The 131487-nt window shown below is 39.5% G+C and overlaps 5 protein-coding genes, 1 long non-coding RNA gene and 1 other non-coding gene across 10 annotated transcripts; 6 read left to right on the top strand and 1 right to left on the bottom strand.

Moving 5' to 3' along the window:
• Positions 1–36038: 36038 nt before the first annotated feature.
• LOC111570608 (prostaglandin E2 receptor EP1 subtype-like) lies at positions 36039–45622 on the top strand. Its single transcript, XM_023273463.3, has 3 exons — positions 36039–37078; positions 39967–40892; positions 44620–45622. Exons 2-3 carry the CDS (start codon positions 40014–40016, stop codon positions 44893–44895), a joined length of 1155 nt encoding a protein of 384 aa, XP_023129231.2. The 5' UTR covers positions 36039–37078; positions 39967–40013; the 3' UTR covers positions 44896–45622.
• Positions 45623–50757: 5135 nt separating this feature from the next.
• ilf3b (interleukin enhancer binding factor 3b) lies at positions 50758–67319 on the top strand. 2 transcript variants are annotated; one of them, XM_023273456.3, is made up of 18 exons: positions 50758–50860; positions 52905–53002; positions 54143–54363; positions 54463–54637; positions 56695–56842; positions 58219–58310; positions 59510–59605; positions 59907–60018; positions 60149–60246; positions 60327–60438; positions 60554–60667; positions 61416–61621; positions 61770–61943; positions 62029–62310; positions 63981–64113; positions 64238–64285; positions 65859–66275; positions 66462–67319. In XM_023273456.3, exons 2-18 carry the CDS (start codon positions 53000–53002, stop codon positions 66599–66601), a joined length of 2571 nt encoding a protein of 856 aa, XP_023129224.1. In that variant the 5' UTR covers positions 50758–50860; positions 52905–52999; the 3' UTR covers positions 66602–67319. The 2 variants fall into 2 exon arrangements, with proteins under 2 accessions (XP_023129224.1, XP_023129225.1); XM_023273457.3 differs by lacking the exons at positions 65859–66275; positions 66462–67319 and adding an exon at positions 64834–65725.
• Positions 67320–69468: 2149 nt separating this feature from the next.
• On the top strand, positions 69469–78611 carry farsa (phenylalanyl-tRNA synthetase subunit alpha). Its single transcript, XM_023273460.3, has 13 exons — positions 69469–69645; positions 70537–70674; positions 70931–71029; positions 71121–71239; positions 73331–73423; positions 74849–74977; positions 75060–75175; positions 75508–75592; positions 75666–75765; positions 76231–76399; positions 76663–76740; positions 77321–77435; positions 78184–78611. The coding sequence occupies exons 1-13, from the start codon at positions 69499–69501 to the stop codon at positions 78287–78289; spliced, it is 1494 nt and encodes a 497-aa protein (XP_023129228.1). The 5' UTR covers positions 69469–69498; the 3' UTR covers positions 78290–78611.
• Positions 73439–73584, top strand: LOC111570612 (small Cajal body-specific RNA 11). The gene has a single exon (XR_002746286.1). It is a non-coding gene; the product is annotated as a small Cajal body-specific RNA 11 (non-coding RNA).
• A 4337-nt stretch (positions 78612–82948) lies between the features above and the next one.
• LOC129347676 (uncharacterized) lies at positions 82949–89282 on the top strand. The gene is made up of 3 exons (XR_008599870.1): positions 82949–85346; positions 85758–88531; positions 88626–89282. It is a non-coding gene; the product is annotated as an uncharacterized LOC129347676 (long non-coding RNA).
• Positions 86102–93914, bottom strand: gcdhb (glutaryl-CoA dehydrogenase b). The gene is made up of 12 exons (XM_023273461.3): positions 93764–93914; positions 93068–93183; positions 92207–92239; positions 91966–92106; positions 91335–91397; positions 90914–91084; positions 90620–90749; positions 89277–89493; positions 88410–88513; positions 88136–88261; positions 87573–87733; positions 86102–86789 (listed from the first exon to the last, which is right to left on the bottom strand). The coding sequence occupies exons 1-12, from the start codon at positions 93847–93849 to the stop codon at positions 86716–86718; spliced, it is 1422 nt and encodes a 473-aa protein (XP_023129229.2). The 5' UTR covers positions 93850–93914; the 3' UTR covers positions 86102–86715.
• Positions 93915–97581: 3667 nt separating this feature from the next.
• Positions 97582–125044, top strand: LOC111570603 (choline transporter-like protein 2). 3 transcript variants are annotated; one of them, XM_035949617.2, is made up of 22 exons: positions 97582–97760; positions 108119–108167; positions 108255–108328; positions 108429–108513; positions 110369–110453; positions 110564–110677; positions 110783–110843; positions 112344–112467; positions 112631–112714; positions 112801–112913; positions 113838–113969; positions 114073–114172; positions 114414–114506; positions 116781–116865; positions 117978–118240; positions 118328–118422; positions 118668–118771; positions 119406–119479; positions 119578–119648; positions 120604–120692; positions 120827–120911; positions 121411–124095. In XM_035949617.2, the coding sequence occupies exons 1-22, from the start codon at positions 97733–97735 to the stop codon at positions 121566–121568; spliced, it is 2166 nt and encodes a 721-aa protein (XP_035805510.1). In that variant the 5' UTR covers positions 97582–97732; the 3' UTR covers positions 121569–124095. The 3 variants fall into 3 exon arrangements, with proteins under 3 accessions (XP_035805510.1, XP_035805509.1, XP_023129226.1); XM_035949616.2 differs by lacking the exon at positions 97582–97760 and adding an exon at positions 104765–105152; XM_023273458.3 differs by lacking the exons at positions 97582–97760; positions 121411–124095 and adding exons at positions 104769–105152; positions 124315–125044.
• Positions 125045–131487: the final 6443 nt, after the last annotated feature.

Genomic DNA, 131487 nt, shown 5'->3' with positions numbered 1-131487 from the left:
TGTTTTCTTTTCTGTCTGTTTCAGTCCCATGATCCACACAGGAGTTAGTACTGATTCATAACCATTGTTTCTGATGGCTGCATCCATGTGTCTTGGCTGTTCTCCACCAGCTTCTGACATTGTTCTGCTGTCACAGCAGTCCACTCCTGTTGCACTAATTCTAACTAATCTGCTTTGTGTTTGAGCTTGTGGTTCTCCATTTTGCATTTGATGATTTTCCACAGGTTTTCAGTTGGATTTAGATCTGGTAATTGAGCAGCCAAGGCATGGTTCCAATGTTCTGGTTCTCCAAGGGGAATTGTCTTGTTGGAAAATCCAGTCATTGGAGGCAGGAAAGAGTTTTCCAGCTGATGGAAGAAGACTGTTTTCAAGAGTAACCATGTACATGAACTGCTTCATTTGTCCTGTTCCATCTAGACTGAAACAACCCCAGATGGTCACTGATCCACCCCCATGTTTTACTGTAGGGGCACACAGTCTGGTTTGTAGCTTCTCCAGGCTTCCTCCTAACCAGTAAGTTGGCTGGAGTGGACATCAAGTGAAAACTGGATTCATCACTGAAGAGAACCTTAGCCCAATCATCAACAGTCCAATCCTTGTGATCCCAGCAAACAGTAACCAGCTTTCCTCTGCTTTCCTTGATGAAGGGCTTCTTCCTGCCCTGTGTGACTTCAGACCAGCTTCAAGAAGTCGGTTTTCAACTGTCTTTGCTGAACAAATCACATTTCTCCACAGTGTTCACTCATTTTTAAGGTCCCTGGAGGTCTGAGGACGATTCCTGACAGGAACGGATGAGTGACGGTCATCTGGTGGGTAGAAAGATGTTTCCTGCTGTGACCAGCTAGCAGTTTGGTAGCACCATGTTAGGTTTGTTTTTCTTGGTGTAATGAACGGCTGTCTTGGAGATCTTCAGTTTTTTTCACTACCTGTCTCTCACTCATGCCAATTTCCAGCAGTGCCAAGATGGCTGCCTTTGTAGCTTCACATAATTCTTTAGTTTTAGGCATTATGTGAGAGCTGACAACTTGTGAGTTGTGCTACGGCTTGAATGTCAGCAGGAAACCACTCTAGGCCTTTGCATGTGCTGCTTATGATGTGAAATGGCTTCTTACATACCCTGGAATACAATGAAGCTTAAGCATGTCAAATAGGACATGAAGTATGATGGAATCAGCTGCATTTTTTGTCATGTTCACTGTATTCTTCAGGTAATATACCTTTAGTGGTACCAGGCATTAAAATGAACAAGAAATTGAAGAAAACAATGGTGGTCTAATCATTTTTTCCATGACTGTAGAAAGTGCAATTAACAGAAAGTGTCTGTTGTTCAGCGATGTCCATAAAAAGAGCTACTGTCAGGGACCACACCAGTGTAACTAGGATGAGTTCCAACCTCATCTCCTAAAAATAGAGAAGTTCTCCAGAAGACTCTCCATCAACTCATCATTTATTCTCCCAACTGCTAGATTATTATCTGCAAAAGAGTTAGCAGATCAAAAGTTCCACAAGACGTTACAAGGCCTGAGGCTGAAGGTCACTTTGGAGTCCATCTAGTTCCAGCAGTGTGGGCGAAATGAGTGGGAGCTATTTCCGTGTTATTTACAGACCTGCACCTAAAACCATGCTTTTAGCCCAGCGAGCTAATATTGATCTGTTTGGATGCTGGGGATGCATTAAGAACGAGGAGCGTTCCCACAGCCACTTCTCGGATGAAAAGCAAATGCAGTGAAATGTTAATTAGCCACCAGAAGGCTGTAAGGAAGGAAAAAGATAATGGCCTCATCGATTTCTGATGAATAGAGTGCATACTGAAATAAATGATACTCTCTGCTGAAACAATTGGATTTTGCGGTACAAATGTTCCTGTTAGCGCTGGCTGGATGGGCCTCTAATTACAGACAAATGCGTGATTATTTCATCATTCGTATTTAAACGTAGCGATTGAAACGCATTAAAGTATAAATTGAACCTTTTGTCATGTCAGTCTGAGTGTGCAGACGAGAGCAGCTAAATGGGGTTATATAAGAATGAAAGAACAGTTTGATGTGAACATTTGTCCGGATAGTTTTAACACTAGGATTAAGTAGCTCTGCACAGCAATAAAACAACAACAAATGCATTTTTATTGTCAACTCTATTGTATGGCAGTAGCTTGATTAGATAGATCTGTATTTCAAGTCAATTTACAGTTATTTTACACAACTGATGAAAAAAAATCTGTCATCATAAAATCTTTTCTTTTTTTTACTGTATTTAAAGAAAGTATATACTTTATTACATACATTTTTTATCAGAAAATGGCAAATATTTTTAAAATTATCTTTATATTTTATAAATATTTTATAAATGTTTTCCTGTTTTGTTCAGCTACATGTAATTTCTAATAAAATCACTGAAGAAAAAGTAATAATTTGTATGTTGAAAGGCCAAAACTGTACAAAAAAGTTTGTTCTTTTACAATGTGTGACCATAAATTTCAGCATTTTTAAAATATTTGCTAAAAAATTAATTTATATTACTGATATACTGTATTTCACTGACTTTTTAAAAAAAAAAAAAATTTTCTCTGGCACCTTTGCGACCAGATTTTCTTTCTTTTTTTTCTTTCTTTTTTTTTTTTTTACAGCGTGACATCAAACACCTATTAGATCATTTTAGATGTTAAATCTATTTAAAACTGTACATGTGCCACATGGGACAGTTTAGGACTCTGGGAGGTGGGATGCCTCTGAAGTTCTGCCTCCACTGATGATCAGTTTCTTCTTAACTCTGAGACTTTCATGTATTTCATGTAAAACACTGATGGAAGGTAAACGGAAGTTATAGATTAGCATCCCTGCATTTGTATGTCAACAAAACAAAAATGGAGCAAGAGATAAGGGATATAATTGCATACACAAATATGTACACAGAGACCAAATATGGTCTTATTAATCCATCTGAAAAACTCTTTGTAAACTTCTTATTCTGGTGAAACTGTTATGTGACTGACGGAGTCTGATTATTGGCCTAGATATCTATCCTCCACTGTTTTCCTCTTTATTCCACTTTAGCCCATCAGAACCCTTTTCCTGTCACCTTGTAGAATTGGCATTCAGTTTAAAATGAAGGCTTTTTTGCAGTATTGCAGAGACCTCATTCTTTCTCTTGCAATCTCGAGCGTACAGTATTTCCATGAACAGGGCACAAATGTATTCCCCTGGTGCAGCAAATGGGACTGAAGCAACAATAAGGTTCATAAGTTGGTTTCTTCACTAACACAAGTATTTGTTTCCACTCAGTGTTCTCATATTTACACGGTGAAAAAAAGTTATTTCAAGGATTGTCAATGCTGACAGGTTTGGTTTGATCCATTTTTTAGACTCTTTAGAAAAGTCTATAAAATCAGGTATTGTCTTTAGTTCAGTGGGGAGCTTATTCCATTCCGTTATTGCTTTGTAGAAAAAAGCCAAAGGCCGTTTTACATAGAGGGATACCACACTGCCACCTAGAAGAAGAACTTGTTGTCCTGGTAGTATTTCCAGAAGTACAATGAATAAAAAAGTTGAGATGAGGGTGCATAACCATGAACAACCTTGAAGACCTAACGTACGTTTGCATCCACGATCATGTTTTCAAAATTTAACATCCCATGCCTATCCAATATACGACAGTGGTGATACTGTTGAGTCTTCTTCTCCAGGATTTTAATGACTTGTTTATAGAAGGACTGGAGAGGTTTCAGAGTTTTTCTGTTGGCTTGTGACCAACACTCAGTAAACGAACTTAGAAGAAATCCAACTCTATTAAATTCACTACTAGAAACAGACAGATGGCAAATTAAAAGAAAAGCGTCTCTCCAAGTCTCTGAACTCTACTAGAGCGATAAACACCATTCTTCCAAAAGATGTTCCCTTGCTTAGTGTTTTGTTGATGATGGTGGAGAGTGCTGTCGGACATGTTAGTTAAGAATCTTCTATAGGTGTTTTAGTTGGGTTTAGATCTTGTAACGGTGAAGCCCATAGCATAGAATCTACAACATTTTCATCAAATCATCCTGTCAGGCATTCACAGTTATACGTTCTCCTGATGTAAAACCAAAGATAGCACATAAATGATCAATGTCTGAATGATGAAGTGCCTTAAACCTGCATCCTTTCTAGCAGCCAGCAGGGGACATCTGATTGTATAGAAGTCTATGAGAAAATGATCCTACTTCTCACGTGATTTGTTACCTCAGTAAACATTTCACTCATGAGTTTATGTTCTCAGTCATTAGTTTCATGTCTTCTTCAATACACCGAGGTCTTCATTTTGTAAATTATGGTCCCAGTTAAAGTAAAATGGACAATAAAGCAGGCTTTTAGGCCGGGGCTACTGTGCTAATGACTAATTACTACCATATAACCGTGCAGAGCGTCCTTGAGTTCTCCAACTGGTGCCGCAGTTTACTCCAAGTTTCAAAAGACCAACATGACAGCGGCCAAATGCCAAACTCAAGGCTTTTCAACGGTAGTCCACAAATGAAGGAGTGGCATCATGGTGGCCACAACCATCTTTTTTTATGCAGTTTGTGTGTTTGCCACACATGCATTCGCCCACTTGCTGAGAATATGATGAAGAATGACTCATCTGATCACATCACTTGCTTCCACACTTTTGTAGACAGTGTCTTTGGTGGTTTTTGTCACCACTGAACTCTAATGAGGGTTTGTACACTGCTGCCCTACTATAATACTCCCCTGTGTGTAATTATCAACAGACTGTTCTTGCTGACAGTCTGATCTCATCATGCACTGACATTCTTAGTCACCCAAAGATGAGTTGCTCCAATGTTTCAGTCAGTAAATGTGCACTGAACACAATTTCTGACCCTGTTTACTGATTTCTTTCCCACCGATCTAGGTATCGACACATCCGTCTTTTTGACTGAAGTTCCTGCCATCCGTTCCTTAACAATGAACTTTCATTTAAAGCCACTTTTTACTTTTCTTCTTGCCATTTTGCTATGAAATCAAAATCAACAAGACCTCCTCAGGATGCTATACAAGCACAACTGACTGTTAATTGTTTAAAAATACCATCTCTCCAATCATTTTTTCATGTTTTTTTTTAACTTTTGTACCTCTCTTCTCACTCACAGGCTCCATTTCTTTAACTGCAAGTTCATTTTTACCTATAAACTCTTTTATTTGGCTTTTGAAGTCATTAAATGGCCAATTACACGAAAAGTAGGTTTGTTTTAGTGATGGAAAACATGTGGTGTGTATATATGGGTACAAAAATCAATATTTTCTGCTTCACGTGAAAACGCAGGTGTTGGAGCACAGCAGTTAATATGGAGGCCGGTATGAGATCCAGCTCAGTTAAACGTTGTTCAAACAGTTTTGTACAGACAGTACTGTTGGATACTACCTTTCCATTATCGTCAGAGGTTTCTGGTATGTGTTTATTGTCTTATGGCGTAATCCCCGCAAACTTTTCGCCCACGTCGGTCCGTATTTGTGACCTTTTATTCTTTGATCAACACACAGTCTCACCACAGCAAATCACCCAGCAACACATGTTTTTCACTCCTCGGCTCACATGAATCTGATCAATAAAAGTGTTGATGCACGTAAATCCAGACTGCGGCGGAGTGTTTAGTCAGTATGTTGGAATCACTTTTGATTGTGTGTATAATTGTTTTCTCTTGGAGCCACATTCCACCGAGAAAACTGTGAAAATACCATCTTTCATCATCATCACGGAGACTTTTATCAGGGAATTGACATCATGTCTGTCTGATTTAGTGTTGTTTGATCTAACTTTATTTAGATAGAATTCTAGCTTCCAGATGTTTGTGTGTTTTGTCAGTGAGAGTGGTGAGTCACGCTCCTCAAGGTTTCTGAGCTCCTCTTCCCGACTCCTTGCAAAGCCTGGCGAGCATTTCGGCCTCTTTAGGAAATAATTTTTTAACTAACCTTTAGATAGGAAAGGGAGGATGTAATCAGAGCTTCCTTTAGCAAAAGGATGTTTAATTTTAATCAGAAGTGGAATTTTGGCTGACAAGATGTCCTGAGATGGGAAGAAAATTAAACATCCTTTGTCTGTTTTCAAAAAGTCAGACGCTCGAAACAAAATTAAAATGGCTTATTTTAAATTAGCTCTTTGGTTAGAGTCAGTATTTTCAGCGTAGCTTGCCTCTGTCCTCAATTGACCTGCAACGGAAGGGCTAAACAGAGGCAAGATTGTGAGGATTGCTGGGAATAACAAATTACGTAAACTAATGGCTCCGTAATGGATCCTTTCTACATTGCAGTGAGAGACGAATGCCATAGATGTGACTTTGAGCAGCGCTGTTCAATTTTAAACACGGAGAGAGGGAAGGAATAAAAATAACACCAGTACTAGTAGTGACGCTGCAAATGTCCCAGTATATTTTGGAGTTGTTTAGATCTTTTGCAGCTGTAGAATACCAAATACGTCTCTCACACCCATTCCCCAATATTCGAACTGTTACATAACATCAAGCAATTTTGCTGAAAAGCAAATCAAATGGAAAATTAAACCATTATGACCAACACTGTTGTAATTTGAGCCTTAATACTGAAGAAATAAAAGCTCTACTGGAGAGACTATTGGGCAGTTAACTGTAGCAAAGCTGACAGATAAGCATGAGAATTCTCCAGGCCGTTTATTCATACTGATAAGATCTGAAAGCAATTATTCACTTGTTGACAATATAGCTGAACTTGAATTAGGGCCAGATCTGACAGGAAGGCAGTCAGTTAAATCAAGAAGATGTAGTGTTTGTTTAGCTTATCAATAGGAAAACACACTTTGAAATTAAAATAAAAGTCAGTTGAAAACCCTGTATGTCTGAGAATGTAGTCCATAATTAATAGGTAGTTGCATCTACATTTGGCAGCCATGATGCACAATGGGCCAGTTCTTCTAACTAATGTGGGATAATACATATTTTAAGATCTGACTGTTAGATGTAGGTCAACCGGAGCCCCAGTTCCTGGCTGTTATTACATTCCAGTTCTATCTGGTTGAAAATGACTGCTTAGGTTTCTAAATGGCTGTTTGTTGGTGCACATCAAAAAATAAGTGACTTCGGTGTTTGGAACCACCCAATACAGTTTCACACCGAAATCTGTAGCAACTATGTTGGTCCACAGCTACTAGTTTTACAGTAAAGGCTGTAAAACTTAGAGTCCATGCTTTTTTAGCCTTCTATTTTATTACATCAATGTTTTGTGATTTGCAAGTTTCATTTGCACCTAAAAAGAGCAACAAAGTCAACATTAGGAGGCTGGAACCTTGTAATGTAAATGGCAAATGGTCAATATTCACGTTGTGCCTGTCTACCTTATTGATACTCAAAGCACAATGTTTCATACTAACCTGCCACAGCTGCCCAATAATGTCACAAAAGGAGTAGTTAAAACGGTGAGTGAAGGTTAAAGTCAAAACAAGACTAAAGAAATAAATAATACTACAATATATGTTTTAGTTAGGACTCAGATTCAAGTCTCCTGACTTATACCACCAATGACCTGTCCAACATTTAAAAGCAGACTGTTGCTCATCTTTCTAAGTCCAAAATGGCTCCACTGCCATTAAAGGTGATAAGAGCCTGTTGAGCCTTTTAGAAGGTGGAGAAGGTCCCTCGTTATGGCAATGATCATGACCATTTAATGGACTGATGACATCTGAATCACACGGTCAACATTTTACAGCATTTTTTGTGAAAATAATACATTTTTCATTGTGAACCAACGTAGCTGACACATACTTTGGGTTGAGACTGTGATGAAGTCTGGTAGATTTTACACACCTTCCCACAAATACATTTTGGGATGGTGTCACATGAGCTATGGGTAAAAGCTACAACTAGCACAACCTGCATTAATTGACAGATATCAGTACAGGATACAATCAGAGTACCACTGGAAGTCTGCAGCATAGAGTGCATATTAGGATGGATGAACCCTCGCTCTGGATGTCATCAGACTCCCCCTAACTCGTAATCCCACAGAGAGCAAAGAGATGGAGAGTGAATGGAGCTTAGATGAGCCATGCAAACAGCTCTGAGCCACGTACCACTGCAATATGATGGCACGCAACTGTCGCTCAAAGTGTACACGCTTAATTATGCATTTCTTTCAACTTTATTGCAATTGATTACAATTTAATGACAAAATGTTCTGTTGGGACCGAAAGCTTTCATTTATACCAGGCTGTATACATGTTTATTTCTACTTTAAAGCTGGGCACTTTAACATAGGGATTTATAGGGATTGACTCTTTTTTTGGAGCCGGTGGTCATTCAAGGAACTGCAGTTTTCAGGACTTTGATGATGCAGCTTGGTCCACAGTCATGTTTGCGGTACTGCAACGTGGTGTTTTGAGCTGTTGTAACATCAGCATGCTCACAGCGGCAATGCTAACATTCTGGCTTTTAACTGGTGTGACTTTGGCCTTGTTTAGGATCTTGGTTTGGGATGTTCATAAATGTCAAAGGATTCATCCTCTGGATGCTGAACATGTAAATATTTCTACAAAGTTTGGATATTTAACTGCATTAGAGACATCTTTGTCATTCCAGTGACAATAGAAGAAAGTTTAGAGGAGGTTCAAAGTATTTAGAAGTCATCGTATGAGCATCATGAATATTTGTACATGTCAGTCAAAGCCTAAACAGTGAATCACGCAAGCTAAACAGTCAGATTGACCTGCATAACTGAGATTCATCCAATGGGATAGATACATGAATAGATACTTTATTCAACCCATGGGTAAATTCAACATATATCTAGAACAAATTTAATGGTATTCCATCCAGCAATTGTTGAGATATTGCAGTCTGGAATGGACTCACGCACAACTTTGTTGTGCTCAGCTCAACTCAGTTGTTAACTTGTTCACCAGCTCTACATCAGTACTTCAAGTGATTCCAACACTCCCTTTAAATGTTGCACTGATATTCCTTCAGCTATAAACATACAATATGTTACACAAAGTGAAGGTCAGGGGTCATTTAGCCTTGAAGTGACTCAACTGGGGTGTGGAGCAGAAGTTTGTTGTGTTCTATAGTTATAACAAGCTGTCACCAGAAGACGCTACTGAGCATAATAAGGTGATGTACAGGTGGTTTCAGTAACTGAGGAAGAAGAAGAAATAGTTATGAAGTGAAGCACAGATGATGTTTCTTTGGCTGGTTATTTTATTTTCTTAACCTGGAAATACCACAAAGTTATATTTGGATGGTTTGTGGCCCGTCTTTACTGGTTATTATGTATTTTGATTCAGATCTTGCCCACATTAATACAGCAGAACAGGAAGTATGTGATGCTAAGGTCTGGCTCCGTGGGATGCAGCCCTTTGTCCTTTACTTCATGACAGTTTTAATGTTCTGGAGAAGCTGAGGAGGAGGCAGCTTTCACTGAGGCTCCACAGCTGTGCAGATTAACGGGGGGCTGCAGACTGACCACAAAAGGAAAAACAGAGCAGGGACACGGTCACACAGTGAAAGCAAGAGAGTGAAGAACAAAGTCGGATTTCTGTGATAAACACAGCTGCTGCATCTGTACATGTGTAGCATGTTTGGACTTCAGTAATAAAGTCTGAAGTCAAGTGCACCATTTCTGAAGATGTTACCATGTCTACAGATTTGCAGAACAGAAAAGCTTTGATTTTAATAGGAGTTAAATTTAAAAAATCTTTCTATTGATATCTAAAAGTCTTTTGGATCGACGTGTTACGACCAATTCATGCACTGATGTTTGCGATGTCTGCAAGTACTGACTGTGCATACGTCAGGTTAAACAGATGCTTGCTATGAGACACTGTGCAAGGAGATTCTCCATCATCCTCACCTTCATACTTCATCGTTTAATGAGTTATAAATACAATAGTCAATGCTGGACTTTGGAGGTGCTTTGATTTGTAAATGTTTTCTAATAATAGTGCCCAAACCCTTAAAATCTTAATTTTCCGTTTTTCCACATTTGTCTGCATACATCAGTGATCATCAACTGGCGGCCCGCGGGCCGAATCCGGCCCGCCGAACCGTCCACTACTGCCCGGGGCTGGATTTCCTCATGCCCTGTCTTAACATTTGGTTTTTATTTCAAAGTCTCAACAACAAGCTTCAAACTAGTAGACTTCTCAGGACAAAAAAAGAGGAAAAACCAACTGGCATAACTTAAAATAGCATGGTAAATAAATACTAACCTGGTACCAGAACAAAACAGGTCACAAATAACGTTCGCACATCAAATAAAACGTTAAGTGGGCTATAGCGATTTCACATCACAAGGCTGAAATGGGCTCCTCACACTGCTTAATGGCTGAAGTTACATTTCCCCTCTGACACCAACTTTTTCACATCAGGCTTGGCCGCTGTCAGACTTATGCACAAACAGTCCTCCAAAGACTGGTTTGACAGTCGGTTCCTCTCGTGTGTTTTTATCGAGTTGATCTTGGAGAACGCAGCCTTGCAGGTGTAGGTTGAACCCAACATGGTGAGCACATACATAGCCAGCATCTTCAATGTGCCATAGTCCTCGGGACAAGACATCCAGAATGCGCTCAGGCTTTCAGCACCATGGAGAGCAGCCTGGATTTCAGCCAGTTCGCTCTGAATGGACGCCTCGTCCAACGGCATCATTTTCACCGCGTTTGTGGAGAATTCTCCGCTTGGGCTGATGGTGAATGGGTCACGCACAAATCCAATGACATCCCTGGAAATGAAAAAGTCATCGAATCTAGCAGAGAAGTTGTCTTTTAATTGTGTGATGAATGTCTTCATCTTGTTACGTTGCTTTCTCCCACTGTCTTCAGTGTGTTGAAGTGCAGCAGCCTCTCTGACAACAAATCTGCATGGAACAGATCAAGTTTGTTCCCAAAGGCATCAAGTTTTTCCACCAAATCCACCACAGATTTTTCTTTTCCTTGCAGCTGGAGATTAAGTGTATTAAAATGGGAGAAAATGTCTGTTAAAAATGCAACGTTGCACATGTATTCTCTGCCTTGCATGATGCGGAGATGGTCAGCTACCGCTTTTGATTTACTTTGTTTCAAAAAATCCAGTACTTGGGCACGGAGTTCAACGAAGCGCTCCAGTGCTTTGGCCTTACTGAGCCAGCGCACGTCATTGTGGAGTAACAGGTCATCATGAGAAGCCTGGGATTCCAGCACAAATTTACAGAATAGGTGGTGCTGCGTGCTTGAATTTCCTCTGATGTGGTTAATAACTTTCATTGTTTTCACCTCTTTGAGCTCCCGCTTAGCTTTGCACACAGCACGCTTTGATGGATAATACAGTGAAGTGCGTTAGTTTTAGGAGCAACAGTCTTTATTCTGCTCACCAGACCCTTGTTTTTGCCAATCATGGCAGGTGCACCATCTGTCACTGTCAGGTTGATTTTATCCAGGGACAATCCATGGCTTTTAAAAAAATCCTCCAGTTTTCCAAAGATGATGTCAGCAGTGTTGTCGTCCTCCAGCGGAAGCATTGCCAGCAGCTCCTCTCGGAAATCTTTGCCATCAAAGTATCTGACAAAAACGCACAACTGTGAAATATCCGTGTTGTCAGTGGACTCATCAATAGCCAGTGAAATGTACTTGGCTTCCTCGATCCCGTCAATGACAGCTGGCTGGACATGCTCTGCCAAGACGTGGACACGACGTGCAGCAGTTGAAGCAGAGAGAGGCATTTGTTTGACAGGTGCAATAACTCTGTCCATGGATTTGTCAGGGGCAAGTTCCTCCAGAACGGTGACCACGCTCTCCTTTAAAACCTCACTTTCCGTCAAAGGCCGGTTATGTTTGCAAAGCACCCAGGCAGCCTGCAGAGATGCACATGTTACTCTCTCTTGATCAGTTAAAGTTCCAGTAATAATGCCATTTGCACGGGAGTAGGCAGATTTCAATGTGGACCCGCTATGTATTGGAACATGCTAAGTCTATTTCTGGCATATATATTACGGTAATGAGGGTATTGGAACACAGCAGCCAGTGCTATTTCTGACAGTGTTATAGACTCTATTCTTAGACTAACAGTGCATAGTTAAAGAAATATCAAAATCCCTGTAACCAACATAAAAAAATAGTATTTTCTATCCATTATTCTTCCTTGTGAAAGCAATGCCACTCGACCACACAGTTCAATCTGAGTTTCAGGTGTGTTATGAGGAGAAAAAGATTGAGAGGGCTTCAAATCCTGCTTCACTTTCTGCCTTCCACTCACCGCTGAGCCAAATGGGTGTCTTTTGTTAGATTGTCAGTTTCAGAACAAAATGTGCTGGATGGAGACTCCTACAGTTAAAACATCAGAGGTCTGGGGGGAGGTGGTTACAGACGCCATTCAACCATTTCTTTGTAGCTTAATGACTCCTTTGGGGTCTTTCAGCTCATTATTTTGTTTTTGCGGCCTGAAACTTTATTATTTAGCTTAAGTCTTATTACTCCCATCAACCCAGTTTCCAGCTGCACGCAACTATTATCAGTGAAAACCCCACTGTAGGCTCAGCACAACACAGCAGACAGTTAGCAATTAGTCAACATTCTTCTGGTGGCCAGAACTCCAAATAAATGCTAATGTTGCTCCACGGAACACGATGCTCTAATTAGTCTATTGTAAATAGTTTAATTAGTCCCTAAGGTCATGTTATACATGTATATATGTTAATAATGTATTAAAACTGTGTTCCACTGCTGGAAAATCTAGTAAAACTGCTTTAAACGGTTTGTTCCCATTAGACTATTTGACCTTCTTTCCTCTTCTTCCTCATAATTACATATCTAGAACATATTTTTTATACTTTCTCTTGACACAAGTCTAACCTTTCTGTGATCCTTGGCTTGAAACTTTGGAGAATATCTCTATCCAAAGTAAAGAGGTGTTGAGCGACAGTTCAGACCCTCCCTTATTTGTCTCTGCTCATATCCAGAAGTCCTATTATTAATGTTCTGTCATTGTGCTGCAAACAGAAGAAAGAAATGAAGTGAGCTGGGAACACAGGGACAGTTTGGGCTTCGGGTTGTATCTGAAGTGCTTATTGTTCCCACATAATGACTATTGTTGGTGCTCTGCTGTTTGGGGCTGTTATCTGTTTCCCCCGGCTTCATAAAAGGAGGCTATAGCTCTCACGAATATACGTGAATGTTGTAGTTTATGAAACAGAGAAGCTCATTTTGGTGAGTGTCAAGAGTTCCCATACTTTCAATGACTATCAATTATCATTGATGATTTCTGAGAGTTCATGTGCAGTTTCCCCACCTTAAAAAGGATGCTTCGTCTACCCAGGCCTTAGCTGGACTCCACTCATTGATCAGACAGTTGCTGTCTTTTATTTCCTCCTTTTATTTTGTAGTAGTGGTAAAGTAACGGGTTACAAAGATGGCAACTTCACAAGTCTATAAGTTGACGAGTTAAGTTCTTGTAGCCCTTGTAGACGGAAACAGTCCTACACAGTTGGCCGCAGATCTTCGTGTTTTTTTAACAGAAACTCACGGCGACTTTGTTTGAGCGTGGTCCCTCTTTACCGGTCCCTCCTCAATGCTGTGTGTGTCCCTCTATATGCCCCTGGCAGCAAACCTGTGGCCGCAGATTGGTTCCGCCCAGCTGACGGTAGCACCTGTGTGTGAATACTTGCTCCTCTTCTTTCTTTGAGATTTCAGGTTCACCAGTTTGACTTGACAGTGGGTTTCATTTCAAACCAACAACATGTATGTGAGTTCATCAGAATCTGTGTTTTTGTTCTGTTTTTTAAAGACCAGCAGACAGAAACACAAGCCTTTCTGAAAAGAAAATGCAAAGCTGACAGGAAGTAACATTAGGTTTGCTCAGAATCTAAAAATGTAACTGACACATACTGCGTCTCAGCATGTTGAAACCTGAATACCTGGAAGCAACCAGAGCAGCATAACTCAACCTCTGTTCAAAATCATGACGAAACAACAACGTAAAAAAGAAGCAGACTTAAAGCATAACAAATCCATATTTTACTGGACTCAATCCTGCAGGAAATCGCTGCAGTTGGACTTTGTTTAGATTCCACTGTGTAAATACCACAGTAGATGGAAATCTCCCCTCCACAGCCCCTGAGTGTGCAGGATTTCTACAGAAGTGTCTCTTTCAAGTCAAGTCATATTTATACTTCTAGTCGGACTGTGATTTAGCGGTTTGTTTGTGTTATTTGTCTTCCAGGTTACAGTAATTCAGGCTTCACTCTGTCTGCTTTCTAGACAAGAAGAAAAAAAACACGCTGCTGTTAAATTCATGACCTGAAAATATTTTTTTCTCAAATTGTCTGTTAGAGACATTGTCACAGCGGTCCTCTCTGAAAAGAATTTGCTGGATCAATAAATGATGGTGGTGTGGGATGATGTGGCAGATTGAATCAGTAAGTGCTACCTCATCTAAAAGGCATCAGGGAAATGAACTCATTCGCACGCTTATAGCCGCCATTCCAGTTGATACATGAGTGGGTCTGTTTATTGCCAGTAAATATCAAAGCATCTGGAGGCTCCAGCCAATTCCCCTTTGGGACTGGAGGCTGCTAATGCAGTGACATGTGTTTGTCTGATTGAGTTTATTGCTGAAGATGAACCAATTAACACGTGCTTTTACTGGATGAGCCAATTTCACCAACATCTGGGAGGCATAATAAAATCTGATAATCTCGAAAAAGTCCCGTACTTGGTGTAACATTTGATGGCACTGAGTACCATTCAGTGTCCTTTTTCTACACTTAAAGTAGTCCAGTAGACCTTGAGATCTGTTAACATCAGAAATAGACACCAAAATGTTGGGGTGGAAAAAAGGAACATTTTGTTTTCACAGTTTTGCGCCAACCCTGTCACCCATAAATTAATTTCCTGTACAGCTTAACTGCATTCTCAATTTCAAAGAAATGTATTTTCTCCTGGCAAGGTAACGGTATGATTTAGTAGGAAATGTTTACACTTTCAAAGAGCTAAAAACTCCATGTTTAGAAGTTGGAGAGGTGATAGTGGAATAAGTCTGACAAAGGTCTCTCTGCCCGGAGGCTGGAGTTCATGTCCTGTGTGAGATCATTATTCCTCGTCAGTTTCCTTTCCACCCTGGGTTCACTTGAGTTTGTGTTTATTTAGGTTCTGGCACCAAAAGTACTCTATTAGATGTAGGAAAATATCATGGTTTGGGTTCAAATATGATCCTTTAACACCATGTTTGAGGTTTCGTCTCCACTGGGTGGCCATGTCCTGCTCCGTCCAAGGATAGAGATACATAAAGATGTGTTCATTAGAAACAAACATTATACTGGTGAAACATAACAATGTTTCTGTCAAAACATAGTAAAGAATGCAGTTGAGTTGTAAAGAAAGGACATTTTTGGGAGACTGAGCTTGCTGGTTGCTCTACCACTTTGTTAAATATCTATTAACTAACCATTATCCATTGCAATGAAATTTTGTACTGATGTTCATGTTCTCTAGAAGGTGAATTCTAATAGTTCCTGTGATCCTATGACTGCCAGCAGATTAACATCGTTGTCTGGTGAAACTGTTAGATGGGTTTTCATAAAATTTGGCAGTCACTCACTTGTTATTGTCCTCAGAATGACCATAAAAACTTTGATCACTTAACTTTAAAACCGGCACCATCATCAGATCAACATTCTCATTGACCTCAGCTAGCTAGCATTAGTGTTTCTGCATACTAATGACAGTCTTTAGCTTTAGTTGGATCCATATGTATTTGGACGATGTTGCACCTATTGTTGTTTTGCCTCTGGACACCACCACATTGGATTTGAAATGACACAAGATCAAGATATGATTTAAGTGTAGACTTGCAGCTTTAATTCATAGACTTTCACACAATTATTGCATCAATCCTTTAGCATTTACTAACACTTTCCCATGGTCCGTCCACTTTCATAGACCCAGAAGTAAAGGGACAAACTAACGTAATTAATTTTTAATACTTGGCTGCTAAGTATTTGCACTACCTTCAGTTGTTTGTGGGTCTTTTTGCTCTCAGCTTTGTCTTCAGAATGTGAAAAGCAGCTCAGTTGGGTAGAGGTTCGGTCACTGACTCGGCCATTTCGGAGCATTCTGTTTCTTTTCCTGTCACAGTCCTGGCATGCTTTTCCCTCCTTTCTTGTGTTTCTACTGTTTTTCCCTTTGCTTGTGTCTCTTGTTGGTCCCCTGTTCCCTTCTGTCTGTCTGAGTGTATTTGGGTGTGGCGTTGTGTTCTTCTGCTGCCACTTCATCTGTGCACCTGAGATCCATTAATCAATCACGCTTGTGCAGTAGTTAAATCCTGGCTCTGCCCTCCAGTCTTTGGCGAACTGTTCAGTCTGTGAAAGTGATGTTTCAGCCAAACCAGTTTTTGCTCATCATTTGTGCCTCAGGATCGCAGTCACTTAGTGTCAGAGATCAGCAGCTCTGCAGTCACGGTGTCTTCAGTCAGATACTCATCTGGTATGGCTCCTCTTCAGGTGCCACAATCTTCATTGATGCTTCAGTTTCCACTCAGGACATGTCCGTTTTCAGTTGCCAAGAAACTCAACACATTAAGAATCTCTTTTGTTGCCTTAGTCATTATAGAGCTGAACTGTGAACCTCAGTCCTGCTAGTTTTGCAGCATTTAACTGAATTTGAGCAGAAAGTATGACCCAGTTTCATTGGCAGCCACAGATGCTCGTGCCATCACACTGCTTCTAGCATGTTTGACAGATGATGTGATATGCTTTACCACACTACTTCAAGTTCTCTGCCTCACTAAAAAAATGTCACAGAAGAAAGATTGCTCTTGCAATATCTTTCAACATAGTCTCCTTTGACTTCAGTGCACTCGGCCCATCGATGAACAAGCTTTACCATCCCTTTGCAGAGCCTCTAGATACTCTTGAGCAGCATGGATGACTCCTTGATCACCTTGAAAATGGCGACCATGCGGGTAGAATTTCAGATTGGGAAACAGAAATCAGACGATGCCAGGTTGGGTGAGTAAAGAGCAACAGTTGGAAACCACATTTGGCTGCTTCCACCACCTGTGCTGTGCTGACAGGCGCATCGTCCTGGAGCAATAACACCTCATATAAGGCTTCAGAGTTAAGTCTCAAAATGGAAGTTTGGCCTCTTGTTTAGATCATAAGCCCTTTCTTTACTTCTCCGCACTCTTCTCTTCCCTTCTTTGGGTTCGTTGTTGGTTCATTCGTCCACCGTATCTTGTTCCAGAAGCAGGCAGACTTTTCTTTACATATTTTCTAGTAATGTCTAACCTGACCTCTCTGTTCCTGAGTGTTAACACTGTACATTTAGTCTTCTCCATCTATCTGCCTCTTAGCCAGAAATCAATATTTGCACGCCATCTTGAAGGATTCTGTTCCTAAATTGCATCTGAAAGAGAGAGAATCAACGTTGCAGCCATTTTAGATATCTGTGTTGCTGCACCATCTCAGGAGTTGTTCTCATTGTACTTAACTGTTATGTGAGACTTGAGTTCTGTAAAATATTTTGAGCTGATTTCGAGAATTTCAAATGGGGGGTATTAGAGGCCACTTAAAGAAAGCATTTCCCCAGTAATGTGCATAAACTTTCTCCTTACATCCTGCTCCTCTTCATCCTTGTCAGTGGTGAATTTCCGCCACCACTTGTGGTCATACACAAGCATCCCTCAAGATGATATCTGTAGGTGCCGATAGTTCATGTTCTCTCACTTTCTAGCTCCAGCTACAATGAAGAGTGGAAGAAAAAACAAACTGGGGGTTAGGAGATGCTAAAATGGCTTGTGAGAATTTGATTTCTTTAAATAAATTCAATGTTAACGTAGTGGGGGATGTTGATTTTTAATTTTTTTTTTTTTGCATTGCTTTAAGTACTTGTTTGGATCTAGTAGGAACAATCATGTTTCCAGCTCTGAAAATACATAAAATTCTCAAAATCCCACCAAAATATTTGACAGTTTTGGGTGCCAAATAACAAATAAGTAAACTATGAACGAAATCTGCGACAGTGTAGCAACATATTTCTTCAGTTCTGTCTGCATTGACACGGACTGTTATGATGGGCCCTTAGTTTGTCCATTGTGGAAGTCTTTTCTGTACTCATGACGTTTAAAAGAGGCGAGACACACAGCTGGAATATACAAACTTTGGGAGCAGAGAATAAAGATGTCCTCTGACATCTGTACATTCTTGTTACATTATGGTACACTGAGAATAGAACTAAAAGTAAATATATACCATAAGTTGTCATAAACACACTGTTCATCTGAAAGAGGATATAAAATACAGTAGCGTGATGCAACAAATCAAAATGCAGCTGCACCACGTCATATTAAAGTGACATCACTTTAATATGACAACTCTGAGGCAAAGATGTCTCATTTTGGTAAATGTCTGTTGCATCTACTCCTCTCTTTGTGTCTGTTCCTCGCTTCCTCCTCTTTCAGGGACTAAGATGCGAGGAGAGGAGTTGTAGATGCACAAACTGAGAAATGAGCTCCTGTAAATGCTGTGAGGAGATTTTCTTCATCAGAATAGTCCCCTATCATATACTTATCTTTCTGATGTTGCCAAATTGTTGATTTGATTACTTCTAATGTCTCTGCGGTCTTTCTGATAGGTCTGTTTTCTTTGTTCAGCTTCCATTACTTGCATCAATCACCTCTTTGGCATCCATCTTGACAGTTCCAGTGAAGATCTACCAACATTCGCATATCAACTCTTGACTTTTTGTCTCCTTAATTTGTCGTTAAAAAAATAGAAATAAAGAAACGAACTCCACTGAAATAGCTTATCAGCCATGACTCATGACTTTTGAGAAAGTAGAGGGAAAAAACATTCAATGCGGCATTTTCTCCTTCAATTAAAGGAATCAACACTTAAGTCACGTGCAAAATTTATAAAAACTGCATCACTATCCAAATTCTTACAGCTGTGCCGCTTCATTCTGTCAACTCTTAGTCTTGTTAAGACACATTTATTCACAACAACGATACATTTCTACATTTTTATTCATTGTATACAATCCAAGAATACAGCCAATGCTAAATCCAAGTCAAAACTGCCTCAGTGAGACAAAAGTTCATATTTAATAAGAATAATGATACATAATACTTACACAGGGCTTTTCATGATACTCAAAGATGATTTGCAATATAGGTAAGAATGCAAAATGTAAAGAAAATGGAGAAACAAATAGAAAAAGATATTATGAGTTGTGTCTTTATGGTTTTCTTGAATATGGAGATTAATGAAGATTCTCTGATGCTTTTGGAGAGTGAGTTCCAGATGGTGTGATATGCTGAGACATACATATGATAAGTTTTAATGTCAGGCACAGAGAGAACAGAGTCGGAAACTGTAACCCAACCAAAGGCAAAGAAATCTGGGATTTTATCAATGATAATGTAGTCCATCCTCTCTCCAGACTTTGTTTTGTTTTTAGCCTCACGCAGACAGAGCCTTTCTGTTTGTCCTCCACATCTGTGCTGCAAGGTTCAAAGACTTAAAACATCATGAATGACAAAAAAGTCCCTGCAGCTGCCGACAACCTTGTCTGCAGCAGCATCGTAAAATGGAACAAGCTCACAGTCGGTGAGTATTCGAGCTCCGGGCTACTTTATAGATCAGCAGACGCCAACACAGGAGCTGAGCCTGTCTTGTCTTCTGCATCTTTAATAAATGCATCTGAAAAAAAGGTTTTCTGTCTTTATAGAGTGCCAATTAAAAAGTGTTCACTCTCTTGGATGTTTTCCTCTTTTATTGCTTTCCAGCGGTGAATCATGTTAAATTTGATTTGGCTTTTTTGACAAAAATTTGCAAAAAGATTCTTTCATATCAAAGTTAAAAATGATGTGAACACAGTAATGTCAGTTAATGAAATTATTCGCCCCCTTCAAATCAGTAATTAGGAGATGCATCTTTGGTTCCAATCACAGCATTAAGCCTGGGTGGATGGATCTCAATTAGACATCTGGACACCACAATTTTTCTTCTTTGCAAAACTGTTTCTATCTTCAGTGAACAGCTCTTTTCATGTCCAGCCACAAATTCTCAGTAGTATTGAGGTCTGGGCTCTGACTCAGCCACTTCAGAAGATTCATTTTGTTGCCTTTAAACCATTTCTGTGTAGCTTCAGGTCATTGTCTTGCTTAAAAACAAATTGTCTCCAAAGTCATAGTTCTGTTGCAGATTACATCTGCTTTGCCACCAGAATTACTTTGCTGCATTCGTTTTACCTTCTCGTTCTCTGTAGAGAAGCATCCCCACACCATGATGCTGCCACCACCATGCTTCAGGGTGGGGGTGGTGTGTTGGTGTCTTTTCTACATCACTTGAGACACATTTACAGCACACAGATGATCTTCATTTCACTAACTGTGACTTGTAGCACTTCTGGCTGCACCTTTGTTGAATTAGTTGAGTCACTTTAAAGGGGATGAATACTTATGCAATCCCTCAGTTATGTTTTATATTTTACTGACATTACTTTATAAAAATCTATTTTTGTTGACACTGAGAGCGCCTTCTTTTTTAGACAGGCTAAATTAATGTGATCATGATTTAATGATGAAAAGCAACAAGAAGGGAACATTTCCAAGGCATTGAGTGGCTTTTATAGATATTGTAGGTGCATTTCTGCTCCCTCTTTTTTGAGTGTAGATAAATAAGTTTCACTTTTGGCCTTCTGTAAATAAAACCATGCAAACAAGAAGTGTCCCAAATTGTGCATGTGGACCACGGTGCTCATGTAAACAAGCACTAGCCTTGGATGGTGGTGCTCGAGGTCAAGAGGAAATTGCAGCCAGTGGTTGGATGAATGATACAGAAATGAGAGTGATTGCAAATCAAACTGTTTGACATTTCACGGAAGGTAAAGGGAACAAGCAAAGATGGTATCTCTGAGTATTATTGTTTTAGTTTATGGCATCAGGGACTTTGTGGCAGATATGCCAAAGAATGACTTCACATCACAGGGGACTGCAGCTATAGGTGTGTTTCTCTATGATCTGGCCTTCACAGTTCACCCATTGTTTGCCGTTCAATAAATGGGACACTGGGTTGCCCTGTTTTGCATGCATGTGTGTTTCATTTTGTGTCAGTGCTTTGAGAGCTAAGTAAACACCAGAGTCAAACCTCTTCTATGTATTCACAAACTCGGGGGGAAAAGAAGCTGATTCTGGTGACATCAGCACAAATAAGCACTGCAGTCAATACGGGCATTTAATGATTTATGACCACCACATTAACATATTAGTAGTGTAGTGCATTATTTATTGTGGTATCAATTTGAAGTCAACTCATGCATTAGTCTGAAGATTTGTCTCGTATTTAAATCATTTATTAGCTTGCTAATAGGAAATAGTCTTTGAAACATTCCTGTCACAATTTGAGAATATCGGGCAAGAAATACTTCAAAATGTATTTTCAATGACTTCATTTAGATTTGCTGCTTTGAAGGGATTTTGGGATGTTTTGCCAACATGTACAAGCAGTAGCTTTCATTCGTCAGGAGACCACGTAGCACTGAACTATTAACAGCAGGACCAGTGGTACACATATTTTTGTGGCTACAGTGAGGTGCACATTTGCAATTTCTTCGTAGAGCGTAAACTAGAGCAGAGAAGAAAACACCTTCTGTGTCAGTTAGACGATAGGAGTTGGGTCTGCAGCTACCACTGAGGGAAGAAACAACAGTTTTCATCATGGAAAAGTTTCCAAGGAGTTTCCAAAACATCAGGCTCATCGTCTTTGTCAACATTCATGTGGTTGTGCACCGACAATTAGTTTCACAGGGTTGGACTTAAGGCAGAGCTACTGTTCACCACATTTAGCTCCCTGTGACTTCATTCTCTTCCCCAGAAAGAAATTCAAGTTGAACGGTTGTTGTTTGACACAGTTTAGGTACATTCAGGTTATAGATATATTTTCTAATTGGCATATATTTGCCATTTATTCTAATTCTTTGCTGTTTAATAGATAGGACAGGATTCATCGAGGATAAATTTCAAACATGTTGTGAAAGGATTGTATTTTAACTAAAATCATGTCATTTTCTCAAACCGACCCACATCGTTTTGGTGCCTAAACCTAACCAAGCTTTTTAATAACTGCCATTGTCGCATTTTCACCTCAGCATGCAGTATCTAGATCTATTTAATACTTACAACAATGCAACTGTTACTCCTGCTGTTCGACTGCAGCGGGAAGCAGCAGACAGAGGGCTGAGTCGGGCCGATGTGCTGCGGAGGGAAGAATCTACGGCATCTGGTCTCAATCGAGGAGGCCGCAGGCAGGAGAGGCCATTACATTCTGGCTGGCACGTGGTGAATGAGGCCTTTATGAGAGGTTTGGACACAACTCTGTGAACCAAATGTAGCCAGTTCAAACCACATTCTGACATTTAAATTAGTTTTTGGCCATGAACATGTCATATTACCGCACATACACAAACATTATGGTAGGTGAGCGAGTGTGGCTTAAAAACAACATGCCTCTGCATATTTAGTGAAGAGGTTCTTGCCTCCGAGGTCGCATTAGAACATGTAAATTCTGCAGAGGGTGTTATGTTTTGAATTTTAACATAGAAGTACATTTTTGTGTGCAGACAGGCACTGAATCCCTCTTGAATGATGTGTGATTATATTTCAGTGCCAGACTTTGTGTTTCGTTCCACATTCCTTGCTGTCTCAGCAGTAAATGTTTTCAAGAGACCTTTCATGACCTACACAAGTGAAATATCAATATCATCAATGTTATGCATTTATGCTACAAAAAGAAAAAATACAGATGAAAACAAAAAGAGCACAGTACTCCACCAAGGCTGCTCAGTCGTTGTATGATTTCTGCCAGATATGTCCCGATAAGTCCGCAACGGTGGATTTGTAGTAGGATCGCAATCGTCAACAGACAGCTGACGCAGCGTCCACTTGTTGTCATGGTTACAGTGACGCCGTGCCACTATCTCACAATAACACAGAAATCTTTAACAAAATCATTTCCAGACTATAAGCCGCATGATTGCCAAAATCTAATATGGTGGTCTTTGTGTCATTTCTGACCTTCCCTGAAAATTTCATCCAAATCCGTTATTCCGTTTTTGAGTAATGTTGCTAACTGACAGATTAACAGACAGAAGGACAAACGTACGCCGATCATCGCATAACTTTGCCGCATTCCTTGGCGGAGTAATTAGGAATGATTAAACAGGATTGAACTGTGAGAATTCTGACAGTTTGAGGTATAACGTGACTTTCTAATCCTAAACTCATAATTGTCAGAAAACTAAAATTTAACTGGTGTGCCATTTTAACAAAGTCATTCAAAAATATTGACAATTTACATCATTAAGTCCAACTATTAGTAAATTATTAGCTTAGAATTGTTAAAAGTCTCTCTCCAATCATTCATTAAACCCTCAAATCTCATCTTTGTCCATTTAATCATCCATGCCTGCACTAAAAAGGCTTAAATTTAACTCTGCACGTTGCTTTAAACTATCTGAATACATGTTTTTGAAGTTGGTACATTTTAAAATGGTAGGTTGCTGCGTTGGCAGGCAGGAGAGTAGGCTTGAAATCTTGACCTCAGGTTGAAGAAAAAGTTTTCAAGCCAATTTGTTTGGGTAACCTCCACTTGAATTTAGTTTTAAATAATGTAGAAATTTGAGTTTAACTTAGACACAGTATTAAGTTGATGCAATTACCAACATTATTATGTCAGTCCAACCCATCAAAATAGTGTTTGTATAACTTCAATTCAATTTTATTTATATAGTACAGGTCTTTAAAATACAATGGAGTTTTATATGTTAGAAGCAGGATTTTAAACTCTATCCCAGATTTTACAGTGAGCCCACAAAGAGAAGCTAATATGGAAGAAATATGATCTCTCTCATTGGTTCCTGTCAGAACTCTGACTGCAGTATTTTAGTATCAGCTGGTGGTTTTTAAGAGAATCACTGGGATATGCCAATAATGAGGAAATACAGTAGTCTAGACTAGAAGTCATGCATGCAAGGACTAGTTTCTCAGCAGCAATCTGAGACAATATCAGATTTTAGACTGTAGAAAATCCAGCATGTGTTTGGGTGTTCTTCACTAATGTGTATTCATGCAGTTTGGCGGTGCATTAGGTTCTGCAGAGGGAGAAGAAGAGGTGTGGCCGCCGAGTTCCTGTGTGGTGGGAAACGACTCCCCTCTGGGTGATGTGAAAGTGTGAGAAATTACATAATCATAGATCCTTTCAACGAGGACACGAACACCACACGACACACATAGTAATGAATGCATTTTCTGTCCGATGTGTGTGTTGACAGTTAGCAGGATATTTCACAGTAAACACATGAGCTAATGTGGAATTTATAGACTCACTGTAAACTACATAATTACACAGAATTGACTTTATTGCCTTGAGGTACGCTGCAGAGTGGACCGAGACACTTAGTTTGGAGAAATGTGCTCTGACTGTTACTGCAGTGGGACGTTTTGCTGCCAGGGGAGAACTGGTGTCGAACAAGCAACAACTTTAGTGGGAAAACTCATCAAAATCAGCTCATTTGCAGCCTTCCACTTCATCCAGATCAAATATATGAGCTCCAAACACAACAAATAAACTGGAAAAACTTATTTCATCTACGTTTTAGTTTGTTAAAACAGTACAGATTATTGTCTTACAGCTGCATGTTGTCTTAAACATGTTCCACAGTTCTCAATTGTGTCAAAGGCAGCAATTGCGGTTCGACAATGAGCCCTACTAGTTAGCTTTTACAGCTGAACGGAAACCAAAGCAAACCTTAGAGGTAAGGCAGGAAAAGCTTAGAAAATCTAAAACATGGAAATGTTTTGAAAATCACTGGCAGGATTGTTTTGTGTTTCTGGCTTCTAAACATGTAAAAACACTGAAAATATTCAGGAATCCCACTGATTAACAAACTCAGGCCTGAACATGTTCTGTATATTTTTGTGGATTAAACGTCTGATCTCACATAATGGATGACAAAAACAACATTCATGAGTTGCTACTGGAATTAGTCCACATCTCTGCCCATTTAGTGTAATGATACGAGGCAGAGAGGAGGCAGTTCTCGTTTTGCAGTTTCTCAGTAGCCTTGATGTTTATTCAAAACAAACTATTTGAGAGCCGATAAGTGGTTCTGAGCGAAAGCTTTGCCATTTTACCGTAGGTGTGTGAGCTGCAGTGCTCCCAGTAAGTGGGCGAGGTTTAATGCACAGGACAAGCTGAGTGTGTTTCCATCAAATGTGAAAGACCAGACTGATCTCAAGGCCAGATTTCAACAAATAGGCCTTTAGCTTACTGCTTCATGTGGCAGAGCTTTTGGCGCTTTTCCACCAACATCTACTCGGCTCGACTCTATCGGTTTGTGAGGTTTTCCATTAGGACGTAGTACCTGGTACCAGGTACTGTTTTAGTACCTACTCATCCGGGGTTCCAAGCGAGCTGAGTCGAGCCGATAATGTGATGTCTACAGAGTGCAGGCTACTGATTGGACAGGGAGTGACGACACTACACAGCGTACATATTTTAATACTTACAACATAAAAGAAGACCAAAGTGCTTTCCATCAGCATGATAAAACAAAACAATACAATTTGGTTACTATAAGACCATAAAACCAGAGAAACCAGAAAACAAAAATGCAGCACAGATGAGTCGTAACATTTAACCCTCCTGTTGTCCTCATTCACGGGCACCAACAAATCTTGTTTCCTTGTCTGAAAAAAATCCAAAAATTCAGCAAAAAAATTCCCCAAATTTCTGAAAATGTGCAAAATCTTAAGGAAGAAAATTCTAATAATTCCTTAAAAGTTTCCCTTAAAAGTTTTTTTTAAAAAATCCCACAAATCTGGCAAGAAAATTCTTGTAAATATTTTAATAAAATGAGTAAATATTTTCTAAAAAAATTCTAACAATATCTAAAGTGATTACATATATATCAGTAAAACTTCTAATATTTTCTTGAAGAACATTCACATAAAAATCAACCAAAATCCAGCAAAATTCACTGGATTTTGGTTGATTTTTTTTGTGTGAATGTTCTTAAGAAACATTTGTAACATTTCTTTTTTCCACCAAAAAATGTTCAAAGATTTCCCAAAAATATTGAAAATGTGGACATCAGAAGTTTGACTGTGAAAATCTATATTTTTTTTCCACATTTTCAAACTTTAAAACGGGTTAATTTCGACCCACAGGACGACACAAGGGTTAAATGAGGCATTTTGGGACGACATGAAAAAATAAAACAGTCGTAGGAGTCAAAGGCACGTCTGAATAGGTGGGTTTTCAGTCTGGACTTGAAAAGCGACAGGTCGGTGATAACACGAAGGTCCAGTGGAAGTGCGTTCCAAAGTCTCGGAGCAGCAGCAGCAAAAGAACGATCACCCCGCTGCTTGTACCCAGACCTGGGCACGTCCAGCACCAGGGCTCTGCTGGGGCGGTGGATGGTTTAAAGCTTGGATAAATATAATGGAGCAAGGCCACGAAGAGCTCCCTTTTGTGGGAGCATGTGGTCCACTTCAGGGAATATTTGTGAAGAAGTTATGTGCAGTTTTTACAGCTGCATGATTTTGACTCACATTATGAAACACAACTAACTATGAGAGAAAATGCTAGTGGAACCGTGCACTTGATTTAGATGTTATCAGTCCACTAAATGGCCCATTATAATGGCATTCATTCCCGTAGATATGAGCCAGTAGGGACCTCCAACGTCTAATAGGCTCAGTAGGCATTTTATGATCCATTCTGATAAGCAGAAAGGAAGCCTGGTAACGTTGCTGACCTCTTACGTGTTGAGGATGTAAAATCTCCGGTAGAGTTATCGCTCTGAAAATGTGCAAAATTAAGCTTTATAACATTTTGTATATGTAGCATCAGTTTATATTTTAACCTGATGCTTTTCTAAACCTAAACCAAGTAATTTTGGTGCCTAAACTTAACAAACACTAAATAAAAAATAGCGAGTGAGAGCAAATGGGCAAAACAAGTCTCAATCCAAAAATAATACTGCATCAAAGGTCCGAGACAGGACTAGGACTCCAGTCTACTGGCTGAAACCTCCAAATTTGGACTTGTTTCTCTTTTTAGGTGACTCCACTGCAATTAGCAGCCTACTGAGCCCAACAGATGGAAAATGTCCCCACTGGCCCCTATGTACGATAACTGATGACATCCAACGAGGGTGAACTTTGAGCATTCTCATATTGATGCTGCAAAGACACTGAAGTTTAGAAGGTACTGATTTCCATCTAGCATATGGACATGCTAACATTAGTAAAATATCATAAACACAAAATACAGCCGTGACTGATGGGAATTTAGTGCCCAGTCTCCCTCTCAACTCGCCCTGAAAGTCTAAAACAGACGCCATGAAACCGTCATTTGTCCTTTTTAGGTTATGACGTGAACATGTGGTTAATGTGGTGAAGGGATGTATGTCAACCCAAACCAGGATCTTAGTGTTACCTTAAACAAACCCTGCTGGTGCTTGAAATTAACTAAACAGTGGATCAAAATGAAGTATAGGTCACAAAATGAAACATAAATGGAAAAATAATGGTCCAACATGGGACATGAACCTCAGTCTCTTTGATGATAATCCTATGTGTTAGGCTTTACCACCAATCCCACTGGTGCTGCATGTCACACTAACTCCCAGATGACTATTGGTGTCACTTACCAACACAACTGGCAGAGACTCGAGTGCACACCTTCTGTGCATCTTGGATACACCAGCAGTCTTGATAAAACTGCATTTTTTGCCTCCCCACAGATAGGACTTTTGCTTTTTCAGGTAGTTGATGATAAATAGATTTTTGTCCCCCTTGGTGACGGCACTTGATGAAGAAAAGTTATTAAAAGTCATCCTGTGGGGAGCAAGAATGTCTGTGCCAAATTTTATGGCGGTTAATCAAAGAGTTGTTGACTAACTTGACTCAAAACCACCAATGAAAACCTCATAATCAAGCAGGAAGAAGAGTCAGAGGATCATCTCTGGGGACCATGAACACTTAAAACTTCAGGACCATCCAATGAATAGTTGTTACAGTTCAGTCTGAACCAAAGACATAGTTATCTCTAGTACCAGGCTGCTACTATGACTAAAAATGTATGCTTCCTCAAATGTTTTCTTGCAATGTAATCAGTCTTTTCTGGAGTAGTGAAGTTATTAGCAATTGTGGGTCACACTGTTTGCCACAACATTGAGACAAGATAACAAACTACGCATTGAAGTACCATTTGTGTGTTGAAGTCAGAATCCAACAGGTTAATTTTGACTTTTAATAGGATTTATTTTGGATTGTAAATTTACTGTATTACAATCAGATGAGCTCTACACATGTTTGGTTACTGCAGATGACCTTTGCATGTTATATAACACAACACCTGGTCCAATGAGACATGTCTGCAGTTTCCACAGCCTGTGTTTGGCAGCTCTTTATGATTAGCAGTGTTTGCTTTGCTAGCATGCTTTGCTGCTATGTTTGACTTGTGTTGACAAGCTTTAAGGCTCTGCACACCAGCAGTCTTGCAAAGGACTCGACTGCATTGCGGAAAAACTGAGAACGGGAAATAAAAATTGTAATTGCACAGGACAGTTTTGGACTTCACACTTGAATTAAAGTCTTCCCATGATTTCCTAAAGGTCACTTTCATATGAAACCTTATGAGAAATGTCAGCATCATTACAAAAATCTGTGTAAACTATTATACTTGTGTTACTTGTTGTTTTGTCACTAGTTTTCCTTTTTAACGTAACTTGACACTTTTCAGATGTGTAAAACCTTAAGCCAAAGGATTCTGCAAACAGGAAAAAACAGCTTGGTTTTGTAAACAGTTTTAAGGATAAAACTGACATTTGTCCATGAAAATCAAGTGGTTTCTTACAAATAGCCCTTCTGAAGTCATTTCAAGGGGTCACTTGGGAAACTTTAGAATTGCTCTTGTGTAATACTAATGGATCAAATGAGTGAAACATGGCGCTCATAGCGGGTTTATCACCTGATTTTACACTTGGTGTTTAATTTTCTGTGACAGAATTCTTGAAACACGTGTGCCTTGGTCTCAAAGACAATCATGCATTTTGGTTCTGTCATAGATTTATGATGGGTCTTCTAGAAAAATGACAGCATTTGCTGGGTCAAATATATGTATACAGGAAAGTTTAGTTCAGAACAGAGCCGAGCATAATCCAGCCACGTATATCCGTTTTCGTATATTTATTTATCTAGTTATTGCAGCCAATTTTTTGGCATTTTTTCTGATTTTTTGTATCGTTATGTGTTTTCACCAGTTCCCAATTAAAAAATATATTTGTTTTTCTTTTTAAAATGCACTACTTTATCTGATACAGTCACATTTCTGTATCTGCAGTCGCCACTTTGTAGCCTCGAGCAATGTCTGATTGGTCACACACAAAAGTTTAAGTTCTGTGTTGGACTTTGTATGACTGTATATTCTGACACCAATATTTCAATTTTTATTGTGAGTTTACATCAGCCTCTTTGATTACTATGATCAGTATTGGTACTGGTCCAGAAAAAACCCTCTTTAAGGATAGCTTGTAAAGCATCGTGGACCATTGAGTTGCGCAAAGGTGTGTTGGTGGAGACCAAAAACAGAGCTGAAAGAAAAGTGAAAAAAGCCTTATATTTCCCAAGTGGCCAGAAACAATGCATTAACTCAAGTGGTGTGTTTATAGCTTGTTGCTCTGCCCCACAGTGGCTTTCAGACTCAGCTAAAGCAGGTTTAATTAAACACAACTTCCATTCAAGTGAAGCACAATGCAGCTGCACAATGTGAACACAGTTAAAGGCAAGGGCAAGAAGGAACAGGCTTAATGTTATTGCCTGGAGTAGAGACAGAGGTTGAAGTTTAAAATAGCTCAGGCTTCCCACATGTCAGTGTGTCTTGAGGAATGAGAAAACAAGCTGTGAAAAAAACAGCTTTGAAGGAACAACTGGCTGTAAAAGAGTGAAAATACTGAGGAGTTACGACAGCTCCTCGTCAGTAAAGTGGTATTCTGAAAGCATTAGATGATACTAACAATGACTTAAAAAGAAGAATCCACTGAAGGAAATATCTTCTAGAGCACTGACCAGGCACTCAGTCAACTTGAACTTTGAGGGTCTGAGCAGGACATTTAAGAGAGACAGCAGCAAACACATCCACCAGGCTCCGATGATGCACTGCACCCTGCAGGTCCACCATTACATAATCCCGCATTACACATCATGAGTCTCATAAACCAACAACATTTCTTGGCTGCAGACGGGTTGAGCTGAGATGAGACAGACTCGTGTATTAATGGTGTCATGCATCAAGGTCCTCTGCAGGGGTGAATTCTCTCTGTCTGCGGCCGACCTTTCCAGACTGACGCAGTCCCTCTCACACATTTCATAGTCACTAATGGAGTTTTCATTAGATTTTTACAGTAACTAAATGATAAGTGGTGTCTGCTCTTGTGCTACCGTTATTTCACGCTTCGCTGAGTCCAGGAAGCCGTGGTTCATTAAGTGCGCTGGGTGAAATAGAGTAATGATAATGTGAGCAGCGCCGTTCATTCAAGTAGGGGTGATTATATAGGCAGAGGCAGGCTTGCAGTGGACAGGAGGCAGAGCAGAAGTCATGTCAATGTGTTTGGCCTGTCTGAACACGTGCAATGCTTTAACATTAAAGCAATATTTGGATGGAAAGTGCGTCTGTGCTTAACTGCAGAGATCTAATTCTGCAGTGGTCATCATACCCTGAGGATCCTGATGAAAAGGTCATCTGGGGCTTTGCAGATCCTCACCAACTGAAACTAGCTGCGCTCTTTAACCAGTTAGTAACTGAACAGTAATTAATGGCCTGTGGACTACTATTTGTATGCATTTTTTTTTTCAATATTTTTAGGAAGAATGCCTTATTCAAAGTTAATCATGACTCTAAAGTCATCAGTTTCAACACCTTTATTTTCCATCAAACAGTTCTTTTAACTGATAATATGTATATATAGATATATATAGATATATAGATATATGTATATAATCGACATGCCTCCACTGAGGTTTTGTTCCTCTTTGTGATGATCTGCTGCTCTCTGAGGTTGAACACTTCCTTCCATCACTGAGGTCTTCAGTTTCCTTCACAGATTCTTGATAGATTCAGGACTGGATTCTAGATGGGCTGTTCCAACATGTTCACCCTGTTTTCTGTTATCTGGACCACTTTGGATGTATGTTTCAGATCATTGTCTTACTGGAAGGTCCAATGCTACGATTTTTCTGCAGACCGCATGATGTTTGCCCCCAGAATCTCAGCATTGTTTTTTTTTTTCTCATGATGCTGTTTACTTGATTTATCCAAAATGCACAGGAGGTGTGCTTTTTTGTCATTGCCAGTTGTGTCAGTATTTGACACCAATAGTCATCTAGGAGTTTAATTCTGAAATACACCACCAGTGGGATTGGTGGCAAAGCTTAAGACATAAGCTTTCAAAGAGACTGAAGTTCATGTCCCTTGTTGAGCCAGGTCCACCTGGATTTGAGTGATTCTCTCAAGTCATCAAATCAGATCAGACGAACTGCAATCTTCAGCTGTTTCCTTAGATATTTTGTTGAATTTAAGTCTGTCCGAGCTGCTCAAAGACAGTCAGAGACTGGTCCTGAGGTCACCCCAGTGTGGTCTTGACTGTATGCTCAGGTTCCCATGGGACCTACAGTAGCAAGGAAGACGGGATTTCCTGGTCACTCATCATGGTCATCTTGAAATTCCCTTGTGATGGAGTTAATTCCTCAGGTGCCTGAAGGATTAGGGTACCTTTAGGATTCAGAAGAGTTTTCTCTTGCGCCTCAGACAACTGGATGACCTACGTTCTGCAGCTTTGTTGCTTCTTGTCTTTTAACAGGAACTCTGGGATAATTTTCCTGTTTTTCCAGTGTGGTTTTAGTACGTGCAGGGAGACACAATAAGAAAACAAGAAAAAAAACACAGTAAACTGAAAAACACAGGACTAAAAAGCTGCCGTAACAGGCTGCAGCATCACTGGCGCACTGAATCAATGTATCTCTGCACACGGGGAGTATTTTGAAGGAGGTTTTGACTGAATTTAAATCAGATGTGTATTTTGCTTTATATTGACGCATTCTTGATTGCAACTTGTACAATTAATGTCATGCATTAGATGCTTTATGTTTCAACTCAGTCATTTTTAGGCACTTCCATATCAACTGGCAGAGCTTTTTTTATTATCAGTATTTATTTTCAAGCAAATTCATTGCTGCTCGTGTTTACAGAGGTATTTCTCAGTCACTGACTATTCAGCCTAAAAACTTACTTGTTTTTGTAGCAGAGAAATAAAACAGAACTGTCAAAAACGAACTAATAACAGCCAGTTTGTGTGAAGTGTTTTCAGAATCTTTCCAAAAAAGGGCTGCATACATAAACAGTGACTTATAAAAACTAATAGGCACCAGTTCCACAGAACCACAGACAGATCTGTCGGCAGATTTTGATAAAATTTATTCCCTTGTCTAAAAATGTTCCTCAGAAATATGAAACTTCTTTCTATAATCTGTTCCCTCAAAATCCCACAATTGCTCTGCAGGGAAAGATAGATGGATATACTGATGTGCACGTGTTCTGTGGAGTCGTGGTTAGGATGAGCCTCTACAGGACTGTGGGTGGTGGAGTGGGACAGCTGTCAGAATACAGTACTTCATGCAAGTAGTCCTGCTTAAATGAAGTATCCCCATCCCAAACGGATGAGTCTTCTGAGACATACAAGTATTTAGATTGGAGGAAGTATTCAGATCCTTTAAGATGTGCTAATACCATCAAAACAGAATATTACTTGTGAGAAATGAATACTGATCAATAACCATCACAAAAGTGGACTTGTTTTGTTTAACTAAAGTCTCACACATTTCCATGGTTAGCCCATAGTTTTTAAAAATGCATTTTTTTTAAAACAGTGAACAATTGATTGTGTGTAAAAACCAATGAGCGTGACATGCATAATTACTCAAAAATATCCAGACTAAAAACACAGTAATTACGATATTCTCTGTAAATAAATTCAGGACGTTTTTGTGGCTGTGTTTTCCAAACTGTAGCCAGGAATATCTGCATGCTGCCATATTCTTCTTCTGCTGCTGTGGATAATTTGAAACTGAAGAAGGCCAGTCATAAAAAGAGTATTAGCCCAACAGTGTGATGCAATGAAGTGAAAAATGTGTAAGTGAAGGACATGACTTTTGACTGGCTATACAGCAGGTAGAAATTAGTTCCATATTATATTTTTAACTTAAAATACTGCACAGATGATTAATTTGACCATGACTCTATAACCCCTAGTTTTAGCCCTGTTCTGAACAGACTGTTTTGGTGTCTATAGTTTTAAATGCAGCTGTTCCCACCCTCTTCAGGAAGAAAACTCGCTCTGCATGCATGATTGACAGTGTGGAACAGAACAGCTGATGACAGCAGCTGACACTGAGGCTAATAACTAAGACTTTCTATTGCTTCTCACTTTGTGTCAGTGATGGTTTTACATTGAATTTACAGAACAGCTGTTTTTAGCTCGCATGTTTAATCAGTTTGTAAGACAATGTCGTGGTGATGAGGCAAGTATTTTTGTAGTGCAGATTTGCAGCTCTGAGGTGACTGCTGGTAAACATGTAGTCGTAATGAGCTGTGTTTCAGTCACTATTTCATACTTGTTCTGTAGTCTAACAGAAGAAAAAAATACAGTTCAGAACTGCGTTATTTGGGACTCTGCTGTGTAATAGTACAGTATATTTGAGCACAGGGAGCAGGAGAGAAATCACAGCAACACACACCATTGTTTACTGGTTTCAAATTTCAAAGTTTCTACCTTCTCCGAATGTTCCTCAGCTTTACAGTTTCCACAGAGCTCTGACCTACGAGCTTGTGATCAAAGCTGATGTTAACATTAGCCACATTAGCTGCACAGTATGCTACCACGAAGAATTGTCTATTGTTGGGGGGACATTGCCATTTTAAATAAGGAATCCACTGAATCTTCAGTTCCTCATATACTGGGAGTGCATAAGGACTATTGTGTTCACTCTTGCAGCCAACAGCAGAACATTTGGTGTTCTTTGTTTTCTGAATTGCTGACATGGAAGTTTGAGCAAGACAACTATCGGTTTGTGGTGGTATACGGCATACATTCTCATAAACAGCGAGCGTATACTAAAAGTCTTCATATGTTAACTACTCATAGGTTGCACTTCCAAACTTATACTGACCTCAAAATATAATAAAAATGGATTTTCACTGTGGGATTTTTAAGCAAACCTAATGACTCTGCAGGAACATGACTTTTTCTGCAACGGCAAGTGTTTAGTTCCACTGTGGGGGATTTTAATAGGTCCAGGACTGTGCCATTCAGCCAAGAGATTTCTTAACGAGGAACTGAAGTATTCAAGGTCCAAAACATAGCTGCTATCAATAAGTTAGAACATACAAGATGCTGCTCCTTGTGTTTGAGCTAACTCAGTCAGGTAGAGCTGGCTTTCACAAAGGTTCTAATTGTTGCTTAATTGATGTCTGTTGTCCATTTCAGTGTGCAACACAAACCACTCATAAGACAGCCTTTTTTTTCTTGTGGTTTCCTGTCTGCCTGCCTGCGGACAGACAAAGACACACACCCAGAGCAGGAAAAACCCCCTTAAAGCTAAGTGTGTCAGACATGTTATTGTACTTTGATTTGAACTAGTTACTTTTGCAAATTCAAGGAAACTTTCATTTAACAAAATGTATTAAATGATGTTTTTACATCATTTGGAGTGAGCACCATTTTGTGGCTAAATAAAACACATTTTTGTGCGTCGTAACCGTAGTGAGTTATTCAAAAAGCCTTAAAAGGAAAAAATAAACATGTTTTTGACAGAGTGACTGACAGCATGAAGACTGTTTTTGCAGCGCTGTTGTTGGAAACCTTAAATAGCTATTTGTGTTGCTACCAACTGCAATGTTACGCTTTTATGCCTCCTTTGCTGTCACTGTGTTAACATACAACGGCCTTTAATTGGCATCTCTCCATATTTTGTTTTGCAGAGCAGACTGACTGACTGTCTCCGTCTCCTAATGGCCCGTCTCCTCCTCTCTGCACCCGACTCCATTCCATTCACCAACATGGAATTCTTCCATTTCGCCACGTCAGGTTTAGCAGCACAGCAGGCTGACAGACTGCATTAGACCAGGCTAATGGGGCTTCAGCTGCACCTGCCTGGGGAAATGTTTGACAGGCCTTACATTCATACATGCAAAACGCAACTTAGATTTTAATGCGCACCTTTTAAAAGCAGCATTTTTTTCTGGCAGACAGACATACCAGGCCTCGCTTCGCTGCCCTGCCAGTCAGAGAGGACGTTTTTCCACACACAGCTGCAGTGTGTGTGCGAACAAAGAGCCGTATTGTGTACATTAGCATTTTAAAGCAGATCTCTCGTGCTGTTTTGACAGAAGATGGCAGGGAAATAAGATGACCTTTTCTCTGGAGGAGGAATTACAGATGAGTGCTAAGATACGGCTGATTTGTGATGATGAGAATCTGAGCAGCTCCAGTCTTTTGTCATCATTCGGTCCTGTAGTCGTGGCACTTTGTGTATTTAACCCTCCTGTTGTCTTCATTTATGGGCACCAAAAAATAGTTTCCTTTTCTGAAAAAAATCCAAAAGTTCAGCAAAAAAAATTCCCCAAATTTCTGAAAATTTGCAAAACCTTCAGGAAGAAAATTCCAATAATTCTTTAAAAGTTTCCCTTAAGTTTTATTTTTTTTTAAAAAAATCCCCAAATTTGGCAAAAAAAATCTTGTAAATATTTTCAAAAAATGAATAAAAATCTTCCAAAAAATCCTAAAAATATCTAAAGTGATTACATATATATCAGTAAAACTTCTAATATTTTCTTTAAGAACATTCAAATAAAAATCAACCAAAATCCAGCGAAATTCGCTGGATTTTGGTTGATTTTTTTGTGAATGTTCTTAAGAAACATTTTTAACATTTCTTTCTTTCCACCAAAAAATGTTCAGAAATTTCCCAAAAATGTTGAAAATGTGGACATCAGAAGTTTCACTGTGAAAATATTTTTTTCCCCCACATTTTCAAACTTTAAAACGGGTCAATTTGCCCCGCAGGACGACACGAGGGTTAATGCATTTGAAAGGAGTTGTGTGCTGCTGCTTCTTTTTGCTCAGGTCAAGGTTGGAGCATTACATCCTAATGTCTCCATCAGTGGGAGTCTGGCTGCTCTTCTGGAGAACTGGAAAGTCATTGCTCCAGAATGATGCTTGTAGCGGCAGCAGCACAGCTGGTTCGCATCGATGAGAGCTTGAGGCTGTGGAGGCTGTTCAGGGAGTTATTCAGCAGAGCAGGGGAGTGTTCTAATTGCTGAAGAATTAGCAGATAAGGACCAGTCTCTTGAGCAGGAAAAACAAATATAAGATGTAAGCTATTTGGGGAGAAAAAACCTGACATGAATCAGGAAACACTGGCTTATTTTTGTCCAAACTTCTCTTTAATGGGGTCAAGTTTATTCCAGTGAAAACTACAACACTTCCCAAGTGCCTCGTGGAGGGCTGCCCTCAGATTTGAAATGCTATAACATCAACATCAACAGCTCAACATTTAAGCCCTTGATTGTCTGCTGAGGTGGAGTCAGAGGCACCCACGTTTTAAATATTCATCTGTCTTTGGGATTTCTCTGGGTGGCTCTTTCACTCTGAACACACCAGAGTCTCTGCTGGAAGGAAATGACTGGTTTTCAGCGACTGAGACACCCAGAGGGGATGTGAGCACAGTGCAGCTGTGGAGTATAAAAGCAGACAGTCCCACTCAGAGTAACAGAGAACATGCTTGTGCAACGTGACAGGGAGGCTGCTGGTGTTGAGCTGCTACTTAGTCTGAGGTGCAGAATGTGGAAAGACCTCAGGTGAGGGCGTCTTCTAACTCTGGACAAAAACGAGACAGCGTTGAGAACAAGCTGGATTAATTCATTTTTAAAAAGCGTCAGCTATGACTAATTTTCAAAATCCCAGTGTTTCTGTGCATCTCCATGGATTCGTCATTTCAGAGGTGGGTAAAATATCCTTTATTTAATCATAAATTCAAAGGACAAAATGAATGCCCTGAGGCTGTCATTCCAAAGGCTGTTTGTTTTTTCAGTTTTAAGATGGTGAAATGTTAACATCGGTCAACAAAAAGTGTGTACCGTTTGGATTTTGTTAGAAATTATTTGACAATATTCCTACTAGTCAAGAGAGAATGACCACTTTAAAGCACAGAGATATTTAACAGAAAAATAAATGTCATATTAACTATAAAAGTGTAAAAATTGGAGGGGAAATGCTATTTTAAATTGTATAAACGCAGATTATGTGTCGTTATGTGTGTGTCATGGTCCATCAAGCAATTTTGTTTAATTTATTGACATTTTATCGTGTTTACAGTGACATTTTTATGCAGTTTTATGGCAGTCCCTGAACATAACGTGTAACAAGGACACAAAATGTCCCAAAATTGGTGAATAAAACTTAAATGATCATGAAAAAAATTAGCTTAGATGAAGAAAAACAACTAAAATAAATGTGTGCCAACATTATTAAAACAGTTAACACAATTAAATATATAATCACTTTAAAACAAAACTTTATAGTCAGCTATATCTAGATAGCTGATTGTAAAGATCTATAGATAGTAATTTCATTATGTATATGCGTAGATTCTTGTCATATTTACAGTAAATATACTTGAACCTGGTGCATTTTGATTGACTCTTTACAGATGATCAACAAGTCCTAGCCAGTCTTCATAGTAATGGATTTATTGCTCTCCTTTGTGTAAATAAATGCTCAGGTTGACACGTTAACATGTATTATTCGCTCTGATTTGATTCATCACTGTGACAGTTTTGTTGCTGCTACAGGACTCTAACTACATTTTTACAGGAATGTTTGCAGTGTCAACAGAAACTGTCAGAACTTGTTCAGCTCCTCTTTCTGCCTCGTATGAAGAGAAAACAGTCGCTCCTCGCTCTGAACCCTCACAGAGCAGATTAGCAGTTTTATAAACGAGTCATTTTGTCCTGAGAGAGGCTGATGTAGAAATGATTAAGGGTAGGTGGTGGATGAGGAGAGGGGAAGGTGATTTAAAGTTTAATTTTGACCACAGGGAGGGTGGTTTGCCTTTTCTGGGAGAGCAGGTGGGGTGTGGACTGGATGTTTTTTCTCCCCTCCTGAATTTATAAATAACCACATTAGGATGATGTAACTCAGTTGTTTTGTGGGTTATATGATGGAAAATCACACATACAGGACGCTGCACAAATTAGACTAGAATTTATTTGATATTTATGTTTAAATTTCATTAAAATGGGTGTGGTTAAAGTTAACACCTTAAATTCCTAAAAAAAAAAAAGATCCGCTGATTACAAGTTCGACAAAAGTTAAAAACTACCAAGAAAGGATTGTTGCGTTGTGTTTGCCTCTATAACACATGGAAATTTGTGTGCGGATGAAAAAATGATGACATGAATTATTCTTTTTTTGGCCTTTTGTTTACCCTCACTGTAAAAAAATAAAATAAAATAAAATAGCAGCAATTAAGGCAAAAAAAGATTGTTCCAAGTATACCTGAGCACCTAAAACAATAATGACAAAGCTACATACTGTGTCACTGGAGCGAACAGGTCTATTGGGCGTTATATAAAGAAGCTAGATTTCTAGTTTTTATTCCTGAAAGCTATGAGGGAAAAAATGCTGAATTAGATCCATAATTAGCAACAAGAGCAATCAGCATCTTTTTAAAGTTGTATTAAAATGTAAGCAACTAAGACACCCCATTAAAATACTAAAGAAAATGCATTCATTTTTATGATTAATACAATTATAAAAATAGAGAGTCGTGGAACATTTATCATTTTGTCTATCTGATGCAAAAAATAAAATGAAACAGAGTACAATACAATAAACAATAAACAGAAGTTAGTAGTAAAATAGAAATAATACAAAGTCCAAAATACAAGTTTCTAAAAGTGTTTGTGTGAAGTGTCTCAGTGTGTCAAGTGTCTAGAAAAAATAAGAATAAAAATATATTAAAAAGAATAAAATAAGAAAACACAAGTGCAAGAAGTAAACTGTAGACTAATAACAGACTAACAGAAAATTAAATGAAAGTAAGAGTAAACAGATGTATTGCACTAGATAGATAGATAGATAGATAGATAGATAGATAGATAGATAGATAGATAGATAGATAGATAGATAGATAGATAGATAGATAGATAGATAGATAGATAGATAGATAGATAGATAGATAGATAGATAGATAGATAGACTATAGATAGATAGAGAGATATGATATAGCTATGATAGTAAAATCTGTTATAGCAGCTTTAGTGTATGATGAAAGAAAATTGAATAAATGCATGAATATTGTTACTACTATTGGATATGTATTTTTAATTGTGTGTACTTGTCTGTTATTTTTGTTTCAGAGATAGTGATGTTAAATTGAGGAAAGTTGCAGCAGATTTTCTTTTAAGGTTTTGGACCTCTTAAGACCTGGTGTCCACATATGTGTACATCTTTTTTTTTCTAAAAGAGCATATTGTTCATAACAATGATAATAATAAAATATATCAATAATAATTAGAATAATAAAAATAACAACATTAGAAATATAGCATTAATAAAATAGAAATATAATAAAATATAATAAATTTCATAATTAGATGTGAGATATTATCCAGTTATTATATTTTTTGGTTACTCCTTGTCCCAAATAACTAGAAGAAACCTAAAATGCAATCCCAACCAAAGCTCGAGTTTTAGGAGGTTACAGAAAAACTGCTGCAACTTTGCCCTAAAAAATATATTGCACAGGATGTTGTTTTATCAGAAAGTAATTTCAGGTCCAGCCTAATAATTTCCAACCTGCTAATCTGGTCCTTTTTTCCGTCTCAGGTTTCTCTCAGCTAGTGGAACCACATCAGGCCCAGAGCCTGGCGGTGATGCTGGCCATGCAGCACTCCAACTCCTCGGGCATCACTGCCTCCTTCCCCCTCTCTAACTACACCGTCGTGGTGCAGGAGCCTGAGGTGGAGGCCGTAGTGGCTCACAATGCCACCCGTCCACCTGGAAAGCCCACGGCGGCGGGCCTCACCATGACTCTGGGCATCCTGTTCAACGTGGTGGCCCTCATCATCCTCGCCAAGGCTTACAACCGCTTCCGGCGACGGTCGAAGGCCACCTTTCTGCTCTTCGCCAGCTCCCTGGTGGCCACGGATCTGGCTGGACATGTGATTCCCGGGGCGCTGGTCCTGAGCAGATACTCAGCGAGCAGCACGTCCACAGGCGATCCCAGCTCCAGCTTCCGGGGCTACATCGCGGATCCCGACGCCTCTTGTCTGTTTCTGGGAGGCTGCATGGTGTTCTTCGGCCTGTGCCCGCTCTTTCTGGGCTGTGCCATGGCCGCTGAGCGCTGCATGGGCGTCACCAGGCCTCTGCTGCACGCCCGTCTGGTCACCACGGCACGGACCAAGATGGCGCTCACCCTGATCTGGCTCCTGGCGTTATGCGTGGCCGTCCTGCCCTTCTTCAACCTGGGGGCCTACACTTACCAGTACCCGGGGACGTGGTGCTTCATCAGGGTGATGGAGGGCACCAAGGCCACAGACCTGGCCTTCGTCATGCTCTTCTCCGGACTGGCTTTGAGCTCTCTGGGCCTGGCCTTCGTGTGCAACACCATCAGCGGGATCACACTGGTGAGGGCCCGGCTAAAGAAGAGGTCGTGCTCCCAGCGCTGCTCGGCCAGGTCCCACGACACGGAGATGGTGGTCCAGCTGGTCGGCATCATGGTCACCTCCTGCATCTGCTGGAGCCCTCTGCTGGTGAGTGAGGGGGGAGAAAGGAACCACATTTAGAAGAGGAATGCTTTAGAAACTGTTCCAAGACTTGATTCGTGTCTGATTTCTCAAACCACACATCAGGGCTGCATGGGGAATAGGAAATACTTCAAGTTGGGAAATAACTTTGATTACCAGCAGATCCGTGGTGTCAAATGTAGATAAGTAGATATCAGCACACCCTAATTGAAAGGTTTATTTCAGTAGAATACATGATAAAAACAATATGATAGCCTAAACCAGGGGTGTTAAACATGCGGCCCACGGGCCAAAAGCGGCCCTCCAGAGGGTCCAATCCGGCCCTCAAAGTGTAAAAATACCAGAGAAGACATTAACTGCAGATTGTAAATTTGTAAAACTATAAATTTAAAATAATTTCTAGACCATGACAAGTTGTTTTCATCATAAAATAAAATACTAGATTGATCATTGTTCTTTTGTCATTTTGTGTCTCATTTTTGTAATATTTTGTCATGTTTTGTTGTTTTCTTGTTTTTGTCATTTTGTGTTTCCTCTTTGTCTCACTTGTGTTTTTGTCTTATTTTTGTCATTTTGTGTTTTGCTTTATTCCATGTTTTGTTCATTTTTTGTGATTTTGTGGGGTTATTTTGTCTCGCTTTTGTCATTTTTGGTCTTGTTTGTGTCATTTGTGTAATTTCTTTGTCTCATTTTTGTAATATATTGTCTTGTTTTTGTTGGTTTTTTGTCTGACTTTTGTCTTTCCTCGCATGTTTGTCGTTTTGTGTTCTGTTTTGTCTTGCTTGTGTTTTTTGTCTTATTTTTGTCATTTTGTGTTTTGCTTTACTTGTTGTTTTGTGTATCGTTTGTGTTGTTTTGTGTTTTTTTAGTCTCACTTGTGTTGTTTGTCTCCTTTTTTGTCGTTTTGTTTATCGCTTTTGTCATTTCTGGCCTCGCTTGTGTCATTTATGTAGTTTTCTGTCTCATTTTTGTCACTTTGAAACTTTTTTGTCTAATTTTTTGTCTTTTTGTTTTGTTTCATGTTGCTTGTCTTACTTCTTGTCATTTTGTGTCTCATTTTTGTAATATTATGCCTTGTTTTTGCTGTTTTTTGTCTTTTTTTTGTTTGACTTTAAATGTGTACATTTTCAGAATATACTTTTTTACACTAAAGCAAGGGAAAAATGTGGGCCTTGTGGTTATTTATAGGTTATTATGCTGTGATTTTACTGGTCCGGCCCACGAGAGATCAAATTGGGCTGAATGTGGCCCCTGAACTAAAATGAGTTTGACACCCCTCCCCTAAACTCTATAACACCATGTTGGAGGACCTGCACCATATCCGGCAGGTGGTTTTTATGTTGTGGCTATTTGGTGTATTCACTTCAGAAAGATAATTTGATTTGATAATCTGATACCTGCACTATCTCCATTATCTTAAATGTCAAATGCTCGACTTCTTTTTACCATAAAACTGAGCTTTTGTGGATTTTTAGGAATACAGTTTCCTACCAGCAGACTATTAAAACAAGAGGAACCATCAATGATTCATGGCAAGCATCGGTACACAATGCAGCTGGAGGTTAAAAGCTAAAAAGAGACTATAAATTACAGCAAGCTGTTCAGCGCAGCAGGAGACGGGACATTTTTTACTTTCACAATCATACTAACTGACATAAAAAGCTTTTGTAGAAAGAAACTGCCGTCTTTATTACTGCATCAGCACGAGAACAAAGGTAAAAAATCACACACTATCTATTCCTTAAGTTTATCTCACATACTTTTCCCAGAGAAGGAAAAAAAAAGGCAGTCTCTCTTGGTGTTGTCTGCCTGAAACACTGAAACATTCCAAGGTCTCTGCAGAGGTATTTGACCTTCCAGATAAGGCCTCTTGTGCTCACTAAGGAATCAGGGTCAGGCAGTTATGACACAAACATGAGTGGATGAGAGACAAACCTTCATATGAGAGGAAACAGTTAGAAAAAATACCACTTAGACACCATTTAAAGTTCAGTCTCCAAGTGGAAACGTATCTTATTTAAAGTCAGATCACTGAGAGCTGACAGTCTATAACAATATTAACACTCAGGCCAGTTTATTAACTTGATATAATTTAACATTCATCACCAGCAGCTCCCAAAGAAATGTATTTTAACATACAGAGTCCCCTTTTTGATGCCACTGAAGTATCTGCAATGCAACTACATTTACTCAAGTAATGTACTTTAATATAATTGTGAGTAACTTGTTCTTAACTGAAGTATTTCCATTTTCTTTTACTTGACACTTTTACTTCTCTACATTTATTTCGCAACTTTAGTTACTTTGCCGATTGAGTTAAATAATAAAAGCCTGTATAATCAATAAATAAGTAATGATGTAATCTTGTAAAATTAAGATAAGGCTTTACTGTTACCATCCTCAAACTGATAAACACATTAATACGTCAATATTTACAATCCAATTATTCAAAATATCTTGTTCTGCATAATGATTATTTTAACTTTGGGGTCAATATATAATTGAGGGACTTTTGAAGTCCATGGGATATATCTTGCAAGTATTTTTATTAAAAATAAAAAAAACTAATGTTTTTATGTTCGTTATGATCATGTCTTTGCAAAGTTCATAATTATTTATTATGGAAACAATCACTTATTAATAAAAATGATTGGATATCACTAAAATGTCAACTAAATAACGTCCCAATTTATTAACAACCACCTTCTAATGAGCTAAACAATAATAAAATGAGCTTATTCAAAAATTGCTTTGATTGTGTTCTTTTTATTAAGTTGAGATAATAATGACAGATGTTTCTTTTTTGGCAATATATCAAATTTTAGATGGAAAATAACAAATTGTATCTGTGTCCTAGAAATCACTTTCCACTAAGTTCCCCATTACAAAAACACCTCTCAAGGAAATGTGTTAATTCCAGATCACATGACCTGCTCCACATGATGTCATTTCCTCCTGAAGAAAAGTCTGGCAAGACTCCAAGGCTTTCTGACTTATTTAATATAAAGTAGTCAACAGGTTTACTACAATAGCTTTAGAAATAACTTTCAATTTAAATTTTACTCAATTGTATATATAATATTTAGAAGAATCTTTCTGTGAAATGCCATGTGGTGTTTGGTTATAGACGGTCATGTTGATTTTAGGCCTGAAAACTGCAAAAATGTCAACTATGATACAAAAAGTCCTGCAATTATATATTGATGCATCTTTAAATGTTTAGCTAATTAGAAGGTGGTTGTTATTAAATTTGGATGGTTATTTAGTTGACATTTTAGTGATATCCCATCATTTTTTTTATTAATAAGTGATTGTTTCCATAATAAATGATAATGAAATTTGTAAAGACATGATCATAATGAACATAAAAAACATGAGTTTTTTTACTTTTAATAAAAATGCATGCAATATATATCCCATGGACTTCAAAAGTCCCTCAACTATAGATTGATCCAGGTGCTAAACAATAGCTGTTACTGTTTAAATATGTGGAAAAGATTCTTTTTTTTTGCATGCAAATAAAATAAAAGTTTCATGAATCAAATCCAACTGCTGAGCAGACGCTTGGATGTGACACAGTTTGTTTGCATCAGAAATATGAGCTCAGAATCACATCACATTTCCAGGTTCATTGCCAGTTTATTGTATAAACATTCAGTAGCATTTTTTTTTGCATCTATTTGCTTTGGATTCATTCAGGATGAGCCTAAAGCATTTCTTTTTTCTTTTTCAGATCTTTGGACTGACCTCAGCCACACGTTCCTACACCAACTCTCTCCACAGCGACAGAGACACTTACAGAGGCCTCATGGTGACGGGGGTCAGAATGGCAACCTGTAACCAGATCCTGGACCCGTGGGTCTACATCCTGCTACGACGCGCCATCCTCAGAAAAATCTACCGCATCACTAAAAAGCAGGCCAGCTTCAAAGGGAGCACGTTCCGCTCCATCCGCTGGGATGCCAGCCCCTTTCAGAACTCAGAGAAAAACTGTGTTAATAAGATCTGAAGAAGAAGGGAAGAGAGGATGTGTGGAATGGATGATCTTTCACCTGCCAGTGCTGAATGCAGCTTTTAATCATCTGGATATGAATTCAGTATTAAAAAGCCTTTTTTCCTGACTGATGGGAATAAGAGACATCTGGTTTATGTAAATGAAGTATTATGAGAGTGGATCCCGGTGTTCCAGATCTGAAATATCCCTGACAAGCTGAGGATAACCTCTGAGGTGGTTCTAAAGTACGCATGAACCAATGTGACTAGTAAAAGGTGGACTCATTATAAACTGCTATGTGAGAGTGCAATGACAGTCTGTTCTCTGTGAGAGCAGATATAAATAAAACGATTTTGTCAGTCGGACCGTGATGTGATCTTCAGAAAGTGGAGACTTCATCTTGTCTTAAAGCAAACATCTCAGCTCAAAAGCTTCGTCTCCAAATGTTCTGTTCTCTGACACAATGTAAAGTCAGTGACTTGTGTAAATGCTCACAGGAGCACAAAAAGATAAAGGCTGTGCTTTTACCTCAGCGTGAAGATGTGAAAAACCTTGTTTGTGTGTCCAGTGTTAAGACATGAATGTGAGTCCTTATTGTGTGTTTGTGAATGTATCTACGGTGTTTCTGTCCTCCCCGAGTGTCTGGGGGTCGAAGTGAAGCTATGTGTTGCAAAAGCTAACTCAATGTGATGTAGTTGAGAAAAGGGAATGTAGGACGATAGAATAAATGGCTCTCTATAAATGTTTCATGTCATCCTGGGTTGTGACTGAATAAACTACTAGAAAAAGCACATCATAACAAAACATGAACAAATTTCTCATCAGAATGTTGTTAATTTTGATATTAACATCTGAAAAAATGTTATTTTCAGAAAGATACAAGTAAATTTGATATTTGTCTTTAAAACAAATGTCAGCTTTTATCCCAATTACAATCCACAATAGATTCAAGATTTTTATTTGTCATTTGTACACATAAAGTGGAGACAGAAGAATTCTTGTGCGGGGCTTTCTTGGAAATTGAGTTAACCCTCGTGTTATCCTGTGGGTCAAATTGAGCCAGTTTAAAGTTTGAAAAACTGTAAAAAAAAGAAACTCCAGAATGCTCACATGGATGAAGCAGAACACCTTGTCCTGATACAACCCTCTCTCCTCTTTAAAGGTCTGTGTCAACACTCCTGACTACACTGAGGCTGCTTCCACATCGATGCCACACTCTGTCAGGTCGGACTCAAAGAAGATCAGGTTTCCTCTCTGCAGCTGATTAAAAGCCAGTTTTCCCAGAGACTCATTCATCCTCCTGCTGTCTGGACTCCAGGGTGGATGTGTCTCAGCTCCTCCATCATACTTGACCTTCTTGACTTTGGCCAGAACCACCAGGTGGGGAGTCAGTCAGGAGGGATCTGATTGGCTGCTGCAGGTCGTGTGGTTATCCAGAGGCGAGCAGAGGGAAGCAGCTTCCCCTGATCAGGTTTGTCAGCAGCACATCCACTGAGGTGGACTCTGTAACATCAGTCAGGGTCTCATTGTTGTGGAAGTCCAGAGGAAGGCGACACTCATCAAGTGATGAACAAGTTCCACCAAACTCAATTTTCTCTCTTTCAGCACATTCAGCTCTCTGAAAGTCAATGGAAACATGAGCTGGATGTCCTGGTTGCTTTTGTCTTCAGCCCAGTCCAGAGTCAGCTTCTGTGTTAACACTGTTTTCCTGATGCCAGCCACTCCCTGTGTCATCACTGTTCTGATTGGTCCATCTCTTCCAGGTGAGCCTTTAAAGATGTCTTCTGGTCTGATGCTTGCTTCTGCTCTGTCTGCTTTCCTGGATGCTGCTTCAATCTGTCTGACCACATGTTCATCGTTGACCTCTGCAGTCCCTCTCTCTGTGATGTACAGCTCTGTGTAGATCTCATTCAGGAGGCTCGATGCCCTCAAACACTCTCTGGAATTTCTACTTCAAGCCACAGTTTAGTTTACGTCGGCAAACTGCAGCAGAAAGTTCTGAATGAAAACACAACAAATGAGATCAATGAATAAATGACAGTCCACACAGAGACAAACACCAGCTACGACACCATGAACACCCCTGTCCTCACACTGATGCATAGCAGACAAACACAACAACCTGCTGGGAGAGTCACACATTAGTTCTCCTCCTTCCTCTCAGTCACATGACAAACACCCTCAGCTCTGATTGGAGGAAACCTGTCCAGCTTTGGGACAGCTGCTTCACCTCAACACTCCATCTAAAAACTGAAAAGCTCTTCAACATCTGACATGTTTCTCTTTGTCCAGGTCCATTATATCCAGTCAGAGGCTGCAGTGGCAGCTGCTCCAATCATCCAGAGTCAATCACGTTACCTTGATGCTGCTGAATCCACATCAGCTCCAGAGACGTTCTACCTTCATCTGTGGAGGAAACAGCCAGAGCAGAGCTGAAACATGACAACTTCTCCCCACAGGAACAGTAAAGTCTGATCTGACCTTTAATGTTCACACGTTGCTGTGATTCTTCCTCATGTTCACATCAACCACATCTACATCCTTTATAAAAGCTGCTTTCTGTTCACATCAGCCTCTGAAACACAACGACTGTGGAGAGTGAAGAAGAAACGCCAGAAATGAGAAATGAATGTGGCTGGATATAGAAACTTGTCAGTATGAACTTCTGATAGAAATGTTTCATTGACAGGTAGAAACGGTGAGTCAGACAGATCCTTCAGGTTCAGCAGGAGTCAGAGAGACGGTCAGAGTCTGTTGAAGGAAAAACCTGCCGGCGACCAGGTGATGTTCACACAGTCTGTTACCATGGTAATTGGACTTTCCTTCATCTCAGAGCAACAAACTCCAATCCAAGATCAGACATTAGATGAAGTTGCTTTGTCAATTTTTTTTATCTTGAAACCAGAAAAAAAATTGGTTTTAAATTGAAACAAAATAGAAAAGAACAAAGACCACACGCAGTTAAGTTTGTCATCGTGTCACAGAAACGAGGAAACAGGAAATGATGTCTTATTTACTAGTTTCTGCCACTTTGGATTAAATCCACTAACAAACTATCAGACGTCTGATCAGCTGAACTGGTTGGATTTAGTTCAGACACAGATACCACCATTATTCTGGACTGCTGCTGGTTGTCAGGTTTGTTTAATCCTTCAGCTTCATACATGAATAAAGGTACAGACATCTGGAACAAGAGTTCAACATGTAGAGAGGAGTTTAACTGCTTTTATCTCCTGTTCTACTGTAGCTGGCATGAATATCTGTGATGTTGTTCTCTGCAGCCCTGCCTCAGTCCAAAGCTCAGCTCACTGTTTGCTCTGGAATATTTACATCTTTCACAAACTCTCCTCAAAGCTGCTGTTATGGTGACATCTGCTGGACAAACACAACAACTACACTGTGCATAAAGAGAAGCAGTCGGCTTCACAAACAGGATTTTAAATGAGTTACTGAGTCAACCTGCTGCACATTCATTACAAGGACGTGTTTGTTACTGCATTTGTTTTACTGTTGAAACTGGTAGAAAAGCATTTAGGTTCAGATCAAGGCTCCTTAATGAAACTGACTGAAAGGAAACAGAAATTCGCCACTTGGAACAACATTTAGCTAAAAGGCAGCACATATGTGGTGTCATTACACAAGTATTTGATGCAAGTTAACAATAAGATCCGTATTTCTGTGTGCTTTTCTATGATATGAGGTTATTTTATCATCCTTCCTGGATATTCACATCATCAGGTTAAAGTGATCCTTTAAACAGCTGAGCAGGAAAGATGCAGCTGAACACTTGTGCAGGGATTCACCATGAAGCCAACATGAGAAGGAAGAGAATCCAAGCAGTCTTCATCTACTCCTTTAAAGTCTCATGTTTCACACTGGCAGCTGTCTACACACTACATACAGGTGCTGGTCATATAATTAGAATATCATAAAAAAGTTTATTTATTTCAGTAATTCCATTCAAAAAAATGAAACTTGTATATTATAATCATTCATGACACACAGACTGATGTATTTCATATCTTTATTTCTCTTAATTTTGATGATTATACCTGAATACTAATGAAAATCCCAAATTCAGTATCTCAGAAAATTATAATATTCTGGAACGGTTCAATATCGAAGACACTTGGTGCCACTCTCCAGAAAATCTATGGGGTATTGTGAAGAGGAAGGTGCGATACGCTAAACCCAACAATGTAGAAGAGCTGAAGGCCACTATCAGAGCAACCTGGGCTCTCATAACACCTGAGCAGTGCCACAGGCTGATCCACTCCATGCCATGCTGCACTGCTGCAGTAATTCAGGCAAAAGGAGCCCCAACTAAGTACTGAGTGCTGTACATGCTCATACTTTTCATCTTTATACTTTTCAGTTGGCCAACAGTTCTAGAAATCCTTTTTTGTATCAGTCTTAAGTAATATTCTAAACAACCAAAATCCAGCGAAATTTGCTGGATTTTGGTTGATTTTTATGTGAATGTTCTTAAACATTTTTAACATTTCATTTTTTCCACAAATATTTGTTGTTTAGTTGATACTTGACTGTTATATTGAAGAAGATGGTGCAATGAAATCTTCTGCCTAATGGAAAACCAGGTATCGGTCATTTATGTGTAAAGTTTGAGCCTCATCTGGAGAGTTTGTATATTTGCCATTTGGGGAACTGGTAATACTCACTTATATAAAACCAGTTCTAGTTTAAAAGCGTAAATGACTCATGACTTTATGTTTGGGATAATGAATATTGAATTTAACCTGAGAACATGGTTTCCCCCTAAAATGGATCTTTGTTGTATATTACAACTCTTCACTTGTGAAGTTAATTTTGTTCATATTTGCACTCACGTGTGACACACTGTGTATTAAGCATCTGCAGACGGATGCACAGAGTGAAATGAGTCTAAAAAATTAGGAAGAAGTAGCTTTTATACAACAAACAGTAATGAAGGTCAGTGGAGGCGTAACTCACACATTTTCCTTAGCTGATAGCCAAAGCAGCATCTTCAAAGACGATACAACTCTGTCCTTGTAGAGTAGCACAGAAGTGAAGAAACGTAATGGTGTCTAATCCTAACAGATTGAAAAGAAGGGGCTCAAGCAGCCAAATATCGATGTCGGTGTAGCAGCGCTTCCTGACTTGTGAGATTGCAAACAGAGATAATATAGTTCTTGTTTTACAACCAGTGAATGTGAGTGGTGGGTGGATTTCACAGGTCACATCCCTGTTAAATATTGCACCACTTTTGTTAATCATCGAAGACTCATTGGAGGAACTGCGTTGTTTTGTTTCAGAAGTTAAATTACTTGTGTGAAATAATGCTATCACTCAGTCAGAAGTCATAATAAAGGAACAGATAACGTCTTTTACTAGGTAATCTCATCAAATCTCATGTAAGAATGTGTGTTTGTGTCAATCCAATGCACCTCCAATGCCATATTATTAGGTCATATTGTTTCTACCTTTGTTTTCTTGGTCAGAACAAGAATGTGAATCTTTTCTTATTTTGATGACAAAACATTTAAGTCACTTGGCACTGCTATTTTGTTGTAACTTGCTGCAGTATTTCCAGTGCCAGTGCCTCTGTCATTAAAATAAACTGTAATAATATTCTTGAAAGTAAACTGGAGAATTGTCACATAAACTCTCGTGCATTGAAACTGAATTAAATCTGCCTGATGTAACAGTAATTGTCAGAACAGTGCTGTATCATGAATTGATCCATCAGGAATACTGGCTACACACACTGAATGAATCAGCCAGCTGTTGAGTGGAGACGATTCTAATCAACGCCACCATCAATAACCACGCCCCTGATTCGGCATCCATGTCTTTCTATTGGTCAGAAATGCAGTCACATGGAACTTCTGTCCAATGAGCGTTCTCACTTTTCAGATCGTGGGCGGTTCCATTTGCGCTCCTGCTTGCTGAGACCGGGAGCTAGCGTGCGGCTCGGTCCGTTAGCAGTAACGCCACAGCGGTAAGTAGTAAGAAAATATCTCAATTTAGCAATTCAAATATTCAGAGTTGAGCTCAAGGAAGGGGAAAGAATACCAAAGGACTACAGAAGCTTGTTCTAGTTTTCTAGTGTGACCCCGTGCTGTCGAGAAGTTAATGTAATTGCCTTTGTTTGGCAGAGCTAACCTGCTAATGCTAACTGTGGCTGAGGTCTGTGGTCTCGGTCTTGTCTCCTCGACCATTTTGGTGTCTGATAAGCAACAGACCGATGTCCAAATTAAAACTCGGCCTTTCGTTGAGCGTCTGGTTTTAAACAGAAGTTTGTGGTGGAAGGAAATAACAGGTGGTGTTCGTGTCGTGCAGCTCGGTGAGCATGCCGGCTCTTTAAACGGTTAGTTGAACGGTTTTTGTCGGAGCTGTTAGCTTGTCGCTCTGCACCGAATTAAAATGGCGTCTGTTTTTAAATTCCCCCGATGGAGCTTTGGGGGTTCAGGTCCAGCTGCTTTTTTTTAAACACTCTCTCATCCTCTTGAAGTGAAAGCTTCGCTGCAGTGCCAGATTTAACAGGTGTATCAGTGGCTTGTGGGTGTTGGTGCCACGCTTCGGTAACTTGTTGACAGGAGCAGTGTTGATGTTTATACTTTTCATTTCATTTTACTCAACATAAGCTAACCTATAGAAATAACATGAAAGTATGTGAATGAATGAAAGTCATTCCCGCCCCCTAAGGCCACTATGATCCCATCATTTTGTAATTGCACAGCATCAGACAACACAGAGCAACAGTCAGTCTTCTGTGAAGGAAATGTGTATGACCTCTACTTAGATCAGTCGTTTCTTACAGCTTTCTAAAGTCAAGTTTGGTTATTTTTTTCCCCAATGAAATAACAGTTAAATATCTAATTAGTTTGGCAAGAGTAACAGCTGATACAACAACAGTGCTATCCAAAAGCCAAATCTGTGAAAAATGTAACAAGTAAACATAATTTTTGGTTGAGGAAGATCAATATAATATAGTATAATATAATATCAAAGCGACAGATCAGTTGTTTATGTTCAGCTGCTTTAACCTGGTACATTTAGTGACAATGGAATAGATCTGTATTGTCACTGTTACAGAAAACAATGAAAATCAGTTTTGCACTCTCCGTACAGCAGCATTAAAAATATACTATGTAAGACATTAGCACACCCTAAAATTATATACAGCCAAAATACAAGAGCAAAACATACAGTGTGAAAACGGTTTGTGGTTAGAGACCTGCTATACACATGATTATTGCACATGATATGAATTGCACTGACACATAAATATTGCACTTGTAGGTACAAGAAACTAATGTTTATATACAAAAAGAAAAAAAATCACAACTTATAGATTGTATATATATTTGTGACATGTATTTATGCAACACAAATTATCTTCTACATGTACATTTTGTCATGCAAGTGCACACATCCAACTGCATATGTTTGAAAAGATCGCATTGGGCTTAAGATAGGAAATCCCTAAGAAAGAACAGTTTGCAGAATCTTGGTTAGAGCACTTTTTTTCTTTCTTTTTGACATTTTGACATGTAAATATCTGTGGTTTGCCTGTTAGTTTTACGACACATTTGCATATTACACCGAGTCACATTCCTGCCTGTGAAAGTAGGGCTGTGTTTATTGCCCGAGGCGTGTGTTGCTGTGCCATGTCGCTGCAGCTGGTGACCAATTTATCTAAACCTCGAAGATCTGCAGAGTCCCTGATGACAGCGTGTGAATTGTTTTACCCTATTAGGTGTTTTTGGTATCAGGAGTATTTATTTTATCTGCAGATATGGGTGCCATCTGTCCTTTTGTTGATTGAGCCAGTTTTCAGTTGACTTTGATTTTACCAACACAAGGGCTGAAACTAATGATCATTTTAATTGTTGATTAACCCTCGATTATTTTCCTCAGTGAAGATGACTTCAGGTATATTAAGACGGTTGACGGTGTAGTAGCTGACAAGTAGCTGATTAATTGCTTAATCGTTTCAGCTCTAGCCCACAGTGACATTTGATTTTGTTTTCCTCCTGCAGAGACAGACAGCACCATTGCCATCTACTGCCAAGAAGATCTTTCTAATACTGTCATTCACTGGACAAAAGCAGTCACCACGGTTTCCAGAACGACAATGGTAAAGTTTTAATTTCATTCTCAGCGTATGTATCTTATTGTCATGTGTCACTCAACAAAAGGCAGGCGACTCGGAGGACACACTGGTCTTTGTATTAAATGTCATTGTTAACAGGACAAATAAATGTGTCGTATCTAATTTAAGTCACAGGACTGGTGCCAGCTTGTTATCATTCCAGTCTGCCTGGGGCTTTAGGAACACATGCTGCTGCTTCCACATCAGCGCTCTCCTCTAAATTGGCTTTGGCTGCCTGTGCATACACTCTGCTTGTGTAATCACTGGTGTTCGAAGCTCGGCCGAGACATGAGGTCTTGTTATTCAGTGTTTTAATTATTCAAAGTCAAGTGTGTGAAAGGTAAAACAGGTCTTTCAATATAATCAGGTGGAGCCTTTTAACCTTAATGATCGGTGCTTTCCAGGTTGACAGAGAGCGTTTCTCACAGAGTAGGATTAGTTAGATAAATGAAACCTGGAGCATTTTCAGATCTGTAACATGGACGGAAGCTGAAAGAACTACCCATAAATAGAAATAATCTTTTGCTTTAAAATGGCTGGTTAGCACTTTCACCTTGCAGCTAGAAGATGCCTGGTTTGCGTCCCTGTCCTCCAGGGATCTTTCTGCATGGAGTTTGCATGTTCTCCCTGTGCATGTGTAGGTTTTCTCCGGGTACTCCGGCTTCCTCCCACAGTCCAAAAACATGCTGAGGTTAATTAGTAATTCTAAATTGTCTGCAGGTGTGAATGTGAGTGTGATTGTTTGTCTCTATCTATAGCCCTGCGATAGACTGGCGACCTGTCCAGGGTGTCCCCTGCCTTCACCCTCTGTCTGCAGGGATAGAGTCCAGCCCCCATGACCCTAATGAGGATTGAGCGGTGCATGGATGATGGATGGATGTTGCTTTAAAACGCTTCAAGTCACAGTGCGGTGTGGATACTTTATCAAACGTAGACTGGAGGTTATGATTTGGAACCGACGGTCAAAAAAGTCCCTCCTGTATGCATCTATCTTGCACTAGGTTTGGGAAAGTATTATTAAGGGTCGGTTTTGGTGTAAACTAGTCATTTCTGAACCTACTTCAGCAGAAAACTCTGAAATATTTCCCCTTTAATTTATGATCTTGTTTTTTTTTTCCTCTGTAGCCCCCGATGCGCCACCGCTCCATGCGTGTCTTCATGAATGATGACCGCCATGTCATGGCCAAGCACTCAGCAATCTATCCAACTCAAGAAGAACTGGAAAGCGTACAGAACATGGTGTCTCACACAGAGCGAGCCCTCAAGGCTGTCTCTGACTGGTTGGATAAACAGGAGAAGGGAACTTCCAAGTCGGATTCTGATGGCACAGACACTGATAAGGAAAGGTGAGGACATTTCCTGCAGTCAATAGAAAGTTAGTAAAACAATACCTCTTGCCTAGTGACATCTAACTTTTAGTTTGTCTTGTGTTTTTCCCCTGAAAGTGAGCATAAAGATCAGGCAACCCGCTCTCTGCGTGGCGTAATGAGAGTGGGCCTTGTTGCTAAGGGCCTGTTACTGAAGGGGGATCTGGACCTAGAGCTGGTGCTGCTCTGTAAGGAGAAACCCACAATCAATCTGCTGAAGAAAGTGTCTGAAAACCTGGTTACACAACTCAAAGTAAGAACACAACTCAACTAATGCACAAAATAATGCAGTAATGTTGAATTAGAGCCTGACTGATACAGGACTTTCACTGCCAATACAAATATTGTTTTTTGTATCTCAAAATCAAATGTCAGATTCCTAAATGTTAAGCTTTGAGTTTTACTTGTGAATTGTGCTGTAGAAATAAAGTTTAATTTTATTAGGACAAAAAATTTGAACCAGGAAAATTATGGATGGCATGTTCCACAATGTTTGCTTTGACATATCGAAGGTCAGACAAGTAATCTGTGTCCAATCTTATAGCTTGGTTGTAGCCTGCATCTGTTTGGGTGTGTTTTGCAGCTAGTTTATTGTAAGGAGCCAGAGATGTGTTTCAAAGGTTTCACTTGTTGGCAGTGATGAAGCATACCACTGAGTCTTATTTTTCTGCAAGCACATCTAAAAATACTTCAGACAGTGTAGAGAAAGTGGGAGACATAAGTGAGTTGGATAAATCATTTAGTGTAGCTACAGAAAAAGCAAAAAATAAATGTGTATTTTGACATTTAGACCCACTTAGTTTCCTTGGCTGAGATACAATAATGAGAAGAACAATACACAGTGTGCAAGTTGTGCAGGCTGGCTGTTGCTGACGACACGCTTAAGCAGGAAACCGTAAAATAGAGACTCCTGCCTGAAAAATAATCCCTCTTCCTGTGTGCTTGTGGTGTCAACAAAGTATTAACCATGTCTGTGAGAAATCCGAACTATGTAGCAAATTCTCCATGACCAAACCAATACATTTTTGTGTAAAATTAAATCAGAAATTGTCCTTCAGAGGAAGAACAATCCACTGATTACTTACTAATAAGCTACATACGTGTTAGTTTTGTCTCAGGGTACATTTCCTGTGTCTTTAGAACATCTGTCTGTTATCTGAGGTTTGTACCATGCTCCATTTCAGAGGTGTTACACTTCACCTCATGATGCCAGTGCTATGCTTTTTGCATCTTTGAGGGTTTATGTGATGTAAATTTCATCATCTGTAGACCCCTCCATGTACTTCTGTGTGCACTCCAAAATTTGCGCCTAAAGCAGTAGTCTGTATGTGGGAAATGCATATATGACTTACTGCAAATGTGTAGAAGCAGCAGATGGGAAAGTAGTGGAATAGCTGTGTGTTTGTGATGTCCGCAGGTGTGTGCATCTATGCAAGAGAGTTTAATTAAGGCATATGTAATGTCTGGCTTGAGCAAGGGGAAAAAATTTGTTGTTGGGCCTAATTTGCATTCCACTATACGTGTCAGTTATTATTATTTCTCCAGGCACATAAAAAAAAACAGCACAACATCATTAAAACAAAAGAAGACATTAGATGTTAACTTGGACTTAAATAGGATAATTTTTGTAAAGCTTTTTACATTTAACAGTCCTTTTTGAAAGGTTCTGTATCTAAGCGTGTTATTTTGAAAGTTGAGTCACTGCTAACCATCCAACTCTGGCCTGTTAGCTGTCCATGCAGTAGCTGTTGGGGTTCTCGATGTCATTTGGCTACCTCTCCAGTGAGTCTGTCATTCTTTTACTCCACCATCTTGGTCTGTAAACTGGTTGGTGTTACTCTCCAGTGGATCTGTGAGAGAGATGGCCTACCTCGCCAGCTGCAGTCCAGGATGATGGAGTTGAAGTCTGTCCACAGTGGACACTCAGGAAAGGCAGCTGAATGACTTGGATGAGGCGAGCTGATCGGCAGTAACAAAACTTTGAAAATAAAATACCGAAAGCATTTGTAACAGACTTATGTGTCAGCGATGAAGGTAATTGTAGCCTAAAATTGCCATAGTTTGCTTACAACACAGCTTTACAGATACGATTATATGAGAACTACACAAACCAAAGCAAAAAAAGTTCTAAATACAAGTTTTGTGGCTTTTCCTAGGAAAGCACACAATCCTTTTTTTGTGTCCGAGGTGGTAACACCAAGTGTAAAACTTTAATCTGGAGCCCTGGATAGTCTGATTATCAGCACAAACATTATTAAACAAATCAAACTGTGTCTTTTGTGTGTCTGAAACGCTTTTGTTCTTCCACAGTTGATCACAGAAGACAAATATGTGGTGACCCAGCACATCCGTGAGGCCAGCATCGTCATAAAGAACACCAAGGAGCCACCCCTCACCCTCACAATTCACCTGACATCCCCTGTGGTTCGTGAAGAGATGGAGAGGACCGCAGCTGGAGGTAAGCTCCTACACAAAGGCCTCAATGTTTTCTTTTTTAGTGGCGCCCATCCTCCAGCAGGGAGGCCAGGCAGGCAACCAGACTAGACAGATATTGTTTATTGGGCCTTCAATGGAGCTAGGGGACAAGAATGCACCGTCACATAATGAAACTGTGCTATGCTTATAGCTCTCTAGACACTCTCGTAGTTCCATGTAATGTAATTGTACATTTTTGATGGCCCAATATACAGTATAGGGCAGGTAGTTTACTGATTGCTGAAGACATGGCTTTCTCTTCCCCCATAATGATCAAGGTCACCAACGAAATGAAGGCTTACTGAGAATTTAAACAAATACAAAAAGAGAGACCACTTTGTTTGCATGTGTTTTATCATTGATGATGAACGGTTTGCATTGCAGCAAAAATGAGTAGCAAAACATGCGGTGAAGCTGTCTTTGGTTGTTCGACCCAGCAGTGGGCTATTGACTGTCTGTGATGTTCCTTGGCAGGGAAGGCTCAGGGTTGCAGATAACGACAAGGGACACTTGAATTCGGCGTGCAATAAATATATAAACTTGCATGTAAATATGTATTGAATTGCTTAGCTTGATTTTATCTTGACAACAACAAAGTGAGATTTCTACCATCTTCTGTACTTTCTGAGAGCTCTCAACAGTAGTGAGGATCTCAGTTTCAGCAGGTGTTGATCCTTGACCTTATCTGTAGCCCCGTGCTCACAGTGATGCCCAGTTTGGGTCTGTTTTTATTAAGCCATCAGTTTTGCTGCAGTGTGGACTTGTTTTGATACCCACCTTTTGTGCATCTGATAACTTCTGCCTGTGGTTCCAATTCTGATTCTCTCTGTCAAGCCTTCTAGTTTGTCAATTTTTAGGGACGCTGGACCTTTGACCAACTGGCCGCTCTCTGTCTCGGAAGGGGCAAAGTGCAGTGTACCCAGTATAGAGGCAAAGGGGAGGGGCTCTACCTCCTGTTAACGTCAGAAAAGAAAAGTAGACCTTTTTAGTCTCTCAAACTAAAGCATCCATTTGAGTTGAAGCGACAATGGAGAGACAACCTCCCATTTGATACAGCCAATAGTCCCTTTATAAATTACATTTTTTTTACATTAGGAGTTTCTTTTCGGGATCTTTTAGTCAACGCACTCCACACTACAGTCTTTCTGGTGGGGTTTAAGTGATTGTTAGGTGCTGGGCCATGCAAAACCATATTAACTGGGAGGTTGAGAGTGTTTGGTGGTTCTCCAGTGGAGGGGTCCCCCTCCCCTTCCCCCTCCTGCCTGTGGTTTGGGAAGGCTGCCTGTGTTCCCCCTGGCCGCCTGACAGAACTCCCCTTGGTCAAACTGTACCTTGTCTTCTTATTCCACCTGCCAATAGAAACGCTTTCAGTCAACGATCCCCCGGATGTTCTGGACAGGCAGAAATGCCTAACTGCCTTGGCTTCTCTACGCCACGCTAAGTGGTTCCAGGTTTGGACCTTGTCTTTATTTGTCTCTAAAACAGAAGTAGTTTTCAGTTTGGTTTTATGCTGTTTGTTCTTTTGTCTTTTATTTGGGCGTTCCATGTGTTTGTTTTTTTTGTTTGTTTTTTTTTCTTTATTTACTCTTTCAAAGTGTACCTTCTGTAGTAATACTTGATGACCTGGATGTTTGTTTCTTAGGAAACCTTTGTCATTACACTGTTGTAGAGTTGCTTTGCTCACTTAACAGGTTCTATCGCAGCACCACTTTTAAACAACAAAACAGTTCATTGTTGCTTTTTAGTCCCTGAGTTCATTCGTTTCCTCACTTTGCTCAGCAGTTGCCTAACTCAAATCAGTAAACTATCTGGGACTAATTCATCATCTGTCCAGGTGCAATATTTCTATAATGTCAGTGTTGCTGTGAGTGAGTTGTTGTTATTTTCATATCTATGCAAGCTACTCGTAGAGCACTCTTTGCTGCCCCATTTGGTAGTTTTGGAGAGAAAATGTTCTTTGTAGCTAACCATATTTTGATAATAATTCATCATAGCGTTGTTGCCTGTATCATCTCTGGCTTTCACACTATAACAGTCAGTGCTACATTTCTGCGGCTTGTTATTGTAGAGTATGTGGCCTCAACTTTTCCTGCTCTCTGGCTGTATCTGTTACTGTGCGCCACAAAATCAACGGGAATATTGCACCTTGAGTCATATTTTTAAATTCTTTTGCCACTAATTCAACTACGACCTGTTTCAATGACAGTACACGTAAGCACATCCCTTTTTTTTCAAACAACTAGTTCACTTGTCTCTCACACTAAAGCTGGTATTAAGTTTGATGTGGCTTTCTTCACTCTTTTTCTTCTGAACTTGAAGTCATACGCATGTTTTCTCCTCACAAACAAATGTTTTACTTCTGATAACCACAACATCACTGCTATTGGCTACTGACTTACAGACATGAATGTGAATGATTATAATTAGACTTTAAATGAAGTGATCAAACATTATCTGTCATCTGATATCTCTGGACATATCCATAATGACAAAGCTAAGCTGTTCTAGTCTGTGTGGCTTCATTTTTTTAATTTCTATTTATTTGGATGTTTATCTTTGCTTTACTTTTCACACGGTCTTCTTTTTTTGACTAAAGCCTCTTATCCACCTCATGCCCCTCCTTCCCTCCCCTCCCTGATTGTGTCCCCAGGCCAGAGCCAATGGGCTGCGCTCCTGTGTCATTGTCATCCGGATCCTAAGGGACCTATGTGCCCGAGTACCCACCTGGGCCCCGCTCCGTGGCTGGGTGAGTCAAAGAAACCTCTATGTAGTGTCACTCTACTTGAAGCTCTGCTGATGGCTTCTAAAACCTGGTAAATACGTGAGGTGTGGTTTACTCAAGATTGATTTCTTTGCCTAAAATTGCCAGGATTTTTATTTCAATACAGCTGACAGTTCCTTTGGTAATTCTTTGTCTGTTTGGAGCCAAAAAAATCAAGGCACCGCAATCACACTAACGCAGTGACCTAAAATCTCTCTGTGTTAGTGGCCGAGCTTAAAAATAGCATCGTCAAACAAAGAGTCTCCCTCTCTCTCCTGCTTTGCAGCCACTGGAGCTGATCTCTGAGAAAGCCATTGGCACAGGGAACCGGCCCATGGGGGCAGGAGAAGCTCTACGGAGAGTTTTAGAGTGTCTGGCTTCAGGAATCCTCATGGCAGGTACACATGTGGGACATCTCCTCCAAACGTTATTTAATCGAGCCGTTGCGTTCCTTCATCATAAGTGCTCAGTTTGTTTTTTGTGTTCTAAACACAATCCGAAACTGTCTTTTTTTTTTTCACATTGCAGATGGTGCTGGAATCTCTGATCCGTGTGAGAAGGAATCCACAGATGCCATCAGTCATCTGGATCACCAGCAGAGAGAAGACATCACAGCGAGCGCACAAGTGAGTAGAACAAAACTGCGTGTGGGCGTTTTCACAGCTTAACAAATGTGTAATTGACACCATGTCTCGTGTATCCTCAGCATGCCTTAAGGCTGTCAGCTTTCGGACAGCTTCACAAAGTGCTTGGAATGGATCCCCTTCCTTCTAAAATGCCCAAGAAACCTCGGAGTGAGACTCCAATTGATTACACAGGTAAATCCGGCTTTGTATCCTGTGAGATTTAAAGACAAGTAAAGACATGCTTTCTTATATATATAGTCATGGTATAGGTTTAATGCTGTTACTTGCTTTGTGTTTTGTGATTCAGTGCAAATCCCACCCAGTACGGCTTATGCCCCGCCAATGAAGAGGCCCATTGAGGAAGAGGAGGGCACTGATGACAAGAGTCCCAATAAAAAGAAGAAAAAGCTGCAGAAGAAATGTAAGTCAACAATTTTGATCAAATATTCCTTTTAAATAGGACAACTAAGGTGCTGTTTGAGCCACCAGTATCTCCTCTCAGAGATTTTTCACCACTTTTTGATACTTCAGCTGATTAAAATGAGACCAACAGATTACCTGGTGATGCTCAGTCTATATTTATCTCTTTGCGCCAGTGACAACTGTGGCCAGAGGAATTATGTTTTTCCTTCAGTGTCAGCCTTGTAAACATACTATCTCAGGAATGCCTTGAGGAACTTCTTCAAATTTGGCACAAATGTTCACTTGGACTCAAGGATAAACTGATGAGATTACTGTCAAACTTCACTGACACAACATAATGTTCTGCAAAGCATTTTTTCTGGCCACTTTTCAACCAAACAGAAGGGTAGATTGTGACCATATGTCATATTTTGTTGAGCACTGAAATGGTGACGGAAATCTTGTATGCCTACCCTGAAACTGATGATTGTACAGATAGACGTGTGACAGCTCCACCTTTAAAATGTCTAGCTTTTTGCAGCAATACCTATTTGATGCATTTTTTTTACTGTCATAGCCACAAGATAGCCAATTTTACTTATTCTGAATCAGCTTTATTGGCTAAACATGAATACACTTAATACCCGCTACTCAGTTTTTTCAAAGTCGTCTGTGTGTCTGGTTGACAGACACATAGAAGTAGTAGTTCTAGTTACCGTTTGCCTTTATTGGTTCTATAATACTTTTGTTCTTGCCCCTTCCACCAGCTCCTGAAGAGAAAGCTGAGCCTCCCCAGGCTATGAATGCCCTAATGAGACTCAATCAGCTGAAGCCCGGTCTGCAGTACAAACTGATATCGCAGACTGGCCCAGTTCACGTGCCAGTTTTCACCATGGCCGTAGAAGTCGATGGAAAGACCTTTGAGGCTTCTGGTCCATCAAAGCGCACTGCCAAGTTACATGTAGCTGTAAAGGTGAGCGCAACATTTGCAGGAACGTTTTGAATAAATGTGTTAGATTTCATCATCGGCTCAAATCCCACATCCTATACCAGTAGTTCTCGTTGTCAGACACTTCCTTGCAATTTTTTAAACCACAGTGAATCTGTGTGTGCGCTCTCAGGTCCTGCAGGACATGGGCCTGCCCACTGGAGTGGAAGTAAAGACTGCTGAGCCGGTAAAATTAGAGGAGGCAGTAGTAGCAACCACTGTGGAAGAATTGAGGCCAGTGGCAAAACTCGAAACTCCCACTGCTGCCACAGGAGCAGCCAACGCAGACAGCACTTTAGCTGCAGAGGTATGTGTGTCAGCGAGCGTTGTTTGGGTGCTTTCCTGTACGACTGAATATTCTTATCTTACTCACCGTCTCTCGTTTCCATCAGACCGCTCGCCAACAGGGACCGATCCTAACAAAACACGGCAAGAACCCCGTGATGGAGCTGAACGAGAAGCGCCGTGGCCTCAAATACGAGCTCATCTCAGAGACCGGAGGCTGCCCCGACAAACGGTTTGTCATGGAGGTGGAGATTGACGGGCAGAAGTTCCAGGGAACAGGACCCAATAAAAAGGTGGCCAAGGCTTATGCGGCTCTGGCTGCTTTGGAGCGACTCTATCCTGAGGGTTCTGTGACTGAGGCTGCTAAAAAGAAGAAGGGACCACCCATGGTAAGGAATGTTGTGTTTTTTTAAAGTCCTGGCTTGCAAAAGCATGTTTAAAGTTGAACAAAAAAAATGCGTGTGTGTGTTTTGGCGTGTATATGCATGTTGTCAAAAATGTAATTGTAAGGAATAGTAGTGCTGCTTATATCAGGGTTATTTGGTTGTAGTGATTTTTTTTGTGTGTGTTTTCCTTCCTCTGATGATGATTATGCATTGAGATTGGTCCAGTAAAATCACTTGCGGTGCTGCAGCTCCACAGTGTTTTCTGGGATGATGGCCAGTGCTCTTAGTCATTGTTTTGTACCATCTATGATGTCTACACTCATTACGTTACTCTCCACTTTACCTACTCTGCGTCTGAACCATAACAGAGACTGATCAGCCACAACAATAACACAACCTGCCTAGTATTGTGCTTGTCCACCTTGTACTGCAAAAATAATAGTTCTTACTAGGACCTCTGATGATGTACTGTGGTTTTTCGTGCCTGGACCTTGGCAGCAGATTCTTTAGTGGATCAGGCTCTTTAAATGCACCCTTCAGAACTTCACTAAGTGTGGATAAGGAAGCTAGGTTAGCATCTTGGGATCTTTGTCATGTTCCTTGAGCGGTTCCCATTTAGTTATTGCAGTGCTCTTGCCATGCATTTTTTTCGCTTGCTCTGAAACAATGTGTAGATGGGTGGTTTGTGTCAAAGTAACATCCACATTGGTTGCTTAGCTGTTGTTCTGATGGGGAAACTGTTATTTTAATGTCTAATTCACCAGGGAAAAAACAGCAGCCCTGTTTGACTGAATGACCTCAATGATTTGCAAAATAGAAATTTTCAGTGGAGTAGGTTTCTGCCTGGAGATGATTGTTATGGTTTTCTGTAGATAAGCGGATTTTATAAATGGTAGGAAAAGGGGAAGAGAAAGCCTGATACTTGCAATCTACACCCGCTGAATTAAACTACATCTACACGCATACCAAGATATGAGTTTTCCCTTCAGAATATTATGTAGTAACTAGATGATCAGTGTTGAACGTGTCACTTGTCAGTGGTTTTAATGTTGTGGTTGATCAGTGTACATATACAGTGGTGGGAAAAAGTTTTTGCATACCCTTAAAATTTTACACAATCTCAAATGCTATCGTGAAATATTTGTGGAAAAATCTTTTTTTGTGTTTCAAAAGGTGTGGCTGCATTAGACAGACACAAATACAAATTATATTTTTTTTGTTTATTGTTTACAAGAAAAACTAAAAAAAAACTAATTTCTACCAAAATGATCCAATACTCAAAATCTGTTATTTTATGAAACCAATCAATTTTAAGTTTTTAATGGAATTTTTTGGGATTTGTTTGGTATTATGGCTGTGATTGTACTAAAAGAAGTTGCCCTTGAGGATTGCACCTAAGATTCTTCATGCAATATACATGCAAATGTTTGGGGTGTCTGAACAGTTTTTTCCACCGCTGTAGGTCTGAAGGTACAAGATAAAACGTTGCACGTACACAGCTTAGCTTGTTGGAAATTCATATACAAACCCACCTAGATTTTCATAATTATCACCTTTTATCAAAATAGAAAAAATGCACGATATCTGTGTGTCGTCACGGTTAATATAGTATTAATCAAAGGTTAGGATTATTCACATTTCAGTTTGACTTAAAACGATTGTTTCCTCTTTAGCACAACCCCGGGTTTGGAATGATGGGAGCCTCTGGAGTTGGTGATGCAGCTGCACCCAGAGGGAGAGGGAGAGGAGGAAGGGGTCGTGGAAGAGGCAGAGGTTTCAATAATGGAGGAGGATATGGCCAAGGAGGTAAAAAAACAAAAAAAACAAAACACTTTTACTTTATCACATGTGCTGTATTTATTTGGTAGAAAGTTTGTAGAGATGATTAATAGTGTGAAGTCTGCATATTAAATCTGTGTCTTCCTCCCAGGTGGCTTCGGAACGTATGGTTATGGGAACAACGCTAACTCTGGATACAGTGAGTATTTATTTCAGCCTTTCTGATCCTGCTGCGGTTGGGAATGTGCTCTTAGTCTCGGCTGCATTAGGCCTTCATTTACCATGTGACAATTCCAATCAAATTTGTCCTCCAATGTGTCAGCTAATAAGTGATGTGTCCTGCAGCACGGCACATTTGGCCCGGCCTGTGGAAATATGTTGTATCATATAAAACATCCTCTCTTCCGTGTTGTAATAGTTCAACATGCTGGGATGTTCCCAGTTCAGTGATTTTACATTTCTCTGCTTTAAGCCACAGGATTGAATCTGTTTTTTGACAAGCCCCCCTCTTATGAGTACCCCTTTTCTTTCTTCTGGCAGCCTGTTCTGAGGACTGACCTACCTGAGCGTGACAGGAGCAGAGAAATCTAAAAAAAAAACAAAAAACAAAAAAACAGCAAACAGTTTGAAAACAATCTGACCAAACAAGTCATTGAACTGCTGCCACCTTTAAGGCAGAAAAACAAAACAAAATAAACAATCTAATTTTGATATTTTTTCCCTTCTCTGCCCTGTCTCACTCTTTAGGTGACTTTGTCTCAGACTGCTATGGCTACCACGAGTTTGCGACATAGATCTTCCCCCAGTCTTAGAAAATCAAAAACTAGAGAGGATAAAAAAAATGGACAAAAATACTAAGTAGTGTTCCAGCAGCATCATGAACACCCTTCATCACCAAGTCCACAACCATGGGAATACAGTGACAACAACCCTCTGCCCTGTCTTGCCAAATCCACTTGTCATTTCCTGACACCTCGGGGAGACGATCTGCCACTGCATGCATGTAGCCATAAGACACCTTCTGTCCCCCAACTTTCCGTGGATGTACCTGAACAACTGGACCTCCCCGAACTGCAGGGCTGGTTTAAAGCAGAATGTCTTCATACCGGGGACGGGGCTTTGTTTCTGGAGCATGATTAAGTGAAGGCCTATGGGAGCTGGACAACATACTGCCTTTTTGGATTATTGTCAGGACCACAACAGCCTGGTCTCCACTTTTTGTCTCCATCATGTTTACTTGGACGAGAGTACTGAGAAAATCTTAACGTAATCTGTTTCGTTTTAATGCCTTTCTGTCACTTCTGATCATGATTGAGCTTATTTTGTATTTTATGTTTTGTTTTGTTTTTTTTAATGGCCACGTTGTTTGTGTAAAAATCTGTTTCTTTGTCATATCGGCAACACTGTTTAGTCACAGCTACACTGAATGCATGATGGTCCTGCTATGGCAGTGTTTGGTAGTTGGACTAGCCCATCTGTTGCAGCGTTAGACATTGAAGAACTGAGGCTGTTGGCACCAGGTTTGCACACACAGGCTGGAAGAATCTGATGTATATTTGGGAAGGGAAGACTTCTTGCTTTAGCTGTTTTTATATGTTTTGATTTTAATTTTTTTTTTAAATAAATGTGACATCATTCATTTCTGTGCTACTACACGGTCTGATTTAATTTGAGTGCATGAAAAGAATGTATTCCAAATAATGAGCAACATGTAAGCTGCAACCAATCCCATGTTAAGCTCGTTTTAAGACTGCCATTCTGTTATTTCCTAGATTACTACAACAATGGTGGTACAAACGGAGGAGCCGGTGCATCAACCAGCCCATCAGGTGGCCCTCTAGCCAGCACAGCACCAGGACCAGCACAGGGCTCCTACGGTTCCTACTACCAGAGTGACGGAGCCTACACTGCCACGGCTGCCAACAAGGCCCCCAAAAAGAAACCCCCTATGCACAAAGGAGGGAAGTCAACGTTCCCAGGTCCCCCAGGGGCAAACAGTGGACTTGCAGGAGGCTACCAGTCCAGCAGCCCCTCAGGGCAGGGCTCTTATAACCAGTACGGCCAGGGCTATGGGCAGGGGAAGAAGAGCTTCAACCAGAACCAAGGTGCAGGAGGATATTCGTACAGCACTGCCTACCCAAGCCAGGTGACGGGAGGCGCTGGAGATAACCAGGACTACAGTTATGAAGGCAAGTTTAAATGTATTTTTAATCCTCTGAATCTCAGAACCCCGTGGTGGGTTTGAAAGGCATGCTGTTTATTTATTACTCAGCCAAGGAACACTGTGGAGTTATGTGACAATCGGCGTGCATTTGTCCGTCCGTCTGTTATTCTGTCTGTGCACAACATAACTGTCCCACATTTTCCTCTTGCAGGTTTCAACAGCCAGTCCAATTACAACTCCCAGGGAGGCGGAGGAGGCGGCAACCAGGGCTTCGGCACCAACCACTCTCAGTACCACAACCCAGTGGGCTACGGCCGAGGAGACAACAGCATGAACTACCAGTACAGATAGACTGAACCGCTCCGTCTGCGGATCGTCGGCACCAAGCACCCTGCATCAGTGTCTCAAGCCTTCTCCAAAGAAAGTGATCGACGGCTTGCCTGTGCTCTCTGCCTTTTTCCATGTTTGCTTCTTATGTGCTTTTGGGTTTATATGTAGCACATGTGGGCACATTTGAGATGTCTGGACTTTTCAAGTGTCCGAGCTGAGCTGTGGCTAAGTTTAGTGGTCTGTTTCAGTGGTCTGGTCAGTGCTTAGTCTTGTGTTTTTAGGTTATTTTTATTTTCTTAACCTATGCTACCAGTCCTCGTTCTCATCACTAAATATGAAGGCTAATGCGACAATTACTTGCGAGCTCTGACTTCGCTTTCCTTTCTTACTAAAGAGTTGTGTGGCGACGGCATTTTTTCCATGTGAAACTAGTTAAATCTTGTAGTTTTAAACTACAAAGGTTGTTGTATTTTTTGTAATGATTCAATGGACCCTGAATAGCTCGTTCTTTTTTCTTCAATGCTTGTAATTTTAGCTTATTTTGTAATTTACCTAATGTGATGTAGTTATTTTAATAAATGGTTTTGGAGATTAACCGGAGGATTCTCGCACATTCTGATGCTGAACCCGTGTTTCTGCCGAGCACAGTTAATGGAGAGGGTGGGATTTGTTCCTGTTCATGTTTAACACGGTGTGTTTGTATTTATTTTTTGTATTTTAAATAAAAATCTGAATTAGAGTTTTGGCATAAAGTATCAAGAATTTGTAAAAATAGGAAGCAGGTTTAACTTCAGTCACATCTATAAATTAATAACCGGATTCTTGGACTGAATGGGGGGCGGTTGTACTGTAAAATGTATATGTAGGGAACGACGGGTATAGAGAAATGCTTGTGCAGAAATGTGTTGTGGAATACTGTAAGACATACTGGTTTCACTGTCTGAGGCCTGATTGTCTCAGATGCAGCAATTTCGTAAGTTTCATCACCTGCATGTTTCCATTTTACACTCCCAACAGTTCCATCCTCTTCTGAATTTTATAGAAACATTAATACACCTATTCAAGTCCTGTTTGCTGCAGAGTCTTAGTGAGAGCAAATACTGAAACTACATTTACTGGACTAAAATCATCTTTCAGGGTGGCAGAATGTAATGTTCAGTCAGACACTGTAGGGTCCAGGTTTAAATGACCATCCTAACTCCACTCCTTTACCACAGGTAAAACACTGAAATGGAATTTTGTGCATAATGATGGATTATCTTAATAAAAGTGTCCCGACAGCTGTGATGGAACTCAGGATTTATCCAGAGAAGCTTTAATACAACCAACTCCACTATATAAGCCTCAAATCTGAACATTATTTGTCATCAGATCCTGAGTTTAACCAGTTTAACCAAATGCCAAATGCGAACATCACCGTCAGTTTAAAAGAAGCACTGATCGTTTCTGCTGCAGACGTCTAATAAAGTCAGTTAAGAATCTGAAATAGCAGCTGTGGGCAGCAAACACGCCTTCAGAAGGTGTATTAATGTTTCTGTTAAATTCAGAAGAGGATGGAACTATTAGGAGTGTGAGGAGGAAATGTGGTTCTCTTACAAAGGACCTGCAGACCTTTTTCCATCTTTCTGCACTTGGAGCTGAACTTCTGCAAAACCTGAGCACTGAAAATCGGAACACTGACAAGATCTGAAACGCTGGAAAGCATCTGAAGAGCAGTTTTCCATTGAGACAAGAAGAAGGAGAACCCTGGAGGAGAAAGCAGCAGTCAAACAGGACCAGCTGCTGTCTGGAGTCTGTCAGACCGATGGTAAACATGAAGGTAAGAAGCTTATATTACTCTTTATCCTGCATTACATTCATTATTTGACCTATGTAAACACATTTGAAGCATTTTCACTACAAAAATGAAAATAAATTGTTTCTAAAGTGCAGAAAACTTTTTGTTATCCCAAATAAATTCAGGTTCCCCCAGTGTCTGATTACGGCCCTGAATAAATGCATCTAAAGACAATAAGTCAGCATGAAATGGATCACCTGCTGCAGCACTGAAAGGTGATTTTACTTCAGTATTTGAATTTTTGTTCTCTTGTCCCCACGATTATCCTTTAATCAGAGGCTGATTAAAGAAAACTTTGGGGCTTCATACATATCTGACAGGTGAGAGAAACTCATGCACATACACTGAAAAATCAACATAACTGCAATTTAACTCCATTAAATTCCTCAGCGTCATGGTAACTGAATGAATGCTGATGTTTTCTTAGAGTACATTTCTTATTTCTTAATTTTTCCCCATTAAATGAGAAATGTGTTGACCCAGCTGCAGTGATTTGGAAAAAATATCATGTTTTGATTTGAGGGCAACAGTTTAGTTGAATTTGGAATCAAAATTCAATGAATGAAAAAGAAAATATTGTGCAGAAATGCATTCTTGTTTCCATTGCAACAATCAATTTATATTACAGTCATTAGGATCTTAAATTGCCACTAAGGGACAAATAAAGTTTTTTTTTTTTTAAATTGAATTACAAATCATTTTCAAGTAGTTGAACTCAGTTGCTTCTTATTGTGATGTATTAAACAGTTTCAATAAAATTCATTTTAAACTAAATATTTTCTATAGTTTATGAATTTGTGGCTGCTATTCAATAGTTTTTAAAATTAAAATGATAGTATTTTAAGGTGCTGCTGCGATTTTGTAATGTTTCACAAATTTCTCCAGAAAAACAAACCCTGAAAAAAAAGTTTCAATATACATAGAATTAATTTATCGACCAAAATGATGTACAATCAGTGCTGTGGTTAAGTACAGTATTACAGTATTTACGGTAAACCCGTTTCGTCGCGACTCGGGTATTTTCGGCCTTTGGTTATACTGACGTCACATTCGGTCTCTTTCGGGCCTGAAGGGATCCAGCATGGCGGACAGCGGCGTGGTGGAGACGCTGTTACAGCGGATTGAGAAGGCGGACGACGGCGTGGACAGCCTGAATGTGGCGGCCAGCCTCGGGGTGGACCACCAGGTCATCGTGGGAGCCGTGAAGAGTCTGCAGGCTCTCGGCGACGTGAGTTTCCCGGACTGAGAGGCGACGGAGGGCCGAGTGTTACTGTCAACATTAGAGTGACTGATGCAATCAGGAGGACAGTACTAGTAGTAGTACTAGTAGTAGTAGTCAACATTAGAGTGACTGATGGAATCAGGACAGTACTAGTAGTAGTAGTCAACATTAGAGTGACTGATGCAATCAGGAGGACAGTACTAGTAGTAGTAGTAGTACTAGTAGTAGTAGTCAACATTAGAGTGACTGATGGAATCAGGACAGTACTAGTAGTAGTAGTCAACATTAGAGTGACTGATGCAATCAGGAGGACAGTACTAGTAGTAGTAGTAGTACTAGTAGTAGTAGTCAACATTAGAGTGACTGATGGAATCAGGAGGACAGTACTAATAGTAGTAGTAGTAGTAGTAGTAGTACTGCAATCAGGAGGACAGTACTAGTAGTAGTAGTACTGCAATCAGGAGGGCAGTACTAGTAGTAGTAGTAGTAATAGTAGTAGTAGTTGTAGGTTTAAAGAGGAGAGGAGCAGCCAGAACCCTGTAGTAGCAGTGGTAGTACTAGTAGTAGTAGCACTAGTAGTAGTAGTATTACTAGTAGTAATAGTAGTAGTACTGTAATCAGGAGGGCAGGTTTAAAGAGGAGAGGAGCAGTCAGAGCCCAGTAGTAGTAGTAGCAGAAGCAGTAGTAGTCCTTCAGTAGTAGTAGTACTAGTAGTAGTAGTAGAGCGTAGTAGTATTAGTCGCAGAAGTAGCAGTAGTAGTAGCACTGGTACTAGTGGCACTAGTTGAAGCACTAGTAGTACTAATAGTAGTAGTCAGGCAGCTGTGATGACTGTTGCTAAAGAGTCTCCTGCAGATCTCAGGTCAGCTGACTGTGTGTTTGTTCCTTCCTCTCCAGATCATCTCAGCTGATCTGCGTTCCTCCAAACACTGGGAGCTGACGGTTGAAGGCAGTGAGATCGCAGAGCAGGGCAGCCATGAAGCCCGGGTGTTCAGCTCCATCCCTCTGGAGGGTCTGGCCCAGAGTGAGCTCATGGTGAGTGGGACAGGTGGACAGGACAGGTCGGGTCCAATCCATCCTCTTTGTTAACCTGCCGTCCCTCCTGTCCATCCTCTAGTAGCAGCAGAAGTAGGGGGCTTTAGTTGGACATATTGGTGTCATCTACCTGAGCCATTGATAGTTTATGCTTTTCTAGTGAGACATCTGTTTTCATGCTGATATATTTCATCACGTTTCATTTCGTTTGATTGTTTAGCTTCACTATTGAACCCCTGAATTTGTCCCCGTGCAGAAACTGTCCTTCGGGAAGATCGGCTTCAGCAAGGCCATGTCCAACAAGTGGATCCGAGTGGACAAGACCCAGGAGGGCGGCCCCAGGATATTCAGGGCTGTATGTATTCCTCTGCACTAACCTGTGACCTTTTTCATCCGACGTTCTCGGCCAGGTGTGTGAACAGGTGTGGTTGTGTTTTGACCGTCAGGTGGAGAACATCGAGGACCAGGTGAGAGAGAAGCTGCTTCAGGTGCAGAAAGGAAACTTCAGTCAGCTGGACGAGAAAGAAAAGAACGAGCTGAAGAAGAGGAAGCTGCTCTCTGAAGTGTAAGTCGTTTGTACTTCAGTGACGAATGTGTGACTTTAGATACCAGTAGGTGGCAGTAGAAGGTTTGTTGTGGCCCAGTGACTTCATTGTAGGTACATAGTAATTAAATACTATCTGCAGGTACTGAAAAGTCTTGTTAGAAACCCTGAGAATGCTTTAAGAAGTCTTGAACGTTTGCTCTGTCCTGCAGCGGACATAAATGTTGCGTATGCATTTTTCTAAAAGTGTCTGTGGCTGTTTGGACACGTACTTCTCTAAGCTAAACGCTGGGTTGTGTTGACAGTAGATTGTGCTGCAGGAGGCTGTTCTATCTGTTTTCTTTGTGAAGTTTCAGTCCAACGCTGCCTACTGCTGCTACAGTATGTAGTAGTTATATTCCTAATAAATAAATGTGGGCATTAATAAGTAATGACATATGGTGAAATGGGTACCAAATTGGATTCGGTGTAATTTTACAGAGGTCTTTAAAAAGTCTGACAAATTTGATGAAACTTTGCAGAAAATCTGAGATGAGCTTTATTTAATCAGATACAGTTGGTTTTCTGCTGTCATTTCTGGAAGAAATGGTGTAAATCTGGAAAAATTCCAGAGGTGCCAATACTTTCGTCCATGACTGTATACATATATACACACATGTACACTGAAACAGTTCCACACAGCTACATCTGTAAATACATACACAGCATATTTATAGAGAGAGACTATAACAGAAACATAGCAGTGTTTTACAGCAGGCTCTGATTTCTGGGTGACAGAAAAAGAAAAAATACAATTTCATAAGTGGAATGACTGCATCTTTTCAGGTTATTGCCCATCAAAGATCTTAAGGGTTTTTATTAACAGTGTAAGGATTGTTTACCAGCAGGATACATTTGCAAATATTGGTTCATTTTGGTCCTGTGGTTTGCTGCTGTTGTCCAGCTGATGATCCCAAATGTGGTGTTTCACCTCTGCAGATATAAAATATGCAGTTGCTGGTTGTTGGACTGATGATGAGTTGTTAGAAAATTCTAAAACATCCTCCAACTCCAGTTACGCATGTGCTAGTGTCGTTATTCTCTGTTTTGACGAATGTTCTTACATTTAGAAACTGATCCAAAAATGAATTCAGTGTGAATCTGCTGCTTTCATGATCTAATTCTCCAAACTGCACATGTTACAGGTGTGATCATTCTCGTGTCCTTCAAGGAAACGACTGACCGTTATTTAGGTGGAAAACTAATTAAGAGTTTAAATCATTAACTTAATTGATTAAGGTGAGGAGATCGTGATTAGATCATTGACATATACTCTGGATTGATACCAAGGTGCATATTCTTCCCAAATCCTCTTAGTCAGGAAGCAATCCCTCAAACTGGTGGCCAGACTGCAGCTGTATAAAGCTGCTACAACTTAGAATCCTGCTGCTTAGTGTTATCCTACCAGGAAATACTCACCGCTGAGCACAGAGGACATGGAAGCAGTGACGTTTATGTTTTCTCAGTGTTAAAATCCTCATCATAGGGGTACATTAAACAAAACAGAGGGTGCTGGAAAAGTCTAAACAAGCTCTAATCTCAGTTTCCTCGGAATAATTGGCTTTAAAATTCCATTTACAGTGACGTAAGTATAGTTTAAGCAAAAATCTTCACCCCAGAGTTTGTACTTCAAGCAGCCGCTGATCGGATGCCCTCAGAGCTCTTTTTTGGTCCCATAAAGTTAATAATAAGGTGGAGCAAGACTGTTAAGAGCACACGAAAAGTTGAAAAAGAATTCTGGACTGGACTGGAAGCCAGTGGAGAGCATAAAGGACTGGAGTGATGAGCTCACGTCTGGGGGTGTTTGTTAAAAGACGCGCTGCAGCATTTTGCATGAGTTTCAGGCGGCTGATGGAAGACTGGGAGATGAGAATATAAAGTGGGTTGCAGTAGCCCTGTCTAAACCTGATAAAAGCATGAGTAGCTTCTTCAAAGTCGGTTTAGAAAAGGCTTGAAACTTGCTATGACTGCTGTGTTGATTTAGCGATTAGACTTTTTTGCTTGATCAAACAAAAAGTCACTCTCTGGGTCACTTTTGGTTGCATGAAGTAATTTAAATGTGTGTGTGTTTAGGACGGTGAAGTCTTACTGGATCACTAAGGGCAGCTCCTTCAGCACCACCATCACCAAACAGGAGACGGAGCTCACCCCTGAGATGATCGCCACGTGAGTAACGACGCTGTATTTAGCTTGTGTCCCGTCTGCCTCCCTCTGTCGGACAGTGACAGAATGCGGGGTTTCAGACTGAAGACACAGAAAAACTTCTGCCCATAAAAGGGGACCAGTCCAAAGGTGTGGACTTGGTCCTAAAGGCAGGGCAGGACAGAATGATGGCGACCAAAAGAAGGACTGAACAAAGCAAATGATTCATTTAGCCTGGACTAAGGTTAAGTTATGCAGGGTGTCTTGAAGTCCTGAAAAATGTTTAACAAATAATACATGATAAATCCAAAGTCCATGATGGCCTTGAGAAAGCAGAACACATTATTTGTGCTGTTCTTGTGACAGTGACCCTCTTATTGTCAGTTTAGTCAAGGAAACATTTCAAAATAAAATGATGATTTTAGGCATCTTGTGATTTGCACCATTCCTGAGCATTTTGAGTAAACTTGAGATTGAAAGTTATTTCTAAAGATATTGTAGTAAACCTGTTGACATGCGATAAATCCACACTTGGCTCACAATATTTTATATTAAATAGTCAGTTTGTACATTCTGGGTCAAGCTTTTGTCATTTAGGACATTTTTTTTAGTCATTTTTGGACTTATTTTGAGTCATTTTGGAAAATATTTGAGATATCTTGGAGAAGTTTATGTGATTTTGGACAAATTATGAGTCATTTTGAACAATTTCTGAGACATTTTGACCAGATATTCTGTTAATTTTTCTCACATTGTGAGTTATTTTTGGTCTTGTCCGAGCCAGTTTGTACATTTTGAGTCATTTTTGAAATTTTATAGTCAGTTTAGACAAATTATGAGTTTGTTATTTTCCGTATAAAATTTGATATATTGCCATAAAAGAAATATCTGTCATGATTATCTCAACTTAATAAAAAGAACACAATCAAAACTATTTTTGAAGAAGTTAATTTTATTATAGTTCAGCTAGTTAGAAGGTGGTTGTTGTTAAATTTGGACCGTTATTTAGTTGACATTTTAGTGATATCCAGTCATTTTTTATTAATAAGTGATTGTTTCCATAATAAACAATAATGGAATTTGTGAAGACATGATCATAATGAAGATAAAAACATTAGTTTTTACTACTTTTCATCAAAATGTATGCAAGATATATCCCATGGTCTTCAGAAGTCCCTGAATTATATATTGACCCTCCAGATGTTCCCTCTTTTCCTGGCCAAAATACAAACTGATGTTTTTACTTTTGTGTCAATTTTTCACACCATTGATTTGATTCAGTCGTGTCAGCTGCAGATTAAAAATGCTGAAATTAACTGGGACAATTATTCTGTAATTTTTGAAAAGCTACTGCCTGTAAAGAAGCACGACTGCTGAAGTCAGAGTTGCAGTCAGTCCTGTCCTTTTCCACCACCGTCCTCCTGTAACAGCCTCTCTGTTGTGTTGCAGTGGGAGCTGGAAGGAGAAGAAATTCAAGCCCTACAACTTTGAAGCCATGGGCGTCGCTCCAGACTGTGGTCACCTGCACCCGCTGATGAAGGTGCGGACGCAGTTCAGGCAGATCTTCCTGGAGATGGGGTGAGCAGCAGCGACAACAGATTTTAAAAAACACATCTCACACACATGTAAAGAAGCTAAATGAACTCTCTGCTCTCTGTAGCTTCACTGAAATGCCGACCAACAACTTCATAGAAAGCTCTTTCTGGAACTTCGACTCCCTGTTCCAGCCTCAGCAGCATCCGGCCAGAGACCAACATGACACCTTCTTCTTGTCTGGTGAGGCTGCGTGTCGTAGAAATTCTCCATCCGAGTCCGATCTGTTGAAGAAATTACACTCTTAGTCCTTCTAAGTTTGCTGTAGTGACAGAAGGTATGACAGCAAAGAACAAAAGGTGGTTGAATCAAGAGTTCTGGAAGACAACAAAAGGTAAAAGATAAGGGGTCTGGCAAACAGTAACAAATAACAATAGATAAAAGAATTGAGGGTAACCATGGGAAATGGACTGAAGGAGTGACATTTGAAAGTATCTCTAGCAAAAGTTGTGCTATTTTCTTCATCCGATCCAAGTCATACATGATGATCAGTCACTCTGAACGTCGTTTTTCAGACCCGGCACTTGCCCATGAGTTCCCCCAGGACTACCTGGAGAGAGTGAAGAAGGTCCACTCAGAGGGAGGCTTCGGTTCACAAGGGTGAGACATAATCACAGTTTCCGTTACTGCATCTCCCATCTTCAGTGTGATTCAATGTCCTGTTGTGATCCAGGTACAAATATGACTGGAAGATAGAGGAGGCTCAGAAGAACATCCTCCGGACTCACACCACAGCAGTCAGTGCACGCATGCTGTATAAACTCGCACAACAGGTGAGCTACAATTACTCAGGAGGTAATGTTAGTGTCATAGTTCTAGTCATGGCTTAGATGATGTTTTATGTCGTGGAAGAAGGAACATGTGGAGGAAGGAACATGTAGGGCTGGAATGAGGTATTTTGCCGCCAAATAAAATAAATGAATAAATACGGTGTTCCAGTGAACAGGAACGCCAGCGTTTGTCTCCTGAGTGTCCTCAGACTTACAGCTTAAGCACACCACTGGCTTTTTGGACTTGGATTGGAAACCTGACAGAGAGCCAAACCCTCTACCTGACCTCGCTAATGCTCTTGTGTCTGAATGGCAGTAAATCCACGATGAGAAGTTACAGACTGAAGGCTGGTACAGCAGCAGATAGTTGTAGACTGAGATGTTCAACATCCACAACGGTGTAATAGTCACACTTTTGTCCAAACACCCTGCATGTGTCCTCATTAACCATGAATCTCTGCTCACCAGGAGAAGTTCACCCCCGTCAAGTACTTCTCCATCGACCGGGTGTTCAGGAATGAGACGTTGGATGCCACCCATCTAGCAGAGTTCCACCAGATCGAGGGCGTGGTGGCCGACTACGGACTCACACTGGGAGACCTCATGGGGATTCTGCATCAGTTCTTCACCAAACTAGGTCAGGATCCGCAGGGGACACTGGGACCTGGACTAGTTATATTACTGTTATGACTGCAGTTAGATGTCCTCAAAAGAGGACTTAAATAAGCAAAGTTCCTGAAGGAGAACTAAACATAAAATCCACAACACAACAGTCTGAGTGCAGCTGCAGTATCTCTACAGGCTTCATGATGAGATTGTTTTACCAAAAGACAGATTTCTCAGATTGTTTCGTGCCTTCAGATGTTCAGTCCCACATATTTCTTACTTTTTTCTCTTTAGGAATTACCAAACTGCGCTTCAAGCCGGCCTACAACCCGTACACAGAGCCCAGCATGGAAGTGTTCAGCTACCATGAAGGTATAGTTCAAGACCTCCAGATAACCTGCTACCACTGAGGCTCAGAAGCCGTGTGGTCAACCAAATTTAAAGCAAACTAGTCTTGTTTCCTTTTACTGCTTCAGAGTGACAAAACTAAACTGCATCAGGGCCTCAGATGGAGACCAACAGCTGACAAAATCTTGAAGAAACAAATCTTTGTCCATCTATGAGAATTTTTATTTGTGGTTATGTTATGTGTATACTTTTTATGTAATTTACTGGGTTCAATAAAATTAAAGATAATTTTTCAGACCAAGGCTGCTAAAAGGACACATTTTATTGGTTGAACTATAATGTGAAAACCTTGTTTTTTTACCTTGCTACCATGTCCATATGGTGTTTTTTATACTCTGGACAACAATGGAAAACTACATCTCAGCTATTTAATGAAAAAAGGGATCATATTCATTGGAAAAAACACAGAGATGACTTTTTAGGGTTTTAATGCATGATCTGAGAGATATTTGTAGGTCTGAATAATCCGTCCCATACGACAGCTCTGGTTTGTGATTTCCGACTGGTCCTCCAACACTATAAATGTGTTTCTCTCGACATACAGGACTGAAAAAGTGGGTGGAAGTGGGAAACTCAGGGGTCTTCAGACCAGAGATGCTGCTGCCAATGGGACTCCCTGAGGATGTGTCTGTAATTGCCTGGGGATTGTCTTTGGAAAGGTGAACACACACACATGAAACACAAAATGAATTTGTTTCAAGTTCCCCACGCAGCTTTCAGAGATCATAGCCGTCCTGTTATTTTATCGTTAAGTTTGATGACCATGTGGGTGGAGAAAGTGGTAGCACATCTGTGTTTCTATAAAACTCTACTAGATTTCCCATGCAGGGATTTAAGGTGTGTGATTCAGACATCATCAGTCCTCTAACCCTGTAGCCACTGAGCTCACATCTGACCCACATTTCAGATATCTAGGTTTGTATTCAGAGGAGGATTTTTCATGTTAATACATTACATAAAATAATGGAATTGTTTTATGTCCAATCATGTGTTGTGGCTATTTGCAGATATTGTTAACTTGCTGCTTTTTCCTCTTTCAGTTAAGTCTATTTTCAACAGTTTTTGTTGCAGTTCCATTCCACAGAACTCTCACTTTTCCCAGATAAATCTCACTATACGGGTCATTTGCTGGTCAGACTGCTGAGGATTGCAGAGTGCTTTGTTTTGTGTTTGAGTTTTAACTCGGGACAACTGTCAGCGCTAATGACTATGGAGCCAGTGAGCTGGGAGAGGCTTTAACCGTCCACACTGAGTAATCCTGCCTCTACCAGCCGGCCCTGTTGTTGCTGCTGCTGCTGCTGCTGCTGCTGCTCTGTTCATCTTGGAACAGACGCAACACAAACACCTCCATCTCTGTTGTCGCTGCATCTGATTGCTGCTCACTCAGCCCTCTGCTCCGTCCCACAGGCCCACCATGATTAAATACGGCATCAACAACATCAGAGAGCTGGTGGGACACAAGGTGAACCTGCAGATGGTCTACGACGGCCCGATATGCCGACTGGACTCCTGAGTTATTAAGATTATTCCATTGGATGGACCTTTTTTATCTTCAGCACCTCACTGATAAAACCCTCCACCCTCCAGCTGTAGCTCAAAGAGGATCTGTTGTTCTCTGCAGTTCTGAAGACACATCTCCTAATATTTTTCCAAGGGCTTCATCACACAGGAGCAGCATTATATGAAATCTGCTGCTATGCAAAACCTGAGTGCAAGTCTTGACTTGTTTTTTACATCACCTTGCCTCAGTTAGAACAGATGACCTTCCTGTACAGGGAAACATGCTAGTTTTGGAACGAGACAAACGCAAAATTAAAAGCTTTTTCCAACTTCCAGTACAGGGTGACTTGTTTCTCTCTCTTTTTTTTTCTACATTTAGCAAATTTTACATAATCTGTAGTCTGACTTTGCAAAGGCGGATATCATAATTTCCTGTTAGTTAGCTAGATTGTACCCAAAAGCAAAAAAGTTCAGGTTTACGATTATTTTTCACTTTAAACCCTGCAAGTGCGACTGCAGTAACAGGCTTGCTGTGCCTGAATAATCCGTAATGACTTTTTGAAAAGACGTTTTACGTACAGAGATCCTAATCTGTCAGTCGTCCTCTTAAATCACGATGACTGCCGTGAATCTCGCATCCAATGACGGCGCCCTTTTCTTCATTTCACAACTCCAGACTAAAGTTCAGAGAAAGCTCAGCGCTCAAATTAACTCCCTAAGCTCTTGCTGGAGGAGCTAACCATGTGACCCAAACTGTTTCTTAGGCCCAGTGAGTGTTGCTGTAATCTTTTCAGGCAAAGGCAAGCACACCCTGAACTGTTTTGGATTCTGCATTTAAAATAGGCCTATTGGGAGCTTTACATTTTGCATTAAAAGCGAATTGATTCCAGTGATGTTTAGAGCCAGGGCTGCAGAATAAGCTGCAAATATTCCCCTCTCCATATTCAGAGCTGCTTTACGGTGGTATTTGAATAAGAAATGAACTTTTCCACCATTCCTCATGCTTTTTTGTGCCGTAAGCTGCATTATTAAGGCTGTGCACAGCAGACAGCTGGAGTCACGGGTGCGTGTGACACCTGTGATAAAGGCTGCGGGATTAAAGCGTCTTGTGTACGTACGTGTTGAATTGCTGGAATTCCGTTAAGTCTTCCACTTACGCTAATCCCTCAGTGTCTTGAAATAACGTTTTGGTGAAGTGTGGGAGAAGACCAGCTGGTTGTTGACAGGCTCGGTGGACACGCTGATCCCCTGCATCTTTTGGTCTGAACACAGATTAACAAACAAACAAATATCTTTGACATGAGACACACCACATTCTGAGGAAGTTGTACATCTGTGAGGTGACTTTCCAGCTAATCTTGTGTTGCTCAGGTGGATTACAATGATAGGACAGATGGACAGTCTCGTGGTGCCAGGACAAACATCACACTCAAACTGAACTCGCAGGAGTCCTCTCTTGCACTGCATTATAGCCACTTTTGATTAAAAAAACAACTTTATTACATCCACAAAGAAAGAAGATGGTACATTTGCCTTACTGCACTGTTTACAGCATGAACTAACTTCTATTTTATTACATTTCATTGAACATGTCAAACTTGTCGTTGAAAGTCAGGCACACAGAGACAATATTCGCTCCTGTTCTTCCTTCTTGTCTTTGTTCCCCTTCTTACTTTGTTTACATGATGTGCAGGAGAGACCACAGTCTTAACTTCTGTGGTCTAATGCTCTCAAATCCCCTCACATGTAAGAGACACTGTGAGAGTCTTTGCAGTCATTTTCCCAGCGTTGTTGTTGTTGTTGGCAATACAGAAGGACTTTAGACGGGGTTTCTATACTGCATGTGTCACAACCATCTGTTTACAGCCACAAGTCCCCAGCATTTGTCCTCACAAATTGTATGTTTGACATCAAAGTCTTATGCTGTTGCTCCTTGTGAAGTCCATTCTTCATCTGTATCATAGATAGTCCTTGTGAAACTCAGAACTCCTTCAGGATGGTGATCTCCCTGGTGGGACCCGGGCTGCTGGAGGAAGCCAGCGGGCTGTGAGTTGGACTGTGTGAGTGTGGGAAGAAGGAAGGGATGGAAGGGATGTAGGGGATGGCGGCCAGCAGCAGTGGGCTGCCCTGGGGGCTTTCGTCAGGAGATAGAGGGATGACCACATCATCCTGGTCCCACACGTGGAAGGCGTTGTGGGCGAATGGATGTGGAGGAGGATGGCCGGGGCCCCTGAGCTGTTGGTTGTTGTCCTTGTCTTCGTCTTCGTCACTAGCTGGACCCAGTAAACAATCTAAACAAGGAAGACAGAGGTCAGCAGAGAAGTCCTAACAGTTAGAGGACAGTTAAAATAGCAAATGGTGGAATAAGGTTGATTAATACTAATGTGTAACAATTTTAAAAGTTCCATAAAGTAGTGAGTAAAGAACTAACTCGATCAATTAGCCGTTGGTAAATCACAAATGGAGATAAACGAAGAGACAGGTAAAAGTAATGGACACAACTCAACAGCTAGCTAAATGTAGCTAACTATAGGTAGGCAAAAGTGATAAACAGTGAAATGTATGTAATAAATGATGGAATAACATTAAAATTAACAAGTGGACACTTTTAAAGTTAGCGACCAATAATGTGTAAATATGTAACTAAAAGTAATAGGCAAATGGTGCAGCTAGACAGCTAAATTTAGCTATTGGATAAGTAGCAAAAAATTAGCCAAAAACAGCTTAAACAACTGTTAAATGCACAATAAATGAACATTAAAATCAATAAGGGACGAATTTGAAAAGTTAACTAAAAGTAATAAGTTATTAATTAACATTAATTAGCTGCTGGAAACTCAAATGGTGCTACTAGACGGATATATGTAGGTAATGGATGAACAGTTAGCATAGTTAGCCAGAAGTAAGAGATAAATGGTGAGCTAGTTTGCTAAACGGCTAAAACAGTTATGCATACAAAATATATATACAGGGATGAGAAATGAGAATGAAATAGTACAGTACTGACACACTGTAAACAATACAATATAAAGAGGCTTGAAAAAATAAGTTTAAAAAGTGCAAAGACGTAGCAGTGCAAGAATTGCTGTGCAAATTTTATGGTTTGGGGTGATATGAAATGAGTCCAGTATATGCTAGCATCAGCCACTGATGCTGATGTTGTACATTATATTAGATTATATTAAATTAGATTAGGTTAGATTATTATTCTCTCAGGTGTACTGTCTTTCTTTCTCATTTTAGCCCTGTTTTAGAAGTGATAACATACATTTAACTCAAAATTACGTGTAAAACTGTGATCACATCTGTAAAAAGACTTTACCTGCTATGTCAATGGCCAGATCCTTGATGAGATGTCCAACAATAGCGTAAGCAACTCCAACAACCACCAGAGCGGCCATCAGCAGGTACACAACCCCCTTGGGTAAAGGGATCAGGTCCTTGGGTGGAGGTTTGTACTGCTTGTACAGAGGTTCATCTATGGAGTAGGGGTAAGCATGTGCTCCTCCTGTGGCATTCAAGCCGGTGAAGTTATAACCATTCATGGTTAAGGACTAACGGTGAGCTTCTTCTTGTCACTTAGAGCTGGTTCATCCTCCAAAGTGCTGTTCTTTACGCACGAAGGTGGCAGGAATCGCCAAGAGGACAGATTCTCCAATTCTGCAGGAAACGAGAGAATAAGTATATTCAAATAAAAGTAGTCGAGCATTTTAAGCGTTTAGTAGTTTTACATGGGAGATATTTACCTTATTTTCGAGCTCCGCAACCACCCGGTCCATCAGAGCGCACAGACTGGCGGACTGGCTCTGGCTTGGCGTCCTGCTCCTTATGTAAGTTATCTGGGGCTGATGCTGCGTCCTGAGCTGTCCTTGGTGCTGAAGTGAATCGTGCCAGCAGCTGTGAGCTCTCAGGTCCGCCCACTCGGACCGCTGTTCCCTCTGCAGCGACTACATTCCACTCGGCTCCATGGCGGCTCGTTACGCACGGCTGCTGCGCGCCCTTAATTCCTTCAACTTACCGAGAAGCCGCCTCGTTGGAAATCTAGTCAACTTGTTTCCAGTGGCTATTTTCTGCTCACCCAGATAGTTAGAAGGTTTCCAGACCTCTAAATGCAAATGAAGGTGAGAACTGGAGCGTCTCACATGCTAAAAGCACACAGTATTTGGAGCATTTAGTTAAAAACCCGAAGTTCACATCCACATTGTCACCGATGGACGGTTTAGAGCAGGGGTGTCAAACATGGCCCGCGGGCCAAAACCGGCCCTCCAGAGGGTCCAATCCGGCCTGCAGGACGACTTTGTAAAATGTAAAAATAGCAGAGAAGACATTAACTGCTAATTGTAAATTTGTAAAACTGTAAATTTAAAATAATTTCTAGACAATGACAATTTTTTTATAAAGTAAAATATTATCTTGCTCATTGTTCTTGTCATTTTGTGCATCATTTTTGTAATATTTTGTCTCGTTTTTTTAGTTTTTTGTCTGATTTTTGTCATTTGTCTCATGTTGTTGTCGTTTTTGTTGTTTTGTGTTTCCTTTTTGTCTCACTTGTGCATTTGTCTTATTTTTATCATTTTGTGTTTTGCTTTTTTGTTGCTTTGTGCATCATTTGAGTCGTTTTGTGTTTTTTCTCACTTGTGTTGTCTACTTTTTTGTCATTTCGTTTCTCGCTTTTGTCATTTCATTGATCTTGTTTGCCATCTGTGTAATTTTTTGTCTTGTTTTTGTCTCTTGTTTTGTTTCGTGTCGTTTGTCTCATTTTTTGTGGTTTTGTGTCTCGTTTTTGTCATTTTGTGCCTCATTTTTGTAATATGTTTTATGTAAATGATAAACTGAGGCATAATGTTGCTGAAAATTAACTTGTTTTTCTTAAGAAATTTCAGGTTGTTCATAATGTTTTGTAAAAAAGATAATTCCTTAAATGTGAATATTTTCAGAATGTACTTTTTTTGCACTAAAACAAGGGGAAAAATTGGAAAAATCAAGGTTATTTACAAGTTATTATGTTATGATTTTATTGGTCCGGCCCACTTGAGATCAAATTGGGCTGAATGTGGAACCTGAACTAGAATGAGTTTGACACCCCTGGTTTAGAGTTTCTGATCTGCTAATGTTTTTGCCCGATTGTGGAATATTATGAATCCTGCTGCTGTCATATTCAGGATCAAGACAAACTGGAAAGTTAGATTCATGTTCAAATAACTTTGCAGTCCTGAAGCCCTGAATTTACATCAGAGCTGTGCCTTAACCTGCCCCACAAAGGTTGCACCAGTCGCACCCACAAATCCCAAACCATGAATCATAATCCTGTATTTTTATGTCGTCAGAGAATTAGCATGTCTGTCCCGACTGACTGCATGAAAAGATTGTCATTTGAGCCCCATCAGGAGGATGACTCATTCTGACAGAGCTCATAACCCACTGAGGTCATAATCCAGATGAATATTTGTAATGAAAAGACGCCTAATTATTCAAATATTAGCCCGCTATAGTGGCTGCTAATGTCTGGATGAGAAAATATGAGAAACCAGTTCATTTCACACAACAAGGGAAGCATCTCATCAGCCTCCATCAGCCCTGACAGGAAGGACACAGACCACACTGGCCTTTTGGGGTACAATTAGTCACAGTGAGTCACATCGACACAAACATAAAAGATGAAAGGCTATTGGTCAAAAAATTGGAAAAAAAAAAGAAGCAATTTCCGTATGTAAGCAGCATGTAGAACATGTCTGGGCGTCATGTATGCCTGGGGATTTGTCGCTTCTTAATTCCCTCCACTTCAAAGTGGCGCAGGCAGACATGCAATGAGGCTGGAGAGGATGGAGGCCCGTCCAATCTCACATCCCTGATGGATTTAAGGGGGGAAAAAGCAACCAGGAGATTATCTGCTGAGCACTGAGAACATTTTGTAGGGTTCCTAATTGTCCTGGATGTAAAGTGTAACTGTTGCTGTTGTCAAATCCTGTTGGAAGATGATCTCTAGTTTTAAGACTATCTTTCTTTGTCTTTCACATAAAGCTGTGATTGTGAAGCATTTAATCAACTGATATTTCACATTCAGTCTCCACATTGAGCCTCTGATCATGTATCCTTTTGTAGTGGAAGAAGTGCACAAATACAGCACAGTAAAAGTACTCCATTACAGTCCTACATGAAAATCCTACCTTAGTAAAAGTATAGTTATTAGCAGTACATGGAGTTAAAGTAGTGGGTTGATCCATCTGACTGATATATTTTTATCTTTAACTATGTTGTATTTTAAAAGCTTTGGCTGCAGCTTTCTATCTAAACCCCCAATTCAAGTGCAACAGTGCCTGTATTTATATATTCTTTACATGTATAGTTTCATAAAACTGAAAACAAGAAGGACTCTAATGTCTTAAACGACCCCAGCTTCTCCTAGAATTCAGTGCTTTTGCAGATGATGCAGGCAATAACCCTGTCCTCACCGTTTTTGATGGATTTACTGTAATACAAAACCACGCTCCCATCAGCCCGACCCAGACACTGTGGCAAAGTCACTAAAGCTGATACCTGCAGTGACGGAGAGCATCAATACCATAGGATAATGAAAACGGAAAAGATGCTGACTGAAACCAGCTTTAAGCTTCTACAATTCCCCGCAGTTGGAGCTGATTATTCCATAAACAGTGGAGGTCAGTGAGCGGTGGGTTTTCTTTATGTTGTATTTGTGGATCTCAGGGAGGAACACTGACATCTGTGACCTCTGGTGACAGGTGCACACATTATATAACCTCAATCTGCTCCATACATTTTCCTGATTGAACCCATGTGCTCCAGATCAGCTGACAATTGTCTGTATCTGCTTTCTGCAGGCTTTTGTTCCCGAATAACAACACAAGTCAGTATGAATACCAGATCAAACCGCAACAAAGAGAGAGTGAAATCCTCACCACATGAAAATGCAGCTGACAAAGAAATGCATTTGGATGAGGGGGAGGAAATGCTGACGAGAATGTCGGAGAGAGTGTTGGATATAAGATCCTGTATTGATCATACTCTGCAGTAAACCAGACGGTGGAAAGTACATTTATGCAACAATTCAGGTATTTAATCGCCCCACTTCACCGTGCTGCTCAGGTATCGATTTAACAGGATGTTCCTTTCAGGCCCATTTGGTTAAAATAATTAATTTTTTCCCATCCCATTGTGTTAAAAGACTTCTCATTATGTAATTTAGTGTTTGAGTTGTAAGTGAGCTGGTGTGCTCAAGCTGCAGTCAGGGGGAGGGTTCCATAGTTCTGCACATTTTAAAGGAAGCAACAATTTGTGTCACAGCTCAACCATTTTCACCCTTAGACGCATAAGTGGGTCAGAAATGACCTGGTGAGGTCACTTTCTTGCAATATCTTTGTAATGAAAAGTTTTTATCGTTTCATTTTCCAACTATTCCTCAAAAAAAACATGTTTCAGATATCATATATATATAAACACTGAAATATATTTGTGTCTTACAGGGTTAACGACAGCTTTCATGTGTGGTGGTATGATGGACTTTCATCGCTAATCTCAACTTGTTTTGAAAGGGGTAACAGAATACAGTTTTATATAAGTTGTGTGGATTTGAAGCATATTTTACTATCACAATGATAATAATATCACAAACTCCAGCTGCAGTTTACAAAAACCTGGGAGTGTCTTACTTCTATGTTGTGTTTTAACCCTTGTTAAATATGATAGTTTATCTAATTGTGTTTAAATTAAGACTCATGACATTTTCACCACGATTTACTGACAATGACAGCAGCTAGACAACGAGCCTTAACCTCATACAACCTAAATTTCATTCTCCTGCAGACACTTTTTGCAAGAATTTATTTATTTACAGCTTTGAAAATCATCTTTGCTCTCTGGCAAACCATGCAATCAAAAGACATTTTAGTGTTGGAGGCTGTAAAGTGCTAGAAGTAATCACCATGGTTACCGAACAATTACACATTTAAAACAAAACAGCTTCACAAGCAATTACAAACACATTGTGGATGTTTATGATTTGTAGCTTTCTAATTGCAGCACTGTCCATGAATACATCAGTAACACAATGAATTTCAGATCTTGACCTCACTGCAAACTGTTATACTTCACTACAGTGAATACTGATGAATGTCCATACAATAAAATACAAGTAATAACCGATTTAGTTGTGACTGGGAGTAGAAAAATAGTCCTCTTTATGTTTAAACTGCATTAATTACACTCTACAACAGTCCACAGGTTCTGCAGCAAACTTAAAATGGTACTTCTCTCTAAATAAAGCACTCAAATGGATTTTCTACAAACCTGAGAGAAAACAATCATTTCCCTTATACAAATGACGATTCATGAAAGTTACGTGTGATTTAACAGAGCTGAGATGTGAGTTTAATTTCTGGAAGCAGAGTCCTGTTGATCGGGAGCAGCAGTTAGAAGATGGATCTATTTATCCACGGTGAAAGACTGCAGCCCTGTGATGGCTCTGCCCAGGATCAGAGCGTGGATATCATGAGTACCTGCAGCAGAAGGTAAACAACGTCAAACACAATGAACCAATAAAAATCTAGTGAAGGTACAGTTTAGATGGCTGTTAGTCATGAAGCTATTTAGCTGCGTCAGTCTATAACTGAGGGACTTTTGAAGTCCAAGGGATATATCTTGCAAACATTTTTATTAAAGTAAAAGAACTAATGTTTTGATGTTCATTACGATCATTTTGTCATCTGGTCACTTTGTTTCTCTGTGGTCATTTTGTTTCTTTTTGGTCATTTTCAGACTGCTTTGTGGGCATTTTAGGTCTTTTTGTGGTCATTTTGTGCCCCTTTGTGGCCGTTTTCAGCCTGTGTGTGATCATGTTGTGCGCTTTTGTGGTCATGTTATGTCTTTTTGTAGTTGTTTTATGTGTCTTTGTGCTCATTTTCTCTCTTTTTTGGTCTTTTTTAGACTGCTTTGTGGGCATTTTAGGTCTTTTTGTGGTCATTTTGTGCCCCTTTGTGGCCATTGTCAGTCTGTTTGTGGTAATTTTAGGTGTTTTGTGGTCATTTTGTGTGTCTTTGCGGTGATTTTGCAACTTTGTGTTGTTATTTTCAGTGTCTCATCATTTTGGATCTTTATATGACAATTATGTGTCTCATTGAGTCATTTTGTATTTTTCTGTGGTCATTTTATGTCATTTTAAGCAGTTTTTGGTCACTTTGTGTTTCTTTATCAGGTTGTGTCACTTCATCTGTGTGCATAAATGTGAACTCTTTTCTCAAACAAGCCCATACAGTACAGGTTTCCTTCTCCCTCCACCTCACCTTCGTACGTGTTGACAGACTCCAGGTTCATGGCGTGGCGGATGATGTGGTACTCGTCTGAGATGCCGTTCCCTCCCAGCATGTCTCTGGCCTGTCTGGCGATGTCCAGCGCTTTACCGCAGTTGTTCCTCTTCAGCATGGAGATCATCTCTGGGGCTGCTCTGTTTAAAAAACACAGTATTTGCGTAGCGTTATTTTTCAGTGATGTGAGTACAGGACTGTCTGTGGATCTGAATTACACCAATCAGGGAAAGTGGGAAACTCTGGCATTCATTTTGATTGTCACTTTGGCACACATCACCTACCTAAACAATGCTGCTACACATAAAATAACTAATAGTGTCACCAAAAACTCCTTTCTAAAACATTATGGCACTACTTTTGTGAGTTTCAGCCCAATTCCACGACTCAAACTCCATTTCATAATCTTTCTCAGCTTCTTGAGAAACACTGAGGGAATGTTTTGTCTTGTCAACCTGACCAGAAGAAGTCTGAAGTATGGAGCACTCAGGACACAGTCACATCTCATCCAACACTTCACTGAGAAGATAGAGTTCCTTTACTTTTTCTCATCGATAAGTCTGCCCAGCCGCAGACAGGACTGCAGGCCGATGGTGATGTCTGTCAACATGTCTGCCATTTTCTTCTGCATCAGCTGATTCCTCGCCAGCGGCACGCCGAACTGGATTCTGGTTTGGGAAAACAACAGCATTGTTTACTCCTTTTGTTAATAAATAAACATACCGCTGTAACAAAACTAAATTCAGGACATCAGTATAACCTGTACAAAAATGACCAGTAATGATCCCCAGTCACTTCTCCCGTGTTCCATCTGACCTGTCTAGTGTGTACTGACGCGCTGCATGGAAACAGAACTCTGCAGCACCAAGGGAACCCCATGCGATGCCATATCGAGCGTTGTTCAAGCAGCCAAAAGGACCCTGGACACGACAAAAGAGGTGCGATGAGCTGTTACTCGTGTGTAGAGTAGCATTTACTGAAATATGTAACTTCACATGAGAAACTGTGCAATGACAACTCATTTTATTTCAGAAGAACATCATAAATGTTGGTACTCCAGCTGCACTATGTCAGACAGAAAAGCCCTGCAGAGGACAGTCAGTGGAGCTGAGAAGGTTTCAGTTTCCCTCCCCTCTGTTCAAACTGTTTGAATTGCTACCATCAGGCAAACGTTTCAGGAGCATCGGAGGAAAAACAACCAGACTGACTGATTTGATCTGATAAATCTAAGAGGCACAGTGGCTTGGTGGTTACTACTTTCGCCTTGCAGCTAGAAACGGTGTGAATCCCTGGTCCACATCCCGGCCTGGGATTTTTCTGCATGGAGTTTGCATGTTCTCTCTGTGCATGTATGAGTTTTCTCTGGGTTCTCCAGTTTCCTCCCACAGTCCAAAAACATGCTGAGGTTAACTGGTGACTCTAAACAGTCTGCCTGAGTGTGACTGTTTGTCTCTATATGTAGTCCTGTGATAGACTTGTGACCTGTCCAGGTGTCCCCTGCCTTCACCCTCAGTCAGCTGGGATAGACTCCAGCCCCCCTACGACCCTAATGAGGGTTAAGCGGTGTATAGATAATGGATGGATGGATTATAAATGTAATAGGACAAAGATGTTCAATGACTAAGAATTTTCTCTACATGTGTAAACGTGCATCAACAATGTTTATCTTTTCACTCTACCCACCCCGAGGCCGGAGACGTTCGGCAGCAAGTTCTCCTCAGGAACCTCCACCTCGTCCATGAGGATCATGCCAGTGGCCGAGGCCCTCAGGGAGAACTTTCCTTCAATCTTGGGTGTGGAGAAGCCCTTCATGCCACGCTCCAAGATGAAGCCACGGACCTTTCCGTCGTCACATTTGGCCCAGACGACAGCGATATCTGCCAGAGGGGAGTTGGTGATCCTGAGAGTGGAAGCAAAGGAGCTGTCAGGTGGAGAACTCAGTGTGTACACTTTTAGAAAAAGAACAAAGAACACTGATTTACTGGCAGGTACCAAACTCAGTCAGCCACACACACACCTGTATTTACCAGTTAGAGAAACTTGTTTTAATATTCATACAGGAGAAATTGTATTTATGGCATTAAGTATATTTGAATATTTTTTAAAGAAAGTATGAAACTGAACAAAAAAAGGATAATTGTGTCTCTCTAAACATCAAATGTGTCAAGCCCTAGTCAGCTTAAGCTGGTGTACTGTGTCAAACAGGAATTCAGCTGTAAAGAGCTCCACCTTGTGGACAACTAACGGCAGAGCATTGAGGCCAACATTAATGCTGTGTCTCTGAAATGATGACGTGTCTTTGATCAGAACTATTGAGAATTCATTCAGAATAATAGATTCATTACTAGGGCTGCAACTATCGATAAAATGATTAATCAAAAAATCTGACATCATTTCATCAAATAATAATTTGCTTAAAACATGTTTGCTTTTTTTTTTGCTCAAAAAAGTGTAATCATTTTTATTTTCTGCTTTCAGGAATAGACATGCTGTTTACTGCATCAGAAAAGGCGTTCTGTTAGTTGAAGTACGCCCAAACTCAGTCAAATGTGAATGAGCAACGTGAATTTGTTAGAAAATTTCATAAACAAGCGCCAACAGGAAAGCAGATTTGGATAAGAAGTTTCAAGAGGAAGGCTGTTTGTGTTGGAAAAAGGATCTGGATGAGACTTGATGTGTGCCGCGTCACAGGCAGCGCACACATTGAACATTTGGAGTAACTTTGGAACATGATAAAATTACCATCCCCCAGAAGTTTTCAAAATATATCCTATTAAGTATAATTTCTCCTGACCATGTAGTCACTCCAATATGGACATCTCCAGTGATGTCATTTTTTTGGACACCCTGTATAACTTATGCACGATACAGCAGGGATGTCCGTCCATGTGTAGCTCTCTGCCCGGACAGGTATTTCTGTTGCATAGCGCACTCACTTCCACTTTTGATGCCGTTACGTTCTTAGACGATGAATTGATTCATCGATAGTTGCAGCCCTATTTATTACTATTAACAAACAGACGTACCACGTCTTTGAGCCAGTCAGAGTGTAGGTGCGACTGGATGGATTGTACTTGGCTCTGGTCTCCATGCCAGCCGGGTCACTGCCGTGGTTCGGCTCCGTCAAGCCAAAGCACCCCAGGATCTCTCCACGAGCTGTGAGTGACAGAGGGAATAACTCAGTAAAGAATATACCACTCACCTAAGTCATTCATCAGTAGTTCTTCAATATTACCATTTTTTCTCCATCTATTGTTGATAAATAAAAACAAACGCGACAGACTGGTGACAGATAAAATGCTGTTGTTTCCTCTTCTTACCCAGCTTAGGGAGGTACTTCTGTTTCTGTTCCTCTGTTCCATAGGCGTTAATGGGGTGCATGACCAGTGATGACTGCACGCTCATAACTGAGCGATAGCCGCTGTCCACTCTCTCTATTTCTCTGGCAATCAAACCATAGGCCACATAGCTGGTCCCAGCGCAGCCATAACCTTCAGATCAACAAGTGTTATTAAAAACAGAATATAAATAGGAAATAAATGAAAGGTATTGGGCTCAAACGTATCTCGCCACACATCAGAAATTTCTGACAGCACACAGGCTCAGTGTGTACAGGACCAAAGTCCTTTCAATGTCATGTAACTGAAAGATCAGTGGCTGTTATACAGTAAGATAAAAGTTAAACTATAACATAAACAATCAGCTATCATAAACACACATCTGTGGCTGAGAAGGACTGACCTTTAATAGTTGGGCCCAGGATACCCAGCTCTCCCATCTCGGAGATAATTTCTCTGTGGAACACTGAAAGTAAAAAACAGCTGTTATATTACAGGAGTTTCTCTAATAGAGTTTCTCTATTTAAACTAAGAGTTTGTCAAGACGTTAGTAAACGCGATATGTGTCAATATCCCATTAAGAAACTGTGATTCGCATTAACAATCATGCAATACATCTGTTTACTCTACTTCAGTTCATTTTCTGTTAATCTTTCTAGTTTTTAGTATTAGTATACAGTCACTTTACACACTTACGACACGATACACACTGTGACACTTCACACAAACACTTTTAGAAACTTACATTCTGTACTTTGCATTTTGTATTTTGTATTCTTTCTTATTTCTATTTTACTACTAAGCTCTGTGTAATTGTGTATATTCCACTAACCTTTGTTTTTTGCTTATTGTACTCTGGCAAAATAACTTCCTCTGGGATGAATAAAGTAGATTTTATCTTATCTTATATTATCTTAACAGAATATCACAGATTTGAGTGAAACATGTTAACTCACTTAAGCTGAATATAAAATTGAGCTTTAAATTAAGAACTTAAGATCCTGCATGCTGGAAAATGAATACTGCTCTCTCACCTTCATGTCTGTTTGCCATCACGATGCGAGGCATGAGTTTCTCTTGGCAGTAGGTCCGGAAGGAATCCCTGATCATGATCTCTTCCTCTGTCAGCTGGCCCTCCAGATCCAGCGCGTCACGCCAGTTGAACTGGACCTTAGCTGATAGATGTTTAAAGGAAGGGCAATGTAAGGCCATTTTAACATATGTTTTCTGATAAGATTTTCAATTTCAAAAACATGAGAGATTGTCAACACTCACGTGCTTTAGACCTCTGCTGAGTCTTCTCTGCATCTGTGAATCAATATGACATTATTACATTACACAAAATTGTAGGATTTAAGTTGTGCCTATTTAAAATGTCATAAAATATAAAGAAACAAAATAAAATTCTGATTTTCCATTTCAAATAGGAAAGGAAATTGAAAGTGCCATTTTGAGTTAAAGCACTGTCTCAGGCTAAGGTACTTCCTTGAATAATTAAATGCAAATTTGACCTCTTTTTCAAACTACAAACTGTGCTACAAATGCAGTTTGTAGAGTGATTCTTCAAGTCGGACACAAAAAAAATCATCATTCATGCTTGCTGACACCTGCTGTCCATCCACTATGCAATATCTAAAAAACATTCTTCATGTCTTCTTATCAATGTAGTAGTTTGAAGTTCTTTTGTTCAAACAAAAAGTGAAATTGTGTGAAATTGGTTTGTGGTGATCAAAAATGCCAAACAAGTAAAATGTTTTTCCATATATGCGACCAGTCAAAAGTTTAGACACACCTTCTCATTCAATGCTTTTTATTTATTTGTACTATTTTCTACATTGCTGATTAATACTGAAGATTAACACTTCTTCGTTTACAACATAATTCCATATTTATTCTTTTATAGTTTTGATGTCTTCAGTATTAATCTACAATGTATAAAATGATGAAATAAAAAGCACTGAATGAGAAGGTGTGTCTAAACTTTTGACTGGTAGTGTATGTGCAAATGTCCTTTTTGCACATGCTGCTGATTGTGTTGTACTGTTGCAGGCTAATGACGAATGGCACAACGCCACTGTGTGTGGTAAAACAACTTCTTAAAACAATCCTATCTCTGCAGATGCTGTCAGTACTAACCGTGTCTGGCAGGTGCTGCAGTTCCCTGCGCTCTGGCAGCAGAGATGATGGCACATCTGTGAGGGTTTACCAAGAGGCGGCCCAAAGCGCTTCTCAATGCCATGATGAAGATCAGTCTATAAAATGATAAGGAAGTTGTGATGTACAATCATTAACCTGCTGATTTCTAGTTGATCAAAAAGTCAGCCATGCAGCTTACAGTGGAAGAACTGGCTGCGACTTTGACAACTGTCTTACTAAACTGTAAACAAATGCATCAAGAGTTAAACTGGTGCCATCAGAAGACGTTGTAAATGTGTTTTAGGTCAATGCAGGACTGAGTGAGTTAAGAAATGCTGATATAAGCAACAGCATCTGTCGACATGTACAATATAATGACATCTGCTGCTACTGAGGCGTTATCTCTTCTCTTCTTCTCAATGCTCACTGTAATCAAATAAAGCAAGCCGTCAGTGTCAAGCAAAAACCCAGACAGTTGTGTGTGGAGCCAAGCTTGTCCAGCTGAGATAACCTGGGTGGCCTCAGATAACTTCACTGTAGCTACAAGCTAACAGCGCTAGGTCTCGACAGCTAGCTCACAGCTTGGTTGTTATTTATATGTTTTTCTCATATTTGTAAACCCAATGTGCTGTCCGTAAAACGTGTGTTGAAAATAAGAATTAAAAGCACAGTGACAGCTATGTAAAGTGTAATTACCTGTGATAAAGAGCTAGCCCTGCTCCTGGTATCTCTTGGCTCCGGTTCACACTGACGACCAACGTCAAAACACGAACATACGTCATCACGCAGAGCACGCAAAACTAGGGCGCCATGTTGAGTGTGGAGTCCTCGCTTGAACCAGTCACCTCAGTGAATGAACGGAAGTCAGTTATTTTTGTACAAAATTGCATATTTACTGTTTGTGAAGGCCGCACTTATACAGTCTGAGACTAAGACGAGAAAACTACGAATAAATTCCTTGTTTGTGTTCGTTCATCATCACCAAAGATGGCAGCATGTAGAGGACGCTTTAGACGACTCTGATTGGTTCATTAATGGGGGAGTGAAGTTGGCTTTGTTCATGTTTATGTTCCCAGAATAAAAGTATCCCAGTTAGAAGGAAGGATGACAGTCACTGCCAACTTCCCAATATATAAGCATCTTATTTCTAGACAGTAAACACAAGTACTCAGCCTAAATTGTTCTCATACCAGCACTTCTGTCTAGTGGATTTATTGTACCAAATTGAGTTTCATATCTCAGATTTCCAAAGGTTAACTTTTCCTCAGATAATTTTTTTTTATTTCAAGCATTTTTAAATCTGTATATATACTATAGAATTCCAGGGTACTTGCAGTTGACTTGTGTATTTTACATTTAATTTCAAATGGAACATATTTTACGTTTTACTCCATTCATCGCTTTTCTTAAGCCTCCTGTTGTCCTCATTTACGGGCACCAAAAAATATTGTTTCCTTGTCTGAAAAAAATCCAAAAATTCAGTAAAAAAATCCTCATGTTTCTGAAAATTTGCAAAACCTTCAAGAAGAAAATTCAATAATTCCTTAAAAATTTCCCTTAAAACTTTTATAAAAAAAAAAAAAAATCACCCAAATTTGGCAAGAAAATTCTTGTAAATATTTTCAAGGAATAAGTAAAAATCTTCCAAAAAAAATCCTAAAAATATCTAAAGTGATTACATAAATATCAGTAAAACTTCTAATATTTTCTTGAAGAACATTCACATAAAAATCAACCAAAATCCAGCGATTTCACTGGATTTTGGTTGGTTATTGTGTTTTCTACTCTATACTACATCAACCTGACAGCTTTAGTTACTTTTAAGATGATGATTTTACACAGAAAATAATATAAGAGCCTTTTTAAATACAACACATTAAAGATCAAAGGAGTGGTTTCCAACCCTTATGGCTTCTTACAAAAAGCAGTGTGTAGTTAAGCGCTTACGTCAGGTGTCTATGACTTATAAACAGCTCCACCAACTGGTGATTTTTCGCTCTAAACTTCTCACATGGCTTCATTTCAATAATGATCCAAAAAAAAATCTATAGTTCAGCAAAAAAACAAACATTAGAGAAAGATCTGAAACAGATTTGTGTAGCAGAACTTTGTTTTTTCTTCTTTCATCTCTCTCATAATCCTGTTAGGAGCCTTCAAATTGAACTGATGTCTCTGTATTTAAAACTGGATATTAACTAGTTAAACAAGTTCCACCTGCAGCAGCTACAACAGTCACATGCTGCTGACACACTGATGCTTCATGATTAATAATCTAAAGATGTCACATAACATATCAGTCAGAACTTTTACTTTAAAGCTTTAACTACATTTTGCTGACAATACTTATGTACTTTTTCTGAAGCAGGATTTTTCAAAGGAATATTTTTACATTGTGGTATTTGTACTACACCCTTGGATACTGTATTTTACGCGAGTAAAATGTGGAATTCAGCCCTATTTCTTGTATTTGGTTACATTTACAGGGTAGTTTTGTACTTTTACCGAAGTAAAGGGTAAAAATAAGTCTACCACAGGTTGCATAAGATATTTTTCCTGTGCTTTTCCTGGTGAAATTACCTATTGATTTGCATATTACAAATCTAAACAGTATTTGTATTAGCGGCCCGCTCAGTATGATAATTTCAAATGCATCTACAGGACTCATTTCATTGCCACGACTCCTCTATATTCATCTAACAGTGTTACTTAATATGCAGATATGATTCAACATATGACCGGCTCATGCAACATGATACTTTATACTATCCAGCAGTACAGGCAATGTTAAGCTGCTAAAATTAATTTCATCAGCACCAGCTACATGTTGTTTACATGTTCAAGGGAATTTTCTGCTGCACTTTCACAAAAACAGGGTCATGACAAGAGAAAGATTTTTTTAAAGTGGTTAAAATGAAAGCAGCACACCATGGACTGTGATCTTTAAATACGTTAAAGCTCAAAAACACCAGATCCTAAATTCTCCCAATAATGCAACCAGACAGTGTTTCTCACTGCACAGTGGACATTAGAAAGGTCCCTCCAGAGCCACAGAAGCCATTATACATCTATTTTTATGTGTAGATCTAAGAATAAACTGAATTTAGTGTGTCCAGATGCCTCCATCATGCTACAGTAATGCATAGTATCATTTTAGTGCATCTATGCACTATAATGGAATCATTCTGTATTGTGATTTTTAAAAAATCTTTTGATAATGTACTTTACTTTTGTATTTCCACTAAAGAAAAATGTGATTGCAGGGTTTTTACAAAGTATTATGTTTACTTTTATTTGCATACAGCAGTGATTCTCACCTTACAGCCTGTAAGTGAATTCACATTCACAATAGGGTGCCAGCTGGCCTGCGGATGATTTTCTGATTCACAATAATGAAGTCACAATGGGGCCCATTACTCATCTTTCTGCCTCTTTGTACTGTACTGTACTTTTTATTAACAGACCCTTGTCCTCCTGTCATTTTGCAGAAGTGGCCCTCAGGCAAACCATCGTCCCTGGGGTAAATAATCTTCATCCCTGGTCCACCTGCAGCAGCTGCAGTGACTCAGGGAGTGCAGAGTGAGTCAGACCAGGCCATGTTAGGCCTGTGAGCTGAATTATGAATGAATAGATTGCTTTTATAATTAATGTTGTCTTTAATTTCATCAGGCCAATAGAAGTTATGCTATGTCATTGCTTTGATGCATTCTTGGCAGATGAAGACATTTTTTTTCGCTGTGAATGAGTACTGGTGGTCTAATAAATCATCCAACCTCGTCATGTTTTAATAAATACAGAGATGAGCTGCATTGCCGTTGCTTATTAGACAGTTTAACCCTGTATGACCCAAAATGAGCAACAAATAAATAAATAAATAAATAAATAAATAAAATTTAAATGAATAAATACTACTACTAATAATAATAATAACAATATTGAATATATATATATATATATATATATATGTATGTATATGTATAAACTAAATATCGAAAGAAATTAGCAAAAGAAATACAATAAAACTAAAAAATTACAATAATTGTACATATATATAATTTATGTATAACTTATTTTTAGATAAATATGTATAAACTAAATATGGAAAGAAATTACCAAAAGGAAAATAAGAAAAAATTACAGCAATAATATATATATATATATATATATATATATATATATATATATATATATATATATATATATATATATATATATATATATATATATATATATATATATATATATATATATATATATATATATATATATATATATATATACACATATATATATATAAAAATTGTTGTTTTTCCAGCAAGGTTTTTTTTTTATAGGGTTAAACAGCTCTTTGGACAGTTAAAGTTTTCAGTTAACGGTACGAGAATTAATCCAGTCTGCAGGATATGGACCCCGCCTTCGCTCTGTGATTGGCTTCTCGGCTTGTCACTCACCGCATCCCGCATCGTCATTGGTCAGCCGCCTCCTCGAAGGAATATCTCTTTAAATGTTGGCAGGACAGTCAAGATTTTGGAGTGGACTTGTACGAAGTGCACAACGAAGTGCACAAGCTGACAGAAGTGCCGCACAACAAGCCCTGCCAGAGCAGGAAATATGCTGTAAAGTCGTCGCCTGTGAGCTACTGAGGTCCAGAAGAAACACTCCGTAATCATGGAACTGGAGGAGAAACCGAAATATGGTAATTATTTAAAGCCCAAACGGACACGCTGCACTTCATTTGTTCTGGGACCTTATCGTCGGTTACATCTAAAACCGAGCTGCTAGCTTTGTTTTGACGCACGGCGGTGTCGTTAATCTCTGTGAAAGCGTATATTGAAGTTATTTCAGAGACGTAATTTATTATTTTTTCTGCCTGTTATTGTTCCAAGTTAGCTGCTACCACTTTCACTCGGACCTCGTGAACTTTTACAGACACCAGCTAGCTAAAATCCACCTCTTCACCCACAGTTTCAGCGATTTGTAGTCTTGTTTTGAAAATTCAGGACGCCTTTAAGTAAGCTGGTGGTCTAAAGTACCACATGTAGTGGGGGTGTACGAAGTCCCAGTTTGTCCTGTGCTTGTCCAGTTGCTGCCACATTCCTCAGACTGGTATGGAAGGCAGCAGGAGCTTAGCTGACGCCCAGCTATGTATAGAGTCCAGCTTAATTAGAAAATACCTCAATCAAGTGAAGAGCTTCTCCATTTGTCTTCTGTGTTCAGTCTCAACGTTCAGTTTCATTTCATCCACTTTTGCTGAATTGCTCAAAAATACCACATGTTCAGTTCCCTAATGTGGCTGTAATTATGCATTCCTTCCCCAAAATACCAGATAAATGTGTTATTATACAGTGGTGAGATATACAGCTGTGGGATTCTTAACGGGAAGTGCAATTCATGTCAATAAATGATTAACACATAGGAAAGGAGGAGCTTGTTTACTCCCAGATGGGCTTGTTTTGGTCAATACCCTCGTCTTTTGTGGCCAATTAATGACTCTATTTGAGGTATATTTTGCATTATTACTTCACATTTCAGCAGCATGTATAGCTTTAAGTAGAGATCCTCTTAGCTGGCTCTCCTGGTGTTTTCCTGCACACAACCTTTTCCACTCTGCTTGCCACATGATGCCTAATTGATTCACTTTACCAGCCCTCCGACAAAGGCAGTGCAAACCACGAGTGTGCTTGTTTGTAAGAAAGAAAGGGAGATTGTCAAGGATTTGGAAATGCAACACGGAGTCAGGAATAAACAGTGAACAAAGTAGTTGCTAAACGACAAACTAACAGTGGTTTGGCTGCAAATGCACTTAGTCCTGTAAAACCCACAGTGGCAGAAATACAACATCAGTAAAAATTTTGAAAAATGTTTATTTTTATATATATATATATATATATATATATATATATATGAGAATATATATGAGCAAAAAATGTTATATATATGTTATAGATAATTATTTGTTTATTTTATTTTTTTGTAAATTTTTTTCTATATTTGTTTTAAATAGAGACATTTTATTTTTTGCTCATTATCCTCTATATTTTTATATATTACTACTATTATTATTATTTATTTTCGTTTTATTGTACTTTTGCAGTTTTTTTTCTATATTTCAGTTTATATATATATATATATATATATATATATATATATATATATACTCTTTTTTGTATTTTTCTATATTTTGATGTATATATTTATATATATAATTATTTGTTTATTTATTTTTTTGCTATTTTTTTGTGTTTTTATACGTATATATATAAAATTAGTTTTTTCTTCATTGTTTTTTTGGTTATTTTATTTTATATTTGGGTTTATATATTGTTACTTTTATTATTATTTTTTATATTTTTTGTTTTTTATTCTTTTGCAATTTTGTTCTATATTTGGGTTCAAAAATCTGTCATTTTTCTTTTTTTTTTGCGCATTTATTTTTCTACACTTGGGTCTTACATGGTTAAGAAATGACTGATTTGTCAGCAACAGCTTCTGAAGACCTTTAGTGGAACATACACGCTAATATTTCTCACTGCATCTTGAACTTCAACTAAAAGAGGACGCTATAGGATCTACCACAGTTTTACATGTTGGGAGTAATTTCAGGCTCCGATATATGAAGAAACCTAAATGACAGGATCTGGAACAGCCGTGCAGCCATGCCCTGGCGCAGATGAGGGGTAATTATAAGCCATATTTAGGAGGGTGTTTCTTCAAACCTTACCCTGAGACTCGCTGAGTTTGTTAAAACTACATTTGCACATTTACCCTTCGTCTATTCTGTTAGTTTCCAACTCAGTTTCTGTACTGTGCAGTTTTTCCTACTTAACAAAGAGCCAAAAACATCTGTTACTGCAGCCACTGGTTTCCACTTGAATGTGCCTGATCATACCCTTACAGCCCAAACTGGATCATGTGACGCTGTTAACTTTCTTGTGGTTCTGAAAGCTTGAATACAGTCTGAAATACAAATATATGTTCAGAGCAAACTGACTGGTCATTAACCCTTAGATGCCCAAATGATTGGACCCTACACTCTTCCATAAGTGGGTCAGAAATGACCCACATAAGAATTAATGTGGTTTTTTTTTGCCTTTTTTGTCATTTTAGTTAACAATAATAATCTGTATTATTGTTGTATGTACTATATTTTTGTCCACACATACGTTTGTTTTTAACTTTATAACAGATTTTGACAATTAAAAAGAAGCATATTACACAGAACAGCAATAGAAGCTCCATTTTGTTGACATTTTTCCGCTCTTTTTCCTCCAAGTTTGTGCACTGCATCACCTCTTGTATGATATTATCAGTGAAAAAGAGCTTGCGGTAGTCCCATAAATATTTCAATTTCTTTAAAAGTATAAAAGGTAACTTAAAAATTTAAATGCAATAATATCAAAGACATGTTTTTTGAGGAATAGCTGGGAATTGGAGTGATAAAAGCTTTTCATTACAAACATACTGCAAGAAAATGACCTACGAGGGTCATTTTTGATGCATCTAAGAGTTAAGATCAGGGACAGTTAGTCTGGAGAGAAGAGGAAATATAAATGGAGAGTAATTTGAATGTTTAAACAGGTCTGCCTCAGTGAGCTATCCTCTTTATACATCATCAGTGTTCATGGGTTTCTCTACTAGTCAGCAGCTGTCTTTGTAGATCATGTCTAAATTCACTGTCCCCTACAAAACTACTACTAGTATTTCTCTTCTTAAAGGTCTCTTGAAGCTTTTTGGAGATTCTAATCCAGATTGTACATTTATGTCCAAGTAGTGGCGTCATTTAAACAAAATATTATGTCTAGAAACTGCCTTTGCTTCCGTTTTTGCAACTTTTTGTAAAAAGCTCCTGGAATTTTGCTTCTTTCTCGGACTTTATATGCTTGAATTGGAAAGATCTTGGTTTCACTTTGTGTCATAATGACAGGAAGAGCTGCCCTGTGTGTAACAGCAGCAATAAGAGGTCAATGTTTTGAGTTTACTTAATATTATTAGAAGTGGAAGCGGAAATTCCCTGAAGACTACAGATTGTAGACAGTGGTGTTGTGACAGGAATATGTCAGCGAGGTGGACAGAGATCATGTTTAGATAAATTCCAGCTGCTGTGTGAAAATATTGCATGTCCTTTTCACAGAGTAATCTTCATTACAGATGTTCACAGACAGATGCATCCAATTTTGAGCACAAGTGTCCCCAAAGGATACATACTGTAGTTTTTGTTTTCTGTGATTGTTGTGTAGCTTCCTTTGTAGCACCAAAAATAGCCTGAACTTGGACTTGAAGCACTCCACACCCTCCTTCTGTAATGAAAGACATGTGGGAGACGTTCAGGGAGGGCAGCAGCTGTAACCTCGACATGTGATTAGAGTCGGCCTACTCTGCTGTCCTGAAATAATAGTGTAGGTAAAATGCTATTTTTGCACAATTCCTCAAATGTAGCATAGGACACGATGTTGCCTGGTCCTAAAAAATATAGTTACGTGTGTGTTTCTGTTGCAGCAGCATGTCAGAATGTCTCGATGATTCGCAGAACGCTGATTTTCTTTCTAAACAAGTAAAAACCCAGGCTTGTGTTACTCATAACAGCACAGAGCCTCGTTGCTGACTATAGAGTCATTTATTTTATAATCTGTGTTGTATTAGTTGCAGTAGCAGCAGTGTAAATGTTGAGCAGCAAATCAGAACCAAGCATAAGCACATATTTACACATTTTCTGCATCATCAGCTAAATGCATGATGTTTTTAGTGGCAATGCTACACATGCCTCTTGCAGCTCATTTAAATAGGACACTGAACATAACCACTTCCTAAGCAGGTTAGCTGTGCAGCATAACTTACCGCACTAATCTACCACTTCGACAAAAATGCCATGTCATTGACACTGAAAACTCTTTACTGTATGACTCACATACCTTGCTGACACATTAGTTTTGCTTCCTAGTACAATCCTCTGAAATCTAATTAGACACAAGTCAATGTTTGAAGCAAATATTTTACCTTAGGAGGAGGGAAAACAAAGGAGGACCTTGGGTTTAGTTTCAAGGACAACGCTAATACAGATTGTTTCTTTATAAAGTGTCATTAAAAAGCCAGTGTGGCCTTTCATAATTAAATCAGAGCTCTTACACATGTAGTAAATGTTATTGTGTGTACTAATGACGTTAGTAAATGCTCAAGGGTCGTCTGGTTGCACATTGCAATTGGATTAAATTCAGTGGAGAGCTTTTAATAGATTAAAACAAAAATCTGGTGTCTTTTACTTCACCTTGCTCACTGCGATGTCCCGCATGCCGTGCTAGCGGTCTGCCATGACATGCATTTCAAAATACAGGTTCAGGATTAATTTCACCTGAATATACTGCGTTGCATCATACTGCATTCTAATACATCCAGTTCCTAAGAAACTACGGTCCTCGGTTTCACTTGATGAAGAAGTTTATGGTTTGGAAAGTACAGCAAAGACAAGAGTCTCTCTGGCCAAAAAACGAGAACAGAATGGAAACTTTCAGTCATTCCAGCTCTTTTTTTTGTTTCCTGGAGTGTCTGTTGAAAACATTCGCAGCATTTAGTCTGTCTGTCTGTGGACTCTTTGTTAACACGATGAATTCATTTAACATGCTCTGATTGCTTCTGGCTGTTGAACAGAAAGAGATCCAAAATATTCAGGCGCCAAGAATGAAAGCAGAAAAAAAGTTGTGGCATGCAAGATTTGTAATTTCTCTCGTTGTGTCCCAGCGCTGTAGTGGTCTAGTGTTGTTTGGTGATGATTGCTTACATATTACACTTCCTGTGCTCCAGATATTGTTTTGCAGATTTGTCATTTTCGCTAACGGCAGGCCCAAAGTGTGTCTGTGAAGTGTGACGAGATATTGAATACCCTGAAGAGTTAAATCGTGTTTACTAAATTATGACTTGGAATAAAACATGGTGAATAGGGAGGGCCTGTTTATTTTTTATATTTTGTATTTGTCCCCACCCCCCCATTCCCAGATAAAATGTTACAGTTTTTTTTAAAGAAAAGGAGACCTGTATGGATGCATAAATATATAAACCCAACAATCAATAACCAACCCTTCCTTTTTAACCGTTTGATGCACAACATGGGTCAAAAGTGACCCAAATCCCAGTAAAAAATGGGTATCTCCTGACTCACACTGCGCATCAAAGGGTTAATGTAGTGTTTCAGTTGATGTTAATATGCAAAAATGGCTTCACTGCTACTGATTTCAAATGTTAAAAGTTTGGATTTACAGGAAGGGCTTCAATGCTGACTGCTTATTTGCCCTGGAGCGTCTTTAATTTGTCTATGCAATTAATCAGAGGGCTCCAAACAGACTCAGCTTTTTAATACGACTCCTTCAAACTGCAGTTTAAGAACAGATTTCCCTCATTTTTTGTCTAAATTGGTAAACGTGATTTTCATGAATATGCAGAATCAATCTCCCTGGTGGTCTAGTGGTTAGGATTCGACACTCTCACTGCTGTGGTCAGGGTTTGATTCCCAGTCAAGGTGCTTGTGTTTTACAGAATTTCCTTCTGAGGATTAACAAAGTCAGTCTAAGTCTAATGTCTAGTAACATCTGAGGGGTGTGAGATGAAGCAAGTTCAACATAGCCACACTTTTGTTAAATTAGCTGGCTGAACGAAACCTAAAACCCAAATCAGCGCTAATGGGATCAACGTTCTTTGTTTAACCAGGTTTGGATCTTTGTAAGATGTGGCGATCGACGTATTATTTGACTCATTAGCAAAACAAAATGGACAGAAATTGTGTGGCGTCTAATTCAGCCTAGAGTAACACATTGTTAGAATTGAAAGCTATTAGGAATGCATTTTTTTCATAGCAAAAAGCACTGATAACAGAAGAATGCTGGTAGAAGATTGTTAATCATGAAGTTATTATATTAATTTTCACTACTCACTTATTTCTAATATAACAGCTGCACAGTCGAGCTTTTAAACTTTAAGCTTAAGTTCACTTCAGAGTCATATTATTCTTATTTACTGAATATTCTCTTTGATAAATACCAAGAAACTATTAAGTTTTCTAATCTGTGTTCTATTATCTACAGCAGCAACTCAGAACCAAACATAAAAACATGTTTATGTATTTTCTGCATCAGAAACTGATTGGATCCATGTAGGTTCCATGTACAGTTTGTGCTGCTCTAACTGCTGATGAACATGTGGCTCAAAGTCATTTTAAATCTCAAACTCTGCACATATCCTGCTCCGGTTCAGGTTGGCTCAGCAGCATAAGTCACCATGGTGGTCCTGCAGGTTAAAAGAGAACCACCTGACATTAAAAACTCTTCACTTTTTGCTCAGCATACCTCACAAGCTTATCAATTTTAAACTGGAACCCTGCTTTGTCCCCACATATGATGGAATCAATTCAATTTGAGCTGCTCTACAAGTCTAATTTAATGAAAAATAATAGATTTTTTGCCGAATATTGTGAGCCGTAATTTCAAAGTTGATGGAATTTGCAGCGATAAACATCCCACACACCTGAATCTAATCATCCCTCCTCCACAGCAGCTTCACAAAGCACCACCAGAGGCAGAATTCCCCCTTGTTTTCTGCAAACACATGTTTCTCATAACATCTACACAACTTTAGTTTTCCACAGACTTCAGTCTCCACCCTCTTTCACATGCTCACACCTCCTCGTTTTCTTCACAATCTTCCTGTTGATGAGTTTACTTGGCGATCCGGATGGCTTTTTAGGGACCGAAACCAAACAGAAAACCAACGGATCTTTTGGAGGAGGCAGGAAATAGTGGGAGATGCACAGGTGGAGCACAGATTGGAAAGAGGCAGTAGTTTCAGGATAAACACCGGGGGGAAGTGTGGGGTTAGGTGGAGCTTTCCTGGCTGCACAGGCTATTCAGGGACAGGTTGGACTGGTTTCTCCCTCCACAATACCTGTGTCTCCCTCACGCTCAATCATTTATACCAGCAGAGAGAGAAGAAGAAGTGAACCAGATATAGAGGCTGTGGAAAGAGTAGCGTTCTCCGTACATTTCAGCGTTTGACCCAGAAAGGAATTTCAACATGCCCGAGGATGGAGAGTTTTACGGAAAGAACGGTAATCGCTCTGTTTTTTTTTTTTTTTTTTTTAAAGTTTAATCTTCACTGACATCTTGTTTTGTGATTCTCTTTTCACATAAGAAACATTAAACAGGCCAAGGATTGCTGGTTGACTTTCAGGCCTTGTTTTCCTCACTGCTTGGAGATAAATCTGTCTCATTAAGCGGGTAAATAGTGAAACCTGGAGCAGCAGTATCAGCCTGTCAACACTGCAGGCTTAAAAAAGGTGTGTGTGTTTGTGTGGAACCTGGAGGCTTTGCTGATTGTACAGGTGTGTGGGAGCAGGGAGCTCTTATCAAGGTTTCTTTTCAGTACAAATGTTACTGGGCTGAATGTAGACAATGAAGGACGAGGCTGTTCCTCTAAAGTGGAATCTGTTGCTACAGTCCCATATTCATGATCCTCTTGGAGCATGCAGGGTTGTTTTTTTGTTTGTATCTAGTTGTGATAATTTACAGTTGCTATTTATGTGAAATAACAGTCTCTAGATCTTAGCGGTGACAGTGCCAAATCACTACATGTATGTGAAACCCAACACCCTTTCTCTTTCTAATAGGAAGCTGTGACTTCTATAAAAGCCTGTCTGGTAAACGCTTGCTGCAGCATTAACCCACTGACCATATACATAATTAATAAGTAAAGACGCCACAGTGAATATCATACATTGGTCTAGACTCTAAGGTGTCAGTCTCATGCTACCATAGTACATATTCATGCTGTGTTAGTAGTGTGGACAGTGGCATCAATGATTTGAGGGATTCGGTGCCCTAACGAGGCAGCTGTGTTGCTATTTTGAATATGAAACCACTATTTTTGTGTTTGGGTGGAGGCTTTTCATCCAGATCTGTGACTAGGCTAAGATAAATTTGCTTAGATATCAGATGCTCTTTGTTTTGCTTCTGACATACTGACCTCAGATAACCTACAGGAAACAGAACTGGATGGTTGAGCAAAATCCACTGAAAGAAAAGTACGATTCCAATTTGATTTCACACCTCCTGACAATCAGGAAAAGAAATCTGGTTTGTGATTCCAGTCATACCCGATGTTTGGACCCAATAGTTTGCATAGATTATTTGATAATATCAGAGGTTCACAGATCCAGTATGAAACCTTCCGACTTGCTTGCACTCATTGCATCCACCCTGAGTAATGTCAACCATGTTTGAGGTTTTGGAGGTAAAATCTAGATAGTTATAATTCTACTGTACAGAGCAGTGGCCCTTGAGGCTAAAGTTAGCTACAGATAATACAACCGATAGTTACAATCTCACCGTCACATCTAGCCGAATAACAAAACGTGTTGACCAAAATGATTTCCAAACCTTTTTCTCATTTCCAGACTTGTTTAGCCTTCTGATTTTGTTTTTGTTTTTTCTCGCTGCAAATTATTAATAGTATCACAGCAAGTTGTTACACCACAGTCTCAATTTCTTTTCCATCTGTTTCCCCGTGAGATCACATGAGGTGATGCACTGCTCTTTCTGCCATGATAACCTTTACTGTATCCTAAAATGTGTCATGTGTTACTAGGGTCAATATATAATTGCGGCACTATATGTAACATAGTTGACAGGTATCATAGTTGACATTTTTGCTGTTTTCAGGCCTAAAATCAACATGGCTGCCTATAACCAAACACCACATGGCATTTTTACAGAAAGATTCTTCTAAATATTATATATACAACTGAATAAAATTGAAAGTTATTTATAAAAATATTGTAGTAAACCTGTTGATATGCCATAAATCCACACTTGACTCACACACTACTTTATATTAAATAACTCAGAAAGTCTTAGAGTCTGGCCAGTCTTTTCTTCAGGAGGAAATGACATCATGTGGAGCAGGTCATGTGATCTGGAATTAACACACTTCTTGAGAGGTGTTTTTGTAATGGGGAACTTAGTGGAAAGTGATTTCTTGGACACAGGTACAATTTATTTTCCATATAAAATTTGATATACTGGCAAAAAACAAATATATGTCATGATTATCTCAACTTAATAAAAAGAACACAATCAAAACAATTTTTGAGGAGGTTAATTTTATGATAGTTTAGCTAATTAGAAGGTGGTTGTGATTAAATTTGGACGGTTATTTAGTTTACATTTTAGTGATATCCAGTCATTTTTTTAATGAATAAATGATTGTTTCCATAATAAATAATTATGGACTTTGTAAAGACATGATCATAATGAACATAAAAATCATTGAGTTTTTTTTTTTACTTTTAATAAAAATTTATCCAAGATATATCCCATGGACTTCAAAAGTCCCACAATTATACATTCACCTACTGTTTTTCAGTCTTGTGATGTGTGCATGTCTGAATTTAGAGAGAAGATTTATTATTGTGATGCATGCTGATTTTAAAATCTGTCAGGGATTCAAATCTCCTGTAGCCTGAACCCACCATAAGGCTCACCAGTCCTCAGCATCACCTTAGGGCAATGTTTTAACTTTCTGCAGTGCAAACCAATGGGTGTGTTTAACAATAATAGTCAGAAAAATGACTTTGCTCCTTTATTGATAAAATGTCTCACTTCACAGAATTGTAGGACATTTCCTTTGACATCAGCTTGTCAAAGTAAATGTACTACAATAAATGATTTAGAGCTCCTCTAGTGGGTTTCCAAGTTATGCTGGCTCCTTCTTTCTCATGGGTCTGCTCCTGCTTAGTCACGAGAGAGGAATTTGTTGTGCTGCCAGGCGTGTCTAGCCTGAAGGGAGAAGTCATCTGACAGAAGAATGAGAGGAAGACGGTGGCGCTCTGCTCCTTATCCTGAAACAGCCTCCCCCTTTTAAAACTTAATCCTGGTACAAGGTGCATCTCTATTTTAGACATGAATTAATGAACAGTTAACATGAAGATGTCACCTTGAACCACTCATCAAGATATACTTTCACTAGGCACAATGCTAAGAACTCAGAGTGATAAATGCACTTCTTTCTTCTCTGTAGGCGAGCCAAGGAAGTATGATCCAACCTTCAAGGGTCCAATCCAGAACAGGTGAGGCAGAGATGCAGTTTTACTCCAGGTAGCAGACTAAAAAGGACGTCTTTTAACCCTTTAAACTTTCTCTGTCTCTGTTTCTAGGGGCTGCACAGACATTGTATGCTGCATCCTCTTCATTGTTGCAGTTCTGGGTTATATTGCAGTGGGAATACTTGGTAAGGAAACACTTTGCTGTTTGGATTACCTATGAAAAACCAAAAGCTATCTATAATAAACATGTTTTGTAACCTTTCCCCTTTATTTCTGTTCTCCCAGCCTGGTCCCAGGGCGACCCCAGGAAGGTGATCTATCCTACAGATAGTCGGGGGCAGTTCTGTGGGCAGGCTGGCACGCCGCTAGAGTGAGTTGCTGTCCAAGTATAGATGCAACTGTGACCCTGTTGGAAAGTTGGAAACTCAGTTACACAGTTCTGTTTTAGTGCACCAGAACGCTAACTGTGTTGCCTCTATCAGGGTGGAGTCTGACGCTGACAAATAATCTAATCATGTGTCACAGTTAATACAAAGTATACAGAGAAAGAATATCAAATAAAATAAAATGCTATTTACAGAATACCTTCCATAGTTCATACAAAAATAAAATATAAAAATGTCTACTTTCATCTTCATTTTTCAAGCACAAACAGTTAAATCTCTTACATCTCCTGGTCATTGAAAGAGTCCACACTTCATCCTGATGTCCACAAGAAGGTTTAATCTTCACAGAAGCTATATCATTTGGTGGTACACCATGAAAACTATATACACAAACATGATAATATCACATTTGAATCATGAAATGGCAATAAAACAAATCTCTCTAAACAAAGTATACAATCCTCTGAAAGCTTATTAAAATTAATAATTACTGTGTTCGCCAACAGAAAACAAATAAAAGCAGACGGGATGTAAAATTGGTAGCTTAACCTGCCTGATCTCTCTCTCTGTGAATCACATGACATTTAATCCAACTTTATCAACCAGGACAAATAAATCTAGCAAAAGCTAGACGAAAAATAATTATTTTTACTGGGACAAAATGACCAAAAGTACAACAGAATAAATACTAACGCTGCTTTACTTAATGATTATAAAATGACCAACTTCCTGTGTTGTTGTAGCAACCTAAGGACTTTTCGTTTAAATGCACCTGCTCATATTAAAGATCAGCCAAATAAATACCATTCAGCCCTGCAACAGTAACTGGTGGACTTCTGCATTGTGTTATGAAGCGAATGCCGTGCAACACAATGTTCTCGTACAAAATGGCTGATGGTTGGTGGGTGTGGAGCTAGAAGCAGAAACTAATAGTGGATTAAATCCTGACTGGGATTACTGGCCTACCTCTTCCAACTGAAACAATCTGCTGACCCCTCCCAAAACCAAAAATGATCTGATGTCCCATATAATTTCTCTGGTATCTTCGGCGTCATCTGTATGTAATACTGTGTGACAGCAGGAAACAGCCAGAGCACTGCAAGTTATCAAATACAAGTAAACGCCATTATCCAAATCTAATTATGTGTGTAAAGGAAATAAAAAAAAAACAGACACACTTTTCAATTCCCTAATGAATCAGAGACTAAAGAAACAAAAGACTTGGTTTTACCAGCATGAACAGATGTCACTAATAAATGCAGTCCTCAGCTTGAATACCAAATATCATAAAATACAACACCAGAATGCAATGATTTAATCTTGTAGGCCAGCAACAAACTATAGAAACACCTCTGAGGTAAAATGGGTAGCAGCTAGCAGGAGTTCAGTGTCCAAAGCAGCAGATAAGAGCGGAAGAAAGAGCTGCAACAACTGGCAAAGCAGATCGTTATCTGATGTAATGCACAATGCACTTTGGAGCCATCAATCAAATGAAATCTACTGCTGACTTGAACGCATCCATCCTTTATTTAACCTTCTTTTTAGTATCCACATAGAGTAATGATGCCTTGTAAGTGCTAAAAACTATATAATGATAGCATTTGTTCTGTATTCTGTGTTTCTTTGGTGATTTATGAGTCACAGACTGATCAGCAGACTGTGTATGGAAAGCAACTACACACCTGATGAGGGCAAAACAGTCAAAAATGTCAGTGAATGGTTTACTGAAGAAGAACTGTGTGGCGTGCTTTAGTTTGGACCGACTCTGTTAGATGCTCATACTGCTTCTCTGATTTACGTGACCACTTTCTGTGCTTTCCTTTTTTCTGCCTTCAACAGAAAGAAGCCATTTTTGTTCTATTTCAACATCATGAAGTGTGCCAGCCCCATGGTGCTGCTGGAGTTCCAGTGTCCGACCACACAGGTATGAACTCCATTCTTCTCCATGCTGTTTTGGTTTGTACTATCTGTCTGAATGCTTTGCCTGCATTTACTATGCTATAACTTTACCAACCTGTAAATAATCATCCTCAGATGTGTGTGGACAAGTGCCCTGAAAAATTCATGACGTTACTCAAAGCCTACGCCAACCGAAAAGACTTTGACTACTACAAAAACTTCTGCAAAGAAGGCGTGACTAATACGATGGTAAGATGCAGTTGAGACATTGTTTATTTACCTCAATTATTACGCTCTTTCAGTGTGTTTTTTTCGAGACCTTCACATTTCTTTTGGATCTACTGTGTGTTTTAGGGTATACCAGAAATCCTCAAGTTGGGTCTTTGTCCTGCCATGCTGACACCCAGCAAGCCCTGTGAGTTGAAACTCTACTTGTAAAATGTCCTCCTTCGAAAGATAGAATTTATGTGTATTTATTAAATGCACTGATCATCCACAACATTAAAACCACTGACAGGTGACATGAATGACAGTGATATTCATGTTACAGTTGCACCTGTCAGTGGGTTATATCAGGTAGCAAGTGATACGATGTTAGAACACAGAGAGCATGACAACTTCCTGTGTAGCTGCAGCCCCATCAGAGTGCTCTTGGCGACCCGTATGCACCAATAAAGTTTCTACAATGAGTATGTGACTGTCAGACCATGGAGCAGTGGAAAGAGGCAGCCTAGTCTGATGTTTCACCTTTTCTTTTACATCATGTGAATGACTGGATGTATGTTGGAAGAGATGACAGCAGGATGCACTGTAGGAAGAAGGCAAACTGACCGAGGTAGTATGATGCTCAGGGCACTGTTCTGCTCCAGCCTGGGGTCCTTCATGCCTGTGGATGTGATTACTCCACCAAGGAACATAGCGGAGTTATGTGACAATCGACGTTGGTTAGTCTGTCGGTCTGTTAGCAATGTAACTCAAAAACGGACAAACGGATTTGGATGAAATTTTAAGGGAAGGTCAGAAATGACACAAGGACCAAGTGATTGGATTTTGACAGTGATGCGGGTTATAGTCTGGATCCACAGATTTATTAAAGATTTCTGTATCATTGCAAGATAGTGGCACGGTGTCACTGTAACTATGACAACAAATGAACACTACATCACATGATTGTGATTCTACTACGAATCCACCACTGCAGACTTTTCAGGACTTATCTGTTGGAAATGATCCAAGGAACAATTGATTAAATTGTGGGGTGTTTCTGAATCCCATCAATTCCTGCCACCCGCTACATATTTAGGTCACGTGATTCGGTATCCGTACATAACGTACACATACATAACACACGCCTGTTCTCAGTGCAAGGTCATTTTGTTTTTGTTTACATCTATATTAAATGGCCAATTTCTATGGTGTCGTGTTTTCTGCCACGAATTTTTTCAAGATTTCAGCCATTGGAAATGGTATGACTGAGCAGCCTTGGTGGAGTACTGCGCTGTCTGTGTGCATTCTGGTTTTTACATGTACCACCTTGTTTGGGAATAGTTCAAAGGAAAATGACAAAGAGTTAAAGGTGTTGACCAGATGAATCTCTGTGGTGTGCTCTGGAGAAATAATCCTTGTCTATGGAGTCTTCATCTCGCAACTTCCAGTGCTTCAAAGATCTGCTGTCAACAGATCTTCAGAGGTCTCTGAAATCCAGACCTTGTCAGAGCTCTTTTAGTGGCACAAGGGCAGCCTACACAATATTAGACTGGTGGTTTTAATGTTGTGGCTCATATATGTTTTACATTGATGCTCAGAGCTGGTGCCTATCTAAAAATATATATATATATAAAATGTATTTTTGTGAAAATATGTGTCATTTTATTTTTTTATTACATTTTTGACCTTCTCATCTACTTTGTTTCAGTCACCCGTAGATGCTTCCCAGCTTTGGGTCAAAAAGGAGGCGTGATAACTGTTGGAAACAACTCTCACTTTGATGATGGAACCGGAAACATGAGGGACGCCAAGGATCTGGTGGATGGAGTAAAGTGAGTGGAATTATTGTGACAAAGAGTAAGACTGTTCTGTCACAGCTAGAAAATGGCTGTGGCCTCGCCTGTCACAACCTGCCAAGTTAGATTTCACCAACAGTTACGCGACAAGAAATTCCACAGTGATGAAATGGCTCAACGCTCGGGTGTCTCTCCGCAGGAATGCCACTGTGGTTATCGAGGCTCGTCAGGTGGTGATGAAAATCTTCGAGGATTACACGCAGTCCTGGTACTGGATCCTCCTGTAAGTCGCTGACTTTTGAATTCACTGCAAAGAATAAACTATCAGCCGGTTTCTCTGCTCACTCACTCTGTGCTTCCACTCTGTAGGGGGTTGGTTATTGCCATGCTCACCAGCCTGCTCTTCATTATCCTCCTGCGCTTCCTGGCAGGGATCATGGTCTGGGTCATGATCGCCATGGTGATACTGGTGTTAGGATATGGTAAGGGCCAAATAACATTAGCAGCATCATTATTTCTGTTATGCTCTCCTCAGGGGCTCAGTGGAAAAACCAAGAGAGTCAGTTCAGTACAGTCTGAAAATGTTCAGCTTGAGCTTCTATGGTGAATTACAGTAGAGATACCAGAGCAGAAGTAGCTAACTAACTGGCTAGAAATGTAAATTCAGGGTTTCCAACAGATATGTGGGCGGTTTTCAAGAAGGTTTCTTCAAAAGGAAATAGTCACCCGCGGACTGCATGTTTGACACCCCTGTTCTAATAGCTCCAACCTCAAGGCTCTAGTTTGAGTGAACTGACCCATGAAAACAGCTGTGATGTTATGAGTAATTTCACTGTTAAACTTGGCATCTTTGTGCAGGTGTACCTGTCTGTAGTGAATAAGACAACACAGTAGCTGGTGTTGCCAGATTCTGCCGCTCTGTCAAGAGATTTAAATAATTAATGAAGCTACATGTATCATTTCTGATGCTATGTGATGACTTCCGGTATTTAACAAAGTGCAAGGAAAGAACACTTGTGCAAACAGTTGTGCACAATAAACATAACTGCACATTATATTTTTGCAAGACAGCTATAATTTGAAAGAATCTTGTTTGTGCTGTGAGAGCATGAGATAAACTTTGAAAGCGCATTTAATGCTGGCAGCATAGGAGTTGGCAAACAGGATTTTGCACGTTCATGCAAATGTATATGAAACAATTTGTGTATGAATACAATTTGATGTTATTTTAACCCCAGAAGCTGAACTCTTAGTGTATGCTGCCTTTGTTGCAATTTTTTAAGCAAATACTGTAATTTTTCTTTCCATTTTTAGTTTGTGCTATGCTGCACTCTACTTCCTCTTGTCCAGTTGCTTACATTGCAGTTTAAACAATGTTCTTGTTGTGTCGTGTGTTTGCTGATTAGGTATCTTCCACTGCTACATGGAGTATGCTGCTCTGAAGGGAGAGCCGGGCTCTAATGTGACTCTCCAGGAACTGGGCTTCCAGACAGATTTCACAGTGTACCTGCAGATTAGACAGACCTGGCTGGCCTTCAGTCAGTACACACCACAAAATCTACACATTTCTACTCTCCAGTATGTTGCTGTGAAACCATGACACTCATACGGTCTTTCTCTCTGCCGCTTTCCTCCTTTTAGTGATCATCTTGGCCATTGTGGAAGTCATCATCATCCTGCTGCTCATCTTCCTCAGGAAGAGGATCCTCATCGCTGTTGCTCTCATTAAAGAAGCGAGCAGGTCAGACTTCGCATTAGAGGCACTTTGAGAGGAGATGATGGAGGAGGAGTGGAAAAACAGATCAATATAAGTTAGATGTTAAGTTGTTCCGGCTTAAAAATCATTTTAGTGTCGCTCACAGTAATGGATTTAAGTGTCAGACTAGTGGCACAGATGAAGTAATGGGAATATAACTCACTGTGAAGATCAGATGTGTGATTTTTGGCTTTAATGTGCGGAACCACTGTTATCCTGTTTACAGAGCCATAGGACATGTCATGTGTTCCCTCTTCTACCCGCTGTTCACCTTCCTCCTCCTGGCCATGGTCATCGCCTACTGGGCCGTTACTGCAGTGTATCCTTTCAAGTCCCAGTTGGGGTCGGTTATATTTAAGGCTGACTGTGTTAAAAGACCTGGAAACACAACTGAACCGAACCGTCATGGTGAAGAGGGAACTGAGCCGTAAGGCGAAGCTCACGATTTACCAGTCCATCTTAGTATCTACCCTCACCTATGGTCATGAGCTCTGGGTAGTGACTGAAAGAACAAGATCGCGGACACAAGCGGCCGAAATGAGCTTCCTCTGTAGGGTGTCTGGGCTCAGCCTTTGAGATAGGGTGAGAAGCTCAGACATCCGGAGGAAGCTCGGAGTAGAGCTGCTGCTAGTCGTGTCAAAAGGAGCAGTTGAAGTGGTTTGGACATCTAATTCGGATGCCTCCAGGGAGACTTCCTTTTTTGGAGGTTTTGCAAACACGTCCACCTGGGAGGAGACCCTGAAGCAGACCCAGAACCTGCTGGAGGGATTATGTATCTCATCTGGCCTGGGAACGCCTCGGGATCCTCCAGGAAGAGTTGGAAAACGTTGCTGGTGGGAGGTACGTCTGAAGCGACCCGACCCCGGATAAGCAGAAGAAGATGGATGGATGGGAACACAACTGGAGACGATTTATTCTCAGCCCATGAGTCATGAGGCTGTCAAGGAAACTAACATTCTTGCTCATTAAAGATAAAGTACCAGCTCTAACCTTGATATGTGGGCCTCTTTTATGAGGAAACACAACAGCAGTGCCTTGAAAATTAACAGTGTGGTTGTTCTTTTTCAAAGGGACTCATCTAGTTCTTGCTGAAGACCATAATCAAACACTAGAGGGCGACATAGTAAACACAGGAGGATGAATCTAAACATCCCCTGCTTCAAACTAGCACCCTTAAGACTGATCCTTTGCAGATGGTAACCTGAAGTAACCTCACGTGTTCATTATAATCACAAGGATTCTGCATTTCAAGCCACCGTGGGTGGCTTGAAATGCACTAAAATTGGACATCAGACATCAGCTGTTTCCATGGACATGAACTGAAACTCTCAAGGGTACGCTTTTCATCAGATCTCAGTAGTACAGTATATTGGCAATTTATGCAGGAGATGTGCAGGGTCTGTTGCTATGTATAGATGCTGTAGATATTACATTTAAATCAAGGTTTGATGTGTAGGAGGATGAAACCAACCTTTGCCTTGCTGCAAATTCAAAGTCAGATCCATTTATTCTGCAGATGTATGCACTGCAGTCGCAACAGCACGGCTAGTCTAAAAACTAAGGACAAAAACAACATACAATATGAATATTGTACATAATAATATTTATTTTTCCACTGTAGTAGTAGATTTTTGGCAGATTCTTGAACAAAGCTTGGAAAAATCTGCAGCCCAAACTGATTCTTCCAGATGTAAGAGTATGCAACTGTATGAAGCAGAAATGAGCTCAGAAAGCCTGTAGTTAACTCATTAAGCCTGTGTGGGAGAGCAGATCAGCCACTGAAGGTCCCATAATAATCCATTTTTATTGTGTTTTCTCAAGTTATAAACTTGAAGGTATAAAATGAGAGCGCTTAAGACATTAAAACGCTTACTTCTGCCATTCCTCAAGGCCTCCCAAAACTGGTTAGCCTTTCAGCTTTACAGGATAGTTAGAATTTGACCCAGCTGCTATGTAACACCCTGCTAACCATTAATCCTAATCCACTAATCAAGTGTGATTGATTGACAGCTCTAACGCCTAATCACAGAAGCAAACAGTTTTTTCTTCCTGAAGGGAGCAAGAACAGCAGCAGTTAAGTGTTTTTCAGAGCAAAACAGCGGGTTATACAGTCATTGGAAAATGCATCATCTCTCCAGCAGTGTTAGCTGAAAAACTAAAAGACACACAGTGGGGACGTGAGATTAATTCATTGAAAAGGAGCACATTATGGGACAGTTAATGTTAAGATTTTTTTTCTCCTGCATGTCAGTGGGGTTGTTCAAACACAGCTGCAAAAAATGAACGTAATATATATATGTTTTCTTCTTAAAGTTATTTTTTGGCTTCATTGGACAGGGTAGTGAAGAGACAGTCAGGAAAATATGTAGAAGAATGGGGGGGAAGATCTACAGCAAAGGGCCGTGAGCTGTAATAGAACCCAGGCTGCTGCATTGGGGACTGTAGCCTCAGTTTATGGGTCGCCCCCTCAATCTGTTGAGATATCTGGGTGCCCAAAATGATGTAATGTTTGACGTTGGTGGTTTGTTAAGTGAAGTTGGCATTTAGTCGTCATTTAAGTCTGAACCATTGTTGTCCTTAATGAACTGATCAGTTTCTTGTCTACTTCCAATGAGCCGATCTACAAGGTTTTTAACGAGACGGAATGCGAACACTCAAGAAAAACGTGCGACCCAGCCGTAAGTTTTCTTACTTGTCAGTTTCTTTTGGATCATATTTATCTCACTACAATATACAGGGGGTCCTTGGTTTGTGGCGTTTCATTGCTACGTCAGAACTGGTTACGTGGAACTAGTTGGTGAATGGAGCGGACGAATACGTCGTCACGCGGCGCTATAAGACGGCTTTTTTTACATTCTCCGGTTGTACACCGCCTTGGATTGTGCTATATTCGCTAACTTTTTGCCCTCCATTATGGCTCCCAAACATAAGTCAAACTCTTTCGATGCGTCAAAGAAAACCAAAGCCATCTCCATGGAAGTAAAATTAGATGTAATAAAACACTCGGAAAGGGCAAAACACCGACGAACATCAGTGAAGTTGTAAAAACAGGTCAACATATTGTAGTGACTCTCTGTGATGAATGAGTGAGACTTTATGTGGTTCTCTGGTGGTTTATTGAACCTTCACACAGGCTACTGTGGGCTGTAGAGTTCCGACTTACAGCGAAAACCGACTTACATCGATCCGTAGGGACAGAACTCTGACGTAAGTCGAGGACCCCCTGTATAATACATGGTGAATTAGCTTAATTCTATACTTCCTTAAATAATATTTCGGTTCTTTTTAAAATGATGTATTTCCCATTAATGTGGAAACTGTGGCTCTAAGTGTCTGTCTAACGCTGCACTCTTTACCTCTATTATAGGAAAGAGTGTTTGTGGCCTAACAGTATGAGGTCTTTGCAGCTTTCCAAAGGAACCACATATTCCCAATTTCTTTTTAAGTCTCTGGTCTCTGTCTCTTCTATTAAGCGAGGTCAGACTGAATGCTCAGAGTTTAAAATGATTCATGTAAAAATCAGTTTTCCGTACAAAGCTCCAGGGAAGTCTTGCTAATTTTCCCGTTAAATGTGGTTTACAAGCTGTATTATGCAATTTCTCATTTCCCTGAATCTCTGCAGAGAAGATGAAGAATGTGAAGTTAGCATGAACATGGAGCCACTGTGGCTACATTAATGGGAAATTAATGCCGGGTGGATCAAGCAGAAATCCCTTTGGAAGCTTATTTGGACTGATCTGGACTTTTAAAATGGGTATGCCGTCCCTCTAAATCAACTATCTGTTCTCAGAACTACACAACGAGTTCCATGAAAGCACAGTGTCCTGACTCGGAGTGCCTTTTTGCCTTCTACGGCGGAGAGACCGTTTACCACAAATACCTGATCGGCCTTCAGTTCTACAACGTCTTCCTCTTCTTCTGGTGCGCCAACTTCGTCACGGCTCTGGGACAGATGACGTTAGCCGGGGCCTTCGCCTCTTACTACTGGGCCTTTGTCAAGCCAGACGACATGCCAGCCTTCCCAGTGTTTTCCTCCCTGGGGAGATCTCTCAGGTGTGTAGGGGAAAGTTTTGGTGTATCTCTCTACAGACATTTGTTGTTTTTTGTCAACGTTTGTCAACATTTTACACCTTGTTTCAGGTATCACACAGGGACTCTGGCTTTCGGCTCCCTTATCCTCTCCATCATTCAGATCATCAGGGTTTTGTTGGAGTATCTGGATCACAAACTGAAAGGTGTGGTGCTTTCTGGAGTCCAGTATTATGCAGATCCCTCATTTGCATAGCATACAGTCTGGGATAAAGTATTTGCATTGGCTGGCCCACATAGATCACATAAGATAATGCAAACAGTATCTGCAAAAGTGCAAGTGAGAAAGTATCAGTTTAATGGCACAGCATTTGCCTCTGATTGCTTAATTAGTACAAAAATACATGAGGACAGAAATTAATGTATTAATCAATCATGGTGTCATTCACAGGAGCCCAAAATAAGTTTGCAAAATTCCTGTTGTGCTGTCTGAAGTGCTGCTTCTGGTGTCTGGAGAAATTCATCAAGTTCCTCAACAGAAACGCCTACATTATGGTGTGTGGCTCATTTATGTCACTGAACTCATTCATTCATTCATTCATTCATTATTAGTAACTCTCCTGTCATCCTGCGAGTCAAATTGACCCATTTTAAAGTTTGAAAATGTGTGAAAATATATTTATTTTCACAGTGAAAACTTCCACATTTTTGGGAAATTTTTGAACATGTTTTGATGGAAAAAAGAAATGTTAAAAAAATGTTTCAACCAAATCAACCAAAATCCAGCGATTTTTCGCTGGATTTTCATTGATTTGAGAAAATATTAGAGGTTTTACTGATAAATATGGAATCACTTTAGATATTTTTAGGATTTTTTTTGGAAGATTTTTATTCATTTTTTGAAAATATTTACAATTTTATTTTTTCAATTTTTATTTCTTGCCAAATTTGGGGATTTTTTTTAAAAATACAACTTTTAAGGGAAGCTTTTAAGGAATTTTTTTGAATTTTCTTCCTGAAGATTTTACAAATATTCAGAAATTTTGGAAAATTTTTTTAAAAATTTTTGCTGAATTTTTGGATTTTTTCAAAGAAAGGAACGATATTTTTGGTGCCCGTAAATGAAGAAAACAGGAGGGTTAGTACGATCATGTTGACTTTGATTGTAATGAGTGCATTTGGCCTCCAGGTGGCGATTTATGGCAAAAACTTTTGCACATCAGCCAGAGATGCCTTCTTACTTCTCATGAGGAACATGATCAGGTATCTGTAAATATTATTCACTTTCACACAAATGTAAGAGACGTTTTTTAAGGATAGATTTTATAAAATTGGTTAAATGATTCTCTTTTATCCCCCAGAGTTGCTGTCTTGGATAAAGTTACAGATTTCCTGTTGTTCTTGGGCAAACTGCTCATTGTGGGGCTTGTGGGTGAGTTTTTATGTCTTCTTCATTTTTCTATCGGAAACTGTGTGTGATATTTGTGCACATTGATGCTTATTGTCATGATTTTTGACTGATATTGCAGATTCACTGATCTACAGGTAGAAAATATAGATGGTTACACAGATATATTGCATTGTTGTTGCGAAGGAGGTTAACTTGAGCTTTAAAACAATTAACTCATAATAAACTTAGATAAAGTCATTTAATGTGCACCATAGAGCATTTTAAAGCCTCATTACACTGCTGCTGTGTCATAAATGCAATAAGACTGAACTGCCACCGTACAATGTTGCGCAACTTATGATAACTGTAGCATAAACTGTACATGTCACCATAATGTGAAACATTTGAAACATCAGTGGAGTTTGTCATGTATATTTTGATATTATATTGTATTTTATACATTTTGGCAATATGTCAAATTTTATATGGAAAATAACAAATTGTATCTGTGTCCCAGAAATCACTTTCCACTAAGTTCCCCATTACAAAAACACCTCTCAAGGAAGTGTGTTAATTCCAGACCACATGACCTGCTCATTTTGTTTCTCTGTGGTCATTTAGTTGCTTTTTTGGTCATTTTCACATTGTTTTGTGGGCATTTTGGGTCTTTTTGTGGTCATTTTGTGCATTTTTGTGTCCGTTTTCAGTCTGTTTATATTAACTTTAGGGTCATTTTGCAATTTTTTGTGGTTATTTTGTGTGCCTCATCATTTTGTGTCTTTATATGATAATGGTCTGTCTCACTGAGTTATTCGATTGTTGATTTTAGGCCTGAAAACAGCAAAAATATCAACTATGATACCTGTCAACTATGTTACAAACAGTCCCGCGATTATATATATATTGACCCAAGAATAGTTTCTAGCAGCTTTCTACCAATAATTACTTACATTTGACACATCAGGTGTGACTTTTCTTTTTCTCTGTGCGTCTGCAGGTATCTTTGCCTTCTTCTTCTTCTCTGGGAGAGTAAAGGCCTTTGAGGATACAGCTCCCCACCTCCACTACTACTGGGTGCCCATCCTGGTGAGTCTGCTCTTCCTTTTTATTCAGGAAAACAATATTAAACAGTTAGATTCAGGACAGAATTAATGTGTCATTCTTTTTCCAACCTGTGTCTGTTGTAAATTAAGTGTATGTGTGGTTTTTATCGTCCTCAGACTGTAGTTGTTGGCTCGTACCTCATCGCTCATGGATTCTTCAGCGTGTACGCCATGTGTGTGGACACTCTGTTCCTCTGTTTCTGTAAGTGACACGTCCTCAGTCTTTCTTTACATCCATGTATTTATTGTAAACACTAGTGTCAGATGAGTGGTACCTAAAAGAAACAAGCACTGCAGATATGTTGAAGACTAATCAAAGACAAAGCTGAATCAAAACTCTTCTCACTTTGCTTTTGGTGTTAGGCTGTCACTAATTCTAAATCGCATGAATACGGCGTGAATATTTTCCTACCATTCCAGAGTAACAGTCTGACTTACTGTTTGTTAACCTGAGATTTGTTTCTGCTTGGTGATGAACTGTGACTTTCACAATCTGAATTGCTTGTGGGTGCTTTTGCTTGCTTGCTATTTGACTTTCTTTCTCTTTTTGTCTCTCCTTTCCCTTATCTTACTTCCCACAATTCACCACCTTCCCTTCCTGCTGGCCCTGTAACTCCTTAATTTTACCCTGATTTCTATACTAATTTTCTCCACCACCACCACCCATTATAACACGTACAAACACACACAAACACATCAAGGTGAAGACTTGGAACGCAATGACGGTTCAGCTGCACGGCCTTATTACATGTCGTCGACTCTCCATGAGATTCTGTGGAAGAACAAGGCCGAGGATCCGTCTGCGTCAGATGAAGATGTCCAACTAAAACAGCAGCACACTCCGGAGGACGCTACTTAAAGAGGACGAGTTTTGTGGGCAAAGATTTGTCCCTGAATGACGGGCACAACAAAATCCCAGATCATTTTTTAACCATTTGAAATCATGACAGAAAGGAGCTTTGTTGTTGCCAAGTAGGAAACTGATCATTCACTGTGTCTCAGAGACAGAGTGCAGTAAAACTCCACGCCCTGAAGTGGCAGGGATTCATTGTTTTGCTTCTTAAGCAAGGAGATGTGATCCCATGAGTGACAAACTGAATGAAAGACTTTTTTTTTAGCATTTTTGAGTAGTAAATAGTGTTTTCTTTTAGCTTTTGTATGTCCTACAACAAAAGGAAACATGGGACATAAGATGTTGACCGTTCGCTAAACCCCTTCCCTTAGTGGTCTTTAGATCTCTCTACATGAAAGACTACACTGCATCTGAAGAGTTTGGAATTTGCTACAATTTCAGCCTATTTTATCAAGCAAATGGGCTGGATTTAAGCCCATGGCTGCGTCAGGGACTACAGCCCCTGTTTACGGGTCGCCAGCTGAGCTGTCTGGTTGACCAAGATAAAGACTTCTTACCTGGAACATGACGCTATAAGGTGTTTCATGTATGTAGCCAACAAGAAGAAGCCTTTATTTGTCACAAATGCATTTTTACAGCACTGTGAAATGTTGTTTTCTTATTTCCCAATTGGGGTCAGAGCGCAGGGTCAGCCATGGTACAGGAAAGAGGTAAAGGCCTTGCTCAAGGGCCCGGCAGTGGACTCATCGGGCCACCACCGCCCCAAAGTGAAAGTAGTTACATTTTTTTAAGGAACGGTCTCTTTCAGGCATCTCACAAGGCTAACGTTAGCTGAATTAGCTAGCAAGTTACAGCTAATAATATCTAAACAACAGTTGTAATTTCAGATGGAAAACCAATGGTAGCCAGCTAATAATGTTTAGCCTGCTTTATATCGTCTTCAGTCTACAAACAATGACCCAGTGTTTCTGAATTTATATTAGTTAAACAAAAAAGGGGCGGGGCTTAGCGAAGGTCAACAGAAGCATGTGTCTTGGAATGAGTGCTTTAAAATGTACACAGGAGAATGGTACAATGTGTTGCATGATTAATGTGATGAAATCTCTACTTGGAGGTGACAAGTTTAGTTTCTCAGTCAGGTCTGCCTTCACCTTCCAGTGACTCAGTGTTGGGAGCGAATTCTCTGAAATGTGATCTGAAATGTGTTGGCGTTGGATGAATGCTTTACTCTGAGCTGAACTGACGTTTCTAATCTCGTTTGTTACCTTTTTTTAATACTTCCTCCCACTGCCACAAGCCAATAGAAACTTGAAGCCGATCATGTGCCTGATTTACAGTGTTAACATCTTTTTGCACCTTAAAGTTTTAAACCAGGAGTGTCAAACTCATTTTAGTTCAGGGGTCACATTCAGCCCAATTTGATCTCAAGTGACCAGTAAAATCCCAGAATAATAACCCATAAATAGCCACAACTGCAAATGTTTCCTTTGTTTTAGTGCAAAAAAGTACATTCTGTAAATGTTCACATTTAAGGAATTATCTTTTTACAAAACATCGTGAACAACCTGAAATTTCTGAAGAAAAATAAGTTAAATTTCAACAGCATTTTGACTCAGTTTATTATTTACACATTACAACTTATAGAGCACAGAGTATCTATAAAGACACACAACATTTAGTCATAGGACTCTGGAACTGAACCATATAACAAAACGACAAAAAATGAGACAAACAACACAAAACAAAACAAAAAATTAGACAAAAAATGGACAAAAGGCAAAAACGAGACAAAAACAATTACACAAATGACAAGACCAAAAATGACAAAAGCGAGAAACAAAACGGCAAACAACAAAAAACAACAAATAAGTAGACTAACAACACAAGTGAGACAATGAAACACAAAATGACAAAAACAATACAAAACATCAAATAGAGCAAAACACAAAATGACAAAAATGAGAATAAAAGTCAGACAAAAAACAAGACAAAATATTACAAAAATGAGATACAAAAGAACAATGATCAATCTAGTATTTTGCTTTATGATCAAAACAGCTTGTCATGGTCTAGAAATTATTTTAAATTTATAGTTTTACAAATTTGCGATTTGCAGTTAATGTCTTCTCTGTAATTTTTACACTTTGAGGGCTAGATTGGACCCTCTAGAGGACCAGTTTTGGCCCGCGGGCCCCATGTTTGCCATCCCTGTTTTAAGGAAACCTAAACCGTTTACAGTCGTACGCTCAATAAAGCACTTTAATTTGTCTTCACACTAAGCCAGAACAGATTCTTATCTGTATGATTGACTGCTGTTTTTGGCTCATTGCTTTGTTGTATTTTCTGTTGAAGTTTTGCCTGTAAATCGATGTAGATTTTGCATTTAGTTGATTTTTAAAGGACAGTGCACTTGGATTAAAAAACTGTATTTGAGGCAACTGAGAAAATGAAAGAAATGAGACTCTTTATCTGGATAAATGTTATTCATAACTGTCTGAAATACTGATTAAAGCTGCTGCCTTTTTCTACTCAGCTGGAGAGTTTTGTCGTAGTTTTGTTCAGACGTAAGGTGAAAACATAGATGTTGATTTTTACCAGAACTGTCAAGGTAAAAATCAACATCTATGTTTTCACCTTACATCTGAACAAAACAACTCAAACTGCTGCATTAATAAGGAGACATGATGAATGTTTTTGAGCTGGAAAATGAACACAGTGACTTTAGTGCTTTTGTCGTTTAATCTCTCTCCAGTGGAGGATCTAGAGAGGAACGATGGGAGTCCGGAGCGGCCCTACCTGATGCCCGAGAGCCTCCGCAAAGTCCTGAACAAGAAGAACAAGGCTGAGCCGGCCGAGTAGAGCCCAGACTGTGGCTTAAAATGGACTCGACGCCGACTGAAAATTCAACTCTGACGCCATCAGTCATCAGGAGCCTCCAGGTGACGTCCACATTTTGTTACCGGGATCTAAAAACGGTTCCACATTCCCTTGTCCTGTTTTTGAGTGACTGTTTCCATCATGTCTCGAGTTTTCTGGATTTAAAACATGAGGAGAAAATATGAATGAATTCAGTGAAACATCCAGCGCCGCTTTTAGTATGTAAATTTGAGCATGTTTTTTTATTTGTAATATTGGAGTGTTACATGAAGGTACACATGAACATTTTCTGTTAACTTGTTTGAGATGTGTTTGTGCTTTATCTTTTTTGTTTCTTTTACAATAATCTCTTGTTATATTTGAATAAATATTTAACCGTATTGTTACCAAAGCCGTTCCACTGCCACTCAGGCATAGTTGAGGCCTTTTGTACATTTATAGACTTTTACATTAAGCGTCTGATGCACCTTTTATCAGCCACTATAAATATAAATAGAACAAAACCAGAAACTGTATGTTGGAACTGATGTATAGGATTATGTTTGGGTGCTTGTGTCATATTTGTGGAGCTGAATTGTTTTCGATTAAAACATAGTTTTCTAAAACTTGTGTGGGACTCATCATTCATACCCAAAATGCTTCAATATTTTAATCATTTAACTAATTTAAATGCAAAACATGAACTACATGCATTCAAAGGAAGACTAAAGTCAGTAATAGTGTTGTGTTTCTGTTATTTTGGTCACATTCCTGCATGAGGAACACACAGCTGAGTGTAAATCTTGACATCATTCCTGTCATTCTAAATATTCTGAGCTCCTTTCTTCTACCATCATGTGTGTCAGAGGTTCATCAGGAGAGCTCACAGGTGGAGGGTTGTAGTCGCTCATGTTGCTGTCGGGTGTTGTGTAAATGGTTTTACTGTATGGTAGCTGTGTTGTAAATGTGATTTAATGGCTGTCATTCATTTCCCTTTAAATCTGTGTGGACAACATTTGTCTAGTTACTGAAAACTGGAAATGCTGGTCAGGGCTGAGGAAAAATGAACCTGAGGACATGAAAACGTCTTAATAAGTCAATGCATTGGTAAGTTTAAAGTAAAAAAAAAAAAACAAACAAAAAAACAGGTCTGCTGCATATATGATGCAGTAGATCTGTTTTTGTTCCCCTAAACTCCCTCAACTCTGGTGCAGATTCTTTTAATTTCCCCCTACTAATGTATTTTATGCAAGGTTTTTAGCTCAAACATCTGAAAAGTAATAGATCGTGTTTTGCTTTCCTGTTTCGGTGTCAGTTGTGAGCGGTTTGTCATTTTGTTTTAACTCAGTAAAATTTCCACCTGCATCCACTGATTCTTCCTGAAATACACTAGATGTTGGGTTTAGCTGTGCACGGTGTGACTTTGTCTCCTTTATTTTATCCTTCTGTGTTTTTACTGTTTAGTATAAAGTAACATACTGTTGTACAGACTTGAGTGTCTTGTGATTTTTTACATGCAGATTCTTACATGTGTGACACTGACATGTGATATGTTTCTGCTGTTCGACTGACAAATTAAAACAAACGTGCTGTAAATGTTACGTCACTCATGTAGACTTTAAGTGACGTTTTCTCTCCTGTAGGAACAGTTTACTTCACTCTTTTCTGCACTGACTGATGGTGTGGGGATGCCAGCAGCTGCACTTTTATTACTCTGCCAAGGAACACAGTTAAGTGATGATCGGCATACGTTTGTCCGTCTGTCTGTTAGCAGTATTACTCAAAAACGGACAAACGGATTTGGATGTAATTTTCAGGGAAAATCAGAAATGACACAAGGACCACGTGATTAGATTTTGGCAGTGATGCAGCTTACAGTCTGGATCCAGTGTCTTAAATTTGCCTAATTCTATGATTTTTATTCGACATGTTACTCGTCTTATTCATACCAGAGGCCACATTTCCAACCTTCTAATAACCCACAGTTTTTCTGCTAATATCTCCTCAGTTGTTTGATGTCTTCTGGTTTTATACAACGGTGTATTTCAGAGTGAATCTCATGACTGTGTGGCTGCAAAGTTTATTGCTACCTTATGTAACATGGCACCTCCCACCTGTTATTTTGTAACTAAGGTAAAGCCTTGACACAGAGACCCAGTAAAACAGAAGATTAGTGCTAATCGAGCACCTGCCTGAAGAAACGAGAAAAAAAGGGATTCTTTTTATGGATTGTTTTTGCTCTGTGAGGAACTTACATTCTATTTGCCTGAAAAGTGGTATATAAGTAAAGCACTTGAGTATTTCCATTTTATGCTACTTTATTCTTCTACTTCTCTACATTTTTTGTTAAATATTGTACAATCTGCTCCACTACATTTATCTGACAGCTTTAGTTGTCTCTGAGTTGGTAATAGCTCCAATAAATAGTCTAAAGTTCTCACTAGATTTCATTTCAATAAATGTTCAAATGATCGAATAGATTAGAGGAAAACGTCCAAAAACTGAAGGCAAATTTTACTTGTACTTTAATATTTTTTACATTTCTGTATTGCTACTTTTGATGAAGTCAAGGATCTAAATGCTTCTCCAACCACTGACCATTTGTGCCAGAAAGTCTTAACCCTTTGATGCACAACATGGGTAAAGAGATACCAATTTTTCATTGAATACTGGTCACTTTTGACCCATGTTGTGTATCAAAGGGTTAAAACAGCAACACAGATACTGAAAATCATTTACAAAACACTGAAAACTGATTTTAGCCACAAGACCAAGCCTGAAAATACCATTCCTGGAATTACCATCATTCTGTATTTCCCAGTCAAAACATACACGATATGACAGGTTTCTACCAAGAGCTTGAGTTCCCTTGTGTAACAATAACTCACAGTTCTTGTGTTTTGTTTGCTGTGGATTCAATGTTCCTGTGGTTTACATAGTCAGACTCCATCGATCCAATAACCACGCCTCCACATCACCGCTGTTCCCAGTGAATCTGACCTCATTTCATGAAGTTTGCAGTCAAACACTGAGAAATAATTCAGACCTACGATCACAAAAGATGCTGTTTTCTTTGCAGTTTTGCGTCAGAGATCTGTCGTCGCCAACAAGGCTTGTGGGAGGTTTTTCTTTCATTCTCGTCTCCATGGAGAGCACCTGAACAGCCTGAGAGGATGATTCACTCCCAGGAGTGGCCGAGTCCTTCAGACCGGCTGGTATGTGCACGATGTGTGGCGCTGTGACCCTGTCAGCCCGAAAAATGTCCAACAGCTGAATGCTAATACCTCAGGGTGTTTCCATTTCAAGCACTTTAATGTTCAAGCAGGTTGATACTGAAGGTAAGGAGATAGATAGATAGATAGATAGACAGATAGATAGATAGATAGATAGATAGATAGATAGATAGATAGATAGATAGATAGATAGATAGATAGATAGATAGATAGATAGATAGATACTTTTTTAATCCCGAGGCAAATGGCAGCAAACCAACCCTTTGACTCACAGACAACCCACTTTACCACTTCAGCCGTAGCCATTCCTAATTATTCATAGATTATGGTCCCATTTAGAGTAAAACAATGCAAGGAATGCTTAAGGTGCCACTACCTGCTTTATAGGTGTGTGTAGTGTCCTTGAGGTATTAGTCAGATTCACCTGTTGCTCACTGTGTTCGGCTTCAAAAACATCAAGATGCCAAATTCCAGACACCTGAAAACAGTAGTCTATAAACCAATGGCTGAACTCATGGTGACTATTTCTATCTTTTATACAGTCTGTTTCTCCAGATGAGATAAGTTGGGAGATCTAAAACCAGAACAACAAGCTTAAAGGTGCTAAAATGCTCCATAGAGCTAAACAGGCTCTGTAGAATTCTTCGATAATGTTTTGCGTCTGTGTCACAATAAACTCCACCTTTAACACGACATGTAGTCATGTAATAAATTCCTAATTGATTAGATCATCTCTATCGAATCATGGTAATGTTTAAAACACAATGTTAAAAACACAGAAATGAACGCAGCTTTAGATCAAATCTAAATGTGCTAAAGTCATGAACATACTGTTGATAAACATATTGTTTATTCACTCATACAAGTCCTTGTCATCAGGGTCAAGAATGCTAAGACTTTCTGCAGGTATTTGTCTCTGTGCAGGGCTGATAAAGAGCTGTCTGTCTGCATTCTTTACTGCCGCTGTAACCTTTGTGCGTCAGTCTACCTTCGAACTCTTCAAATTCCTCGATCCTAAGACCAAATGCTTCAATTGTAGTCTTTGATTTTTCGTTGGTATTTTGTTATGATGGAGAAGGTGGAACTTCTGATGACCGCTGATGATGTGTGATTTCAGAAAACCACTGAGATATCAAGTAATAGACGCTATTTTGTGGCTCAATTGTTTTAAGCGTCAGAGATACAGATTGTGATCCCCGACATGACAAACATCAGACATGGAAACATTCAGGTGACTGCTGCTGAACAGCCTCGCACAGTTTGAAGGGCTTTTGATGGACGGAATGTAGACGTGAGTGTGTTTAGCAGACGGTGCTGGAATTTAAACAAGGATATTTAGTCAACTACTTCATCCCAGGACAAATGTAGTGCAATAGTAGCATTTCTATGTTATACTACTTTCTTCTTCTACTCCATAATATTTTGGCGGCAAATATTGTACTTCTGCATTTATTTTAAAGCTTCAATTATTCATTATTTTGCACATTATTAATATTAACAAACCATTAAATGCTGTGTTATTGTAGGTTATGCTGCCCTCCACTAATAAGGTCACTTAAATTAGCTCCATTACATATTTTATTTTGCATATTGAATCCTTTTCAGTTTAGCACTTTTAAGTTTATTTTGATGCTAATACATTTGTACCTTCACAAAAAAAGCACTTCTATTTGCAACACATCTTCTACATAAATAAAAAGTTTAAATACTTCTTCCACCAGTGCTTACAGACTGTGTTATACTGGTTGAGTGGCTCTCAGGAGTCAGTTAGTTCTACAGTTTGGTCCACAATGAAATATCTCAGTAATTATGGTCTTTAGAGGACCATAATCCTTTGATTTTCCTCAAACATCACCAAGAGTTGCAATCATAATTGTTCAACCTCAATCTAGTCTAGCCTCGAAGAGCTTCAAATGAAAACGTGTAATATTTTGAGTTGCTGGGTTATGTTGGAATACATCACAGGCCTAATACGTCCATCTTTTATTCACTTACTGGCATGTACTAGCAAATAGTTGCAAAATACAGTTAAGCTTCTGGGAACTTTAGAATGATGCTGGATTTGCTTTAGCTGTGACACAGATGTAAATCCGGCCTATCAGATATTTAAACTAAAAAACAGACAAGGTAAACATGAAAGATAAGCAAAAGAGAAAAGAAAATATTTCCAAAGACTTGCAGGATGACTTGATCTAAAGACAAACACCAAACAACAAATGACTTCATGCCTAGAAAACTGGACTTCATTCTTTACTAGAAAGACTTCAAAGATGTGAGGAAAAAATGCAAATTGACCTGCAGAGCTCTGGGAATCTGTTTTGTGAAGTGACAAGACTAAACTGGAAATGTTTGGTCCCACCGATCGGCAGTATTTTACACACAACACATGTAGGACACCATCCTAGAAAAGGGATGTCAGAAATGAGGTGGGTCCATCCTGCTGTGGGGGAGAAAACTGGTAAAGCTGACTGGATGACATCATAGGCTGTTGAAATATCACTGTGAAGAACAATGAGATGCATTTGGAGCTTATTGTTGCTTGGTAGTCATTGGTCCTTCCAGCCAAACTGTGATCTAAACAAACATCCAGGTCAGCCAAACATGTGATTTAGGGGTTCCTGCATTAGAAAGCCACTGAAAAACTTTAGTGGGATTTTCAGAAACCATTCTGAGTTATTTAATATAAAGTAGTGTGTAATCAAGTGTGGATTTATGGCATTTCAACAGGTTTACTACAATATCTTTAGAAATAACTTTCAATTTCAATTTTACTCAATTGTTTATATAATATTTTAGAAGAATCTTTCTGTAAAAATACCATGTGACGTTTGGTTATAGGTGGCCATGTTGATTTTAGGCCTGAAAACAGCAAAAATGTCAACTATGATACAAAAAGTCCCACTATTTCATATTGACTCTGATGCTAATTTGTTCACAGCTGAACAGAAAAATGTTCAACCTCACAAGAAAAACCTGGATAAATACCAAGATTTCATAAAAACTACAATCAAAATAAGCAAAATCTCCCTAAATTCAGAACTCATAAATGCCCTTCAGCTGAACTTATATAATGCATTCAAACAGATGACATGCTAATTACAGGGCTTTTGCTTTATAGCATCATATTTATGTCTAGAGAAGGATAATCTACAATGCCAGCTCCGTCAGCAATGAAAGGGATTTAGTGAACCACACCTAAAGGCATCGGAGGATTCAATGCAGGGACGTAACTGTTCTGGCTGCAGAATAGAAACCAGATCTGCACCACGATTCTGGACAAAGAGGACACAGGAACGTCACTTGTGTCAGTTGTTGCACTGCTTTTGTTAACACAAAAGACTTCAACATGACCCCGGTGAGGAATCACGCATGAGCTCTGGTAACATGAAGCAGCTGGTGTGAGTCTCTGTGTCTCAGCAAGTCAGCGGGTGACACAAGCATATCCAGGTATTGTTGTCTGTCTCTTTAGGAAGAGAAGAGGATTATGCATCAGTTATGGGGATGACGCAGAGGAAAATGTCAAATAGCAACAACACCAAAGTGCATCTTTCACAGAAAAGTTAAGTGTTTCTTCACTTTCTTGGAAAGGCGCCATTCAGATCAGGCCACTGTCTGTTCCATAAACAAACCTATTCACACAATGCTGCTGGTGACCTGAAACAGGATTCACTGAATTGTGATTTTTAGAGTGTGAAGAGCAAAAATAAAAGCAAATGGGATTATAAACATGGACCACCAAGTGTAAAAGTGCTCTTTCTCAGTATATAATTCCATTAAAACCCATAATCAGGACAGCAATAAGACGAAAAATACAAGACAAAAAAAGAGACTTGAAA

The sequence above is a fragment of the Amphiprion ocellaris genome, chromosome 19, assembly GCF_022539595.1.
Source record: "Amphiprion ocellaris isolate individual 3 ecotype Okinawa chromosome 19, ASM2253959v1, whole genome shotgun sequence".
NCBI lineage: Eukaryota > Metazoa > Chordata > Actinopteri > Pomacentridae > Amphiprion > Amphiprion ocellaris.
Note: the sequence above shows the minus strand (reverse complement) of the source record. Positions and strands in the feature narration are given on the sequence as shown.

Excerpts from the sequence above, each read along its gene's own strand:
- LOC111570603 (XM_035949616.2), top strand. The coding sequence starts at position 105,119 with ATGCCCGAGGATGGAGAGTTTTACGGAAAGAACG. Across the intron at positions 108,329-108,428 it reads TATTGCAGTGGGAATACTTG|CCTGGTCCCAGGGCGACCCC; the intron begins GTAAGGAAACAC and ends CTGTTCTCCCAG. Across the intron at positions 116,866-117,977 it reads GAAAAACGTGCGACCCAGCC|AACTACACAACGAGTTCCAT; the intron begins GTAAGTTTTCTT and ends ATCTGTTCTCAG.
- farsa (XM_023273460.3), top strand. The coding sequence starts at position 69,499 with ATGGCGGACAGCGGCGTGGTGGAGACGCTGTTACAGCGGATTGAGAAG. Across the intron at positions 73,424-74,848 it reads ACCCCTGAGATGATCGCCAC|TGGGAGCTGGAAGGAGAAGA; the intron begins GTGAGTAACGAC and ends GTTGTGTTGCAG. Across the intron at positions 75,176-75,507 it reads TGACACCTTCTTCTTGTCTG|ACCCGGCACTTGCCCATGAG; the intron begins GTGAGGCTGCGT and ends GTCGTTTTTCAG.
- gcdhb (XM_023273461.3), bottom strand. The coding sequence starts at position 93,849 with ATGACGTATGTTCGTGTTTTGACGTTGGTCGTCAGTGTGAACCGGAGC. Across the intron at positions 88,514-89,276 it reads CGAACGTCTCCGGCCTCGGG|GGTCCTTTTGGCTGCTTGAA; the intron begins GTGGGTAGAGTG and ends TGTCGTGTCCAG. Across the intron at positions 88,262-88,409 it reads CGTCAGTACACACTAGACAG|AATCCAGTTCGGCGTGCCGC; the intron begins GTCAGATGGAAC and ends TTCCCAAACCAG.
- LOC111570608 (XM_023273463.3), top strand. The coding sequence starts at position 40,014 with ATGCTGGCCATGCAGCACTCCAACTCCTCGGGCATCACTGCCTCCTTC. Across the intron at positions 40,893-44,619 it reads TCTGCTGGAGCCCTCTGCTG|ATCTTTGGACTGACCTCAGC; the intron begins GTGAGTGAGGGG and ends TTTCTTTTTCAG.
- ilf3b (XM_023273456.3), top strand. Across the intron at positions 54,638-56,694 it reads ACCTGGTTACACAACTCAAA|TTGATCACAGAAGACAAATA; the intron begins GTAAGAACACAA and ends GTTCTTCCACAG. Across the intron at positions 56,843-58,218 it reads GGAGAGGACCGCAGCTGGAG|AAACGCTTTCAGTCAACGAT; the intron begins GTAAGCTCCTAC and ends ACCTGCCAATAG.